Source organism: Aethalodelphis obliquidens, unplaced genomic scaffold, assembly GCF_003676395.1.
Source record: "Aethalodelphis obliquidens isolate GAN/ISIS:26980383/991018 unplaced genomic scaffold, ASM367639v1 scaffold19, whole genome shotgun sequence".
Taxonomy (NCBI): domain Eukaryota; kingdom Metazoa; phylum Chordata; class Mammalia; order Artiodactyla; family Delphinidae; genus Aethalodelphis; species Aethalodelphis obliquidens.
The window spans coordinates 7,254,832-7,399,010 of record NW_020837963.1 but is presented as its reverse complement, the minus strand read 5'-3'; the positions used below and the strand labels follow the sequence as shown (position 1 = coordinate 7,399,010).

The following is a 144,179-nucleotide window of genomic DNA, read 5'->3' as shown; positions in this document are numbered from 1 at the left end:
TTTCTCCAAAGAAGATATACAGACTGCCAACAAACACATGAAAGAATGCTCAACATCATTAATCATTAGAAAAATGCAAATCAAAACTACAGTGAGGTATCACCTCACACCAGACAGAATGGCCATCATCAAAAAATCTAGAAACAATAAATGCTGGAGAGGGTGTGGAGAAAAGGGAACACTCTTGCACTGCTGGTGGGAATGTGAACTGGTACAGCCACTATGGAGAACAGTATGGAGGTTCCTTAAAAAACTACAAATAGAACTACCATATGACCCAGCAATCCCACTACTGGGCATATACCCTGAGAAAACCATAATTCAAAAAGAGTCATGTACCAAAACGTTCATTGCAGCTCTATTTACAATAGCCCGGAGATGGAAACAATCTAAATGTCTATCATCAGATGAATGGATAAAGAAGATGTGGCACATATATACAATGGAATATTACTCAGCCATAAAAAGAAACGAAATTGAGTTATTTGTAGTGAGGTGGAGGGACCTAGAGTCTGTCATACAGAGTGAAGTAAGTCAGAAAGAGAAAGACAAATACCATATGCTAACACATATATATGGAATTTAAGAAAAAAAAATGTCATGAAGAACCTAGGGGTAAGAGAGGAATAAAGACAGAGACCTACTAGAGAATGGACTTGAGGATATGGGGAGAGGGAAGGGTAAGCTGTGACAAAGCGAGAGAGATGCATGGACATATATACACTACCAAACGTAAGGTAGATAGCTAGTGGGAAGCAGCCGCATAGCACAGGGAGATCAGCTCAGTGCTTTGTGACCGCCTGGAGGGGTGGGATAGGGAGGGTGGGAGGGAGGGAGACGCAAGAGGGAAGAGATATGGGAACATATGTATATGTATAACTGATTCACTTTGTTATAAAGCAGAAACTAACACACCATTGTAAAGCAATTATACTCCAATAAAGATGTAAAAAAAAAAAAAAGAAATTGCCTTCCACTGTTTGTTTATATTTGATAATTCAAATATGTAAGTAAATATTATTTCCTTTCCAATCTGTGTATCTTTTATCTCTTCTTCTTGCTTTATTCCTCTAGTTAAAACTCCTAGTACTATTGTCAAATAAGAGTGGTAAGAGTGAACATCTTTGCCTTGTTCTTGATTTTAGGGGAAAAGTATTCAGTCTTTTACTATTAATTGTGATAGTAAAGGCTTTTTGTAGATTTTATCAAGGTGAGGAAGTTCCCCTTTATTCTTCATTTTCTGAGAGTTTTTATCATGAATGGGTATGGGATTTTGTGACATGTTTCTCTGCATCAATTGATAGGATAATATTATTTTTCTTTAGACTGTTGATATGGTAGATTATATTGATTGGCTTTTTAAGATATAATTAGCATACAATATAATTTACACATTTAAAGTATATAATTCCATGGTTTGTAATACATTTACAAAGTTTCAAACCATCACCATTAATCCCAGAACATTTTAATTACTCCAAAAATAATTCCATACTCTTCAACACTCACTCCCTTTCTCCTCACTCCCTAGTCCCTGGCAGCCACTAATCTGCTTTGTGATTTTTTGTATTTGCCTATTCTGAATATTTATATAAATAGAATTATACAATATGTGGCCTTTTGTGACTTACTTCTTTAAATTAACATAACGTTTTCAAGGTTCATCTGTGTTGTAGCATATCTCAGTACTTCATTCTTTTTATGGCTGAATAATATTCCATTATATGGATATACCACACTTTGTTTATCCATCCATCAGTTGAGAATATTTGGGTTGTGTCCACTATTTGGCCATTGTGAATAATGCTGCAATGAAGATTCCTGTCCAAGGTTTTGTGTGAACATATGTTTACCACTGATGGACTATTAAATACTAGAACAGCCTTAAATATATAAAAGAAATGCCACTTGGTGGTGGTGTATGATTCTTATTATGTGTTGCTAGATTTGATTTGATTATATTTTGTTGAGATTTTTGTGTCTATGTTCATGAGAGATTTTGTCTGTAGGTTTGTTTTCTTTGTATTGTCTTTGTCTGGTTTTAGCATCTTTACTGACCTCATAAAATGATTGCAAAGTATTCCCTCCTCTTCTATTTTCTGGAGGACACTGTATAACACTGGTCTTAAACTCCTCTTTAAATATTTAGTAGAATTCACCAGTGAATCCATCAGGTCCTGGAGATTTCCTTTTCAGGAGCTTTTCCTTATCTTTTCACGAGTTCAATTTTCTTAATCATTATGGGACTATTCAGATTGTCTTGGTTGAATTTTGATAGTTTGTGGGTTTTGAGGAATTGGCCCACTTCTTCCAAGTTGTCAAATTTATGAATGTAAAATTGTTTGTAGTATTCTCCTTTTATCCTTTTAATTGCTGCAGGATCTGTAGTGCTATACTCTCTGTTTCATTGCTGATATTGGTGATTTGTGTCTTCTCTCATATTTGTCACTCTTGTTAAAGATTTATCAATGTTATTGATTTGTTTTAGAAGAATCAGTTTCTTGCATTGATTTTCTCTACTGTTTTCCTATTTTCAATGTAACTGATTTCTGCTATTTATTAGTTCCTTCCTTCTGCTTTTTTGGGTTTATTTTGCACTTCTTTTTTTTTTTCTTTAAGATAGGAACTTAGATTATTGATTTGAGACCTTTCCTCTTTTCTCTCTTTTTTTTTTTTAACATTTTTATAATGTTTTTATTTATTTATTTATTTTTATTTATTTGGTCATGCCGGGTCTTAGTTGCAGCAGTTGGGCTCCTTAGTTGCAGCTTGTGGGCTCCTTAGATGCAGCTTTCCAGCTCCTTAGTTGAGGCTTTTGGGCTCCTTTTAGTTGCAGCAGTCAGGCTCCTTAGTTGTGGCTTATGGGTTCCTTAGTTGTGACTCACAGGCTCCTTAGTTGCAGCTCGGCAGCTTCCTAGTTGAGGCTTGGAGGCTCCTTAGTTGTGGCTCGCTGGCTCCTCAGTTGTGGCATGCGAACTCTTAGTTGTGGCATGCATGTGAGATCTAGTTCCAAGGCCAGGGATCGAAACTGGGCCCCCTGCATTGGGAGCGCAGAGTCTTAACCACTGCACCACTTCTTTTCTAATATAAACATTTAGTGCCATAAATTACTCTGTCAGCTTTGCTTTAGCTGTGTCCCACAAATTTTGGTATGTTGTATTTTCATTTTCATTCAGTTCAATGTATTTTTTTATTTCCCTTGAGACTTCCTCATTGACCTCATGAATTTTTTTTTCTTTCCTTTTTTTTGGCCATGCCCCACAGCATGTGAGATCTTAGTTCCCTGATCAGGGATCAAATCAACACCCCCCACATTAGAAGCGCAGAGTCTTAACCACTGGACCACCAGGGAAGTCCCAACCCATTAATTATTTAGAAGTGTATAATTTCCAGGTATTTAGATACTTTCTTGTTTTATTTCTGCTATTGATTTCTAGTTTGATTCTATTATTGTCAGAGAGCATACTGTATATGATTTCAATTCTTCTAGATCTACTTACAGCCTAGGTGTACATATGTGAATGCTGCATGGGCACTTGAAAACAATATGTATTGTGCTGTTGTATGCAGCAATCTATAAATATCAATTAGATCCTGTTGGCTGACGCTGTTACTCTGTCCCTCTATGTTTTTGCTGATTTTCTAACAGCTAACAGCTCTATCAATTGCTGGAAAGGGATGTTGAAGGCCCCAACTACAATTGCGAATTTGTCTATTTCTCCTTTCAGCTTTATCAGGTTTTTTGGTTTTGTTTATTCATTTGTTTTCCATGTATTTTGAAGCTGTGTTGTTTAGTACATACACATTTAGGATTGCTATTTCACCTTGGTGGATTGACAATAAATACTATCAGGCTCTACGCTACAAATTGGGAGAGTCCCAGGCAGTCTGTGATCAGAGCAAATAAGTAGTACAAACTACATATCATAAATGTGTAAAACATTTATATGTTTTTGTGTATTTTTTTTCCTAAGTTAGAATTAGTTTTAGGGTCACAGCAAAACTGAGCAAAAAGTACAAAGAGTTCCATACATGCCCTGGCTTCAAATGACATAGCCTCCCCACCATCAACAACCTATACCAGAATGTACATTTGTTACAATCTACAGCCTACATTGATACACATTAACACCCAAAGCCAACAGTTCATGATAGTCTTCTTTCTTGGTACTGTGTATTTTATGAGTTTTGCCAAAAGTATTATGACATGTATCCATCATTATAATTGCATACAGAATAGTTTCACTGCCTTGAAAATCCTCAGTGCACCACCTATTTATCCCCCCTTCCCCCTTAACCACTGATCATTTTACTTTTTCTTTACAAACCAGAGGTTTGTTTTTGGTTTTTTTTTGGCAGTACGCGGGCCTCTCACTGTTGTGGCCTCTCCCATTGCGGAGCACAGGCTCTGGACGCACAGCCTCAGCGGCCATGGCTCACGGGCCCAGCTGCTCCGCGTCATGTGGGATCTTCCCGGACCGGGGCACGAACCCATGTCCCCTGCATCGGCAAGTGGACTCTCAACCACTGCGCCACCAGGGAAGCCCCAAACCAGAGGTTTTTAACCCAGCATTTTTTTTAAATTTTTATTTTATATTGGAGTACAGTTGATTAACAATGGTGTGTTAGTTACAGGTGTACAGCAAAGTGATTCAGTTATACCCATACAAGTATCCATTCTTTTTCAGATTCTTTTCCCATTTAGGTTATTACAGAATATTGAGCCAAATTCCCTGTTAACCCAGCATTTTATATTAGTTAAGATATGTTAACTGCTGTAACAACTGTACACAAAAATATATAATACTTCAAACTCAATAAAAATATGTTTTTCTTTCACATAAAGTCTGATAAAACACCTATATCTAATTGGAGGGCACCTTTCTTCCATGTGGTGATGCACCTTTCATCTTGTGGCTCTGCCATTTTTAACATGTGGTCATCATACTCATCTACATCACAGATGGGAAAAGAATGTGGAAGATAATGTGTGAGGGATTTTTCAGGTCTAGATCTGTAATTGGTATACACTTGGTAAAACTCAGTCTATGGCTGCTCGCAACTGCAATAGTGGCCAGGAAATATAGTCTGGCCGTGTGCTCAGGAAGAAGAGGAAGTGAGTTAGTGAACATCTAGCCAGTCTGAGTCAGAGGTTTATGGAACCCAAAAAGATCCATGGATAGACTTCTAAAGGGAGCTGTTTAAGCATTCAGAAGATATATGCAAAACGTTGCCTTCGTGTGCATTTTCCTGGGGAGAGGGAGGGAAGGACTAGCCCTGATTGTACTGATTAGGAAAATATGTTGAAAGAAGTCAACTTTTTAAGCTGGGGCCTTAAAACAGGTAGAGATGGGGAGGGTAGGGATAAAAGGTGAGAGCAAACTGGGCAGAAAAATAGCACAAGAAAAGGCCCAAATATGGGAGACTACAATGCATGTTTGAAAAATGGTCAAAAGCTCAGACCAGCTGAAGTATTAAGTTTATTTGGAAGAATACTGAATTAGTCAGTAAGTACATACTGGCCTCTCTTAACCTGCCAGGGACTATGTAGGTACTGTCTTCATTGGAATGAAAATAGAAGAGAGACAATTAAACAAGGTATGTAGCTTGTGGCTAGGGACATGCAGGATGCAATTGGCTCCTACTACAAGGCCATGTAACCTTACCTAGAAGGTTAGGGAGGACATCCTAGAGGAAGTGATACATAAACTGAACTCTGAAAGACAAGTAGGAGTTAGCTTAGCTAAGCTAAGAGTGGGCAAAGGAGAGCCATGTTCCAAGCCTAGAGGCAGAATAGGAGTATGTAGAATACATGAATGGCTCCTAGAATGTCCCTGTGGCTGAGGCCAAGAATGCAAGAGGAAGAATGGCATGAAACGAGGTTAAAGAGGTAAACGGCCCAGATGTAGAAGACCTTCTAAGTGATGTTAAGAAACTGGGATGTTACCCTAAGGACAACAACAAAGGTTTCAAGCAGGGAAGTGGGTGGAGTAAATTTGAATTAAAATCATTCCAGCTGCAGCATGGAAAATGAATTGGAGGAAAGCAAGGCTGGATGTAAGAATATTGTTTGGGGGACTACTGTAATAGATCATGGTCTAAATGATAGTGGCCTAGACCATGGTAATAGTGGTAAAAATGGACAAAGACAGATGGATTTGACAGTTGAGAGGTATGAGTCACAGGATTTGGCCTTGACTGGCTATGGAGGTTGAAGGAAAAGTCAAGAATGGCCACCAGGCTCAAGGCCAGAGGAACTGAATAGATAGTGGTGCTATCTAATACTAAGTTAAAAAGCATTTTAACTGAGATTTCGGTTTGGGAAGTTGAGGTTGAATTTTAATTGCCAAGTGGAGACATCCGTAGAACAGTGGATTTCTGGGTCTGGCGCTCAATGGAGAGATCAGGAATGACAATATAGGTCTGGAACTTGTCAACAAGGTAGCAGAAATCTTAGGAAAGGATAGGATGTTTAGGTGGAGAGTACGGAGTAAGCAGAAAGCAGGCCCAAGACAAATCCTAGATAAATAACCCAAGAGTGATAGGAACACTAAGCGGGCGAAGGAGACTGAGGCAGGACTATGGAATAGGAAAGAAAGCAGAAGGAAGGCAAAGGAAGACAGTGCTCTGAGGAGCAGTCATTAGTGTCAGTCCTGCCATGGAAAGGCTAAGCGGAATAAGTATAAAAAGTGCTCATTGGATACAAGGACGAGATGAAGATAATTTCAGTGACGCGGCAAGAGCCCACAGGCGCGCTCTGCAGTGTGCAGCAAAGGAGAGCAGGCAGCTGTTGGAGAAGTTGATTTGGCGTAGAGAAGAGTGGCCCCAAGAGGTGGATGTAGCATCAAGGAAGAGTTCCTATTTGTTAATATAGGAGAGATTTGAGTGTGTTTATGTAACAGTTTCGAGCACTTGGAAGAATGTCCCAGAGTGTGGAAGGCCTGGAATTCCAGGTAGGAAACTTTATTCCTAGACAACTGGGAGCCATTGCAAGCAGGAGGATGACATGTTCATTGAGGAAGACTTACGGAGCTGGGTATTGCTGTTCCCAAGGGACATTCTACCATAAAGAAACCCATCCTGCCTTAAAACAAAGCAGATGTTTCTTTTGGGGTTCTAGGTGAGGGTGTCAGCCAAATCTTTCACCATGCTTTTGTGGCTGTCTTTACAGCATTGCTTCAAAGTTAGTATCTAATTTTCTCGGTTTTCTTACTAGGACAAACATCTTTGTTAATGTCCGTTTAGTTTGCAAGTGGTCCAACTTTAATATCATTACAGTTCCAGTTTTAAACTAGCCTTAAGGCTAGTTTAGCAGTCAGCCTGCTAGTTGTTAAAATGTAGCCACTTCCGTAGTTTCCTTTTTGTCCTAAGATCTTCAAAGCAACTGTTCTACAGCAGTGTTATCAACCTATGTCATAACAGCATAGGAATGAAAGAGAAAACTAATTCAGGTGCAAATTAATATGCTGTGTGGTTGGGGGAGGGTGAAGGGGATTACTGTGTTTAATGGATTTAAATGAAAGAATCCCAGTCATATATTTAGAGCAAAAGAAAATCTTAAATTTGCTTCATAAGCAAGATTTAATACAAGACAATAAATTTAGACCCAAACGGGAAGGTCTCCAAGCTTCAATAACTCCTAGGTTGTTCATAAATCACAGTATTGATCAAATCTAAATTAATGCATGAATGTATACATTTGTGTATGGGAACTTATGAAACCTCATTTACTATATGAGAATGAAGCAGAAAGCAATTTTTATATTATGAACACATAAATTAAACCACTTGGCATTTTAAAAAATCTTAGCCAAATGGACCTTATCTACAGGAATCTATTCTTTACATCTCTCCCTCTCAAAAGGAAAATGTATGGGGAACTATCACTCCTGCTACAGCTTTTGCTTTGAGTCCTTGGGAAGAGAACATAAGACCAGGGGTGAGCATTAAATGACAACTCATGAAAAGAGGTAGAGAAAGGAACATCTGAGTTTCATTTGTAATTCTGCTATGCATTTCCTCCTGACAAAAATTTCCTGGGAGTGCCGCTTTGTGTTTTAGTTTACTTTCTCCCTTGAAATGAGATTTGCTTTGCTAGAGAAATCTACCCTTCAAATAATGATTATTGTTTAAACAGAAATATCAGACGGCAAGCATATTTGCATATTATATAAGTAAATGTCTAGTTATACAAGCTATTCACTGGTAAATATAAAAAAAAATCAGTACCTTTATTAAGCTGCCATGAAACATTATGTCCTTCGGGTATATCACGAAAGGGATGTAGATATAGTAAATCAGTGAAAATTGTACCTAATTGGGAAGGTAGGGGAAAAAAAGATCACTTTTCAGTAAATAGCAAGATTACTCCTGTAAACCCCAAAACTCACACCCTGGATCAGTGTTCTCAACTCTGGGTGAGCTTCAGAACAGCCTGTGTAGTTCTCTAAAAACATGTCCAGGTTCCCACTCTAGATCCAGTTAATCCCAACATCCAGGGTTTGCTTCTTCCTGCTCTGCATTTACCATTTTTAAAAGCTCTTCTTGACTTTGTTGTACAGCCAGGGTTGAAATCACTGCTCCAGAGGCTACTGCTACAAATGAGTTGTTAGAGAAGCAACATACAGGGTTATAGAAGGACTAGGGAAACAGTGGAGTAACAGGAAAGGTTAATGTTAGCTAAAATTCTCTATGCCTTTGGAGGGGTGGATAAACTGAAGTAGAATTGTGCACATGGCCATAAGGGCACAAAACTGAGAAATAGAAGGCATAGTTTCAGCCTTCTCTTGGACTCTCTCAGGGTGTCTTTGTAACACCCTAGACAATTTAGAAAAGTCGGTGCTCATTCAAGCTCACACATAAGAAACGATTTTGAGGGAGAAAGATATAATAAATCCAAAATAGAAAGGATCTCAATTTATAATTCAAAAATCAAGGTCTAGAGCTACTAGTACTCTAGAAACATGGCTAGTGTGAGGCGAACATACATTGAGATATCCTAGTGTAAAATACACACCATTTTCAAAGACTTAGCCCGAAAAAACTATAAAATATATCAATAATTTTATATCGATTGCATGTTGAAATGATAATGTTTAATATACAGAGCTCAGTATATTTATTAAAACTGTTTCCTCTTACTTTTTATAATGGGGACACTAGAAACCTTAAAATTACATTATGTTGTTCACATTCTACCTCTGTAAGACAACGCAGGTGATTAAGACTAACCTGGGGAGACCACCTGGTACTAAAGGGGCGGAGGTAAAGGGGAGCGGGGTGGGGCGGGCGGACGGTCAGAGCCTAAGGTGAAGTAAGGTAATAAGATTTGTTTTTAACACGCCATTTAAAAATAAACCCCTATAAAAGGTAGCCACTGTGTGGGATCACCCGGACAATACTGTGGGAAGAACGTCTTGGAGGAGGAAAAGATTATTTAATTTCCTTGAAAAGCCCCAAAGAACTCAAGTTCAGCATTTAAGGTTCCTGATGTAACCAACCGGCCTTGTATTGGAAGCCGGGCCAGCTGGGCGTGGGAGGGCCCTGCCCGGCGGGAGGAGCATTCCGGAGTGGTGCAGGGAAGGCCCAGGAGCCACGCGGCTCAGGAAACCACCCCCGCGGCTGGATAGGAGAACACTTCACTGGCCCCTCCTTTGATGACTCTCCCTAGGCCCTTACCCTGCAAGTGGGAAATCACTTCTTCAACAACGCCCTCTGGGCCCATGCCTACGCCACGCTCCAAGGCCGCTCTCACTGTGGGCTAAAAGACCCCACCCAGGTGGGCCAGAGGGATGCGGGGAACCGAGAAAACCCAGATGCCTGCTTCGACTGCACGCGCCTGCGCGAAAACCCCTACTGGCTCCTAGTTTCAGCCTCTGCTGCCTTGCCTTCGTCCCGCCTCCCTTTCCCCGCCTCCACCTGGTACGTCACAAAGAGTGACGTGTAAAGTGAACAACCACAGTCCCTCTCCTCGACAGCCAGTAGGGAAAGGGGAGGGAGGAGTGGGGGGAGGGCAGAGGACGGAAGGAGAAGGCTTGGCGGGGCTGGCTCATCTCGGTCACCCAATCAGAGCTCTGGGGAGGGGCGGGGCGGGGCACGAGAAGAGGGTGGGGGTGGGGCTAGGGCTAGGAGTTAGAAGGCTGCGGGGAGGAGAGGGCGGGCTCCCAGCAATTAAAAGCGGCCAATCAGGGCGTGCCGGCTTCATTCGGAGAGCGGCGTGGGGCGTCGCTGCCGCCGCCGCGCGCGCCGGGGGCTGGCTGAGGCCATGAAACAAAAGAAATCCTGAGAGGGGAGCCGCTGCCACCTCCACCAGCCCGCCCCGCTGCCGTCCCCACCCACCCACCTAGTTACCTACCTCTGCCACCTTCCCCTGCTCCTCCACCCCGCCCTCTCCGGTCTCCGGGCGGCCCTGGCGCTGCTCGGCCCGGGTCGCCAGCCCCGCCGCCTCCCCAGAGGAAAGGTGTTTGCGCGCTGAGCAGGGCCGGAGCCCTGTCCGCCATGGGGCTCGCCGCCTGCCGCGCCTGACCCGGCCGCCGCCGCCGCCGCCGCCATTGACAGCGCGCCGCCGCGATGCCGAGCGGCAGCTCCGCGGCCCTGGCCCTGGCGGCGGCCCCGGCCCCCCTGCCGCAGCCGCCCCCGCCGCCGCCGCCGCCGCCGCTGCCACCGCCCGCGGGTGGCCCGGAGCTCGAGGGGGACGGGCTCCTGCTGAGGGAGCGCCTGGCCGCGCTAGGCCTCGACGACCCCAGCCCGGCAGAGTCCGGCGCCCCGGCGCTCCGGGCTGCGGCGGCGCAGGGCCAGGCCCGGCGGGCGGCGGGGCTGTCTCCGGAGGAGCGGACTCCTTCTGGCCGGCCCGGGGTCTCGGAGGCGGCCGAGCTGGAGCTGGAGGAGGACGAGGAGGAGGGGGAGGAAGCGGAGCTGGATGGAGACCTGCTGGAGGAGGAGGAGCTGGAGGAGGCAGAGGAGGAGGACCGGCCGTCTCTGCTGCTGCTGTCGCCGCCAGCGGCCGCCGCCTCTCAGACCCAGCCGATCCCGGGCGGGTCCCTGGGGTCGGTCCTGCTGCCCGCCGCCGGCTTCGATGCCCGGGAGGCGGCCGCGGCGGCGGGGGTGCTATACGGAGGGGACGATGCCCAGGGCATGATGGCGGCGATGCTGTCCCACGCCTACGGCCCAGGCGGCTGCGGGGCGGCGGCGGCCGCCCTGAACGGGGAGCAGGCGGCCTTGCTCCGGAGGAAGAGCGTCAACACCACCGAGTGCGTCCCGGTGCCCAGCTCCGAGCATGTCGCCGAGATTGTCGGTCGCCAGGGTGAGTGCGGGTGTGGGGGGTGTCCAGCTGGGCTTGGCCCCCGGGCGTGGGTGGGGAGACGAAAGAAAGAAGCTTGGGGCAGAAAAGGCGAACCCGGAGAGTCCTCCAGGTCCACCGGGAAGGGGTCTGGGAGGAGCTGAGGGTCGACGAGATGAGAAGATGGGTCACCTTGCGAATACCCCACGGTGTTCCTCTCATCTTGCGTGATAAAAGGAGCTAAGTTTCTCGGGCCACCCTATCCGGCGGTGTTCACTTTACTCGGGCTGTATTCCTGGAACACCCAGCTGGCGTGGCACCAAAAACCTCAGTGAGGTGGTAAAAGGTCGGGTCGGTTGTGGATTCGGTGTTGTGCATGGAAAGCTTTGAGATTGCAAGTTTGCGCAGCCGACCGTCTTTGTAAAAGCGCTCAGCTTGCCTTAGGACGGCTTGTTGGGAAGAAGAAATGGAGGCTTGTAGAAAGAGCTCGTTCGAGAGGGAAGGGGATGTTCAAGTGGTCGTTCTTACCGCCCGCCCCTTCGCTGTTCAAAAACTTAGGTTTTTTGCTAACTCTCTGTTGATCTTACTATATTCGTTTCGATACATTTTAACTCTCGAAAAGGCACATTGGGTATCTTTTAGAGCACTTTAGGGTGCACGATGAAGAAAAATTGGACAGTAAAGTAATTGAGTTAAGGAACTTCATGCGTTTATACAGTTTTCAGTAAATTCTCTTCACTTGCCAGCACACCAGTACTGCAGACAGACTCCTCCCACATTGCTCAGACAAAGGACCTAGGTCTCAGATTCCAGGAGTAGATTTGTGGAGGTGGGGGAAGGGATGCCCAGAGTACCTCTGTATCCGACATTTTTAGGGAAGGTCTTATGCTCTTTAGCGTAGCTCTTTTCCCCTTTATTGAAGGAGTAAATACTACTTGCCGCTGCCTTATTACAGTATGATTTAACCTGGTTGATGCATGTCTTTCTCCTGTTAGGTTGAGAGCATTGTCGGGGTCAAATAAAGAGAAGTGATGGCGCTGCTGCTTAAATGATCTCATCTTTCCCAAGTGGTCTAGAGTACATAAATAAGAGGTCTGTCGAAATGGTGGTTTCAAGTATCAGAGTTGGCTCATCTCTTACCTCTAGGATTTTAATAAAAATCCATCTGATAGCGTATTTCAGACTGCCTGGTGACTGGTATTTAAAGGCAGTGTTCAAAGCTGATGCCCTTCAATTAAGAGTTTATTTCCGTAGTTTGGTAGATAAATTTTGCATGCCTTTTTTTGTTTTTTGGTTTGTGTTGTTTCGTTTTTGCAATACTGAAGATACTAATCCAGGAAAGAACTGTTTCACCTCACATAGAATAAAATTATAACATCTCAAATTATAGACTCAGAATGAGTTGGTTATTCAGATAACAACATCGGGGAATTGCTATGTATCAGGTTTGTATTTTGCCAGGCCTTGAGTTTATGGCAGTTGGGAATGTGAGGTTAATTCAGACTAACTCGGCTGCCCTTAAGAAGCTAACAGTCTAATAAACAGCGGAATGGCGCTAGTCTAATCTGTAGTTAATGGCATTAACTATAGTGTGTGACAAAGTGGTACGTATAAGAACATCAACCCTGGAGGGCCTTGGAGAACGGATAGGACTTCAACAAATGGAGATGGAAGAAAGAATGAGGGACAGTGTGAGGAAAGGTGTGGAGAAATAATCTCTAGGTATGGTTGGAAAGTTGCTGCTGGGGGGGAGGGGAAGTTTTTTTTTTGATATTTAGGGTCTGATACTTAGGAGAGTGGTGAAAAGGGGCTGGGAAGGTGTCTGTTCAGGCCCTACTACAGTGACACTTCCTCAGCACAAGTTGCTTCAGTGTGCTTATGGTGACAGTTTAGGATAATGAAGGAAAAGAACACTTACAGGACAGTTTTACTAGGGGACAAGATACTGATACCTTTTGTATATTTAGTTTAATACAAATTTTTGTCTTCTGTATTATACCCTTTAAAGCATGATTAAATGTTCCTTAATTATGCAGACTGTTACCTTTATGCAGATCCATTATTTAAAAGTAAACTGAGGGCTTCCCTGGTGGCGCAGTGGTTGAGAGTCCGCCTGCCGATGCAGGGGACATGGGTTCGTGCCCCGGTCCGGGAAGATCCCACATGCATCTGGAGCCTGTGCTCCGCAACGGGAGAGGCCACAATAGTGAGAGGCCCGCATACCACAAAAAAAAAAAAAAAAAAAAAAAAAGTAAACTGAATTCATCCCAAGTTTGTATTTTGTACCAAGTTATAGCAATGAAATGGTCTTTAGTTTTTATTTTTTAGGGCCGAGCTTACTGGTTAATAAGGAAATGTGAATCTATTTATGTCTTAGAGCATGGAGACAAATTGCTGACTATTCCTTTTACGCTTAATATTTTCCCAGAGTTGACAGCACTGTTAAAAGTATGTCATCATCCTCTATCTTATCTTAAGAACAAAAAGTCTTATCCTTTTCCTGTTCTGAACCATTCAACTAGTGGATCATTGACTCCCTTTGCCATGAACACCTCTCAGCAGCACCATGATAAAACCTGTAAAGTTATTGTCACACTCCTGCAGGCAACTTCTAATGTTTGCGTCCTTTTACAGTGTGATAATTTCCCCTTTCCTTAAGTGAATAAACAGGGCAAATCATTTAGTTTACTTTTTGCTTTGAATGAACAAAATTTTCCTCCTTAAGAATTATTCCTTCCTGCCATTTTATTCATTACCTGAAGTCATAATTTTCTGTTTGACATCTCTTAATTGGTTTTGGAAATAATTATGTCACAGATGGAGACATCTGTGACCAGCTCTGAAGCAAAGAGTAGGACAAATGGAATTCTGAGTCATATAGACTAGCAACTCATGTAGATGGCCTCTAGCTCCATTGTCTTTCAGAAAAACAAACCGCTGCTTTTGATTGTGATGAAAGTTTGCAGAGCATTGACCTCATATTTATACTCCCCAGCAGCATATGGTCATTTGTGAATGTTCAATTGGCCCCCTTTTTTAAGTGTGCATCTCATTTTGAAACCAACAACACTGTACAACAAAGCCAGGAACTGAAAAGAGGCTAAAGACTTGTAATCCAAGGTTTTATATTACTGTTTAAGATTAATGTACTTCTTCAACTATTTTCATTAGTTATTTACTTGATGGTCTATGTGTGTTCTCTAGCCTCCTAGTCAAGAAGGGCTATTTCTGGCTTTTTTTAATTGTATACTGTCAAAAAACATTTAAACTAATACTCTCAGTATCTGGATATTTATGAATAATACATATGCTGATATACTGTACATTATAAAACATGTAAACAATTTTAAAAGGATGAGGTAAAGATGGAAATTGGAGTGTTTTGATTTTTTTTTTTTCTGCACTCCAGTGAATTTTCTTGCACCCTACTTTGGCTATCACTGAGCTAGACCTTCTTAGAAATTTTTTTCTTCTTTATTGAGCTGCTCTCTCTCCACTGATCCCCAGTGATTGTGTATATTGTCACTTTTTAAACAGTTAATATGTTACATTGCTTGAAGTTGTCTTAAATACATCCTTGTGAAAAAATTTTCCCAGTTTCCTAGGGTGGAACCACTCTTCGAAGTTCTAAAAAGAGAAAGCTTGGTCTTGTACATAAATTCCCTGTTTAAGAAAAAATATACATTTCATGAGGAGAAATAGTTTCAGAATAATGCTAAAGCCCGGTGTCTCTTTTGTGGAAGAGGGGGGATTGTTGGCATTCTCTCTGCCGGTTCCTATATTACATGCCATTTAACTCTGCTAGGTGTTTATCCCCATTTTAGACATAGAAACTGAGGTGCTGATAGGTATCTTGCTGAGATAGTGGAACTTGGGGTTAGACCAGTTTGTTTGCTAGTAAAGATAAAGTTCTCATTCTACATTGCTGCCTCAGTATTGAAGCATCTTGCTCAAAAAGGCTAGTAACATTTTGGGTTAATTTCTGCCCTAATCATGGGTTGGGGTACTGTATTTCTAATATGCACAACTTAAAATATCACTGTCCAAATTAATTTACTTAATAAAATTTTGGTGTCTACTACACAGAAGGCACAGGTCATGCTAACATTCTAGTTCTAATGTGTCTAACTAGAAATTCACTCTCATTTATAATTCAGAAAGTTAATTTGTGTGTATATATATGCTAGCTTTAAAAATTAAATGTTGTCATTATTCTAGGCTTTAAAATCTAAATAATAGTTTGTATTAGCTCTGGGACCATTGGGGAAGGTTCGATTATTATAATTGTTTTGCAAATGGGTGGGGAATCTACTGCCTTTTCTTCCTGCCTTACCCAGCTAATGAACTATTTGATTCACTAGGGAGGAAATGGAAAATAAAGTGGTAATTCAAGGGTGTATTTTCTGCCCCCTGTTAGAAATGCCAGTGGCCAAAATGATCCAGGGAATCAAGTATTTGAGAACTATTAATCTGTTAGAGATTTCCATTAAGGAAAATTTCCAACAATGTCTGTGGGTTGGAATTCTAGATAGTTCTTACATTTTAAGTTTTCAAGGAAAGGTGGAATTTAGTTATAAGACAGTGCTTAATATTTTATGGATTTGGTTTTGAATGAATTTAATATTTGTACAGATTGAAGAATTTATTGCTTTTGTCTTAAACTGAATACAAAAATGTTTTAGAATGTATGTTTTAATATAAAAATATTTGTTGCAAACTGTCCCAATTTGCCTTTAACAGTCTCTGCTCAGCTGTGATATATTGGAAAGAGCCAGCAATCAGAAATTAAAATTCCTAAATTCTGATTACTCTGTGCCAGTAACTCACTTTGTGGTCTTGGACAAATCACTTAAACTTCCTAGGCTTCAGATTCTTCTTCAGCTGGGTATAATCATATCTATAACACCTCTGGGGACTATGAATTGTACACAAATAAATTGACATATATGAAACTGTAAGTGATAAGCACATACTACTTGTGTTAAGTTAAATCTGAAATTAATTCGAACCACTCTGTTAATCTCGTTCACCTTTCCTCAGCTTGAGCAGACAGTTTTCACACATTACTATATTCGTCTAAGGTGATAGAACTAGAATGAACTGATGTCTAAATGCCTGTTAGGCAAATGGCACCTCTATCCAGATAGGCTTAAATGATGCTGTGATAACAAAGAACCCCAGCATCTCAGTATTGAAACAACAGTGGTTTATTTCTTATTCACAGGGGCTGTGCTCATTTTAGTCATTCAGAGTCTTAGACCAGTGAAGCAGCCACCATCTCAAGTGTTAGCTGGTCTTCCCCTGTGCCAGAAGGATGAGAGACAGTGGCACAGCACACCCTGGTCTTTAAATGTTAAACCCAGAAGTAATAATGATCACATCCACTCATATTTCATTAATCAGAGCAAGTCATCTGGACACACCTAACTTCAAGTGGGCGAGTAATTACATTACAATCATGTGCCTACAGGAGAGAGCCAAAATATTCATGATGTTTACCACAGTATTATTTTAAAATCTATGGGATTGTGACAATTTTTTAAATGTAATTTATGCCCTATAGGATTTGTAATTTAAATTCAAAATGAAAAAATTATAGATAAAAGTGGTCATAACGGGAATAAAGACACAGACCTACTAGAGAATGAACTTGAGGATATGGGGAGGGGGAAGGGTAAGCTGTGACAAAGTGAGAGAGTGGCATGGACATATATACACTACCAAACGTAAAATAGATAGCTAGTGGGAAGCAGCCGCATGGCACAGGGAGATCAGCTCGGTGCTTTGTGACCACCTAGAGGGGTGGGAGGGAGAGAGATGCAAGAGGGAAGAGATATGGGAACATATGTATATGTATAACTGATTCACTTTGTTATAAAGCAGAAACTAACACACCATTGTAAAGCAATTATACTCCAATAAAGATGTTAAAAAAAAAAGTGGCCATAAGATACTAAATAGGAAAGTGTATTCGCAGTTTAAAAACTCCTTTAGGGACTTTCCTGGCAGTCCAGTGGTTAAGACTGCAGGGGGCAAGATTCGATCCCTGGTCGATCAGGGAGCTAAGATCCACATGCTGCGCAGCGCAGGCAAAAAGAAAAAAAAAAACTCCTTTAGGAAACTCCAAACAGATTATGGATAATCTGTTTTAAAATCCCATTGATCTTCAGGTGATTCTAAAGTGATATATTTATTAAACTGCATCTTAATCCTTCTCAAATGGCTTATATACCATAATGCATGTTTACTTTTAACTTTTTCCCCGTACTACCATTAGGTGCCATATAGACATTTATAAGGATTACATCTGATATTTAAGCTTTTAAAATGATATTCTAATACTAGTGATACCAAGCCAAACTATGCTAAATTGAATATGCACAGCATAATGTTATTTGAATACTTTGAGGCTTTATTCCATGACTGATTTTGAGAATTTTAAGTTACGCTGCATAATTATAGCACCTCTTTCATGCCAGTGTTCGAGATTTAAGAACAATTCGTGTGGGCATGGTTTGTTGCCTGTGTCCAGTAAGCAAAAACTGCAGTTCATTGTGTGCAGGGGAGCCTGATTTGACCACAAGTAAAGTGGTATCTTGAAATAATGAGACTAGGCCTTAAAATAATAAAATTTTTTCATGAGCTGCAGATGTAGTTGAAGGTAAGCATAAAGTAGTTTCATCTTAAACGTAGTTAGAGGAGAGTGGGGAGGTAATAGTTCCAAACTACTAGAAGGTTACCAGTGTAAAATGTTTGCCCTTTGGGCTGACCTTTTTATTACTGTCCCCCTTTCTATACCACTCTCCCCTCCCCTTTGGCTTATCTTCTACCTTTCCAGCAGTACCTGCAGGAAAGGACATTGAACTTGGAGTTAGGAGACTTGTTAGAGAGCTGGCTTTACCATGGACAAATCGCTTAACCTCACTGAGTCTCGGTTTCCTCTGCTGGGGGGAAGCTAGTCCATCCAGCTGTTCTTCACAGCCCTCCCCCACCCGCTCTCCGTTGTGAGGATCAGGTATGAGAAGATGTCATTAGTACAGATTCACTGTACAGTGGAAAGTATAAAGGTAATAAATTATATATGAGGCAGGGTAAAGTTTATAATTTTTTTTACTGCTAGATTTGTACGCTGAGCAAATGCTAGTTGAAACCAAAAATTGTCATTTTAGTAAGTTTTTCATAGGACATATATACCACTAGTTAGTGATATATATTATATTTTTTAAAGTTTACAGTGTCTTAAAATTTTATTTAAAATCAGCACTTTTGAAATGTATTTCCTGGTAAAGACCTAAGCTAGTCTATAGTCTGGAAGAGAATCATTTACGAATGAATCTGATTCCATTATATGATTCCCATACAGAGGTAATTCTCAGCTTTCTATTAACATCCTCCAAAGGGCATGAATCTAATTTTAAAATCCCCAGTTAGGAAAATTGTTCTGCCTTTCATCTCTAATTTACACCCTCTTCTGGGTGTCACAGCTTTTGTGAAAGGCCAAATATGAGCCCTTCTTTTGTTAAGTATGTCGATCCTCTTGTCTAAACTACGTGAAAAAGGAGGGGGTTTTTAAATTTAGTTTAACCTCTGTTTTTAAAAATACGTTTATGTATGCAGGGAATTCTCTACTTCTAAGAATCAAGTAGGAAAATAAGTCAGGTTGAGACAATGGTGTATTTAGGGAATTGGGAATTTTAGGAATCATTAGTTTATAACTTTGGGCAATTCTCAGCTTCAGTTTTCTTCACATATGAGATTGAACTAGATTATCTCTTGTAGCTCTTATATTCTTATTTTTGTCCAAAAAGAGTTCCTAAAATCATGTAAAAGTAAACCAGGTTTCAAATTACCAATTAGATTGACTTCAACATATCTCCTCCCAGTTTCGTAAAGTTTATAATACCTTAACATGCTTTTCACAATCTAAATATAAGTTTTATCTTCAGGATTTAAATTTTTTTAATGTTTTTAAATTTTCAATAGAAAATTGATTCATCTGATTTAAAAAAAATAATAAACATTTAAATGTGTCAGGTAGTATATCATCTCATTTGATCCATTCTTATTTCCACCATACAGATAAGGAAACAGATCTATGGGGATACAAATAACTTACCCAGGGTCTCAAGCTAATAGAATTAGAGACTTGAACACTCCAACTCAGTAAGTGGTAGAACAAGCAGACAAAGCAGCGAGGATATAAAAGGCTTGAACACCACCAGTCGCCAACAGTATAAGAAAAGAAAATGACAGATCAATATCTGTACTTGAACACATGTAGACACCAAATCCTTTTGGTGCTTGAAGTTTGGTACAAGTCAGTGAGGGCAGAACTGAATCTCAGTCATCTTAATGTCAGTTAAAGTACCTGAAACATAGCAGATACTTGCTGTTTATTTTATTGAACTGAATAGTTGGATTAGAAACTTGCCATTTTATTATTTATCATTTTAGTTTTCATGTTGTGGCGTTTTCTTCCCTCTTGCCTTTACTTGAGGAGCCAGTCAACCTAAAGTTGTTTGGATCGGTTTGTTTTAGATGCTACTTGATTTAGGGCATTAGATGTCCATATGAATACTGGTAATCAAAACTAAGATCACATAAATGAAGCCGTTTGAAGTGTTGACATAGTGATGTCTAAAGTGAAACAGTATTCTTAACAGAAAATTTCAGAAAATTTTGACTAGAGCTACAAGAAGGGCCCGTGAACCCAGGAAAGGAAAGCTGTTTCTATATTGTGCGTTTAGGAATCCATTGCATTGCTAATCTAAACAATTTATTTAAATGTTGGATTAAGTTGTGTGCATAAGAAACACTCTCTTAGTGGGATTTAGCTGATGTTCATCAGTCTGTGAAGCTCTTAATACTGAAAAATTGAGTCCTTGTAAAATTATAGGTGTTTTGAATAGTCTTGTCTAGACTCTTCCAAGAGGAAAGGGATCTTATTTATACATAAAATCATTAAAGAATATGATCCCCTCATTAATTCTAATATATCATGAAATGTACATATAAAATAACATGTTTCTCTAATGCTTTTAGAGAAAAATAGTATGGAGTAGTGAGAGGAGTATGGAATTATTAAGGCAACTTGTGTTTGAGATCTGACTTTCCAGCTGGGAGATGTCTCTAAGCTCTTTCAGTTTAGTTCTTTCCTATCCCTATCCTTCCTAAAGCTATTAAGCCAATCATTACTCTGTTATAATTAAATGAAAATATAGGAGAGTTTGGAAAACTGAAAAGTGCTACGAATTTTACTATTTCAAAGCCAAGCCTATTGGCTCAGTTTACTCGTGAATGGTGGCGGGGAGGGGGGTTAGGTAGCCTAAAAAAGCTGTCCTTTACTGAACACAGGCATTGTAATAAGTATTTTTAATACATTATTTCATTTAATCCTTGCAACAACCAAATGAGAGAAGTAACTTTAATTATAGTTCCTCACCCATGAAGGGAGAGATAGAGGTTTGGTGGCCTGTTAGAGCTCCCAAAGATGGTTTGTGATGGTCTGTTCAAAGTCTTATGTTCCCAGCTATAATTCAACCTACTTTTCTTGAGGAAAGGAAGAATAGATGTACGCATGTGGGATATGGTAGTACTGATTTCCCAAGTGCTTTTTAGACTTCAGAAGTGATTTTGTATTTCCTAGGAGAAAAGGGACTAGGTCAAAAGATAAAAGCATTGGAAAGGAGCTAGAGGTTGAATGACCTAACATTAAAACCACAAGCAAACTCTGGTGGTAGATTAGAACCCAGTCCTGCAGATAATCAGGTTTTTTTCCTTACATTATTTCCTTTAAACTAGACCTCGGAATAGTATTAGTAAGTGGTAGCTGTGATAAAGTCATATCTATATTTGTATTATTCTTGAGTTCATAGAGCCTTTCACACACACAGTCTTCATCTTTTCCAAATGACTGTGTTTATTACTCAGAAGAGTTTGTTACTCAGAATATTTGGGGGGGGGGCGGGGAGGGGAAGTACTAGGAGGGTTTTCCAGGTTATTTAGGGAAATATCTGGGTAGAGATAAGGAAGAATAAGGCATGTTTAGGAGATGATAAAATCTCGGAGAAGGTAAGTCATGGCCACTTAATTAGGAGATGGATGGGGTGGGAGCTGGGGGTAATTTAAATATCAAGCCCAGAGTTCTAATTTTCTTGAAGGTAAAAAGAACTACTCAAGGAGTTTCACTCCCCCTCTTCATTGTTATTAAAGTGTGTTTCTGTATGTGTGTGTATACTGATTTCCCTTTTAAAATAAAACCTCTTGGAGAGAATTTCTGAAGAAAGATATACCCCAAGGATGACCCAAAGTGAAAATACTCGTAGTTTTGGTGTGTGTTTATAAGGGTTTTAGCTTTCTTAATCACCTTATATTTGTAGCTGATTGATGAAATGAATGGGAAATACAGTGAATTTAATTTCTGGAAAACAAAATCCTCTGTCGAAAATCTGCAACACTTCACATAACCTTTGGGACTTCTTTAAAAAAAAACAAAAGTTCTTTGCACCTACAAGATAGACTTTAAACTCCCTTGCCTCATGTTAACGACTGAATCATCCCCCATCTGACCTGCTCTCCTGCCATTCTACCCTCCAGTCACTTAAAGCTCCCACAACACTGAGCCAGGTGTGGCCATCTTGTGCTCTTGATTCCTGCTTTGGCACTTGCAGTTCCCTCTACTTTGCTTCCCACCTGGCAGAACTACTTTCTTCAAGCTTAAGTTCAAATGCCTTTGAAGTCTTCTTTCATTTTCTGTAAGCAACAAAGCCCTCTCCTTTTCTGTGCTCCCACTGCTTTGTATGCCTGTTTTCATTAAAGCAGTTATCTTATATCAGTATTATCTTATATATCAGTATTATATCCATATTGTTCTCATGACTGAGCTCCTTTCCTTTCTATACTGTGAGTTCCTTGAGAGCAGAAATTATGGTAGTTCCTGTATATCACCTGGAATTAGCACCAGCACCTTTATAGGGAACTTAATATTTGAATGGGTAAGTTTAAGCATCAGGCTTGTGAATGTTTTGGGCCAAAGAAGGAGTGGTTTAGCTAGGAACACCTAGCTAAATCCCTTAGGACAAGTGGAGGCCAGGATTTACTTGTGCATCTCTTACCAAATCACTTATGTCTCAACATAAACACCCTGTCTTTGTCAGCACCCTGGCTTATCTATTTATTTTCTACCTATTTTGATTTTTATCAATAGTTTATCCCTTCACACTACTCCAGTGCCTGTGATCCCCAGACTTTTCTTGTATTTATATCTAGCTACTTATATCTGGCGACTGCCCTGGACATTGGGTCTCTCTTCTTGGGTTAGGGTTTAAATTTTTTCTGAACCAAATACTTTCCTTTGTTCAAAAGCCAGGGACCTGGAAGAATGGAGGAAATAATTGGAGAAAGGGAAAAATGGTAATGCGGTAGGCAGAATAAACCCCCTTTCCCTGAAGATGCCTACACCCTACATCCCTGGAAACTCTGAATATGTATATGGAGTATGGACCTTGAGATGGAGAGGTTGTCTGAGATCATCTGGGTGGGCCCAGTGTAAACACAGGAGTCCTTAAAAGCAGAAGAACTTTCCCATCTGGGTCAGATACAAGAAGAGGAGAGATCTTAAATATGAGAAGGATTCAACCTCCATTGCTGGTTCTGAAGATGGAGAGACAGGGCCACAAGCCATGTCGGTGGCCTCTAGAAGCTGGGAATGGCCTTCAGCAGACAGCCGGCAAGAAAGCAGGGAGCTCAGTCCTATGATGGTAAGCAACTAAATTCTGCCAATGACCTGAATGAGCAAGGAAATAGATTCTTCCCTGGAGCTTCCAGAAACACAGCCCTGCAAACACGTTGATTTTAGCCCTGTTTAGACCCATGTCAGACTTCTGACCTACAGAATTGTAAACTAAAAAATTTGTGACATTGAAGCCACTATGTGGGGTAACACTAAAAAACTAAAGCAGGTAATAAGCAAAATTAAAGGACAGGGCTTCCCGGTGGCGCAGTGGTTGGGAGTCCGCCTGCCGATGCAGGGGACACGGGTTTGTGCCCCAGTCGGGAAAGATCCCACATGCCGCGGAGCGGCTGGGCCCGTGAGCCATGGCTGCTGAACCTGCGCGTCCGGGTGCTCCGCAACGGGAGAGGCCACAACAGTGAGAGGCCCGCATACCACAAAAAAAAAAAAAAAATTAAAGGACAGAACAAGATTTCTGGATTGAGGCCTCCATTTTCCTTCTAGCTCTCAGCTCCTACAGGCCACCTGTAGTTCCTTGCCACGAGGTCTCCATGGGCAGATCAAGCACAGATAGTCTGCTTGCTTCCGGGCTAGCCAGAGCACAGCTGACTACTTCTGAAGCCAGCTGGAGAAAACTCTTTTAAAGGACTCGTGATTAGGTCAGGGCCACCCATGTAATCTGGATAATCTTCCTATTTTAAGGTGAATTAATTTGGACTGGAATCATATCTACATTACAGACTGTAATTCTACATCTGGTTCTTCTAAGTATGTCATTCCACGTGTTTCATGGAATTAAAAAGTGGCCTTAAAGATCTAGTCTAGTGCTTTTAAGCTTTTCTGACTGTGACCCGTCCCCCCACACACCCCCCACCCCTTGCAAAGGAACATTTTATGTTGCAGCCCATTGTACACATATTTACTGAAACATTTGGAACCTATTCAATTGATATGGCAAACCATGGTTTCATCAACACTGAAGATATCATTTCAATTCCGTTTCTTCAACTCCTCTCCCAGCAACAGAGGACCTCTCCCTTTTAACTGCTCAGGCAGCTGGTGGAAGAGGCTCTCTTTACCCTGGAGAAGCAAGACCCAATCTTTGCTACTCTACCAGGGAGTGAGAGGACCAGAATTCTGGCTGCAGCTGAAGAGTTTTAAGGTGAAGCACAGTCCCAGCCACAGTGATAGAGAAAGGGGAAATGGGTTCCTACAGGAGGGAGGTAAGTTGGAGACTTTCTCTTGGGAGAATTTACTTCCAAATCAAAATAAAATTGCATCTATGCAAGTCATTAGTGCTATTCTAGTTCTTAATCTCTACGCAGTCTGGTATAGAGCTTGCCATATGTCGGATTTTATTTGTAGCTGTAAGAAAACAATTATTAGTCCTTACTTCTTGGACTTATTCAGCTTCGAGGTTATGAAATCGTTTACTCTGCTGTTCATAAATTTTTTTTAAATCTCAGAACTAGCCAAAAGTCTGATTGATATGCTTAGTGTAATAAAACGTATCATTTCTTCATAACTAATTTAATTTTTTTCTAATTTAATATTTCTTTGGAAAAAAAATTAATGCATTTGTATGGTTCAAATTTTGTAAGAAATAAAAGTGTACAAGGAAAATTGTCACCCTCCTACCCTGTCTCCCTAAGTCAACCAGTTTTATGACAGCAGAGTATTCCCTTATATAGCTATACCAGCCTCACACTAATACAAACAGTAATATAATGCAAAGGTCATTTGCTCCTGTGCAAGTATTCCTACAGACTCAATTCTATGAGTGGGATTGTAGGGGCAAAAGGATACTTGACTTGTAATATTGATGGATATTGCAAACTGCCCTTGAGGAGTTTATACTCTCAGCAGCTAAATATGAGGGCTTTTTTTTTCCCATTCTTACTAGCACTGTTTATTTGTTTTTGATATTTGACAGTCTTATAGATGGAAAATGATACCTCAGTTCACATGAAAATGGAATTTTCGTGTTTGGAGCCATTTATATATTTCCTTTTCTGTGAGCTATTTCTTTCACCTATTTTTTCTGTTGGGTTTTGGTGTTTTGATATATAAGGGTAGGTATATGGGTACCTGTGTAAGAGAGAAATTAGCCATTTGTGATGTGAGTTGTAAATAATTTTTTTACGTTGTGTTTGGTGAGTTTTGCCATGCAGCAATTTTTTTTAAAGTGCAGTCTAATTTTTCAGTACCTTTATGGCTTATGAGTTTTGTGACACTCTGAGATTATAAACTTTTCAATGGTTTTTAAAAATATCATTGCACTTTCAAATAGAAACTCAATCTAAAATACTCCAAAAAGCTTTTTTACCATCTCTACCTGCAAAATAGTAAAACAAATTGGTTTTTTCTCCTTAGTCTGTGCCATCTGTTTAGAGCTCTGCCTATTCAAATTGTCCCAAACTTTATAACGTGTGTATATATTCTAGAAACCATGTGGTGGTTGTTGGGAGCTCAGAATATGCATGTTCTCATAGAAACAATAATGTGATTGATGAGGTTTCCTATGGGTTTCCTGATCTGAGTTAAGGCTACTGTGTTAAAACTGTCTTATAAAATTTAGGAGCGAAAAGAAATACTTCTGTTTCTCTTGGCAGTGGCATATAAGGGATTGGCTTTGCTATCTTTCTGTTCCCTCTTTCCCCTGATCTGCAAAACCTAAGCACATGACCCTTTTGGGCAGGGTAGGCCTATCTTACGGCCCTCTCTGAGAGATGGTCCACACTCCAACCATCTGTCTTCTCTGTCTTCCTAATGAGCCATGTATTAAACATCTATTTATTTGTACCATCCATAGGCCCAATAGTGTCTGTGTACCTTTAGGCATATTTTCTTAGTTAATATACCTACTAGGTATTAAAGTATTCTACTAAGGTGCACCTGACAGTTGCTTATAGTCTCAGAAGCATTTAGAGAAGTTTCTTAATGCAGCTTTCTAATGTTCACTACAGTAAGGGTTGAGAGGGGCCAACCCTAGACTCTCAAGCTAACTCTCCCTTTGTCCTTAATAGAAGTGTCCCAGTGTTTTTCTGCAAGATGATCAGGACCCTCTTTGTTAGAAATGTGTGATTCTAGCAGACTGCCTTCTTGTTGAGTTGTAGCTCAGAGAAGAAACTCATGTGTCCAGGTAATGATAGTAACTCCCGTGCGTGTGTAGTATGAAGAATTAGGCGTTCATTCCACCCTTTCAGACTTTCTTAGGCATCTCTCCATCAGTCACGTATTGGCCAATGGAAAATGATTGCAGTTCTCAACCTCAAGCAGCACCTACTGTGCTGACTGAGGGAGTTTCCTAGAGATTTAGCCTGTATAAATGATAAGTAGACGTAGAAGTTTTATTGTTCTGATCTTCCAGTTCACTTTCTTTTGTGGAGCAAAAGCAGATATATTTTCCTATGCTCAGAAGTTACACTATCAAATTAACCTTGTAGTTCATTGTCGATATAAACTTACAGCAGCACTCTATAATAAAAACTTTCATGTTTTACAGTAGTGTAAATTAGACTGATTGCACTCGGCCCTTCTTACCTCCTCCAGTTAATGCACTAAGTGCTTTCTTTGCAATTTTGCTTTTAGCTACACCACCCATCCACCCCCACCCCCTAGTCTTGAATATAACCTTCAGGTTAGAGAAAACCTGACTCTGAAAGTGTTTTCATGATAGGTACCTAAGATCCAGCAGTGAGAAAGTGGCCGTTTCTAAGTTCTACAGTTTGTTGGAAGGAGAAACAGGATCTTCATTTGTGGTTCAGATCCAAAAGTTCAGTGCTAGGTTGAGTGAAGTTGTTATTGAATAACATATTCAGTAGCTTCATAGCATAAAGTTAGCATAATCAACTCCCTTCAACAGGGTTGGACTAGCATTATGGGGCCAGAATATGAAAGGCCGGGAAAGCTCAACAAAAATGCTTAGATGCAAAGCAATGTGTATAAGAAGGGCCCAGTGTTCTTATATAGAAAAATGATCTTTGTTTCAACAAATGTTATATGGCCACCCTGTGGCATATACTTATAGCCAACCACCCAGTGCTTTGAGAATGCTTAGGGAGCGCACACAAACCAGTCCTGAGGGAGAGGAAGCTCCATAGAGGGTGAGGCATCTAAACTAAAATCTGAAGGGCTACCAGGAGTTAAGCAGAGCTGGTAGTAAAGGGGCAAGAATAAAGGAACATTCTGATCATGGAAGCAAGGGAGCATGCATAGGAGCTTAATATGGTGGAAGCACACCCACAGAGTTTAAGAAGTGAGGAGGGGGAAAGGAGAGGGGTACAGAGATAAGGCTAGAGAGAAGTAATCAGGTACCAGGTACAGAGGAACCTTGTGTGTGCCATACTATTGACTTTATCCTTATGGTAAACAGAAGCCATTAAAGCACTTTATGCAAAGAAGTGAGCATGTGATAGGTGCTTTGTTTAGAAGGCATCATCTGCCTAAAGTGACTATAGAGAATGGATGGGAGTGAGGCAAGAATGGAGGCAAGGAGATCTATTTGGTGGGGGATGGAGGGTACTTCTGGCAAGCTTCACGTTAAGACCTTTGAAAAGTATAACCCCAGAGTTTTATGCCTTAGTTGTATATTTGACATCTTTGTTACCGTTCGAAACCCTCTAATCTTATGCAGTTGACACTGGTAATGGGTGATTACTCCAAAAAGTAATCATGGGTAGTTATGCATAGGTGTCTTAGATATTTTACTTACTTAACTTAAACATACTCAGGATTTAGGGCCAAAGCCTTTTATTTGAGAATGGGGCTGCCAACCAGCATAGTCCTTTGATAAAACCACATTCAATGACCATATTCCATACAATTTCCAGTATGTTTCTTTTGAATTTAGCAAAGTTATTCTGTGTTAGTTTTTTTACCCCAGGATTTTACAGTTGTCTCACCCATAGTTCAACAACATCTTTTTTTTTTTTCTTTAAGGTACTCGTCTTTATTGAAATTTTAAAAAATAATCAATTTTCATACAAGTTCAGCATCTTCTCACATTTATATGTTACTGCTTTATGTAATTGTTAATTTAGTTAATGCATGAGTGCAGCTAGTATAAACAGATTGGAATCAAAACAACTGATTCTTAGTGAAGCCTGAAATCCAACTGATGGAACAGAAAAGAGATGATGTACTAGCCTTGAGCATTTTGCCATTGTCATCAGTTGAGTTTCACAGAGGAAAGAGTAATGTTAAGGTAAAATAATAAGACAGTTAAATGGATGTCAGTTGAAGAGTTTTTATCGCAGTATAGTTGTGTGGAATTTGAAGTTCTGGGAAGAGCAAAAAGACTATATAGATTATGAAGTCAGACTAGGTTTAACTCTGGCTCTGCCTCTTACTTGCTGTGTGAACTTGGACATGTTATACAATTTTTCTGTGGTTTATATTCCTTAGGAATAAAAGGAGTATAATAGTCTCATCCTTAGGGTTGTTATGTAGATTAAATAAGATGATAGATGTTAAATGTCTCACATGTACATTAATGGTTTTTCTTTGCCACCAACACCCTGCACGGTAGTAAACTATTAGTGTTCTGAAAGTCAGACCCACTTATAGTGTAGCTGGCCTATTTCATGCATCATTTGCAATGACTGATAACAAGAGGAAGAGACGATAAGCCTGACCTCTGAGTTAAAGACCTCCAGTAGAGGTGTCACCTCCTCCCTGAGAATGAGAGATCACCAGGAAAGTATGCCTCAGGATCTAGGAATTAGGAAAGCTTTATCATCATCTAGTGATAAGTTTTTGTGATAAAGAAAAAACTCTAAAACTTAAAGAGGGAAGAAAAACTGCCCAGACGCAGACTTTTAGCTTGAAAGGAGCTTTCTGTGATTTGTCTTTATCAATATTATTGAAGTAGATGTTGATACTTACGAAATATTTCTTTCTAACAGGTTGTAAAATTAAAGCGCTGAGAGCCAAGACGAACACGTATATCAAGACACCTGTTCGTGGTGAAGAGCCCATTTTTGTTGTCACTGGACGGAAAGAAGATGTTGCCATGGCCAAAAGAGAAATCCTCTCAGCTGCAGAGCACTTCTCCATGATTCGTGCATCTCGAAACAAAAATGGCCCTGCCCTGGGAGGGTTGTCGTGCAGTCCTAATCTGCCTGGTCAGACCACCGTTCAAGTCAGGGTCCCCTATCGTGTGGTAGGATTAGTTGTTGGACCCAAAGGAGCAACAATTAAAAGAATTCAGCAGCAGACCCACACATACATAGTAACTCCAAGCAGAGATAAGGAGCCCGTCTTTGAAGTGACAGGGATGCCCGAGAATGTTGACCGAGCACGAGAAGAAATAGAAATGCATATTGCCATGCGTACAGGAAACTACATTGAGCTCAATGAAGAGAATGATTTCCATTACAACGGTACTGATGTAAGCTTTGAAGGTGGCACGCTCGGCTCTGCGTGGCTCTCCTCCAATCCAGTTCCTCCTAGCCGTGCCAGAATGATCTCCAATTATCGAAATGATAGTTCCAGTTCTCTGGGAAGTGGTTCCACAGATTCCTACTTTGGAAGCAATAGGCTGGCAGACTTTAGTCCAACAAGCCCTTTTAGCACAGGAAACTTTTGGTTTGGAGATACACTACCTTCTGTAGGCTCAGAAGATCTTGCGGTTGATTCTCCTGCCTTTGACTCTTTACCAACATCCGCTCAAACTATCTGGACTCCGTTTGAACCAGTTAACCCGCTCTCTGGCTTTGGGAGTGATCCTCCTGCTAACATGAAGACTCAGCGCAGAGGAAGTCAGCCGTCTACTCCTCGTCTGTCTCCTACATTTCCGGAGAGCATTGAACACCCACTTGCTCGGAGGGTTAGGAGCGACCCACCTAGTACAGGCAGCCATGTTGGCCTTCCAATATACATCCCTGCTTTTTCTAATGGTACCAATAGTTACTCCTCTTCCAATGGTGGTTCCACCTCTAGCTCACCACCAGAATCAAGACGAAAGCACGACTGTGTGATTTGCTTTGAGAATGAAGTTATTGCTGCCCTAGTTCCATGTGGCCACAACCTCTTCTGCATGGAATGTGCCAACAAGATCTGTGAAAAGAGAACGCCATCATGTCCAGTTTGCCAGACAGCTGTTACTCAGGCAATCCAAATTCACTCTTAACTATATATATATATACATAAATACTATATCTCTATATGGACTCATAAAGGCATGGGTATAATGGTACCCCCAGTAAACTTCCTAATGAATTCTTATGACTGTTATCAGGCTTTATTGGGATTAGGCTAAAGTTGTTAGTAAACTTATAAAAGGCTGCTGTGGTAACACTAAACCTAAGTGGTCTCTTGTCTGTTAGTTTGGTTTGAATTATTAATACTATCCTGTAGACCCAGAGACATAGCTTGTGTAAGAATTGCTAAAGCTGACGTTCAACTCGGCTGAGTGAAGGTAATCATAGGTTGTGTGAACCTATGAGAAAAGTGTATACGTCTAAGATTTCAAAACGATGGGTCCCAAAGCCTAACCACATTAAGAGTTTATGGAGGGTACTTGGCATTACAGATGATTCAGACACTTCCAGTGCTGCCTTCTTTACACTGCCAGTTTTCACAAAATAGGTTTGTTTGTTTTTTATTTCACAACAACTTATGCCTAATTCTGCAGGATTGCAAGTAACTTTCTAATGCATTGTGATGACTTACTGGTAATGATAGGGGCTGATGGCGCTTTACTCGATCACTGGTTATAATTTGGGACAAAAACTGCTACATTGACCTTCATCTCGCCCAGAGTGCTCACGGCTGGTATGATCAGTGGATCAGGAATGCATTTGTGTCGATTGTGAATTCATACCCATTGCCTCCCTTGGTGAGTGTGGAAACGGCCACCTGGGTTTTTCCATTTCAGGAAGGGCTTTGGGATGCACCTATATTGGCTAATAATTGAGGATACGAACATTCCATTCATTAGTCTGATCAAGCTATTGATTAATTTTTAGACTATAGATCAAAATGTGAAACATTTTATGTTCAATCCATATTCGTCTTGCACATTATAAATATATTTTTATTTTTTAGTAATTTAGGGGAGGGGGGAGGGAGAGAGGGATAATAACACCCTTAGCATAATTCACAAAAGCAGCTGTGATGACCTCCAATCAGTTTACTTCATTTCAAAACTTATTTCCAATCAAAAGGAAAGATTTCTTTAAGATACACTTTTTACATTTCACCTGTGGATGTCTGTGACTTCATCCTCAGTATGTTCCCAAACCTGTGCTGGCATTGAACGGACAGAACATTATACTGGTGGGGTTTTCTACTAATTATTTTTTGAAGCGTTATTTTCCCAACACAAAGAGCTTTTTTTCTCAGTATAACAAAAATTGAAATCCTATGTGTATTGAATAGTAAATAGACAAAATTTTATTTTTTATTTCCACTTGAAGAGTTACATTTCGTATAAAAGTTTACAAATAACGGTTTTTATTTTGATTTTTTCAGTATAAAAAATTGCCTTGATGGCATATTATGATGTAATGCTGATTGCTTGTAGGATAGTTATATGTCAGTATTGAAACCTAATCTTTAGCTGCCGCCTTGTAGATACAAACGAATGTTCACCAAGCATGTATTTTGTATTTTGTTGCATTGTACACTGCAACTAATAAGCCAAGGAATCGACATATATTAGGTGCGTGTACTGTTTCTAAAAACCACAAACTAAGAATGATAAATTATCAATATAGTTTAGTATTTGCTAATTTTACTACACTCTTTTGTTATGTATATGTAGGGAAGTCATAGGGATTATAAATTCAATTTGAGTAAAGTTTAAAACCATATATTTTATGATAAAGGGCCTTTAACTTAAGATGGCCAAAGCACTGATATTATATATTTGCTGTAAAGAGAATTATAAGAGTTTTATTTTTCTGATATTAAAAGTTACTTAATAAAGACTTGTTTCCATTAACTTGAATGTATTCTCCTTGGTGTTTTTCATGTGATCATTAGTTTAGACTGGGAGACTGCTGTTTGCCAGAATTGAAAATTTCCTTTTACAGTGTTTCCCCTCCTCAGCCAGTGACCCTGTTGCTTATGCTCCTATCCGAATTTAGCTTTTTTCTTTAAATAAGTGTCACATTAGGTAAAACTAGAGATTTGGCTAGTGTCAGATTGTATAGTTAGTTGCATGTTTATATAGTTGACCACAAATAACCACTATTAACCTAATTGTAAATAAAATAGTGAATGATTTATACATATTAATGTTAACTAAAATCCTGAACCCAACTTAGACTTTACTGTTTCAATCCTTTGTTACAGATTTTTGTCTTTCTATCACTAAAACTATAAAACTAATGTTTTTCTAATATGAAGGTACAAGTTTTTAATTTTTAGTTCCTAAGTACCTTCGGAAAGGTTTTGCGGTTGATAAAAATATTACTCCGTTAATGAAATTGACTTGATGCTGACTGGAATAAATTGTTGCCGTTTGTTAAAAAGCAAGAATAAAGACAGTTCTAGATTATTTTAATAAAACCAAAATTCTGTTCTTAATACTTAGAAGTGTTAGCCATAGGAAGTCTTTTCATCATAAGTTTTGGACAAATTCTCAGGCTGTGCTAGACAACTCTGGAATATATAGATTTGATGGGCAGGATCGTTGCCCTGTAGAATCATTTTACTAGTTTTAGGATTAGCCTTCAGAAGTTTGAAAGTTAAATTATTTGAGTGTGTTTTAGTATTTATACAATTCCAGCATAGATTGAATGAACGGTGAATATGAATTTAACCTTTACCTAATATAAGGTCAGAATCTTTGAGGGGACCTTGAAAAACAACCTACTTTGGAGGCTTTCCTTGCCAGAAGAAGCCAAAACTTTGTCTGAAAGTAATGTTAGCAAAACTGATAAGCACTTATCCAAGGTCTCCGTCTGAATCTGCCTTTCCTCACATGCCCACATTCATTTTCTTGTTTAAGGACATACTGTGGGAGAGGCTCCAGGAACCCCATGGACCTGTGTTACCAGGGAATTGCTGCACCACACTGGATAATCTGCAGTGTGGATAATCCAGAATTGGACAGACCTATTGAGAAGAACTTGACATTCTATTCACACAAACTTGGAGGCTAGATGCTAAACTGAAAACATTTGGATCAGCTAGCAGCTTAGTTACTATAATGATACGTGATTCTTTCTGTAAAGGATTTTATCAAAAGAATCCCCTTGCAAAGTAGGTTTTTAGCAAGAGTGAAAAAGGCTAGAATAATTAGGTTTAGAAAATAGATACAGAATATTGCTCAGCCATAAAAAGGAACAAAATTGTGCCATTTGCAGAGACGTGGATGGACCTAGAGACTGTCATACAGAATGAAGTAAAGTCAGAAAGAGAAAAATATCATATTAATGCCTATATGTGGAATCTAGAACAATGGTATAGATGAACTTACTTGCAAAGGAGAAATAGAGACAGAGAACAAACGTATGGATACCAGGGGGTGAAGGGGGGGTGGGATAGATTGGGATTGACATATATACACTACTGTGTATAAAACAGATAACTAATGAGAACCGACTGTATAGCACAGGGAACTCTACTCACTGCTCTGTAGCGACCTAAATGGGAAGGAAATCCAAAGAAGAGGGAACGTATGTATACGTGTAGCTGATTCACTTTGCTGTACAGCAGAAACTAACACGTTATAAAGCAACTATCCTCCGATGTAAAAAAAAAAAAAAAAAAAAGGTACAGGAATGTTATTATACTTCAGATTATTCTTACCAGTGGATGTGTTAGCATAAAAACAAGACACTGGTTCTCACTCTGCTACCAACCTCCCCTCCCTTAAATTTCTGCTTTTCTCATTCCAAAACTTTTTATAAATAATGCAGGTTAGGAGTATTTATAATACAGGCATACCTCGGAAATGTGAGTTCAGTTCAAGACCACCACATACAAGTTATGTTTACACTGTACTGTTGTCTGTTAAGTGTGCAATAGCATTGTGTCAAAGAAACAATGTACATACCTTAATTTTAAAATACTTCATTGCTAAACAATGCTAATCATCCTCTGAGCCTTCAGTGGGTCCTAATCTTTTTGCTGGTGCTGGAGGGTCTTGCCTCTATGTTGATGGCTGCCGACTGATCAAGGTGGTGGTTACTGAAGATTGGGGCAGCTGTGGCAATTTCTTAAAATAACAGAGTTTGCCACATCAATTGACTTCCTTTCATGCAAGATTTCTCTGTAGCGTGCAATGCTGTATGATAGCATTTTACCCACAGTAGGACTTCATTCAGATTTGGAGTCAGTCCTCTCAAACCCCATGCTGCTTTATCAACTAAGTTTATGTCATATTCTAAATCCTTTGTTGTCATTTCAGCAGTCTTCACAACATCTTCACCAGGAGTAGATTCCATCTCAAGAGACCTTTTTATTTGCTCATCCGTAAGAAGCAACTGCAACATTACAGTTTTATCATGAGATGGCAGCCATTCAGTCACATCTTCAGGCTCCACTTCTAATTCTACCTCTCTTGCTCTTTCCACCACGTCTGCAGGTACTTCCTCCACTAAAGTCTTGAACCCCTCAGAGTCATCCGTGAGGGTTGGAATCAACTTCTTCCAGACTCCTGTTAATGTTGGTATTTTGACCTCTTCCCATGAATCATGAATGTTTTTAATGGCATCTAGAACCCTTTCCAGGTTTTCAATCGACTTTGCCCAGATCCATCAGAGGAATCACTATCCATGGCAGCTATAGCCTTAACAAAATGTTTATTAAAACATAAGACTTGGAAGTTGAAACTACTTGATCCATGGGCTGCAGAAAGAATGTTGCGTTAATCTCATTATACATCTCCATCAGAGCTCCTGGGTGGCCAAGTGCATTGTCAATGAGCAGTAATATTTTGAAAGGAATCTTTTTTTTTTTTTTTTCCTGAGCTGTAGATCTCAATGGTGGGCTTAAAATATTCACTAACCATGCTGTAAATAGATGTGCTACCATCCAAGCTCTGTTCTGTTTAAAGAGCACAGGCAGAATAGATTTAGCATAATTCTTAAGGGCCCTAGGATTTTTGGAATGGTAAATGAGCATTGCCTTCAACTTAAGGTCACTGGCTGCCATTAGCCCCTAGCAAGAGAGTCAGCTTGTCCTTTGAAACTTTGAGGCCAGGCATTGACTTCTCTTTAGCTATGAAAGTCCTAGATGACATCTTCCAATATAGGGCTGTTTCATCTACATTGAAAATCTGTGTTTAATATAGCCACCCACATTCGTTACCTTAGATAGATCTTCTGGATAATCTGCTGCAGCTTCTACATCAGCACTTGCTGCCTCACCTTGCACTTTGATGTTATGGAGACAGCTTCTTCCCTTAAACCTCATGGACCAACCTCTGCTAGCTTCAAACTTTTCTTCTGCTGCTTCCTCACCTCTCTCAGCCTTCATAGAATTGAAGAGAGTTAGGGCCTTGCTCTGGATTAGGCTTTGGCTTAAGGGAATGTTGTGGCTGGTTGGATTTCCTTCAAGAACTCTTCCCTCGAATTCACAACTTGGCTAACTGGACAAGAGGACCAGCTTTTGGCCTGTTTCTGCTTTTGACATGCCTTCCTCACTAAATGGCATTTCTAGCTTTTGATTTCAAGTGAGAGACATGTGACTTCCTTTCACTTGAACACTTAGAGGTTATTAATTGGTCCAATTTCAAAATTGTTGTGTCTCAGGGAATAGGGAGGCCCAAGGAGTGGGAGAGATGGGAGAACAGCCCATTGGTGGAGCGGTCAGAACACACAACATTTATGAATTTAAGTTTGCCATTGTATATGGGCACGGCTCATGGCACCCCAAAACAATTACAACAGTAACATCAAGGATCACAGATCACTGTAACAAGATAATGAAAAAGTTACAAGTAATGCGAGAACTACCAAAATGTGACACACAAAGTAAGCAAATTCTATTGGAAAAATTGCACTGATAGACTTGTTCCATGCAGGGTTGCCACCAACCCTGAATTTGTAAAAGTGTGCAATAGAGCAAAGCGCAATAAAACAAGGTATGCCTGATACATTGTGAGCATCTTTTCCAGGTCAGTATACTTCCACAGTATGATTCAGTGGTTGCAGTAATAATCTGCTTTATGGCTCTTCCATACCTTAGCCATTTTCTATTAGTGGTTAAGTAACTAGGCAGTGGAGCATTGATGGAATAGGGAAGGACATTGAGAAACGTAATAAGGAGATTCCATTTAATAAAGATTAAGAAGAGCTGTTCTCTTTAAGCTGCCATACCTTCCGACTTGAGCGTCTGAGTAATTATTCCTAGTAAGTGTCTTCAGCTGACCATGTGAAATAATTGAAAGTTATGAATGTTAAATTTTCTTGCCATTTGGGGATTTTCTATGCTGTATCCATATTCATGTTTATCTGGTTTTATAAGTATCATTTGTACAGCAGTGCAAGAGAGCTTCCACAGGGAGAAGTGGTTAGATATCTTAAACAGAAAATAGAGTTCAGTGATCAGAGATGGGGATTGGAAGGCAAAAGAGGAAAACAGCTGAAGAGAAACCACATTTCTAGGCCCTCGGGGTGTTTTTTAGAGGGCTTGTGGGAAATGGCGATGTTTGTCCCCTGACACCTAAATGAGTTCCTGCTGCCTTTGTGTTTAAAATGATAAATCTTCGATCTTTGTAAGAGTGTATGGAAAAATACCCTTTTAAGTGTGAAAGTCTTAGGAAGGAGCTACAATATTCAACAATGCACAACAATAAAAAACTGAAAAGAATTAGCTTAGTAATAAGAAGCTTGCTCATTTAAGAAGAAAGTAAATTAACACAACATAATAAATCAAGTATACTTCAATAGAATAAATTTTTAAAAAAAGAACCGTCAGTGAAGGCCAAGATTATATAAATCTTTGTTTAATGCCTACCAGCAACATCTCAATGTTCACCTAAAGCCTCTAGCAGTGTCATGCATAATTTACTGCATATATTAATTTTGAACACCAAGATGGGAAAAATCAGTCCCACCAACTTAAAGCCTGTATAAAACCTCAAAATATAGAGATGACCTATGCCAGAGACAGTCAGATGGAGTTCTGTTAAAGTGGAATGTTCTTGGATAAGTCAACAATAGTTAGCCTCTATTCAAAATGAAAAATTTGAGGGGTTTTTTAAAATGTGATCCTGGAACTATAAGAATGTAATGATTATTTAAAATGAAATTAATTATACGTATTTCTCTATTTTAAAGCACCGAGGTTCATATCTATTCCGTGACATTACAGTGGAATTTTTTACACGATCTGGTGCTGCAAATTCAAGGAAATTACCAAAAGGCATTTTAACAAGAGACTTGAATGGGGTAGTGGTTTCAAGTCTACTTGAGTCATAGGTGTGAAATGCTAAACTATGGAAATTAGGCATTGTACTTTAAAGATAAATCTAAAACTAGAAAGATAAGATTTCCACAAGGAATGCGGGAATACTTGATAGCTTATGGATTTCGCTAATGCTAAATATTTGTAAGTTACCTAGATTGAAAGTCTCTGACGTTCACTATTAGATGACAATTTTTTTTTTTTTGCGGTACGCGGGCCTCTCACTGCTGTGGCCTCTCCCGTTGCGGAGCACAGGCTCCAGACGCACGGTGGCATGTGGGATCTTCTCGGACCGGGGCACGAACCCGCGTCCCCTGCATCGGCAGGCGGACTCTCAACCACTACGCCACCAGGGAAGCCCTAGGTGACAATTTTTAAAACATCGATGTGTTAATAAGAAATAGCCAAACCTACTACTATTAAGAAATTGTTATGGAATTTTTCGTAAAGTAAGATTTTCTGAAAGTAAGACCACAGAGGAAAACTGGAAAGATGGGCTAGTGCATTTCTTCCACATTGGTGGAGGCTACAACAAGAACTTGTTGGACATTTTAAGAATTGTACATGTGTAAAAGTAATTGCGTGGGTTTCTCTTAAAGCTACTTTCTTAAAACAGTCTGTGCTACCTCCGTTAAGGAGGTTTTTTTTCCCCTCTATCGATAAGAACCAAGAATGGACTGTGAATTAGTTCTTGGTTGTATTTGGATTAAGTAGCAACTTTCCTTTGTTATTCTGTACATTGCTGAATTTGAACTTCTTGGAAACTGCACATTTATTGTCACCCAATGATATTGTTGAGGATGTTTCTTTTTAATTCTAGTAGTTCCAGTTATCTAGAGGCTGGACATATCTTCCTAAGTTTGTCTTTTCATTGCATGGATGAAGGTTCTCAGAATTCATATTCTGAGAGCCACCATCTCATTGGAAATTAAAAGAACAAACTCTAAACATGTCTAATTTTCCTGGCCTGTTCCCAGTGGCTTTTCTTGAGCAACTTGAAAACCACTGAGATCTTATTCTCATGTGCTTGTGGTGAGGACTCTTGCCTCAGGATCATACTTTATGATTTTTTTCTCTTCCCAAGCAAGTGATGCCTAGTACGTTTTGGAAAATATACCCTCATATCAAAGATTCTATTTGTGGTCAAGGATTACAGAAATGGTTCCTTTACTTTTACCTTCTTTCCTAGTAGACAAGTCTTTCTAAATGTTCTATTCCATTTCCTCAACCTTTTCAGTAACCTCCCTTCAACTCCCGCCCCTAGCTTTTTTAACTTTCCCCAGGAATAGCAGCATTCTCTGTGATCCCTTCTACCGTACCACCATTTGGGCACCTGTAGGTAAACCCTTCCAGGTAAATCATGGACTCAGCTGGACTCCAAGTCTCTCTCTGAGGTCTTTAAACCCACTTAAAGCACTGAAGGGAATTGGGTGCCACCTTTTTAGAGCACATCTGATTTTCAGTCATTTCCCATGCTTTCCTGGTCATTTGGAAACTGCTCCTGGGCTAGGCTGACAAAAGCTTATTTTCTAGCTTTGGACTCTATTTCAGTTCAAGTTCCCTTATTTTCTGGTTTCAGTAAAGGGCATCTAATGCCATGCTTTGCAGATTATGTTCTTTGAATATCATTTTCCTTATCTGTAAATGGAAATGATTACCTACATGAAATTCAAGTAAGAAACTAAGACCTAGAGATACTGTGAAATAATTTGCCCTCCTTGGCAGCCTCCCTCTTGTTCTGGCTTTTTGTAAAACCCAGCATGACCCTGAAAGAAAATGTTGAGGTGCTGCTGAGAGCAATGTGAAGTAAAAGTAAAAAGCCTTCAGATTTTAGAGCTCTACCTTTAGTCGGGTGACCCAGTTTGTACAAAGTGAACTCAGGTAAGTAATCTTATTTAATCTTTACCACAGCCCTACAGGTGTAGGGACGATTACCTCCATTATGCAGAGAAAAAAAAAAAAAGCTGAGGCTTAAGAGTCCAAGTAGCTGGCTTAAGGTAAAGATAAAAATCCCCAAATCTAAAGCATTTTCAGGAAGATTTCGTGCAAAATGTTTCATGAGTTGCTGACAACTGTGGTGTGAGCATTTTTCATTTAACGCAGTGGTCCTCTAATTCCTGGGCATGCCAATCAAAAGATTTCAGCAGCATTTCCTAATATAATACAGTTCATTTTTATTCTCGAACTGTCATGACCATGAAGGACTTGGGCTAGATTAAGGCACCATGTCTTCTTTCAAAATTGATTTGTGGACTCAAATTGGGCACCAAAGTGCTCTGACCAGCAAATGGAACGTCAAAGTTGGCTGAAACTGTGGTTGAACCAGGAGTTTTACTTAGGTTTTTAATTTCTTCTTTGAGACCAAGCATGAGCAGATATTGGCCCAGCCAGACCACCGTTGACTTTTTGAGGAATTAGTCTTTCCAGAACCATGGAAACTTTCCTCTACTTGTAGTCTCTTAGTATGTAATTTGCTTTATCCTAGAAAGAAAATAAAAAATGGGAGACAGGCATCATCTATTTTATTACTATGTGATGCCCTTTCTTTTTCCTGGACCACATTTCAGCCCCCAGCTGCTTTCCCGTTCTGACCCTCTAATTTCTATTGCTTTTTCGCATCTTACCAAAAAAACTATTTAAATCAGTCCACTGACCGTATGAGTCTTAACTCTGAATCCAGTTTCTGTAACTTAACCCTGTGAGTGATAACTGCTAAAGGTATCCTAATTGAGAAGAGGGTTGCTCTTCCAGGGATGTGTGCAGGAAATTTCATTTGCTGCCAGATCCCAGACCTGGGGATCCCATTTGCTTCTCCACCTCCCCTCGTCTGAGTGGGCTCACCTCAGCTTCTCCCTTTACATCAGGGACTTTCAGCCTCAGCACTGTTGACATTTGGGGCTGAATAACCGGGGGGGCGGGGGGCGCTGTCCTGTGCATTGTCCCTGTGCTCCGCCTACCAGACATCAGTTGTACACACACACACACACACACACACACACACATATTTGTGACAATCCAAAATGCCTTGACACATTGCCAATTGTACCCTGGGGGACAAAATTGCCTGTGATTGAGAACCACTGCTTTTTTTTTTAATAACATTTTTTTTATTCAAACAAAGTCACAAAAATTATAATCATCCTCATCAGTTCACTCAGTCCCATGTAATTAATTTTTTTGTCATCTTGATCTTTTGTTAGCACTTTTATGAATTCATCAGTTTTCCATTAGAGTTCTGAAAATGCTTATTCATTCAGTTCAGCAGTATAGTCAGTTACCAGAAACCTGTACTTGTCAGAGTCTTCCATGAATTCCTTGAAGATGAAACCCTTTTACAGGAACATTTTTGCAAAAGCATCAGAGTACACCCAGAACTGTCTGTAAAGGATAAAAGACTTAAAAATGACCACGGTTAAAGATTTGATGAACGTTCATAATAATGCAATTGACAAGGAAATTTAGTTATTTCTGAGATATACATTTTAAAGTAATAACTAGAATTATGACTTATAACATTATACCAGAACATATAAGATTTTTAGGAATTTCATGTAATGTCTGAAACATTTATATTAACATATTTCCATACAAATAACCCAAAGAAACTTTAGTGTTAGTTTTTTGGAGAACCACTGCTTTTGTAAAAGTATTTTAATTTTACTGTAGTGTAGTTGATTTACAATGTGTTAGTTTCAGGTGTACAACAAAGTGAGAACCGCCGCTTTAGAACATTGGAGTTTATTAGATAAACATTAGACCAAGCCCTCACTTAGGCAGTCGACTTGAGCAAGTTGGACATACTAGACATTCTATGGGCAAGTGACAGAAAAACACTTTTAAATGGCTGAAATAACCGTCTATGAGCACTCGAGTTAAGCATGCTACTAAATGTTTTACCTACAGTCGCATTTAATACTTAAACCTCTGTGGGAGAAGTAGCACCCCGTCTCACAGGTAAGAAGACCACCTCGGATGAATGAACTTGCCAAGGTCACACAGTGAGGGGCAGAACTGGCATTCAGCCCAGTTGGTGGGATTCTGACACCTACGTTCTTCACCCCTGCTCTGTACTGATTCCTTGCCCACTGGTAGCTTACATTCTAACTGAGACGCCACAGTCAGTATTCCTGAGCCTCAGGCCCCCTTCTTAAAAAGCTGTCTCTCGGGGCTTCCCTGGTGGCGCAGTGGTTGAGAGTCCGCCTGCCGATGCAGGGGACGCGGGTTCGTGCCCCGGTCCGGGAAGATGCCACATGCCGCTGAGCGGCTGGGCCCGTGAGCCATGGCCGCTGAGCCTGCGCGTCCGGAGCCTGTGCTCCGCAATGGGAGAGGCCACAACAGTGAGAGGCCCGCATACCACGGAAAAAAAAAAAAAAAACAAACTGTCTCTCACACCTTCCAGGTCCTCTAGAGGTCTCTCTGCTGCCAGGCCCCAGAACACTCTTCTCCAAGGACAGGCTTTATAGCTATCCAGGCCCTCCCTCTACTGCACTTGCCACCAAGGACACACTGTCCATAAACCTGGCAGCTCCATCAAGTTGCCTCAGAATCTATCTGGTGAAAGATACTATGTTTGTGGAACAAGCAATGCAGAAGTAAGCTGCCTAAGAATCCATGTTCCGGGTGCCAAGAATTTCTCTGAAGACTTAGGACATCTGCAGCCCTCTGGGAAGTGTCATTTTTCTGTGGTTTTCCCATCTGACCCCGGTTCCGTGAAGGAAGCCTCACGTGCAGGCCTCAGGAGGGGTTGGAGGATGCTGTCTTACCTTTACAGGGCTTTGAGAGACATCCTTAGATGCATTTGCTCCCCATCATCAAAAGATGGAAAAAGCCACCTAAGTGTGAGACCTTGTTCCTCTGGCAGATCTGCACCCAGCCTCTTGGGCGCGCTGTGCAGTGCCGAGGTCATCTGGAGCTCACGCTGAGACATCTTCATGCTCTAGGGCATGATATTAACACTGGTTTGATCCAGCAAAGCTCCCCAATAGATTTGTCACTGTATCACTTAGACCTTGAAGAAATCACTAGCTCATCTACGAAGAGACCAGAAACCATCGATGAGGGAGTGCCTTCCAGACCTTTCCACCTAAGAGCGAACACCCTTGAGCTGGCGCTGCTAATTCTACGTGAACATGAGAGTTGCCTGGGAGCCTTTTTAGACGCAGGTGCTGGACCTCACCCTTGAGGTCCTGATTCAGCTGGTGAGGATGGGCCAGGCGAGGCTGTGTGGAGGAGGTGAGGATGAGGGCATTACACTCTCCCAAGCTGGCCTTGTTAAGCCGCAATCCCGAAATTTCTTTGAAGCCTTGTGGTTAATCTTTTTTTTAAAAAAAAAATTTGTTTATTTGGCTGTGCCGGGTCTTAGTTGCGGCATGTGGGATCTAGCTCCCTGACCAGGGATCAGACCCAGGCCCCCCGGCACTGGGAGCGCGGCGTCTTACCCACTGGACCCCCAGGGAAGTCCCTTTGTGTTTACTCTTGATCCATGAAAAATCTGCATTTTCCAAACATCCATATAGGATATTAAAATACCTTAAATTAGGGCTTCCCTGGTGGCGCAGTGGTTGAGAGTCCACCTGCCGATGCAGGGGACACGGGTTCGTGCCCCGGTTCGGGAAGATCCCACATGCCGTGGAGCGGCTGGGCCCGTGAGCCATGGCCACTGAGCCTGCACGTCCGGAGCCTGTGCTCCGCAACGGGAGAGGCCACAGCAGTGAGAGCCCCGTGTACCGCAAAAAAAAAAATACCTTAAATTACTAAACTTCCCCCATACACTTCCAAGAGTAAAATCGATGAGCCTGGAAGCTATTTATCACATCTCACATACTTTCATTTGAGGCAGGTGGCATCCAGGTCTTTGAGACCCCTTCAACGCGCTCACTGTCTGCAAAGCCGTGTCATGAGAGAGATTTACAGCTGTTGGCCACCTTCCTTGGGCTTCTGGGAACCCCTTCCTCATTTGAAAGTGCCTGGACTTCCCCCCGGCTAGGTTCTTGAGGGCTTCATAGGCTGCACAGGTAAAAGAGGAACAAGAAGTTCTGCTTGAGTAACAAACATCATATTTTGACCAGGAAAGATGACACAAATGGGGGAAACCTTGACAGCACAGCCGGGGATGCTGAGGCCGGAACCAGGGAGAGAGGCCTCTTGCTCTCAGAGTCCTCACATCCGGGGGCTTCTGATGCCTCACTTAAATGCCTCACTTTCTTTCCAATAATATAAGAACAAGTTCCTTATATTTTTATCTTTGACCCTTCTGCCAGTCCCAGAGGCAGGGCAGTGACCCCGTTTTGCAGAGGAGGGGGAAATGGGACTCAGCAAGGCTTCCAGAACTGGAAACCAGGAGGCTCTGAGGCGAGGGCAACGCTCGGGGAAGCTGAGCCCAGGCTGCCCATTTGGTTGGAACAACCTCCCACGGTGCCGACCCGAAGCCTTCCTTCCCTCAGTTTGCAGCATCTAAAGCTGGCTGGCTGGATTCACAGCCAGCTTTAATTATCGTAAAACAGAGTCCCTGGGTGGGAAATATTTTATTCATAAAAAGTACCTCTCTATTCCACGGCGTTCATAGCAAGCAGACTCTCCTGGACATCTGTGCATCCATTATTCCATGTCACCAAGCATGTGCGGGCCCTGCAGGGAGAGGTGGGTCACACACGGCGTCCTGTCGCCTGCAGGGCCCCCTTGGCAGGTACGAGCAGCGTGGGGCCTCTCTTAGGGTGGACTCCATCCTACACCACTGCCCTCCCACCATCCCCAGAGACACCCTGTGTTTTCACATCCTGGAGGCCTTACAAGGGCCTGGAGGGGACCCCCATCCTGCCTAGGACACGGCAGGACGGGCCTGAGGACGGCCCTGTTCAGGGTTGCGAGGGGGGCTCGGCAGAGTCCTCAGCTCCCAAAACGAAGCCGGGCAGGGGGCTGGCCACGTGGAGGTATCAGCACACAGGGAGCCCAGCCAGCCTGCGCAAACCCTGAGGGAGTCCAGAGTGGGATCCGTGTGCCATTTCACAAAAGGGGGAGGTGACGAGGAGAGAAAAAACTGAGACTCACCAGGCAGAGACGTCAGAGAAAAAGATGACCTTTGGCCCAGCAGTCCAGATACTTGACTGGAGGGTCAAATAAAGAGAGCAGCTAGGTTCCATCGGGTTTCTGGCCCGGGCTGGGGCTTCTGGTGAGGGCAGGGGGATGACTGGTCTCACCTGCAGCCCATTCTGCCTGGGCCCATTGGACCTGTCCAGGCAGAGGGATGAGGCTTGCAAGGGTGGCAGCTGAAAACCCTGGGCCAGGATGAATCCTCAGGAAAAGTGCTTCCACTCCCTTCCCTTGCCCACGCCCCTCCCACTAACATGTGTCAGCTGGACCCAGCTACTGGCTTGGGGAAAAAAGACAGAAAACAGGTTCTGTCCTGCTAACCAGGTCTTCCCCTCCCACTCAGATCTCCCCTAGAGTTTAGGAAACAGGACTTCAGTGCATTCTTCTAATGCTGGCTAAATTCCTTCCTCTGGGCAGCCAAGGGCACAAACGAGAAAAGGAGTAGGAAGGGTTTAATATAGCACACAACTGGCCAACGTGCACTGCCAACATAGGCTATTACAAACCAAAAAATCCAGGTGGTGCAATTTGTTGCAACTGTCTTTGGCGCGGACTCGGGTGTGGTGCGTATTTGTAAGAGCACACATGTTCCCTGGGTGGAACGGAAATAAACCCGGTGCAAATTCTGCTGCAGGCGCTGGGACCATTGCAGGGTATGGTTGCAATTCAGACTGCAGCGCGCTTTGGTGTCCAAGTAAAATGTGGTTTTCATCCACTCCTGGCCTCATGCCCCCTCAGGTGATGTGTAGTCATCGGGTGCTGTTGGAATCAGCTGTTTCTAGGAACCGGAACCTAAGACGGCCATAAAAGGAAGCTACTTCCTGGGGCTGTTCTTCAAGGCATGTTGGACGGATTCTGGAGATGGCTGTCACAGGCCAGTCTCCTGACTGCAAATAAACACTTTACTGGAGACCCACGTCCCTCATGCACAGTCTCTCCTGAGACTTTCGAGAGGGCCAATGTCATGAATTCAGAGCACTTATTTACAAAGGACGTTTTTAATCACTTAATTAGTTACTATGTCTGTTACAACAAGAGAACAGTGAGCCATCTTGGATGAGGGTGCTGGACCATCCACTAGATTCATTCAGTAGCAAGTGAGTAACGCAGGTCTGTGCCCCTACGAAATGGAAAATACACCCGTCAAGGACCTTCTGGGAATGGCTAAAATGCCAATTGTACAAATGCCAAGGATCCATAATAGTCTTGTCCTCAAACCAAGGGTCTTGATTTGGGCTGAGAACAGAGTGGCTACACCGGCAGACACCTTCTTTTCCCTTGCCTTGGAAGGAAGAAATGTACCTTCTAGGGAGGCACTGGAATCGGCCGATCTTTGTGTTGGAGTGATGCTTTGGGTATCAAAACACTTCACAGCTATTACCTTCCTGTTTGAGGTCAAGAAGGCAGATCTTGGATGGATGAGAAAAGCACCAGGATGTGAAAAGACATTTTGCTCAAAATCACATAATTATTAGTTAGCTGAAGTTGGGATTAGAAACTCCAGTCTTCAACATCCTGCTTCCTCTGCCTCTGCCTCTTTGTTACCTGGCTCTATTCCACCACCACCCCCACACTCGACACCCTCCCCTGGATAGTTCAGTCAAAGAAAGCCACCTATCCTAGATAGATGCCTAAATTCCACCATTAGAGCTTCATCTCTTTTGCTTAAGACATGAGTGTGAATTAAAGTGCAGATGCTCCCGGGAGCATTTGTGGCGGGAGAGGCCACAACGGTGAGAGGCACGCGTACCGCAAAAAAAAATAAATAAATAAAAGTAGAGCCAGAACCTTGCTCTAAGGTGTCCCTGGTCAGGGCTGTGCTTGGTGGGTCAAGGCTCTGCAGAAAGGAGGAGCGGGGGCGGAAAGAGTGAGCAAGCGACCACCTAGGGCCCCAGGCAGTGAGTGGGGAATGCAGACAGGTCGCCGCTGTCTGCAGTCTGGCCATTGCAGTCTCGGCACCATCCCTTGGGCCCGTCTAGAAGGGGGCAGCTGCCCACCGGGCTGACAGAGCAGCCTCTGCATCTGGATCACCGCTGGAGCCATTGGGACCTCATGAGAACTGTGTCTTCAATGCCGGTGTTTGCTGGCCAGTGAGGGGGAGGTGACTGTTCCCCTTTCTGGCGCACAGTTACACCGATATTCAGATTTTTCTTCTCCCCACATCCATCTGTAGGCTCCATGCCCCACCATGAGGAGGCTGAAAGGTCAGATTGCTCCATGCTGCTGTTACCTTTGAGGGCTTTTGTTATTGCTTTGTTGTTCTTTAAATATAAAAGCCCAACGGAGGAGGAGATCGCTGCTATGGGCTGACACTTTGATCTGCCATGTGGTAGACATGGGGTATATGCTGCTGTCATCCTGAAAGCGCTTCCTCTTACCGTCTCATTTGGTTCTCCTGAGTGGAGTGAATAAGGAGATATAATTATCACCATTTTACAGATGGAAAAACTGAGGCTCAGAGCACTAAACTGACTTTCCCCAGGCAGAGCAGGGGAGCAGGGTTTGCATCCAGGTCTGAGTCCAAAACCCTGACTAGGTTTCCAGGATGACTCCAGGCGGGATGTGTACGGACCAGCAGCCTCTCACCCCCACCCAGAGCAAGGAAGAGACTGGACCAGCCCCTCCAGCCTCGGCCTCCCTCTGTCTCACTTGGGCCCTTAGGCCTGGCAACCCCTCTGTGGTTCTTCCGCTCTTTGCCTGGGGGTGGAAATAGGCTTCCATCTACCTACAGTGCCCACTATGTGCTCCGTCCTCACCCCACCCAGCAGTGCAGTCTCCATGGAGACCCACGGGAGCCCCAAGGCCCTACTGCATGAATAGCCCTTCCAGAGAAGCTTTTATCACCATTTCTTCTTATATGTTTATTAGTTTATTGTCCAACATGCAATCGGCACTCTGATATTTATTTGTGCGTGGATGAGTGAATGAGTTAATGCCTCTTACCCTCAGATGCCCCCAGGAACACCAGGATAGGATTCTCTGTGATTACCTCTCAGTGGAATGGCCCACAGGGGGTTTCTGGAATTTAGTCACATTGGGTCAGCACATAATAAGGATACAAGGGAGCAGCCAATTTCCGGCACTTCACACACATTCGCTTCATCCTCGTGACCATCTGCACTGAGCACCCTCATCACCCCATTTCACGGATCAAGGAACTGAGGCTCAGTGCAGGGCCCAAGGAGCTGGACCCAGGTCCCCCTGGCTGTCTCCACACCAGTCCCTTCTGGGCACCAAGTTGTAGGTAAAGGAGGCTCCTTAATTCACCCTAAACCTCGGGCCCCTCGAGGAAGAGGGCTAGAGAAGGAAGAAGACCGGGGCTACCATTTCCCCCACCAGGGCAGCACCAGCCCAGGTGCACTGGGGGCTGGGAAGGAGCCCAGGGCAGCCTGTTCCCTTCTCCCTGTAGGCTGCATGCTTGGGGCTGGAATCTTAATACTTTTCACTGGCAGCCAATGTAGGCAGGTGCGGAAAAGCGATAGTACAGTGGACCTTCCCTCAGAAGCACACAGCCTGTATGTACGTGGATGTGACTGGGGTCCAATATAAGACACTGACTCTTTATGGCCCAGCCTGTGCTAGAAATCCTGCCATTGAAACTGCATCCCTTGATGTGTTACTGCTTCCGGATTTCAAGCATCCCCTAGAAAAATAGGTGTGAAAAAAAAAAAGCTGGATGTGACTATGTGTGGGAGGGAGCCTCGGGGCAGAGGGAGACGGGAAGGCTCCATGCTGTGCCAGGCTTGCCAGCAGATGTGGGTGCTGGATTCAGCCTCCAGCCCCTGCCCTTAATGCTGAGGGGGTGGAGGGGACAGAGGAGCAGCTTGCGGCCTGCCCCCCCCAGGGCTCCCAGCTCCCTTCTCGCATCTCCCCTGCACTGGCCACAGCTTCCTCCACCCTCCCTCTCCCAGCACCCTCCTAGCCGCTCAGCTCCTGCCACGGCCCCCCTCCTCTCGCAGGTCAGCTCAGCCCCTCCACCCTCACGGACCCACCGCTTCACTGACCCGGCAGCAAGAGCCTTCACCCAGCAAGACACACCCTTCTTAGAAGGCAGCAAGAGAAGGAGAAATCGTAAGACTTTTTTGGTCCTGTTGCACCTATATTATCTTCTGGAAGACTTGAGGTCAAAAGCTAGTGTGTGGCCACGCAGGCAATCCATCAGATCTCTCAGCCATCAGAGCCTGAGCTACCCACTCCCGTGTCCTCAGGGCGAAGCCAGTAGACAGGCTACAGGGCCCTGCTTCCCGCTTCCCGCTCCCCGCCCCCTGCCCCAGGCAGCCAGGCAGTCCTGAGTGCTGTTTCCAGATCCTCCCTTTCCAGAGGTGCTTGCGAAACCTCAGGCAAAGGAATCCACCGCTGAAGGCGACGTCAGGGCAGCGTGGCAGGCTAGGGGTGTCACTGGCGTTCAGGGGGACACTTGTCTTCACTGCGAGGAAGGTGACAGGGCAGAGGTGGGCCTCACTCACCTTCAGAGTGTGTTCCCTCAGGCTGTGGTCATTTTTACAGTCCAGAGCCTCCCCAGACCAGCAGCGTCACCTTGGAACCTGCAAATTCTCACATCCCATCCCAGACCTCCTGAGCCAGACCCCCTGGGGTGGACCCAGCGCCCTGTGTGTTTACCAGCCGCCCGTGATTCTGAGGCTCGTGAAGTCTGAGGTCAGCCATCCTCGAGCTTCTGTGCGACCCACGCTTCCCCGGGGCAAAAAAGCTGTTCACACTTCCACACAAGTTCTGATGATCTTGTTTTATCTAGGTACTATTACCATATTATGTACAAAAAATCATATTATGTACAAAGTAAAGCATCCAAAAAAGAAGATTCTGAAGGACAAGATAAAGATGAAATTAAGAATATTTTTGAATGTCTTCTTGTTCTCTCATGGCACAGTATCCACTGGAGGCAACATTCACCATGAATGACTAAGGATGTAAAGTCGTGTAGGTTTCTGGACAATTTCAATTCTGACCAACTCTCTGTCAGATATGTTTAAAGCACATGGCTGACAGCGAGCTCCTACCAGGGCTCGGGGAAGGGGCAGCTGTGCCACCTGGGGCCGCTCACCGTGATTTCCATGTTAGTGTCAGCTCCGGTCCAAGGTTCCTTTCAACGATTTTTTTTTTTTTTTTTTTGCGGTACGCCGGCCTCTCACCGCTGTGGCCTCTCCCGCTGCGGAGCACAGGCTCCGGACGCACAGGCTCAGCGGCCATGGCTCACGGGCCCAGCCGCTCCGCGGCATGTGGGATCCTCCCGGACCGGGGCATGAACCCGCGTCCCCTGCCTCGGCAGGCGGACCCTCAACCACTGCGCCACCAGGGAAGCCCCTCAACGATGTTTTATAGCCACTTGCCCTTCTCGCGAGAGTTCGTTTACCCCAAAAGAGGTAACAGAATCTCTCAGTTCCCCTCAGTGGGCACATGTAAATTACAATGTGCTAAGATATCCCCTCCCCCCTCCACAATCCTCCTCCCTCCCCCAGGGGCCCCTTCCCACCCCCGCGACGCCCCCGCCCACGGGACAATCCAGGAGGCCAGAGTCCGTCGGCACTCAGCCTTAATAATGTTGCACAGCTTTCTCTTTCATTTTTGAAGTAAACCATTAATCTCGATAGATGGACTATTATTTTCTCTTCTCAACCCCATGGATCATCTTCCACACTCTCTGGGGGTGCACGCACCCCACTTTGGAGACCCCAGACTGAACACAGCGCCCCTCCACTACCCCTAAAAGCCCCTAAAGAGGCGTCATCGGTCAAGAGGGCCTGCCAGGAGCTGCCCAGGCCAAGGGAAGGTCGGGCAGGGTGGCCTCAGGGTCCCTTCGGGACCAGCTCCCTGTTACCACCCTAGACCCAGGAGTCTCCCCAGGGCCAGCCCGGCAGGACCCACTGCTGGACAGCACCAGCCTGGGCAGCCACCACTTTCCCGGGGGACAGGCCCAGCTGACAGCCCAAAGCATGGGAGATACGAGGGAGGGGTGGCTGCCTCCCCCTGGCCTCATTGTTTCTGAAATCTTGTTTCCTGTCACCATTCGGAGGCAGGTGTTTCTGTTTTTAGATCCGTCTCCAGTTGCTATTCCAGTCGTGTGAGTGACTAGTTTTTTCCTCAGGGCGGGGGAGCAAACAACCTGGCAGGGTCAGTTGTGCGGCAGAGGCCCCTCCCAGAGACCTGGGGACATTCCAGGGACGGCCGGGGGCCCAGTGGAGCAGGAGCCCATTTCAGGGCAGTTAAAGAGCCATTTGTGTGTTGGTTGAATTGCAGATGTGCAGCACGCCTGGCTCTACCCAGGAAAGGTGAAACAGAAACAAGCCGGCCCTGCGCCTTAGGGGGAACCTGGGCCCACAGGGCGTGAGAGTAGCTGGAGACAATAGTGAGAGAGCTTCTCACACGACATCCAGAACCTCAAACCCAGGAATTTAAAAACTGGGGTCTGCAAACACCCCGAGAAGCACCTGTCCCATTCAGGAGGTCCGTGACCCCCCATGAGAATTTTAACTTCCATTTGAATGAAAATCTTAAAAATTAATGTAAACATGTTCCATATCACATGAAAGATCATCTCATAGCTAAGTATTTATGGAGATTTCAGAGCCAAATAGTATTTGTAAAAAGAATGGAGGAGAAGCTTTCATTCATGAACATCACGGGGTCCTATACAAGGGAAAGGTGTGCAGTTTCTCCAGTCGGGGGAAGACAGGGAGGAACCTGGTCATCACACCACTCGGGTGGTGTCACCAAGCACAACATTCAGTGTTTGGGTTCAGAAAAGTACCATGAGTTCCCATTAAAGTAAGTGAGCTAAGTGGAGTTTCAGCGACATCATAGGGATTTTCTGTATTTCAGTTGTACACTGGCTTGGGTTTTAGAGTCATGTAAGAGCTATTAAGGATACAGAGTTTAAATAATTTTGTGTCCAGACTTATTTAAGTAATATTATAAGTAAAATCATTTAAATCAGCCCTGGGGGGCATAAGACTTTTGGTTTCCTTTGTTTAAAAGAGGTTTGTACATGACTCAGATTTAAAAATCACCACTTTGGTGTTTGAATCAGATATCCAGAATTACCTTGAATGAGGGTTTATGCTGGGAGAATTACAGAACAGCCTCTTAGGGGCTTAGGACCAACCAAGAGAACCAGCCTGTGGGAGGTATGTTATCACTTGTATGTTTCCTGGGAGCTGAGTTTAAGCAGGGGCTGTTTATTACCAGCGTCATTACTCAGGCCTGAAATCTTAGTTTCTAGTGCTTTGTGGTCAATGAGTAAAAAGTGAATTTCATGTATGTGTTGTTGCCTAATGAAGCACATGAGATGCAATTTGAACACTCATGATCTCCCAAGAGCAGCTGCAGGCAGGTGTGGTCATCGCCCGAGGGTGAAGCCAGCACCTCGCCTCCTCCCCGGGGTCTGAAGCTTCAAGGGCTCATCCGCCTGCCCCGCCCACTGCTGGGTTGAGGGTCACTGGGTCAGGTCTGGGTTGTCACGGTCAGGGCGCAAGGGCCACAGCTTTGTCCAGGTCATTCTCAGGCTTCCCAAGAGCCCCAGCGTCCACAAGAGCAAAACAAAAAGCAGCGGCGCATGGGGGCGTAGAGTCCAAAACAGTAGTTTGTGAACGAGCCCACGAGGCAGCTAAGTGTCACTGCCCCTGCGGTGTGAGGATTCCGGGAGCAAGTCCAGCCAACGGTCCTGCTTGTACTCCCTGTATAGCCAGGAACTCAGGTGCCCTGTCCCCTGGGGACAGAAACCCCAGAAATCTGGGCTCTTGGCCTCTGAGACGGGAACCTGCTAGAATCTCCTCACTGGGAAGGGGCTGGTTGGTAAAGGAGGATGAAATAAGCCTGGCAAACAGACCCAGACACAAATAGAGGGAACGAAGCCTGATACATCTGGACCAGGTGGGGTGGGGGGTGTTTCCCAGGAGGACAGAGGTTCTCACCATCACCTTCCCATCAACCAAGAGAGGGTTTGACCCCAAGTGTACTCGTTTGCTAGGGCTGCCATATCAAAGTACCACAGACTGGGGGCTTAAACAACAGGACTTCATTTTCTCACAGTCCTGGAGGCTGGAAGTCCAAGATCAAGGTGTCGGCAGGTTTGGTTCTCCTGAGGCCCCTCTCCTTGGCTTGCAGGTGGCCGTCTGCTTGTGTGTCCTCACACAGCCTTTCCTCCGTGCATTGGCGTCTCTGGTGTCTCTCCCTCTTCTTCTAAGGACACCAGTCCCACTGGATTAGGGACCACCCATATGGCCTCATTTACTTATTACTTCTTTAAAGGCTCTATCTCCAAATACAGTCACATTCTGAGGTATCAGGGGTTAGGGCTTCGACATATGAATTTTAGAGGGACACCATTCAATTCATAACACCAAGAAAATGGCCTTGTGTGAGGTGTGGAGTCAGACCTGAGCTGTGCCCTTGCCAGTGAGGGTCATGAAGAGCCCCCACCTGCAATGGCAGCTTCATTCACAGTCACAGGAGGATGATGCATTAGCTCCAGGAATGGCCTGTCTCTCACCCTTCCTTGGTCCCTGGCAAGGATGGACTGATTCTGACCCTTGATTCTGACCCAGGTCTTTGAACATGCACTGAGCACTTGCTGTATCCATCTTTGTGAAAGTGGAACTGAGTCTATTTTCATACTGACCTATAGACGTCGGGGAGACCCCTATGGCACTGGGCCCTGGGCAATCCCAAATCTGCACAGGACAGCACAGGCCACCTCAGGTGCCCTGTTGGATTGTGTTTGTTCAGGCAGATAAGAAATATGTGCAGCTCCTAGGACTGGCTGACACACACCCCTGCCCCGGAACAGCATCACCGGCTGGGTCTGTGAACCACCTTTCCCAGACACCATAGGTGCTAAAGAGCTCTGGGATTTAGACTGCCCTATTAGCAGCAATACTTGCCCCTATACCTGCTCAGTGAATCTTCTTCAAGTAGAGTATAGCTAATACTCCACTGCCATTAATGACAAAATAGGTAAATCAGACCAATTGTTTCACCAAGGACAACTAGCAAAGCTGGACTAAATATAAAAATCACTGAAGGAAGAGCTAACATAAGAGTGAAAAATTACTGGGCCAAGACCTCACGGAGAGCAGAAACTCAGGTAGGTAAGGCAGGTGTCCAGAGCCTGGGTGCGTTTGCTGAGCCACAGAGAGCAGCTGAGAGACTGAGCATAGCTTTTCAAAACTTACATGCTGCAGGGCAAGGATCCACAAAAATAGCTTATATATCAGAAATGGAATAAATGGAATTAAGGTTTTTGTAAGGTACTCATATTGTCTAAGAAGAGGTAAAAGTACTAATTTCTTTTAGAATTTGGTAACTCAAAAAAAATTGTAATCTCTAAGTTTGACCACTAAAAATCATATTTTTAAAAAAAGGATAACTACCAAACTAAGAAAGGGAAAAAAATGAAATAATTTTAAAAGAACTAAAGAAGGCAAGAAAGAAAAAGGAAACATAGACTAATTGGGGCAAATAGAGAGCAAATAATAACATTTAAGTCCAAGTGAATCAGTAATTATATTAAATGTAAATGGACTAAATCCTCCAATTAAAAGATAGTCTGACTTGATAAAAACAAAACCTAGCTATAAGTTGCGTATAAGAAGCACACCTAAAGTAAAAAGATACAGAAACGTTAAAAGTTAAGTATTGAAAACGATATGGCAATCAAAAATCTAAAGAAAGTCAGAGTAACCATATTAATACTAGAAAAAATAGATTTAAAATTGAGAAACTTGGGCTTCCCTGGTGGCGCAGTGGTTGAGAGTCCGCCTGCCGATGCAGGGGACGTGGGTTCGTGCCCCAGTCCAGGAAGATCCCACATGCCGTGGAGCAGCTAGGCCCGTGAGCCATGGCCGCTGAGCCTGCGCGTCCAGAGCCTGTGCTCCACAACGGGAGAGGCCACAGCAGCGAGAGGCCCGCGTACTGCCAAAAAAAAAAAAAAAAAAAAAAGAAAAAATTTGAGAAACTTTACTGGAAGTGGTGTTTCATATTAATGAAAAGATCAATTCACCACAAATATCTAGCAAATCTGAATTTGTATGTGCATGATAAAATAGCCTTGAAATGTAGAGAGCAAAATGTTGACAGGTAAAAGAAAAAATAGGCAAATCCTAAACTATAACTATAGTTAGGAGGTAGTGACATATTTCTCCCAGAAATTTGGAGAAAACAAAACAAAAAGTCTGAAAGGAATGAAAAGGATACACCACTTAATTGACCTTAAATAACCAATATGAAGACATATTCTAGTAAAATAGAATTTACTAGACTTTTACGGACTTTAAAAATAAAAAGGAGAAAATAAAGCAGGAGTATAATATGTATTAACTATGTGCTGCATAAAAGAAGGGGAGGAGGTAGAATGGGGTGAGAATATACACACACAGTCATCTTTTTAACTGTCTTCATTAACCAAATTTGGACAGTCGTGTTCCATTTCCCAGCGCTTCAGGGAGCAATGTCTGGGACAAGAATTGTACATGATGAGCCTGGAGTATTTTGTCATACGGGCTGGAAAAGAAGCTACACAGGCTCAGGAGTCAAGCAGAACTCCAACTGGCCAAATAGGGGACAATGTCCTCGTCAGCAAGTTGGCAAAGGAAGCTTTTGAGGCTTGCACTGCAGCTCTTGGTCATCAGGAAAGCTTTATAGCCCTCTGCGTTAGGAGAGCCAAGTTTCAGAGCAGGCTGGTGGGGGGCAAGGGAGGGGGCAAAGACCAAGGAGACATAGCAAAGGCGGAGAAAAAAGGCAAAAGAACCCACAGGAGAACTCCAAGAAACCGGACAGGAGCAGGCAGGGCTTCCCACCTCTCAAAAGGGGACTTCTTACTGCCCTGGGCTCCCATTGGCCATGCGGGGACAAGATGGTCTTGTGGCTGGCAAGTCACGCCCTTGCCCCACTCCACCCACCTCTCCACTTAGACCTTCCTCCGCCTTTAAGGAAGGAGGCCGCAATGAATTCTATATCCCTGGGATGGATCTAAGTACTCCATGAAAATTCCAGTTTAATTAGTCCTAAGTCATCATCCAGCCTGGCACTGTCTGCCTTTATTGAAATCTGGACCCAGAAGCCTGCTCATCCAGACGGATGCTTGCACAGTCTGATGAGTGCAGTTCTAACGCTGCCCTCATTTTCCAAGGTGACCGACAATAAAGGATTTTGTTTACTCCTCAGCAAGAAGACCTGGGAAGAGAAAGGGAAGGGGTATGTGCTTGACAAGAAAGCACAGAGGAACTGGGCTTGAGAGAAATCCTTAAGACACACAGGGTGGTTGTACAAAATCCCATCAGTTTAACACCTCTTTTCCCTTTCCTTTTTGTGGGGGGGAAATCTGATTTTGAATTTGTGGTTTGAGTCCCGGCTGAGCTGCCAGGCAGTAGATCTGGCCACCGTAGGCTTTGCTTCCTAATCTCTCCAGCGGGTCTGAAAGGCCTGCTGCTGTATTATGGAGAGAGAAGCAGGATGGTGTCAGGAAAGCACTTCGTAAACTCAAAAGCGTTAGATGTTCTTAGCTCACGTCTCTGATGGCCTCTGCAGGGCCGCCGGAGGAAGGATTTGCTAAGCAAACAAAGGGTGTGGCCACCTAGGCTGGGCAAAGGGAAGGGTTGGCCCAGAAAACCATTCTCTCGCACTTTGAAAGAAACATTTGACCTCATCGCAAGTTATTCTTAATCAGTTCTTCTCCCAGGTAACCCAAGAACCCCTGCTTGGCAGGGCCCACATGTCACCAGGCAGGTATTGGAACATCCCATAAGAAACATAATGCTGCTGGACTCTTCCAGGACCTCAGCTGGGAGCCCCACCCCAGAGCCTTCCCAGGCAGCCAGGACTTTTTGGTTTGTCTGCGTAATGAGTCCGGTTTCCTGATGCTCCCCGGGGCGGGGGGCGGGGGGGGGGGGGCGGGGATCCCACAGTGGTGGCCTTCCCTGTGTGTCCTTGGGCAAGTCACTCAGCAGAAACCTCTGGGAGCTCCTGTTTGTCATCTGCACAGCAGGGAAATGAAAATCCCCTCCTCACAGCATTGCTGTGCAGATGAAGTAATTCGCACAAGCATTGGACAGTGCCTAACACTCAGGAAGTCTTTGCAAAGTATTAGCTATTACACTCAGGAACAAAAGTCAAACGCGCAGAGGCGGAGAGGCCCACGGAGGCCCCAGGTGTGGGTTTCAGGGACAGAGGCTCCAAATGGAGACAGCTTGACGCGCCAGGCTGCTCACTTTACGCATATTTAGACATTTACACACATTTAGACGTTTTACCAAGCGTCCCCCAGCATTTCAGCCGACCCCCAGCCATGGCCTCCCTGCCCCAGGCATGATCCAGTGTTTGAGCTTATTTATGGGAGACCATGAGTTCATTTCAAAATGTCAAATGCTCCTTGGTGACTAATGGTCCCTGCTGTGCTCAATATCTTCACAGAGGTTGTCCTCCTGTGCCCCAAGGGCCTCTGCGCTTCAGGAACATCCATCTGGGTGTCTGTCATAAGGAGCTACTATGTCATAAAACCACCCAAAAAAGTCGGGGAGCCCAGGCCCTGCTGGGGCGAGCACTGGGGGGTCTCAGCCAGAAAGAACATCCCCAGGAATGTGAAAAGGCAATGGTTGGAGGATGAGAACCTATAAATTCAACCACCCAGAAAAAACAACCAATGCATTGGACAAGTGGGTCTCATGGGATGTACCCAGAAAGCAGTTTTATTATTTTACAATTTTTGCCCACAATTTTTACCCACTGAAACCTGCTCTGATCCTACCCATAAATGACTCTCCAGTAGCTTCTGTGCCTGGCCTATTCACTCCCAATTTCAAAAAGTCCTCTGGTCACCGTTTAAAACTTTGTATGATGGAAATTTTCACACACCACCAAAAATATAGAAAATGGTATCATGAACCCCCAGGTACCCAGTCACCCAGCTTCAACAATTATCAACAGTCCTGCTTGTTTTGGCATTTCCCATTCCTTCCCCACCCCTCCCCCAGGCAACACACACACTTTGTCTTTGCTGGAGTATTTAGAGAAAATCCTCTAATTACTTTCAGAAACAAAAATAGCCTTAGTTCAGGAATGAGTCCCCAGTCCAGTGGAACAATCTAGGACTTCCAAACTTCGAGTTCAAGCTCACTCTCCTACCCAGGGCTGCTGCAGGCTGGGAGCCTGCCTTTGGAAAGGAAGCATGGTGGGAGTCTTCTCTGTTCCCCACCTCAAGTTTCTTCTCCTACTCACAGCTGCCTCTGGCTCTTTCAGGGTTGGCAGTGGTGGGTAAGGCCCGCTTTACCAGCGGGACATGTTCCCACTGGCTCTCAAGGCTAGAGGTGATGGTCAGCTAAACGTCCTGATGGAGTGAGCCCTCCATCTCTCCTCTGCAGGGCTTGCCTACCTGGAACTGGCCCCAGAGCTGATGGACAGAAGGTGGAAACAGAGAGCTTCCTGTGTCAGAGAGTAGTGCTTGCTGGGTAAACTGAATGTGGTGAGTCTGTCCGTCACTGTGAAGACGTTTTTTCGTTGGGAAGAAAAGTCTGGTGGGAGGAGGGGAAGATAGTCACTGTTTCACCCAGTCCCTTAGGTGACCTGGCATCTCACTTGGGAATGTGGGAATAGTTGGCAGTTCTTGCCTTGGAGCTTCACTGTCCAACACGGCAGCCACTGGCCACGTGTGGCTACCAAGCACATGAGATGTACCGTAAGTGTGAAACTGGCTCTCCAAGACTTGGTATGAAAAATAATGTAAAATATTTTAAGTTTTCTAGGGACTTCCCTGGTGACGCAATGGTTAAGAATCTGCCTCCCAATGCAGGGGACGTGGGTTGGATCCCTGGTCCGGGAACTAGATCCCACGTGCGTGCTGCAACTACGAGTTCACAAGCCACAACTAAGGAGCACACGAGCCGTACGCAACTAAGACCTGGAGCAACCAAAATAAATAAATTAAATAAATAAAATATTTTAAAAAAAACTGTTCTATATTGATTACACGTTGAACTGATAATATTTTTATACTGCATTAAATAAAATGTATTATTAAAATTAATTTCAACTCTTTCTTTTTAATTTTTTAATGTGGCCATCAGAAAGTTTAAAATTATATCCGGGGTTCACATCACATTTCCATTGGGCGGTGCTGCCTTAAGGACTTGGCTAAAACCATGAGTGAAATTGTTGCATTTTAATCGGATGGTATGAAAACTCCTTCTCCTCCCCCACCCCCTCCAAAAAACTGGTCCTAAAACCAACAAAAGTTTGATCTGGATGTGTGTCTAGCTGGACTCCTTCATTTTACAGATGATGAAACTGAGGCCTAGAGAGAAGTGACAGGCCTGGCTCGAGGTCACCAAGTGTCACTGCAGAGCACATGAGCCGTTTCAAGTTGCTCCTGCAGAACAGTGGGAAAGATGGGCACCAGACTCCCAGAAAATCTTTCATGCACGCATGCCTCAAAATGCAGCATGTCCTAAGTCAGAGAAAGAAAAATAGTTTGATATCACTTATATGTGGAATCTAAAAATACAACAAACTAGTGAATATAACAGAAAAGAAGCAGACTCACAGATATAGAGAACAAACTAGTGGTTTACCAGCAGGGAGATGGAAGGGGGGGAGGGGTAATATAGGGGTTGGGGATTAAGAGGTACAAACTATTAGGTATAAAATAAGCTATAAGGATGTATTGCACAACACAGGGAATATAGCCAATATTTTATAATAACTATAAATGGAGTATAACCTTTAAAAACTGGGAGTCACTATATTGTACACCTGTAACTTATATAATATTGTACAGCAGCTACAACAAAAAAATAAATTAAAAGGTCATAATAAATAAATAAAATGCAGTGTTTCAGTGTCTCGTAACTGAATGACAGCTCAAAGTGGGGCAGGCGAGGCTGCAGACCTTTACCTGCTGCCGGTGGAGGTGGCTGGGTGCCCGCCAGCAGACAGCACAGGGCCTGAAGAGGTCTGGGTCTGAGGTCAACGAACTGGCGGCCTGAGGCCTAAATCTGGCCCTCAGACCTGTTTTGACTGGCCTGCGATGTTTGACAATTTGTTTTAATCATTTGCCAACATTCCAACTTTAGGGAGCATCAAGAGAAATCTGGGTTCCAACTTCTCCTAAAAAATTAGATCTGGTGACACTGGGCTTGCTGGCCAGTGGAAGGCGGCCATTTTACACATTTTCCAGGAGAAAACAGAGGCGCCACCCACTGAGTACAGGGAGCTGGCTCCAGGGTGTCCTGTGGTCTGGGGCTTCTTTCCAGCTCGCCTACATTCCAGGGCCAAGTCACCAGGATTTGTTGGCCGGGGCTGCAGGTGCTTCTGTCCCAAGGACAGATAAAGTACCCCTGGGGGGCAAACTTCTATACAGTCAGCCTCCCGAGGGCTCTTCCCAAGAGGCACATCCAGGTACAGGAAGGAGAAAGACACAGCCATGCTAAGGGCAGGAAACCACAGAAAGGGCCATCACCGCTGGCATTTCTGCTGCTTTTCCCGACATCAGGTCATCCTCCCTCCATCCCTGATGGCATCCTACCCTTGGGTTCTGGAGCCCAGTCCTATCTCCCAGGGTATGGGGCCGGCCACACCCAGACACCCCCAGCTTTCAGAACGTCGTCCAGACAAGGCCTGCCCTGTGGGGTTGGCACCCTGACCGGAACGGGGCAGCCCCGGGGCCAGGGGTGCCTCTCCGCTCCCCGAATGAAGGGCTTGGCAGTCCTCACTCGTCCCAGGAGACCCATGAATTGGGATTGTCTCCTGTAGCCAAACGGACAGGCAGGAGAGGGCAGGCTGCCCCAGTAGGGGAGGAGAAGGGAGGGAAGTGGGCTCTAGTTATAATTAAGGCTGCTTGTATGGTTCAAAATTATTTACTTTGGGGGCGGGGGCAAGACAGTAAGTGACAAGTGCACAGCAGGTAGATGCCCCAGCAGCTGGCAGAAGCCCATTTCCTTCTGTCCCCAAACCTGATGAACCAATACGGAAACAGATACTTGCCCAGCCGCCTGGACGGGGGAGCATTGCTTGCCAGGCAAAGGCTGTGAGTCCTTCATTTCACTAGGAAATGAGGAGGGGAGAAAGATGGGGAGTGGAGGAGGGTGGCCTGACCTCTGCCAACCAGGTGGTCCTCTAAGTGCAGGATCCCAGTTTGCTTGCTATGTTGGCAGTCATGGCATTTACACTTCTATTTGCTTCTTTGGTTTTTCCCCTTTGTTTGTTTAGGAAAAAAGTCTCATGCGGGGATTCAGAAAGATTGCTAAGTGAAAAAAGGAGCAGAAACAATGCAGTTAGTACTCTACTTTTACAGTAAAGAAAAGTAAGAGTATTACTGAGGCTTGCTTGGATTTACATCAGGAAAATATGGAAGGATACACAAGAAGCAAACAGAAGTGGTTGCTAGGGGACAAGGAGAAGAAATACATCTCAAAGCATACATTTAAAAAATAAAATGAAATCTAGGGACTTCCCTGGTGGACCAGTGGTTAAGAATCTGCCTGCCAATGCTGGGACATGGGTTCGAGCCCTGGTCTGGGGAGATCCCACATGCCGAGGAGCAACTAAGCCTGTGCGCCACAACTACTGAGCCTGCGCTCCAGAGACCGCGAACCACAACTACTGAAGTCCGTACTCCGCAACAAGAGAAGTCACCGCAAAGAGAAGCCTGCGCACCGCAGCGAAGAGTAGCCCCCACTCACCACAACTAGAGAAAGCCCGCACACAGCAACCAAGACCCAACGCAGCCAAAAAATAAATAATTTTAAAATATATAAAATAAAATAAAATCTAAAATAAAAACACCACAAACAACTTCCTAAAGAGTTTAAAAAGCAGATGAAGGACACGTACCCTTGATTCTACTGCCATCAAAGCACAGATGCATTCATTTGTGCCTATTTTCTTCCTAATTTAGCCACATGCTTTTATGTTTTACATATGGATACAATCACAGGGCACATAAAATTGTCTCCTAATTGTTTCACTGTACATCATCAGTGTTTTCCAGGTTGCCAGGTAGGATTCATTTGGGCTCAATACAGAAAATTCCATCACTTTTCTTGCTTCTAAAGACCTACCAGGGTCTTTATTTCTAAAGCTCACCATGTTGATTAGCTCTGAATCTCCTCACTCAGCACAATGATGGCTGCAACTGGGGTCGATGGGAGTGCAAAACGGAGACTTTCTTCTCCCAGGACACAGGCAGAAAGACACAGCCCAGACCCACGCCTCCCCAACAAGGCAACTATGATTCTTCATTGACCTAACACGACCAGCGACCCCAGGAAGGCTTTTATTTCCTCTCAGAGCTAAGAGTTCTTTAAGATTTGTTTACTCTCTATTTTGAAACAATTATAGACTCACAGGAAGTTGCAAAAATAGGACAGAGAAGTCCCAGGTACTCTTCACCCAGTTCCCCACAATGGTGACATCTACCATAGGAGATCAAATATGTCAAAGCCAGGAAATTGACACTGAGACAATAGGTATGCAGTGCGATGCCATTCACCACGTGGACAGGTTCCTGTAACCAACACCCCCTTCAAGATAACCATGCCAGCACCACAAAGGTTTCCCTTGTGCTGCTCCCACCCCACTCTCATTCCTAACCCCGGGCAAACAGGAATCTCTTCTCCATCTCCCTAATTTTGTCATTCAAGAATGTTGTATAAATGGAATCATACAGTGTGTAATATTTGAGATTGGCTTTTGGGGGACTATTCCAAATAAACTGTTATGAACACTCGTGTACGTGTTTGTGTGTGGACATAAGCTTTCATTTCTCTGGGATAAATGTGACATTTCCAGGTCATAGGCTAAAAGCTTAGTTTTTTATTTTTCTTTTTTTTTTTGCGGTACGCGGGCCTCTCACGGTTGTGGCCTCTCCCGTTGCGGAGCACAGGCTCCGGACACGCAGGCTCAGCGGCCATGGCTCACGGGCCCAGCCACTCCGCGGCATGTGGGATCTTCCCAGACCGGGGCACGAACCCGTGTCCCCTGCATCGGCAGGTGGACTCTCAACCACTGTGCCACCAGGGAAGCCCTAAAAGCTTAGTTTTTTAAGGAACTGCCAAACCGTTTTCAGAGTATCTGCACCATTTTACATTCCCATCAATAAGGGATGAGAGATCCAGTTTTTCCATGTCCTCGCCAGCATGCGGCTTTGAGCATCTCACAAGCGTGGGCCAATCAGAACCCCTCCCGGATGTCAGTAGGTGATGTTGAGAGAGGCAAGTTCTTTATGGGGTTGCTAGTTGTAAGTCGTATTCATTACGTGTTTTTACATTTTCTGTATTTCTGATGCTTTGACATCTGGGGGCTTGCTGACCCTGATGAGACTGCCCCTCCCAGGGCTAGCCAGTTCCTAGAGATGGTAAACCAGTGGGCCTTTCATATGCAAACTAACCAGTCAGAGCCCACACCCCCCAACCGCCTCCTTCGTTGGCTCTTACATTTCGGGGGCCACGCTCTCCCTCCCCTAATCACCCCAGGGACAGGTGTGAGACATCCAGGGGCAGCCCCTCTACCTCAGAGCCCGTTGAAATTATTCAAACTAGCCAGTCCTGCTTACCCTGCTCACCCGTTCCTTCCCACAAGCACTGTACAAGCTCTTGCCCACGTTTGTTGTGCTGCTGCGCCCTCTGCCTCCTGACCCACCATGATGCTTCCCCGTGTGGCCCTGCACGGTGACCCAGTCCTCTTGGAAACTGTGAGAAACAAAGTATCTTTTCAATGGCAGTTGTCTCCTGATCATGGGAAGGCAATTGTCTGCCTTCCCGTATCTAATAATAAACCCTACATTTTAAAACTTGAGGACAATGTGCATTTAGAGTTGCAGGTGGTCCCCCTTACCCACCACGAGGAGAGTCCACCTGAGGATGAAACCCACCTACAGAAACACAAAGGCAAGACAGTGTCCTGATAGGATCATTTCAGGCCCCAGATCCACCTGTGCCTCAAAGGCACCCCAGACTTCCTAGTCCATGAGCAGTTACCTCTTTTTGCTTTTTCCTAAACTATTTTGAGTTGGATTGCCCATCCCAAGCACCCTGACTGATGCACAGACAGGCCATGGCGACCCTGCGAGGTGCTGTGCTTCAGCAAGACCCAGACCCCCAAGAGCGCTGCGGAAGCAGTCTGACAACTCAGCAAAGAAGGAGCTGGTGATGGGCACAAGTCTGGAGCATCTGTGAGGGGCTGTGGGGAGAGCAGCTCTCTAGGCTCAAAGTTCTCACCTGTAAAAGAAATGGCTTGGGCTTCCCTGGTGGCGCAGTGGTTGAGAGTCCGCCTGCCAATGCAGGGGACGCAGGTTCATGCCCTGGTCTGGGAGGATCCCACATGCTGCGGAGCGGCTGGGCCCGTGAGCCGTGGCCGCTGGGCCTGCACGTCTGGAGCCTGTGTTCTGCAACGGGAGAGGCTGCAGCAGTGAGAGGCCCACGTACAGCCAAAAAAAAATAATAATAAATGGCTAGACTAGGTGTCCCTATGGACCCCTTCAGCCCTCACTCATGTTCCCCAATTCTCTAAGTTTTCATTTCAAAGGAAAAATAACACTAGCTAGCGCTCACCACCAGTCAGGCACTACGCTGAGTGATGCATACACGCGAATTCATTTCATCCTTGTAACAGCCCTCCGAGGGGTGTGATTCTACAGATAAGGAAAGTGAGGCACAGATGGACGAAGACCAAGCTTGCAAATGCAAGAGCTAGGATGAGACCCGAGCCGTCTGGCTGCAGAGTTCTCGCTGAAGAGCACCCCTGAGCCCCTCGAGCTCCCCACACCCACGCTTCCCTCTGCTGGAAATTCTCCCCTTTCTGACCTGAATTCTTAGTCTCAGTCTCTTTCTTCAGTTCTTTTTAGTCTTTTTCTTCCCAGACTTAATCATCTGACTTTTTAAACTCCCCTCCAAAGTATTAGCTGCTGTTACTTTAAAATTTTCTTTTCTCTCTAAATTACTTCCCACATTGCCCCTCATGTAATCCCATAGAGCTGAGGGCCGTCCTTCTGGGACCAGCTCAGGCAAAGGCCTGCAGCAGTGGGGAATGGCACATCACAAGAGTGCTTCTGAGGCCAAGCAAAGGCCCTGGGGCAGCGGGGCTGTTAGGGGGCAGAATCTGAAATCCTGCTGGAGACACCACCACTGAAGAATCGGGGGCCTGGGTTGCCTCTGTCTCCCGTTTGTGAAGTCTCACCATGGGTGTTCTTTTCATCTTCTCAATGTCCAACAATACAGTTTTCATTCCCCACCATTACCACCACCACTATTTATAGATGAGGAAACTTGCCCTAATATTTTAGCTGATAAACAGTGAGATATTTACAAGTGGGTCTGACTTCAAAGCTCTTGTCCTTTCTACTACATTATTAAATAAACTTTATAAAACGCTACCCAGGGCTTCCCTGGTGGCGCAGTGGTTGAGAGTCCTCCTGCCGATGCAGGGGACACGGGTTTGTGCCCCAGTCTGGGAAGATCCCACATGCCGTGGAGTGGCTGGGCCTGTGAGCCATGGCCGCTGAGCCTGCGTGTCCGGAGTCTGTGCTCCGCAACGGGAGAGGCCACAACAGTGAGAGGCCCACGTACCGCAAAAACAAACAAACAAACAAATAAAAAACACCACCCAGTGCTTGACACTGCATTGTTTATGGCTAGCATGGGGGGCAGGGACTGGGCCCAAACAAGGGCAGCTTCTTTCTTTGGGAAGAAGCTGAAGTCAACACGTGGTGGGTGAGAACCACACCAGGAGGCTGAGTACAGACCGCAACCCTTAGAGCAGCAGCATGAGACAGGATACTCGTGCCCTGGAGTTGGCAATCGTACTGGGGGGCCAGGCTCTTCTGTAACAATAGCCTTGAATGCCCCTTCCTCCTACTATGGGGGTACATCATTCTCAAGGACAAATGGACCGAACAGCTATTTGCTGACTCAAAAAGGTGGTGTGAGGACTCTTGTGACAGTGCTCCCACAGCCACGGTGGTGGTTTGAGCTCCAACTGCAAAGGCAGCTCTGAAACAGGGCCAGCACCCTCCTCCAGCGGCCCCAGGGATCCCCCCACCCACACACTGGAAAGTATCTGATGAGCTCATTCATCCTGGGGCATTAGACGCCCTCCCTGGGGGAACCAGGGCTCTGGGCCTGGAAGGAACTTACTGGGAGGCAGGGCTTGTCTCAGCACCGGGAAAAATTTTCTACGTTCAGAGGGGGGCAAAATTGGGACCCAGCCTTGTGCCACGTCCTCTTCTCTCTGGTGTTGGAGTTTCTGACACCGTTAGCAGTCCTGGGACTGCTTCAAGCCACTGCTTACCTGCCCTTCCAGTTCCACCTCTGCCTGACATCGCCTGTGCCACGTGGTTCACATGCCACAAATGCCCACACAGTCCTCTGTTTAGTGGCCTCTCAATGGGCCATCAGTCGGGAAGGTGACTCAATGATTGTCCCCTCCAGCTTCATGTCACCCTGCCTCTTGCCCACACCGAGAGGCTCTCACACTTAGGGCAAAACTGGTATTTCCCTCACCAGGCTGGGAACACATCCCTTCCAAGGCTGACCTTCAAGGGACTTTGCTAAGGCGGCAGCCTTGACTGCCCTTCCCACCAGGGGGCGCCTTAAGAGAAAAATTCACGGGCAGCTCGTTTAGCAGCCGTTTCTCCTCTAGGTTCTTCAGCAATTTTTTTTTTTTAACGCAATTGTCCCGCGGCAGCGCATCCAGAAAACACATTTTTCTGGTCTCACCCCTACACTTTTCCACTTACCATGAATTGGCTGCTATTTCAGTAAAATAATTGATGACTAACCTGGTGGGTTACTTTCCTTCAAAAGCGTTGAATTTTCAGGAAACTGAGACCCTGAGAGATTTAAGATCTCTATGCCTCACTTTCCTCATCTGTGAAACAGTGATAATATTCCCTTGGAAAATGTTTGTGAGGATTAAATGAGTAACTACAGTTAACGAGTTCAGAACGGTGCCTGGCACATAGTAAGTGCTGACTCAGTGTTAGCTGTTGCTATTATTACTGTTGTTGTTATGTTCGTGCCTCCGGGGCCTGGCCCTAGAACTTCCTCTTTGGACTGTGGCTCCCCGGGCTCAGGCCGGGGACGGGGGGGTGTTCCCCCAACCTTTCAGTAACGGGAGCACTTTGGGGGCCTGATGGGTACCAAGCATCCTTCCGATGCTTTGAGCGCCAAGCCATTTGCATCAAGGGGGAAGCTTCCATTCAGGTCCAGGAAGGGAAGGAGCTCAGGATGCCGGCCGACCTTCAGCCTCAGACCCCAGATTCTGAGCAAACGAGGGCCTGGCTTAGTTCCTCCGCAAGATCGAGGCTCTTTGTGGACGAAAACGACAGCCGTCCTAGGCTGTCTCCCGGAGTCCTTGCGACATCGAATTAAAGAACCCTAATACCCGAAATCTAGGGACAGGACCACCGGTGTTAGTCCGGTTCCCGGCTCCGCCCTCGGGCTTGGGTACCAGGCAAGCGGCTCGGAGCTGGAACGGGCGCGTCCTCCTCGCAGGCCGGCGACTCACCTGGGAGGAGCCGGGAGGAGCGGGGCGGAGGGGAGGCGGCACCGAGGAGGGCGCTGCGCGGGGCGTTGGCGACCCCTAGCGGTCGTCGTGGGAAGCGGAAAGCCCGAGTGCACCTCCCGACCCCTCGCCCTGGGCCCCCGCGGCTCCCCGCGGCTTCGCCCCGCGTCGGCCCCGCCTTCCCCGAGGCCCCACGCCCCGCTCCCTCCGCCCCTCCCAGGATCCCAGCGGCCTGCAGGCCCGGACTCGCCACACCCCGGACTGCAGTCCGCTTCCCCCCTATGCCTGTACCCGGCTACCGGTCGGCGTCCGGACACCCCAGAGGTGACGGGGCATGCCTGGGGGAGGGCGGGAGTCCCCAGGTGCCTAATGAGGACCCCCAACAGCCCGCCTTCCCCGGGCACGTTGATAGGCCCGTACATTTCAATGGTGAGGGGGCAGCCCCCAAACACACCAGTTTTCCATTACGGCTCTGATGATAATCATAACGATGATGATGATGATGGTGATGATGGTGATGATGATGAGGGTGATGATGGTGATGGTGATGATGATGATGGTGAAGATGATGGTGATGATGGTGATGATGAAGATGATGATGATGGTGATGATGATGGTGAAGATGATGGCTGCTAAGCTCTATCAACCCCTTCCTGGCAGCAGGCACATTGTTAAGTACTTCACATACATTTTTCTCAATTTATCCTCACATCAAACCTAAGACCTTAAGTATGCCTGTCAGTGCTTTACAGATAAAGAGACTGAAGCTTAAAGAAGTTAGAGAAGTTGCCGAAAATGCAACAATGAGTAACCACGGGCGGGTCTGATGATGCCGAGACACTCGAACCACTACCTCCCCGGTATCCAGGTGTCGGCCAGTCACGGGTGCACAGGGTGCCGCTGCAGTAGTGTTTTCACCCTCGGTGGTAGATTTTGCACGTCACCACCCTCCTTCTGAGTGCTCCTATTTGCCGATCATCAATGTACCAAGGAAATGAGCCTCCCGAGCCCCAGGAGATGATCAGCAGGCCCCCCAGCCCTAACCCTGTCCTGGCAGAATCGCAGACATGCTCTCATCCCACCGCATCTGCCTCTCAGCCTTTGTCCTCCAGACTGAGGCTCTGGTTCTCAGAAGGTCCCCCTAGGGACACTGCAACATGGCCTGGGCTTGCCTCAAACTAACTTCTCCATGGAGAATCCAACCTGCCAGGGCAGGAAGGCACCATCTCCCACTCGTCCTGTGCTGCCACCATCTCACCCCTCCGAGAGCCACCCGAGGCCTCCAGCACAGGCCAGTTCAGTGGGCATGCCTTACCTGTTTCAAAAATCAAGGAATGAATGTTGTGTTAATTTCCTAGAGCTGCTGTAACAAAGTGCCACAAACCAGATGGCTTAAAACAGCAGAAACTGGGCTTCCCTGGTGGCGCAGTGGTTGAGAGTCCGCCTGCCGATGCAGGGGACACAGGTTCGTGCCCCGGTCCGGAAGGATCCCACATGCTGCGGAGCGGCTGGGCCCGTGAGCCATGGCCGCTGAACCTGCGCGTCTGGAGCCTGTGCTCCCCAAAGGGAGAGGCCAAAATAGCGAGAGGCCTGCGTACCGCAAAAAAAAAACCAACAAAAAAACCCAGCAGAAACTTACTCTCTCACAGTTCTGGGGGCCGCAAGCCCAAAATCAAGGTGTGGGCCCTGCCGTGCTCCCAAGTAAGAGGAGCCTTCCTTGCCTCTTCCAGTTTCGGGTGGTGGCTGGCAATCCTAGCCTTCCTTGGCTGGTAGATGCATCACTCCAGTCTCTGCCTCCGACTTCACAGGGTCCCACCCAAAGCCCCTATTTCCAAATAAGGTCATGTTCACAGGTGCCAGGGATTAGAACTTCAATATATCTTTTTGGAAGACACAATCCAACCTAGAACAACTGTTAAGGGCAATTTGCTTGTGGTCTGTTTCTCAATTTAAACTGAAGCTCCCGGGGCTTGGTTTGTCACAGCAAGCAAAAGGTTGGCAGTGTTTATGAGGTGCTGCCTTACACGCTGCAAAGATGTACTCGTTTCACCCCTGGTTCCTTTCCCGTTTTTTTTTTTTTTTTTTTTTTTTTGGTACACGGGCCTCTCACCACTGTGGCATCTCCCGTCGCGGAGCACAGGCTCTGGACGCACAGGCTCAGCGGCCATGGCTCACGGGCCCAGCCGCTCCGCGGTACGTGGGATCCTCCCAGACCGGGGCACGAACCCTCGTCCCCTAAATCGGCAGGCGGACCCTCAACCACTGCGCCACCAGGGAAGCCCCCCCTTTCCCTTTTTATTAGTCCATCAGTGGTGCTTTTGTTGTCACGGTACGACTGTGTTTACTCCAGGCTTAAGTGCCTCTGTTTCTCTTTCATGTTAGGTGTTAAAATGAAATATTAACTTGGAATATAGCCTCTCCCTCCCTGGCAGTGGCAAGAAGCATTCTAATGTCAAAATAGGTCAGGCTGACCTCACGTACTCACTGAAGTCCAGACTCCTCTGCCTGGTCCTTAAGCCTCATCACAGTCCAGCTCCAGCTCGCCTTTCCTGGAGCTGCCTCTCAGTTCACACACTCAAGGGGTGCCTGCCTTTCCCAGAAATGCCCCTCGGGCTTTTGTAACCCTTGAGTAGGGAAGACTTTCCTAAGCAAAACATAAAACACAGAAAGCTGTAAAGGAAGTTTCTGAGAAATTTAACTACATTAATTCAAAACTTCAATTAGACATTGGGACCAATAACACAACTAAAAGCAAGAATCAGCCTGGAAGAAATCATTTACACATACATAACAGGCAAAGGATAAATATCCAGGTCCAGATATATAAAATCTTATACTAATAAATTTAAAATTACAATTCACCGAAAAAATAAACAAGCCATAAACATATGAAAAGCTTCTAAACTTACTAATAATCAGGAAAACAAAAAATAAAATAATAGTAATACATCACCCTTAACCCAGTGTGACTGACACAATTTGTAAGTTGATAATATCCAAAGTGGGCAAAGGTGAGGGAACTCTAATACTCATTTGTTGGGACTGCAAAATGATAAGGACTTCTGGGGGACAATTTAAAATTTTAAACTGGGAATTCCCTGGCAGTCCAGTAGTTAGAACTCTGCACTTCCACTGCTGGGGGCCCAGGTTCAATCCGTGGTCGGGGAACTAATATCCCACAAGCGCGTGGTGCAGGCAAAAAATAAAATAAAATAAAATTTTAAATGGGCAAACTCTTTAATCCAACAATTCTACTTCTAAATATCTATCCTAGAGAAATATTCAAAAAGCCCTGTGAAAGACATTTATCGTAGCATTTTCATAATATTCTGAGAAGTCAGATATCCATATTAGAACAGTGGTTAGATAAATTGTGGGATATCCACACTATGGAATGTTGCAGCTGTTATATTAAAACAAGGCAGGTCTATATAAACTAACATAAAAAGATGTGCACATATCACTGGATGAGAACAGAAAGTTGCAAAATACTAACATATATTTTCAATTTTTCTGAGACATGTATTTTATCACATTTCAACATCTCTGAAAATCGGAAGTCACCTTATAATCAGTGACATGTGAAGTGCTATTGGCCCACTGCCTATATTACCTGAGTATACGTGAACCCTCAAAATGTCACAAACCCTTAAAGGGCGATTTGGTGAAGAAACATGAATGCTGTCTGTTGCCTGGAAACTTTGTTAACTTCTTGTCAGACGAAGAAAGTACCAGCATCAAAACTTGCAGAATGCATGTTAACAACTTAGAGGAAACTCCCTGAGACGATAGTGAAGTGGTCTTTTAAGAAATGCTGCATCACAAGGCTCTCGATGGTGTAAAGAGGACACAGTATATAAAAACAGTCATGGGCAATTCAGGGTCAGAAGGGATTCGGAAGAGTCAGATTCTAAACATTCAGTAATTTTAGCAAACACCTAAGCCAACTTATTTTATTTATATTTTCCATTTATTGGATGGACATGAGCTATGATACCAGAAAAACTTTGTGTAAACATCTAAATAAATTCTTCCAATAAATGTAAAATAAAAATTACAAAGTGAAAAGAAAACATGGTAAATTACTATTTTTGTTTAGATTTACAGATAGTTCAAAGAGTTCCCATACAGTCCACACCCAGTTTCCCTTGTTATTAACATCTTATATTATAATGGTACATTTGTTGCAATTAATGAAATGATATTGATACATTAATATTACTAAGTCCATACTTTATTCAGATTTCTTTAGATTTTCCCTAGTGTCCCTTTTCTGTCCCAGGAGCCCACCCAGGATCCCACATTCTATTTACTCATAATGTATTCTTAGGCTCCTCTTGGTTGTGACTGTTTCTCAGACCTTCCTTGTTTTTGATGACCTTGTTTTTTGACCTTCCAGTTTTGCAGAGTACTGGTATTTTGTAGAATGTGCCTCAGTTGGGATTTCTGATGTTTTTCTCATGATGAGACTGGGAAGAAGATCAAAGACGTAAAGTACCATTTTCATCACATTATGTCAAGGGCACAGAGTATCAACATGATTTTATCACTGTTTACATGAACCTTGATCACCGGGCTGCGGTAAAATTTGTCAGGTTTCTCTACTGTAAAGTTAATTAATTTTTTACAAAGATGTCAAAATAATTTAATGGGTGAAACAGAAAGACTTTTCAATAAATGGTGCTTGGACAATTGGATATTCTAATAGGGAAAAACCTTGACCCTTCCCTTACAGCACACATAAAGATCAACTTGAAATGTATCACATACCTAAATGTAAAAACTAAAACTATAAAACTTCTACAAGAAAAGAGAAAATCTTCATGATTATGAGGTAGGCAAAGAATTCTTAGGACACAAATAACATAAACAATAAATGAAAAACAATAACTTTGATGTAATCAAAATTTTGAACTGCTCTTTGAAAGACACTATTAAGAACATGAAAAGGCGAGTTGCAGGTTGGGAGAAAATAGTCACCATACATATATCTGATATAGATCTTTCTACAGAATATATTTTAAAATCTTACAGTTCAATCAGAAGGCAAACAATCTGATTTTTTAAATGGCAAAAGATTTAAACAGACTCACAGAAAAATATATAAATGGACAATAAGTACATGAAAAAATGCTCAGCATCATTAGTCATCAAGGAAATGCAAACTAAAACCACAATGAGAGACCACTACATACTCACTAGCATGGGTTAAATTAAAAAGACTCACAATACCAAGTGTTGGTGAGGATGTGGAGAACTAAAATTTTCACACTTTTCTAGTAGGAAAGTAAAATGATGTCAACACTTTGAAAAAGAGTTTGGTACTTTCTTTTTTTTTTTTTTTGCGGTATGCGGGCCTCTCACTGCTGTGCCCTCTCCCGTTGCGGAGCACAGGCTCCAGACGCGCAGGCTCAGCGGCCATGGCTCACGGGCCCAGCCGGTCCGCGGCACGTGGGATCTTCCCGGACCGGGGCACGAACCCGTGTTCCCTGCATCGGCAGGCGGACTCTCAACCACTGCGCCACCAGGGAAGCCCTGGTACTTTCTTAAAATATGTGCACACAGGCAAGAAGTTTCACTCTTAGGTGTTTACTCAAGAGAAATAAAAACAGATATCCATCCAAAAACTTGAACATTAATGTTCATAGCAGCCTGAGGCATAATAGGGAAAACCTAAAACAACCTTGACGTTTTGCCAAGATATTAGGTTTCTGACATTCTGAAATGCCTCCAGGTGTGCTGGTCCAATAAAGAACCAATTAAATTGAAAACCAGAAATAGTGATAAATGCATGAACCCTCTGTTGCTCTGTGGCTCATTCCTGGGCAAGATTTTAGCAGAGTCATGCCCCAGTCACAAGGTGGGAACAACCTACCGATTACATATGATGGTACCGTTCTAGGCACTATAGAGCACACAAAGCAGTGGAAGTCATGGTCCCTGCCTTAGCCTCTGAGCTCTCTAGTCTTAAGGAATTCCCGCCTGTCAGGCAGAGCCCACCTCCCGTTATAAAAGGAGAACCTGCCAAATACTTGCCCTCCCAGCCTCTCCTGCAGCCAAGACGTGGACCCGATGATCTAGGCTCTCCAATGATGTGTTCTTGACTCAGACTTCACTTGGTAGGCTACCGACAGAAGACCTGGGGACGGTGCAGAATCCGTGCTGGCAAGGGTGGCTGGAACTGCAGAGGCAGTTCCCTCTAGGATCCAGAGGCAGTAACGACATCAGGCCAGCATAGGCAGTGAAGTCAAAGCTCGCTGCTGTTTCAGGGCCCAGCAGACAAGTTCTGCAATGTGACACAGGCAGTGCCTGGCTCTGTGGATTCCAAGCCCACATCTCCTGCTCTAGTTAGGATTCTAATTACCAAGCTGGATCCTTTTAACAAATTCCCTTTCCGCTTAAATTAACCAGAGCTGGTTTCTTTGCTTACTAGATAAACCAGGTCCTTCAGGAATTCACACTCTAGACAAGATGCTTACATAGATTCCCTGAAACAAGAGGGAACAAAGAAGATAGTATTACACAAGTGTTAAACGGGGTAGAATAAACTAGAGGCTCAGAGCGAGAGGGATTGCTCAGTGATTGAGGGATTTTCAGAAGAGAGGCTTAGCATGGAAGAGCCATCATAAAGGTAGGAAGTGAGGGGTGCCCTGCCCCGTAGCCACAGGGCTGTGAGACCTGCAGGCCCCGGGACACTCTGTTTCCCAGGATTGCTCACGGTCTGGAGGAACATATCAGAGCATCCCTTTCTCTTCAGAGCCAGAGCCTCCGGGCAGCACCGTGATGAGCTGCGGTGGACTTGGAGGACAGCTTCTCAGGGCTCACTCCCCAAGCAGTTCTAGAGTGTCCTGAAGAACCTGCTGATAACATCATTCAGGGAGAACAGCCCCAGAGGAGCAAGTTCTAGTTCCTGGAGATCAGCCTCGAATGAAAGCAGCACAGAACTGAGAGGGATGCAGCTTATCCCAGCTTATCCCTTATCCCTTATGATTGGCAGTCCACCAATCAACACATCTCACTGAGCACCTAAAACATACAGCTGAGGGCTAGATTTCGTGTGTGGAACACGAAGTGTAAAGTGTGAGAACCCGGTGTGGCTGGAGAGACCTCCGGCTCACCTGAGGACAGTCCCCTCTAGCAAACGGGAGGTCTGAAGGGATGCTGCACAGCCAAGATGGGCTTCCTCGGGCTGTGTCCTATGGGAACACCAGAGGGGACGGCAGCAGTCGCAGGGGTCCCGGCCCTGCCCTCGTCCTGTTTCTGTGACCCGAGGTGCCTGAGATGGCAGCTGTGGCAGCCGGCTGTGTGCCATGGCAATCCTGCAAGTTTTGCCTCAACTAAAGTTTTCCCCAAGGTCCCAGCAGCCCTGGGCACCCAACCTCATATGAGATTTGTAAAAGGTTGTTCCTGACACAACTGTGCTAGTTCTGAATGTGGGGAGTGAGTCTGTGGGTGTTCATTTTCTCATTATACTCCATGTATCTTGTATATTATATTCATTCCTTTTCATTGATTGAATAGTACATGGTACTACTTTAATTTACTTAAAAGTTTTACTGCCAAGAACTATAGCAAATGGGGATGTTTGCAAAGTTCTAAGGTGTCTTGGGAAGCACACAACTAATAAGCACTGGACAGTGTGCCGTGGACCGTGCACGGGTGGCAGTCCTGACTTCCGGTTTGAGGATGGGTTAGATGCCACACCAGGCTGCTCTGATTCCAAGCTGATAATGCCAGCTGTCACTGCTGCCAGGACCAGTGGGATGGATTCCATTCCTCCTGGAACCCTTGCATCCCGGTCCCGTCAGCTAGCTGTGTGGCTGCCTGACCTATTCTAAATCCCATCCTGCATATTCTGTTAAGCGTCTGTGTGAGGGGTGACTTCAGCTTTGCCCACTTCTCTAGGGTTTTCACCAGCAACTCACTACAGTGTCATATCCCCCTCCTCCTACCTTCACCTTCTGGTTCCAAGTAATCCTCAAGAATCCTATCGCTAACAGTGAAAAGATGTCCATGGATGACACTAGCAGTGGGGTCAGGCCTCGTTCACACTGGAGCAGTAAAACAGGCCACCTCCAGAAAAGTAACTAATTAATGGAACTAAAAGGTTATCTGATGTGACTGACCATAATAAAAGGAATTTCATCGTTCTTTTGCAAAGTTGGAGGCTAAAGTAAGAGACACATAGACTAAGCAAATGTGCACATTAAAATACTGAGGCAATTAATTTCCAGGAAAAAAGCAAAAGCCAAAAATAAATTATCCAAGAAAGAAAATACGCACCAAGTGTCTCAGCTATGAATACTGAATTAATCAAAGTTATGACTTAATTCTATCAGTGAATGGGAAATAATGGTGGTAGTGATAGTGTGAGAGAGCCAAATCCTCATTTTTCAGAGTAGGAAGTCAGTGGATGTCTAAAAAAATTTTTTTTAAACCAAGAAATGGCAACGCAAGTATGCGATTTAGAAAGATGGAGGTAAACCCAGAAAAAGAGCTAAGAAACAGGAATGGGAGTAGAGAGGGGTGAGGGTTAGGGTTAGGGTTCGAGAAAGAGAGACCTGTCTTTCATTGTAAGCCTCATAGTATGACTTTTTTTGAGATTAAACTTTTGATTTTGAGAAAATTATAGAGTCACATGCAGTTGTAAGAAATGATACAGAGGGCTTCCCTGGTGGCGCAGTGGTTGAGAGTCCGCCTGCCGATGCAAGGGACACGGGTTCGTGTCCCGGTCCGGGAAGATCCCACATGCGGCGGAGCGGCTGGGCCTGTGAGCCATGGCCGCTGAGCCTGCGCGTCCGGAGCCTGTGCTCCGCAACGGGAGAGGCCACAACAGTGAGAGGCCCGTGTACTGCAAAAAAAAAAAAAAAAGAAATGATACGGAGATTCCTCAGCAGTAACATCTTGCTAAATTATAGAGCATTCCACACCGGGTTATCCACATTAATACAGCTGACCCTTGAACAACACAGGTTGACCTGCGCTGGTCCACTTACATGCAGTTGATTGAATGCACAGGTGCAGAACTTGTGGGGACAGTAAAGTGATACACAAATTTTCCACTGCTAAAGGGTCGGCACCCCTTGCCCCCCGGGTTGTCCAAGGTCAACTGTACAGTCAAGATGCACATTTCCGTCACTACAAGGATCCCTCTGTTACCTTTCTGCTGTATACCCACTGACCTCCAACCTTGGCCTCTAGCAACCACTAATCTGCTCTTCATTTCTGTACTTTTGTCATTTCAAGAATGTTCTATAATTGGAATAATTTGTAATTTGGAGGAATTGTCTTCTTTTACTCAGCAGCATACTCTGGAGATCCATCTAGATGTGCATGTATCGTTTTTTCCTTTTTATTCCTGAGTAGTATTCCATGGTGTAGATGTATCACAGTTTAACCATTTGTCTCTTGAAGAACATCTGGGTTGTCTCCAGTTTTCAGCTATTACAAATAACGCTGCTATAAACATTCAGGTACAGTTTTTTTGTGTGAACATGACTTTTCAGTTCTCTGGGATAAATGCCCAGGAGTGCAGTTGGAATTTGTGATTAGTTGCATGTTCGGTTTTTTAAAGAGAAACTGCCCAAGTGTTTTCCAGAGCGGTTGTAACATTTTACATCCCCACCAGCAACGTATGTGTGGTCCACTTTCTCTGCATCCCCGTTAGCATATGATGTACTTTTATTTTACCCATTACAGGTGTATAACGATATCTCATTGTGGTTTTAATTTGCATTTCTCTAATGGCTGGTGATGTTGAGTACCTTTTCATGTACTTATATGCCACCTTATATCCTCTTCAGCGAAATGTCTCATTTCTTATGCCCATTTTCTAATGGGATTATTTGTTTTTTTTATTACTGAGTTTTGAGAATTCTTTATATATTCTAGATATTGTCATTTCATTCTCTTAATAAGGTCTTTCACAGAGCAAATATTTTCAATCTTGACAGAATCCAATTTATCAAATTTTCCATTTATGGATTTTGATTTTGGTGTCAAGTCTAAGAACTTCTTGCTTAATCCTAGATCCCAAAGATTTTTTTCTAAAAGTTTTATAACTTTAGGTTTTACATGTTAAGTCTGTGATTCATTTTTAGTTAATTTACATATAAAGTATAAAACTTGGGTCAAGGTCCGTTTCCTTGTCTATGTGTGTCCAGCTTCTCCATCACCATTTGGTGAAAAAACTATCATTTCTCCATTGAATTGCTTTTGCACCTTTGTTAAAAGTCAGTTGTGCATATTTCTGTGGGTCTACTTCTGGGTTCTCTATTCCATCTTACTGATTTGTGTGTCTGTTCCTCCAATACCACAGTCTCCACTACAGTAATCAATATACAGTAATTATATATATACACACACACACACACACACACACACATTCAGTATACACACACACATACACTATATTTATAATGTCTTGAATTTGAGTAAACTAACTCTTCCTACTTTATTCTTTTATCAAAATTGTCTTACCTTCTGGTTTGCCTTTCCATGTGCATTTTAGAATAATCCTACCTATATCTACGAGAAAAAATCTTGCTGGGATTTTGACAGGAACTGCATTAAACCTGTATATCAATCTAGGGAGAATTGACATATTTACTCTATTGAGTGTTCCAATCCATGAACACACAGCATGTTCCTCCATTTAGACGTTTTTCAATTTATTTCATCAGCATTTGTAGTTTTCAGCATACAAGTCCTATACATGTTTTGTTAGATTACACCTTTCTTTTTCAAGTGATTGTAAACAGTATTGTATTTTAATTTCAGCATCCACATGGTCATTGCTTATGATAAAACTACCGTTGACTTTTGTACGTAAATCTAGTATTCAGTGACCTCAGTAGACTCACTTATTAGTTCTAGTTTTTAAATACATTCCTTGGGAATTTCTACGTAGACAATCATGTCATCTACAAATAGGGATTGTTTTACTTCTTCCTTCCCAATCTGTATGCCTTTTATTTCCTTTTCTTGCTTTATTACACTGGCTAAAACTTTCAGCACTGTGCTGAGTAAGAGTTGTGAGAGTAGACATCCTTGATTTGTTCCCAATCCTAGGTGGAAAGCATTTAGTTCCTCACCATTTAGTATTATGTTAGCTGTAGGTTTTTTTGTAGATGTGCTTTATTAAAATGAGGAATTTCCCCTCTGTTCCTATTTTCTGAGTTTTTATCATGAATGGGTGTAGGATGTTGAGATATTTTTCTTCTTTAGCCTGATAATGTGGTAGTTAGATTGATTTTCAAATACTGAACCAGGCTGGCATTCCTAAAATAAACTCCATTTGGTCATGGTGTATAATTTTTTGTATGTTGCTGAATTCTATTTGCTAATATTTTGTTAAGGATTTTTGCATATATATTCATGAGGGATATTGGTCTGGTTTTTTTTTTTGGTATCATCTTCGTCTGGTTTTGTATCAGGGTAATACTAGCTTCATAAAATGAATGGGGAAGCATTCTCTTCTATTTTCTGGATAATATTGTGTAATTGGTATTAACTCTTCTTTGGTAGAATCTTCAGTGAAACCATCTGGGGACTGGAGATTTCTTTTCAGGGATTTTAAAATTATTTCCATTTCCTTAATAGCTATAAGGCTATTAAATAATCGATTTCATGTTGGGTGAGTTCTGGTAATTTGTGTTTTTCAACAAATTGGTCAATTTCATCTAAGTTGTCAAATTTATGTGTGTAAAGTTATCTGTAGTATTCCCTTCTTATCCTTTTGATGTCTATAGTGGCTGTAGTGATATCCCATTTTATTCCCCATATTGGTAATTTGTGTCTTGTCTTTTTCTGTCAGTCTTGGTAGCGGTTTGTTGATATTACTGATCTTTCCAAAGAACCTGTTCTTTGTTTCATTGATTTTCTCTGTTGGTTTTGTTTCAATTGTACTGATTTCTGCTCCAAATTTATTTCCTTCCTTCTGCTTGCTTTGGGTTTTTCTAAGTGTTTGAAGTGGAAGCTTTAAAGTACTGATTTGAGATTTTTTTTCTTTTTCTCTAATGTTTGCATTTAGTGCTATAAATTTCCCTTTCAGCGCTGCTTTAACTGAATCCCACAGATGTTGATGTTTTCATTTCTCATTCAGTTCAGTGTATTTTTAAAAAATTTCCCTTGAGACTTCCTCTTTAACCCATGGTTTAGAAATATACTGTTTAGTTTCTAAGTGCTTGGAGATTTTCCTGTTATCTCTCTATTACTGATTTCTTGTTTGATTCCACTGTGGTTGGAGAACACTTTATATGATTTCAATTCTTTTAAATTCATTAAGTTTTGAGTCTATCTTAGTATATGTTCTGTTTGCACTTGAAAAGCACAGTATTTTGCTGTTTTTGGATGACTTGTTCTATAAATGTCAGTTAGATCATATTGGTTGATGGTGGTGTTGAGTTCTTCTATATCCTTGATGATTTTAACTATTCTATCAACTGTTTAAAAAGCTATGTTGAAGTCCCCAACTATGGTTGTGGATATATTTCTCCATTCAATTCTATCATTTTTTGCTTCCCATTTTTTGCTCTGTTGCTTGGTGTATACACACTTAGGATTAACTGTGTCTTGACGAATTAACTCTTTATCATTACATACTATCCCTCTCTATCTCTGGCATTTTTCTTTGCTCTTAAATCTACTTTATCTGATACTAACATAGCCAATCTTGCTTTTCTTTGACTGTTTACCTAATATATATTTTCCTATAAACCTTTTTCTTTCAGATTGCCTATATTGTTATATTTGAAGTTTCTTGTAGACAGTATATAGTTGGGTCATGTTTCTTAATACAGTCTACCAATATCTGTCTTTTAATTAGTATATTTAAACCATTTACATTTAATATAATCATTAATATGTTAGATAGTAAGTCTGACATTTTTAAAAACATTTTCTCTTTGTTCTGTTTTTTTGCTTGTTTTCTTTTCTGCCCTGCCTCATTGTGAGTTACTGAACATGTTTTAGAATTCCATTTTGATTTATCTATAGTATTTCTGAGTTTATCTCTTTGGTTAGCTTTTTCATAGTTTTAAATATTTACTCTGTATACATTTAGAATCACCTTAGGTAGTGTTGCAATTTTTGCTTCAACTAGCAAACATAATTTAGAAAACTCAAGATGAGATTTATGTATTAACACATATTTTTGCTTACCATATATATTATTTTGCTTACCATATTTTTAATTTCTTCTTGATATTACCTTTCTTCTTTTATCATTTCCTTTCTGTTTAGAGAAACTCCTTTAAGCATCATTCTTTTAGGGTAGGTCTGCTGGTGACAAATTCCCTGAACCCATCCTGTCCATCTGTCTGGCCCAAAAGGACTACATCAAAATAAAGAAGTAGATGCCATCCCCAAAGTAGGGCCAGAACTAAAAGAATTGTTCTTTTAGAACAGAAGGGGCTGAGGGTAAAGGGCACTACAATTTATCACAGTGAGAAGACAGGGTGAGAAGGGTTTGAAGAGGAGTTGGGACTTTTCAGGTTGTCATTTGTGGGAGCTGTGATAAGGCAGGAGATGGAATAAAGCACAAAGAATCAAGGGTCAAAAGCAGAGGGCAGAGAGAGATGAAGAATACACAAAACTGCCCTTACTCCTGAAGAGTTCCACAAAGGAATGCTTTTTGTGTTTCGTTTTTTTCCCCTCAACAGCATGCCAATCAACAACCCTCTCCAAGTTCAGCTTAAAATACTGTAAATTTTAGGTCAGGCGAGAATGAGTCTCTCGGCCTGATAAATGTCTCTGGAACTCACATCAGCAAGACCAGAAAGAAAATTCTGATTTGGTCGTGATTTTTTTTTTTTTTTTTTACAAGCCATTGCCAAAGAAAAACCTTACCTGACCACCCCCTGCCCCACACTGACCCCTCATTTCATAAAGGAGGCAGCTAGGGGGGAATAGCTTTCTTTATCCTTAGATGGGCAATGATAGGGTCAGTCTCCAATTTCCAATTTCTGTCTCTCCTTTAAGCATCTTGGTTCTCATAATTCCCTAGTACCCACCTCTTCAACCACCATCATTCCACTCTCTCCTTTTAGAAATGAGATAAGAATGGGGACTGTTCTCCCATGGTCGTATTTGAAATGCTGTAGTTCCCATTTCAATTGTCACAAAGCAATGAAGGAAAATGTCCTCAAGTCTGAGAATTCGCTACGTGATTAGAAATTCTTTCTAGATCTAAAACATCCACAGGCTTTAAGAAAAAGAATGAGCACATAATGATTTAATTGGCTTTCTCTTTTAATCAAAAACATACTTTGTTACAGAGTTCTCAGGAAAGGTTCAACTATTTTTTAGCCACAGACTTCAACCAGGCAAAAGTATACAAAAAGCCACAAAGGAACTACCAGCCTTAGCTAACCAGTTTTCCCAAAAGCAGAGGTTAAATGTGGCTCTTCTGTGAGTTTTGGCATAGCTGCATTCCTCTGACTTCAGAGAAGGAGACAGAGTTGGGAAGTACTATCACCAAATCTGTTCCCAACCCCTAGTCACCTCCTCCAAATGGTTCTGCAGCTCACCAGGTTTTCATCATCCAGGAGCTTTCACACTTTTCCCTTAAATCACATGTCCAAGGCATCGGCCAGAACCCAACTTGGAAGAAGTTTGCTGACTCTATGTTTGGCCTTTTAACCAATCCAAGCCCATGAGTCCTTCTATCAATGACAAGCCACAGCAACAGCAGCTGGTTTCATTCCTTCCTTTCCAGCTACCACAGAGCTGGCCTCTACCAGGACTCCCCAATCCCCTACCCTTGACCCACCCCCCAAGGAAGGTTCTCAAGGTCCTTGAAAAAGCCAAGTCCATTAATTATACTCATCCAAGGATAGGCTGGAAGAGAACTCTGAAAGGAATGCTCCAGCCAAAAGTCTTCTAATCAAAATGGACCTAAAAAGAGCCAAAAATAAAGTGAATAATCATCCACTGGTATTAATTTCTTGAGTCATATAAACCATTTTAATTGACACAGTTCAAGGGAATTTCCCTGTTTTCAGAATAGAAGAGTTAAGAAACCAAAGACCCAAAGCAATGACCTCTAATAACCATTAGGCATTTACAGTAAGTTTTCAATCCATTTTAAAGAAAAAATTACCAGCACACAGTACTTAAGAGGATGGTGTCACACACATACCAACCCAAAAGGTAGAATATCATGACTCCAAAAAAAGCCTTAATACACCTTGAATAGAGATGATGGGAAAATAAGATAAAGGCTTTTCTCCATTTTTTTTTTTTTTAAGTATTTATTGCAGCCCCCAAGGCGGTGCTAGGCCTTTGGTTGAATTTAAGTTTTAAGGACATATTATGTAACTTCTTGTCCACAGAACAGTAATAAAATATCAAGCCTAGTCTCATTTGAATAATGTGGAAATAAGTAAAAAGCCCCCTCAGACAGCAGACCAAAGGTAAGGAAGAAATCAAAAACTGCTGCAAGGTAGGCAAGGTCACTTAAACTTCAGAGCTGGAAGAACTCATCTAGTCCAACTCCCTCATTTTACAGATGAGGCAACTGAGGCCCAAAGAAGGTAAATGACTTGCCCAAGGTCATACATCAAATTAGTGGCAGAGCGCAAACTAGAGAGTGCAACTGTCTGGCCCCAGCCCAGAGCCACTACTAGTTTCAGGTTGAACAAGAACACTAGTTCTGAGACCTATTGAGAAAGCATCTGAAATAAGCTGAAAATTATCCGCATCAATAGAGAGAAATGATTGTCTTCACTAGAGTTTTCTCCTTAGTTCTTCCTACATCTAAAAAAAAAAAAAAAGATGATGAAAGGAAAAGAAAAAAAGGTTCATTCACTCATTCAAGTCTGATGTTAAAATCCCTGAAAACATCAGCAATCACTTTAGCTACTCCTTGGGGCAGGATATCAGACCCTCAATTCTCATAAAGGCACCTAAAGGTCAAAAATATCTGTAGAGGAGGAAGGCCAGAAGATAGGACTCAAAAAGGGGACACCAAAACAAAACAAAATGACCCCCTCATTTTCCAAGGTTTTTATTTTTTTTGCTGTTCTTTTTCTTTTTGCTGGTGTCCTCTAGGTAATGGTATTGCCTCTGGCTATTGATGCTAACTTAGTAACCAACCCTTGTAACCCCAGTATTTGTTTGAGCAGCATTCAAGTGGAAGCAACTAAACCTTTCAAAGGGGAAAATTATGAATATGACTCATTTCTCTCTATCTGAACTACCTGAAACTCAGCAAGAATCAGGAAGCACACTAAGCAGTCAAACTGATATCAAATGCCAAAGCAGTGAAGTTCTTTTCAATACTTTACAGGAAACTTCCTTGGGTCCTGTCCCAGTTTGCCCTGGTGTTTTAAAGAAAGTTCTAATAAGTATGGTTATCTGGCTTCCTTGCCCAGTCGGGAAAATGAATCAGAAAGGGAAGAAGGAACTAAGGGGAGGTATACTAGTAACACACAGGAAGTGGTTGCTGTCATTAAAGGGGCGGGGGGAGTATACCAAAACAAACATTCCAAACCATAGGAGTCTGCGACCATTTAGTGCAGGTAAAACAGTCCCACATGTCTTAGCAGCCTCTAAAGTCTACAAGACAGGAGGCACAAAAGAAACACTGTATCTAGTATGTTCTCTAATATACATATCAAATAACTCCACCCAAAAAAATGGCCAAAGTAAAAAAAGTTTTACTGTTTAAATAAGGCAAGTTTGGATTATGCAGAAAATTCCATTCCACAGTGATACCAGATAAATAAGATAAACAACCTAGCAACACTGGGACAAGTGCTTACAGACAAGGCTGGGCCTGAGGATGCTATGAATAAGGCCACTAACTTTTTACATCCTTCCTGATATATCTTAGGAGAAAAGAAATTATCTAGTTGTGAGGAAAAAATAGAAAGGTTGCACACAAGATTCTCATACCCCATCTTCAATAATCTTGCAAAGGAGGACTTAGGTGATTATTTACAGATAGCTATCCGCAACAATGGGTTCTGCCTTTAGGAAGGAAAAAAAAAAAGCATTTTTTCTATCTGCTAGTCTTAGCCAAACCCCATCCACAAAAGAGTTGTTAACTGACTTTACATACAGGTAATTGCTTTCATATACTCATTTACCCCAGTAACCTAAAATTCACCATTTTCCCAATCTGCTATTATTAAATGCCAGCAAAATGACTCAATGATGGAGGGAGCAACTATAGAAACTATCAACAAAAAGGATTATTCTGCCTTACTGAGAATAAAACTTCTTCTTCCAAAAGGCTCTCAAAGAGGTTCTGAACTAATCTGATTTTGCATAATAGCTAGTAACTACTAACTAGTTACCACCAAACCAGGAATCGAAATACTTCACCATATATTCTTTAACCTCCACATATACTTAAGGAGCACCATGGAACATGTAAAATTTCCCTTCTTCAGATGGGCATGGTCAAAAAGACAACTGCAATAAACTTTCGAAATAAGATATTTATCATCTGGAAGACAGGACATTTTATTTTGCCTTCAATGTTCTATTACAAATACCCCCTCTCTACACTACACCCTTCCACACGAAAGTGGATTTTTAACTTTGAAATACAACACAGCTCATATGTGTTCATTTTATTTGGGTATTCTGAGTATGGTTATCCCTAAGCCAGGTCACTCAACCTGTAAACCTACAATGTTTACAGGAGGAATGGGACAGGCAACCTATTTGCCTATTAGGTCAATACAAACAAGCCATGCTTCTAGAAAAACAAGGTTATACGGCAGTGATTTATTATCATTATCTTTGTATACCAGGGGTAGTATACTATAAAAAATGACAGACTATATCCCACAAAAGAATCTACTCCCTGGAAAATAAAGGCAACACCATTTTGGATTTAAGGATTTCCCTTTGATAATGCACTGAAAGGCACTAGACAAAAGTGGAATGGGCCTCATACTGGATTGATTATAAAGGTACAAACCTGGTTCATCTCTCTCTCAGCTTCCACTGAAATTCAATATTCTGAGAGTCTCTGAGATATGAACTAGCTAGAGAAAACACACCCAGAACCATATACTCAGAGCAATCAGATTCCAAGAACTGTGGACACTATTCTACTCTTAAAATAGCCATAAAATCTTAAACACTGTGATTCTTTTAGTCTTACTCATCAAAGATGACTACCTCTAAGAAACGTAAATACTGTTCAACAACTATAAGCCCTCAGAAATAACTGATTATAACATACTAGATGTTTTCTCAAAAGCATGTGACTGAACCTAGGCACAAGTATAAAGCAATTAATAACTAGAAGTACTTCTATGTACTTGTCGTATTTTTATGGCTCTTTGCAAAAGGAAACCAAAGTGGGTGGCTTGGCCTGAAAGACAGACTACTTAGCAAATATTTTCCACAATACTTTCCCTAGATGATTAAACATGTAAACCTTCTTTAAAGTAGAATAGGAGGCAATGGATTATATCATAGCATGCTTGTGGTTCTAATCTAACATCCTCGATTTTTAAAATCTGTTATTCTAAAACTCTCTCCCCTCTTGCTTCTATTCTTCATTCACAATAAAACAGACCTAAGTAAAAAATTTCTAGAGAATGAAGATACCTTTTAAAAAATCTGCCAATAAAACGTAAAATCACCAAACTTTACAGATTAAGATTAGGTCTTTAACAGAAGTATCTGTAAGTACTCAAGAGTATAAATGAGTTGGTAGAAATGTTATTTTAAAAAACAAAATACAAGTAGCTTGGATCAAGATATGTTTAAATCACAGCAATAAGCAAACTCAGTGGTTTCTAGGATGGTCTTACTAAGAAGACCTAAGCAAAGAAGTAGAAGATTTGTTGATTTAAGTTGATATAAGGATGACTATCATGCATTAAGTGTTTCTCATGTCTCAAACTTGTAACACACCTGAAATAATCTTATTACACTTAGAAAGGCCCTCCATGAAGAAAGCAAAAACATCTGAAAGATAATCCTTGATTTATTTCACACTATTTATCCTGTAGACAACCTACTTATCTTATAGACAATCAGGCCTAGTTTTGCTACAGTAAAATAAAAGTTAAAAAAATAACCAACCCTACACTTGATACATAATGTCCATAGGGAAGTCCTGGTAGAGTGGGAGAAAAAAACCAAAGCTGCCCAATAGTACTGGCTGTTTGCCTGTCACTTAGTAGAAGGTGTCTCGCCACTAAGGTTGGACTCAAAAGTGCAAAAGAAAAAAAACTTAAAAATCAAACCTAGAATTCAACTTTGCACGTTGAGATTCAGTTTTATTTATGCTACTAGCTAAGTAAAAAGCATACATATTGTATCTGTGGTACAGTCAATACATTTGCAACTTTTCTACTTAAATTCTCTATACAAAGTCACTGCCAATTGATATGATCATTGATGGCAAAGGGCTTAGAATAACCAAAAGGTATAAAAAAGTTTGCAGTCTTGCCCCAAGATACAAAAACTGAATTTTAAACAATGTCATAACATACATGACTTAAACAGTATACGAAAAAAAAGTCACACATCAAATCAAGTACAAAAATATCCAAACTACCTATTATGAACGGTAATGTTTCCCTTATTCTGCACTGTATTTAACACAGAATTTAGCAATTCCCAAAATATTCATTATTTAGTTTAAGCACTGCCACCTCTGCAGAATGGTTAAGATATTAGATGGAGTGACACTGCTTTTAGTGTTTTTAAAAATACAAAACCTTTCCCTATGTTAATGAAGGAAAGAAATTCCTCCTCTAGGCTTCTTAGTAACCAACCCTGTGCCTAGAAATATAGAATACATCTACTGTTTAACAGGGCTAAAGTAGATTTCATGATAAATAGTTATCCAACAAAGATAACAAATGTAATTTTAAATGATATTCCTTTGGTAATTTTAAGGAATTCTCAATATACAGAGATTAGTGTTTTGCCTTGGCAAAAGAAAATTGAAGTCGCAAGACAATCTGAATTGAAATCATCTTCACTAGTTTAACTTGAAAAAAACATTTGCATAAAAGGTTATAATACATTACTATCTTCTTTTTTAAACACAGAGTAAAGTTGCTCTTGGTAAAATTAACTCACCCGCATGGCACAATATTTTGGAGTAAAGTATGTTCAACAATAACAACTCACACACAAGATAATATAGGTGAATTAACTTTGAGAACTTCTCTGCCTTTAAAATCAGCAATATTGAATTTATTCTGTAGAATAACACACATATCAATGTTCTGCATATAAAAGGCTCTAAAACATTTTAAAGGGCTAAATTTTCCAGCATTGGAATGATTCCTTCATACATAACTGGTGAAGATTTAATAAGAATGTGTTTTTCCTGATCTTCAAGCTCTGAGCCATGCCTGAAAAGTTCTAAATAGGAAAAAAAAAATTGTTTTAATCCAGTTTCTGTCTGCTAGGAGCAAGGCAGCAAACACATTTTTCAACCCCTTATGAAAAGATAAAGCAGAACAAAAGTGAAATATATCTTCAGATTATAAACAGGATTGCATTTTATAGTCCACCATCCTGATAATGTTAAGGGCCCCAACATTAAGTTAAAAGACCTCAGTCTAAAGGCTGTGGGTCGGCAATAGGCATGGTGTGAAGTACTTCATCTAGGAGCTGGAGGGCCCGGTGTAAGTGAATCTCAATCCAGCAAGGTGTTTCCTTGATGCTCTGTCTTGGGTAATCAGGCCCCCAGCCTTTCACAAAACTCATCCTGAGTATGCATAAACGACGAAGGTCATCAACACCGATTCCAGCAGCAGCTGACAAACCTAACAGAAAAGATTTAGATGACGTCAGAGGGACAGCTGATCTCTTCCCATCCTCCCTAAATCTTACATTAATAAGGTGATTAGCTTTCTTTACTTCATTCTCCCCAGCATATAACTTCTCTGTCAAGGTGCCAAAAAGTAAGTGTAGATCTATACTTTATCAACAGGGACTGAAAACTTTTGGTAAAGACCACCTACATTCCACATGGGTCTTCTAGCTACCATCAATTATGAATTACCACAATCCACCAACACCCCACCTGTTTTTCTCTTTAGAAGTGGAGGTGAAGGAATAAAAAACAACTTGTTTTTAAGAGGTAGTGCATGTCTACAGGTTGGTTCTAAGAACCTTACTGTCTGTCTAAACAGTCTAGTTCAGAGTAAGACATGACTAATAATGAGACAGTTAACAGTCCTGGTTCCACTAAGACTTCTTGGATGACCCAGATGATGTCTGTCTCTCAGTTTCACAATGTAACAGAGATAATACGTAATTACTCAACAGGGAGCAGTAGATGAGAATGAAAAATTTAATAATAGATCTGGATTCTTTAGTAAAAGCATGTTTATAACATCAAAACTAGCAAATTAATGGTTTAGATGCCCAAATCTTTTAAAAAATAAAATTTTCTAAATGAGTATGCCTTATCTACCTCTAAATTGTAAACTCCTGAACATAAGTCACAACGGAGACTCTGCATCTAATTTTCCAGAACATACAGTCATATAGTCAATCTGCATTCATCAATATTACAATGAAACTAATGGGAGGAATTTGTTATGTACTGTAGAGAAACCTGCAGGGCCACTGCAGTTTTCTTAGCCAGTGTGATTTGCTTACCACACTGAAGAGGTTAAGAACAGGGGTTGAATGAATCACTAGTTATGCCTTCAGACGTGGAAGATGGGTGCCACGTGTTTCCATCATAAAAGTCTATAGTCAGGAGTTTAACTCTGCAGTAAAAAATTCCCCATCAGTGTGAAACCTGGCACACAGTTCAATTTTACCCTAAAATTAAAAAAAAGTCTACAAGTTACCAAAATACCACCCTCACTTAGTTTTCTCTCCATGCTTAGCATACTTAAGAAAAAACTGGAGAGGTGCCTAACTCTGAAACTGAAATATGCTTTCCTTCTAGAATAAAGCAAAGCATGTCGGTGATCTCAACCCACCCTGGCTGGTGAGGCAAGAATTAAAAGCATCAGCAAAAAAAAGGGGAGACTGATCAATATAATATAATAACCCCCTTTCTCCTTTATCCCATACTCCCTTTTTTGATACAAAAAGAATGAACACAGGGTCCTAGACAAAGGGCAACTATTACAGAATAACAGTTTTCTTTTTTTTGTTTACAAATTCAAAAATGTTATCCCAGTAAAAAGAACTTTAATTTCTATTATTGCTTAAATTAACTAATCAACTGAGTCAATCAAGATAAAACGCCAACTACTGCACTTTAAAAAAAAAAAAATCAAAAGTATACTTACTGATAGCTGGGGCTATTCCACCTACTGATCCGGGGCCAGGGATGTTTCCTGCCACAGCTGCTGCCTGGGCAGCTGCTGCAGCTTGTGCAGTAGCTGCCTGTTGTTGCATCTGACGATGACATTGACGCAAATCAAAGACCTTAAAAAAAAGTATAAGTCTCATGCCATGAGTCCAGCAGAAAATATTCCATACATCAAAAACCAATGCATAAAACTCATAGCTTAATTCAGCTCTCAGAATTAAAGAATTCAAAATTTTAATTTTTTATGTATATGTAGTTCTTAGGAAAGGTGGCTTGAAGCTCACCAAGAGGCACATTTCACTATGAGGACAGCTTTGGCTGCCACAGCTCTCTGTATCCTTTATCTAGAGTTCAGTGTGGGGCAGCCATTATTGTCCTTGTGAAAAACCACACCACTGTGTAAAATGAACAGTTAAGAAATCATCCCTCCCTTTCATAACCAAATTGCTGAGAGTTTTCTTTAGGCTGAATCGAAGGCCTAGATCATATGGCCAACTTCTTTTCTTTATCATTCTATTTGGAGGAGTGAATAAAAGGCACTGTCACTATATAAGAAAACAACTACATTTCTCAGAGATGCACACTTTAATCCATAGGAGCAAAATAACATGATATTTAGGACTTGTTTTAAAATACTTTAGAAACAGAGGAAAAAGAATAGATCAAGTAAATGTAAAATCTTAACAACTACTGAATCTCAGTGATAGATACATGGGATTTCATTAACTAGTTTCTCATTACTTTCTGTATGCTCGTGATAAAAAAAAAAATGCTTAGCTTTGAATCCTATCACTGATACCTGCTACCTACATGGGTTAAATTTCTTAACCTCTCTGAGGCCTCAATTTTCTTATCTATAAAATGGGAATGCTAAGTGTACATGCTTTTTTATAAGGTTGTTATAAACTTGGCATAGTATACAGTAAGCTGTCAATAAATGTTACTTATTATATTTTATTTTAGTTTTGGCCTCCCATGTAGCCATTGACCTTTCAGGATAAGTTAAGGAGTTCATAAGTAATTTCAATGTTCTTTATCAGCCATGCCAAGGGCTGGCATTTTTTAAAGCACTGGAAGATTACACAAGCAGAGTGATCATCTTAGAAGTTGCAAGAAAGGAAAACAAGGACAGAGTAGAAGCAAGACTGCTCAATGCACTTTTTTTATATCATTTTAATTTCTGAACCATGTGACTATATTCCTTTGTCAAGAGTAAATTACATTAAAAAAAATCCTTCTAGTATGCACAAAACCCAAATATAAGCAAGCATAATTATCCCTGACAATAAAAGAAATCAAAGAACGCATAACATAGTACTTTATCAGATAAACAACAGGTTTGAAACCCAAACCATTAGTTTTCAGATGCCTGAAAAATTCTGTCTGTCTTTAGCCATGGTATTTACATGAAACATAAGAGCATACAACAACAATAAACAAGAGAACCCTCTCCAAACAGCAAACCACATTCCTATTTACTTATTTCTCTACTCAATGCCAATCTTCCAGCATCAATGACGGACAAAACTTAAGACTATCCCATTCTCTGAAGAGTTAGAAATTTGTCACAAATAGATGTATTTATTACCTGACCAAACTATCAGTCCTAAAAGGCTTCAGAACAGAAAGCATGACAAAGTCAGGTCTGGAAATCAGAAATCCCACAATGCCCAGAACAAAACCCACTGTTTTTTCAAGATTCCCAAGAGTCCATTAGATTCTGAAATTTTCCACTGGGCTCTCTGACCTCTTAGAAGGCATCACCTAGCACAGTACAAAGTGGGACTCAAATATTTGAAATGCCAAATAGCTCTACAACCACTTCTTTTTAAAGAAAGAAACTAACAAATCTTATTTTTTAGAGCAGTTTTAGGCTCAAGATAAAACTGGGTAAAAAGAAAAGTGAGCTCTGCCTCCCTACTCAATCACAGCCTCCCCCACCGTCAACGCCCCGCACCACAGTGGTGCCCCTGCTACATCGATGAACCTACCCTGACACACCGTTATCACTCCAAATCACAGGCTACATTAGGGTAACTCTTGGTTTTATAATTCTATGGGTTTAGACAAATGTATAACGACATGTATCCAACGTTGTAGTGCCATACAGAGTACTTTCACTACCCTAAAAATCCTCTGCGCACTGCCTATGAGTTCTTCCCTCCTCTCTATCCCTGGAAACCACTCATCTTCTTACCGTCTCCATAGTTTTACCTTTTCCAGAATGTCACAGAGTTGGAGTCATACAACATGTATGTAGCCTTTTCAGATTGGCTTCTTTCACTTAGTAATATGCATTTTAGGTTCCTCCATCTCTCTTCATGACTTAATAGCTCATTTCTTTTTAGTGCTGAATAACATTCCACTCTGTGGATGTACCACAGTTTATTTACCCATTCACCTACTGAAGGACATGTTGGTTGTTTCTAAGTTTTTGGCAGCTGTGAATAAAGCTGCTGTAAACATCCGTGTGTAGGTTTTCGTGTGGACATACATTTTCAAATCATTTGGGTGGATATTAAGGAGTGTGACTGATGGATCATATGGTTAGAATACATTTAGCTATGTAAGAAACTACCAAACTGTCTTCCAAAGTAGCTGTACCATTTTGCATTTCCACCAGTAATGAATGAGAGTTCCTGTTGCTCCACATCCTGGCCAGCATTTGGTTTTGTCAGTGTTTTGGATCTTAACCATTCTACTAGTATGTAGTGGTATCTCACTGTTGTTTTAATTCACAATTCCCTAATGACATGAACTTGAACATCTATTCATATGCTTACTTGCTATCAATGTATCCTCTTCACTGAAGCATCTATTCAGGTCTTTTGCCCATTTTTTAATCAGGTTGTTCTCTTACTGTTAAGTTTTAAGTGTCTTCTATATTTTCGATAACAGTCCTTTATCAGATGTGTCTTTTGCAAATATATTCTCCCACTCTGTGGCTAATCATCTCATTCTCTTGACACTGTCCTTCGTAGAGCAGCCATTTTTAATTTTAATGAAGTCCAGCCTATCAACTGTTTCTTTCATGGATCCTGCATTTGATGTTGTATCTAAAAAGTCATTGCCATACCCAAGGTCATCTCCTATGTTATCCTCTAAGAGGTTTATGTTTCACATTTAGGTCTTTACAACCACTTAAAAAAAAATTTTTTTAACCATCATTAACCTAGTATGGCCCGGGAGGAGGGAATACAGCTTACCTATAAATTCCCAGGGTTCAATATGTTCTCAACATATCCCCACCTCCACCATGAGTTATTAAAAATAACCAAGAGATATTCACACATAGGTTCTTTACAATATGTTATAAACAATCATAATTACGACTGTCTTAATCTAAATCTATGCTAACACCAGGAGCACATATTAACCACAGAGATGAAATTTTAAACCTTTTATCTGCAGATGTAGTAAAAACGATTCATTAAGCACCTCAGCAAACCTTCTTTCCACATGGGTTATTTATGTAATTACAGCACCCACACCAAAAGACATATTATTGGCTATACTGCTAACTAAAACTCAGGCTGCCTCCCCACTGTATACTCTGTCTATACCATAATAGGTTTCATCTGTTATACTGGATAGTAAAATTAAGGCTTTCATTGAAATGCAACCATCTTCCTTTCAAAATTTGACTGAGTTGTTGATAAAAACAATTCAAAGTAACCAAAGGTTTTAAATATTCTTTTTGGCTCAGATCCAAAACATATTTCATCACCACCCCTGGGCTAATCAACAATTTACCTCTGATTTCATTTATTTAAACACATTTCCTGTGGTTACTCTCATATAAGTTTATTACAAACTTATTATTTAACAAAGGTGAGTGTCTTCAGGATATTCCCTTTCAACCAGGAGTCAAATTTTGGCATTCTTCTTTATAAGGCTCAATTACAGTACTCTGTTTAAATCAACACCAAGAAATAGTAATCCAGAAAGAGAAACAGATAATTGTGTTGGTGGTATACCGGGCATCTGAATATAAGACTGCTTTAAGGACTTGCTAAGTAATCTGACCTGGAGGTAAGAATCATGATATATAGTAACTGGGAATAAATTTAAGTGGGATCATAATAACCTTCAACCTAGTCCAGCTGTGGTTTAGAAACACAGCCTGCCCCCTGCCCCTAACATATGTGTTCAAAAACAAACCTGACTCATCATCATAAGAGAAATGCATATCAAAAACCACCACAATGAGATACCACTTCACACCCTCTAGGATGGCTAAAATCAAAAAGACAGATAGCAACAAGTATTCATGAGACTGTAGAGAAATCAGAAACTTCATATACTGCTGCTGTAAATATAAAATGCTACAGCCACTTTGGAAAACAGTTTGGCAGTCCCTTAAAAAGTTACACAGAGTTATTTTATGATCCAGCAATTCCACTCCTTGGTATATGCAAGAGAAATGAAGACGTATGTTCACACAAAAATCTGTACGTGAATGTTCATAGTGGTATTATTCATAATATAGCCAAAAAGTAGAAACTCGTATGTCCATCAACTGATGAATGGATAAACAAAATGTGGTATATGAAATATCATTCAGCCCTAAAAGGAATGAAGTACAGATATATGCTACATGGATGAAGCTTGAAAACATTATGCTTAGTGAAAGAAGTCACAAAAGACCACATTATATGATTCCATTTATAAAAACTGTTCAGAGTAGGCAAATCTATAGAGAGAAAAAGTAGGTTAGTGGTTGTCTAGAGCTGGCGGAAATGGGTTGTTGGGAGGTAACAGCTAAAGAGTACAAGGTTTCTTTCTGGGGTGAAGAAAATGTTCTAAAATTGATTGTGGTGATGGTTGCACAACTCTGTGAATATACTAAAAATCACTCAATTGTACTCTTTTAATGGGTGAATTATATGGTATGTGAATTATCTCAGTATCTCAAAAAAACTCTTAAAAAACCTGAGTGTCTACTGCTTAAGCAACAAAAACAAAACAGATCTTACTTTTGAAAGCAAAAGAGCAATGCCACTTAAACAGAATTCAAACATTTGCTCCATTTAAAGCTTGTAAAATGCCATTTTGTTACATCAGATTTTCATAAATATAAGGTGACTGCTATATCATAAGAGAAGCAGGAAAAAAAAATCAACATCTTAGGAGAAAAAAAAATACAATTTAGTCCTAGCTTCTTGGTTTATAAAATGAAAGAATGGTTCTTTAAACCTATGTTTTCCTCATTTTAACTAAAAAGAAAAAAATGTGTTTGTGTGTATGTATGTGTATTGGGGGTAGGGATGGATTCCCCCATGTGGACTCCCCAATGTAAGGGCACTCCTTCCAAGGGTTCATGTATCTGTATGCAATTCACCCCAGTAACATGATCTCTGGTGAAAATCTACCTGACAACCTAAACTTTAGTTACTGCGGCCCAAAAAATTAGTAAATGAAGAAAAGGCCAATGGTTAGATTTAGGATAAACTTGCATCTCTTTCTGGCTAATGAGAAGACTCTTCTGAAGAACAATATACTTAGTAAACAGAAATAACTATTTTTAAATCTTAGTTAATATAACAAAAATGGGATTTTTTTACTCCACTAAAATGTACCACAAGAGAGTTATTTATTGTTCAAGGCAAAAGTCTGAGATTGCTATAAAAATCTATCCATGACAGTGGTTTATCAAGTGATGACACGTCTCATACCTGGGTGGCTTTTCAAGGACCATTTGTACCAAAATAGAGATCCTACATTATTTGACAATCCTAGAAATTAATTATACAAGATTCCACATTTTTTAAGCTTAAATGTTTTAAATACTACCTCATATCCGTTAAGTTCATAACTACTGTCTGGCACAAAGTATATATTCAACACTGTAGTCCTCTGTCCATTCACTTCTAATTGCACAAGTAATCCAGAGACTTGTAGTCAAGATGGATGCATAGTTATGCATAATCACCTTTGCTCTCTGCTCCAAACATATACAAAGGCTAGAAAAAGTATTAAAAATAGATATCTTCCAAGCCAATCATAAAATTCATGTGGAAATCCAAGGGGCTGGCAATAGCCAAAATAATCCTGAAAAATTACAAAGTTGGAGAGCTCGCACTCCCCAATTTCAAAACTTCCTACAAAGCTATAGCAATCAAGAAAGGGTAGTACTGTCACAAGGACAGATATATACAGCAACGAAATAGAATTGATGGCCCAGAAAAAAACCCTTTATCACTTAAGGTCAATTGAGTTTTCAACAGGGTGTCAAGATAATTCAATAAGGGAAAGAACAGTCTTTTGAACAAATGGTTGCTGGAACAACTGGTGCTCATACAAAAGAACAATCCTTTCCCTACACCATACACAAAAATTCACTCAAAATGGATCATAGACCTAAATGTAAGACCTAAAAGTATAAAACACTTAGAAGAAAACATAGGCATAAATCTTCATGACCTTGCCTTAGGCAATGGTTTCTTAGATATGACACCAAAAGCACAAGCAACCAAAGAATAGATAGACTATACTAAATTTTAAAACTTTTGTGCTGCAAATCATTATCATGCAAAAAGTGAAAGACGAGCCAAAGAATGGAAGAAGATATTTGCAAATCATGTATTTGATAAAGGACTGATACCCAAAATATATAAAGAACGCTTATAACAATAATAAAAAGACTAAAAAATCCAATTAAAAAATGGGAAAAGATCTGAACAGACATTTCTCCAAAGAAGATACACAAATGGCCAATAAATACACAAAAAGAAGTTCAACATTATTAGCCATTAAGGAAATGCAAATCAAAACCACAATGAGGCAGATACCACTTCATATCCACTAGGATGGCTAAAATAAAAAAGGCAGATAATAACAAGTGTTGGTGAGAATATAGAGAAACAGAAACCCTCCATATATATTGCTGGTGGAAATGTAAAACAGCACTACCATTCTGGAGAACAGTCTGGCAGTCCCTCAAAAAGTCAGACATAGAGTTATCTTATGATCCAGCAACTCCACTCCTAGGCATATATCCAAGAAAATGAAAAAAATACATCTACCTAAAAACTTATACATGACTATTCATAGCAGCATTATTCATAATAGCCAAAAAGCAGACACAACTCATGTCCATTAACTTATGATGGATAAACAAAATCCACAGTGGAGAGCAAGGACGAAAGACAGAAGGTACTTGGGGTACCAGCACCAAACAGGTGTAGAGGACAGGAATTTGACTTCTCAGAGTGATATGGAATGAGAAAACAGGCTCTCCAAGGGCTACAACTGGGCACCTGCCCATAAATCAAGTGCTGGTAAAACAGTTTGACAGTTAATTCAGAAATGCAATTAGGAATAAAATTCTTGTCCATGGCATAGGTAAGCATCAGAGAAATCTATGCAACAGGAAATTAGGCCCTGAGCATACCTGGGGATTGGAACTCAATTTCCTCAAGGGACAAAAATTCCTCTACCTTCTAAATATAAGAATTGGTCCTGAGATGTGGATCCCAGGGTGCCAGACTAAGGCAAAACTGCCCTACAGGGAGAAGCCATGACAGGAAGGAAAAAATAAAAAATAAAATCTCTTGAGAAAAACTTGCCAACAAGTATTAAACAGACTACAAAGCATACGAGGAAACACAGCACCACTTAAAAATAATAAAGCACAAATAAGCAAAATTCCTTGTGGAAAAATTAGAAAACACAAATAAAGATAATTCTATTTGTGTGCTAAGCAATTTCCTAGGACTAAGTGATGAGGCAGAGTTAATTCCACTAACTTACAATAGCTAATCTTAAACATGCTGAGGATGACGGTGAAAAATCTGAAATTAGAAATATATTTAGGGTATCTAATTACCATCTTCCACTTTCAAAAACAGTATATGTTATAAATTAAAATTAAAATAGGTTGAATATGTAATAATTAATGAAAAATACCTCAGGCTTAATTTGCAAAATAATAGTAAATAAAACTATTTAATGCACAAAATAACTAACCTTAAAAAAAGTGGTACTGAAGAATTTTTCATTTCTCAGTTCTTAATGTGAAAAGCTATACTTTTAGAATTCCCTTCCATAAAATCCTAAAGGTTGGCTAAGATGCAATTTCAGAGTCTGAGTTTTACATATTTTATATCAAAGGAAATTTGGAGGTTTCACTCAGTATTTTCAAGAGCCTGTGTATTACCCTAAAACATTTAACAAATTTGCTAATAAAACAATAGGGCATGAATGCATCCACAAAACTAAATAACCAATCATATCAATAAAAGTGCCCAGGAAATGTGTTTTATATACAAACATAATTTCTTATTTAATACATAAAGAGACATTTTTACACTCCTCCCACCTCCATCTCAATTCTTTAAACAACAAACAGAGCTTTCCAAGTCTAAAATATTTGAGTAAAATTGCAACTAACCTTTATATATGCACTTGGGTAGATCTTATGAACAGCGTCTCCAGGTGCACGCCCAGCTTCTCTGTCCAAGTAGTAGCTCTGTACAAAGACTGCGTGGTCACTAAGGCACCTGACCCAAACATCACCTTCACCTTTACATTCCAACTGCACACCTTTGCCTATGTGCAACCTTAGGAAGAAAAAGTGAATCACATTTCATTTTGATAAGTATTTAAAAATAAATTTTAGTTCAGATTATATAGCATACCCAATACTGAAAAATTTTAAAGAATAAAGGACATTATATAACACCATAACCAAAAGATAGCCACTGTTAACATTTCTGTATGTTTATTTTTTTTAGTATCCTATTCATATGTAATAATGATGAACATTCACATAATGCTTATTATGTGTCAGGAACATTCAATATAAATTCTCATTTAACCTTCACAATTCAATTTAAATTAATTTAAAAATTCAGTTAATCACATGAGCCAAATTTTAACTGCTCAACAGCTACATGTGGCTAGAAGTTACTATACTGGACAGCACAGATATAAACCATTTCCTTCATCACAGAAAATTCTATTAGACAGCACTGGCTTAGAGAGTAGATAATTTGCCAAAATCACACAGCGAGGGATAGAGCCAAGATTATGTGCTTATGCACACACACATTTCCTTAAAGAGTTGAGATCACACAGTACCTAAAATTGTGTATGTTTTCCTGTAATATTTCATCTTAAGTATTTACATTTGATTATGTAAACTTTTTATATGTTAATGACTGCATAAAAATGAAAGTGTATTAAAATTTACTTAACCATTTACCTTTTATTATCAGTCTTCCATTATAAATAACACCTGTGGAAACATGTCTTCATTTTATGTTATTTCCTCTCAATAAATTTGGAGAAATACCATACAATCAGAGGAAATAAAAACTAGTTTTCAAACCGGGTTCCAAAAGGTCTAGTTACGATTCAAAACACAGAAACCTCACTGACTTTTAAAAAACACGGTATTTTATCATCTTTTAAATAACAAACATCTACAATTCAAATGAAATGCTTACAAATTCTGAATTTTCAAGACGATCTTTATTCTTTTATATTCGAAAACATAATTTACATTGAAAGATATCTCTGAATAAAAGACAATGTACTATGTTCAATTTTTAAAATTAACTATCTAACTATACAATCAATACCTTGCTCTCTCAATGGCTTCTGTCCTGTGGACATTGGAGAGTTGACCCAAGCAAAAGCGATCTCCTCCAGAAGGGTCTACATAACCATCAACAGTAACAACAGGACAGCTTGAAGGAACCTTAAACGTCTCTCCTACTTGAACATCCATTTCAAAGTAAGCAATGGAACACCAATACTCAGGAGCTATAGGAGAGAAATGGGAGAGAACAGCCAATCATGTGAGAAAGATTTAAGGTTTTCACTTTCACTCCATATGACAAAGCTTTTCTTAAAGGGTGAAGGAAAGAGAGAGCACACAAAAGAATTTATAATGCATTATAAAAGTACGCACTGCCATGACTTCTACTTTTCAGCTTAGTATCTTACATTCTTGAAACTTAAAGTCATTTTTAAAATCTGGAATTTGGTTCTTACCTGAAAGTACCCAATCAACAGGGAATTTAAAAAACGGAAATTAGAAACATAAATTTTTTTACCATGATGTTTCATCTAACTGCACATAATATTTTCTACGTAGTTTGAACTTTTATTTTTTTTTAAAGCACACTGATTCTAATACGTATTTCAGAGAAGTGTTCTTGAATAACATCAATCTATGGTATATATTTATAGATCCCTAAATGAGACAGAGGGCATAACCAAGCCAGACATCACAGACAAGAGTCAAGGTTAATTACACTCCAACTACACAGTTTCTGTGAGCAGGATTTTTCAGTTGTCTCTTGGATGAAAGGTCATTTGTCCCATCTGTATTTTTAGTGAAGTCCATTCATGTTAACTACTATAATTTTTTTAAATTGTTTTTTTACATAGCAGGTTCTTATTAGTCATCCATTTTATATACATCAGTGTCGACATGTCAATCCCAATCTCCCAATTCATCACACTGCTTTTCCCCCCACCGCTTTCCCCCCTTGGTGTCCATACGTCTGTTCTCTACATCTGCGTCTCAATTTCTGCCCTGCTAACTGGTTCATCTGTACCATTTTTCTAGGTTCCACATATATGCGTTAATATACAATATTTGTTTTTCTCTTTCTGACTTACTTCAGTCTGTATGAGAGTCTCTAGATCCATCCACATTTCTACAAATGACCCAATTTGTTCCTTTTTATGGCTGAGCAATATTCCATTGTATATATATACCACATCTTCTTTATCCATTTGTCTGTCGATGGGCATTTAGGTTGCTTCCGTGTCCTGGCTATTGTAGATAGTGCTGCAATGAACATTGGGGTGCATGTGTCTTTTTGAATTATGGTTTTCTCTGGGTATATGCCCAGTAGTGGGATTGCTAGGTCATATGGTAGTTCTATTTTTAGTTTTTTAAGGAACCTTCATACTGTTCTCCATAGTGGCTGTATCAATTTACATTCCCACCAACAGTGCAAGAGGGTTCCCTTTTCTCCACATCCCCTCCAGCATTTATTGTTTGTAGATTTTCTGATGATGCCCATTCTAACTGGTGTGAGGTGATACTTCATTGTAGTTTTGATTTGCATTTCTCTAATAATTAGTAATGCTGAGCAGCTTTTCATGTGCTTCGTGGCCATCTGTATGTCTTCTTTGGAGAAATGTCTATTTAGTTTTTCTGCCCATTTTTGGATTGGGTTGTTTTTTTTTAATATTGAGCTGCATGAGCTGTTTATATATTTTGGAGATTAATCCTTTGTCCATTGATTCATTTGCAAATATTTTCTCCCATTCTGAGGGTTGTCTTTTGGTCTTCTTTGTAGTTTCCTTTGCTGTGCAAACAGTTTTAAGTTACATTAGGTCCCAATTGTTTATTTTTGTTTTTATTTCCATTACTGTAGGAGGTGGACCAAAAAAGATCTTGCTGTGATTTACATCAGAGTGTTCTTCCTATGTTTTCCTCTAAGAGATTTATAGTGTCTGGTCTTACATTTAGGTCTCTAATCCATTTTGAGTTTATTTTTGTGTATGGTGTCAGGGAGTGTTCTAATTTCATTCTTTTACATGTAGTTGTCCAGTTTTCCCAGCACCACTTATTGAAGAGACTGTCTTTTCTCCATTGTATATCCTTGCCTCCTTTGTCATAGATTAGTTGAGCATAGGTGCATGGGTTTATCTCTGGGCTTTCTATCTTGTTCCATTGATCTATGTTTCTGTTTTTGTGCCAGTACCATAATGTCTTGATTACTGTAGCTTTGTAGTATAGCCCAAAGTCAGGGAGTCTGATTCCTCCAGCTCTGTTTTTTTTCCCTCAAGAGTCCTTTGGCTATTCGGGGTCTTTTGTGATTCCATAAAAATTCTAAGATTTTTTGTTCTAGTTCTGCAAAATATGACATTGGTAATTTGATAGGGATTGCACTGAATCTGTAGATTGCTTTGGGTTGTAGAGTCATTTTCACAATATTGATTCTGCCAATCCAAGAACATGGTGTATCTCTCCATCTGTTGGTATCATCTTTAATTTCTTTCATCAATGTTTTATAGTTTTCTGTATACAGGTCTTTTGTCTCTCTAAGTAGGTTTATTCCTAGGTATTTTATTCTTTTTGTTGCAATGGTAAATGGGAGTGTTTCCTTAATTTCTCTTTCAGATTTGTCATCATCAGTGTATAGGAATGCAAGAGATTTCTGTACATTAATTTTGTATCCTGCAACTTTACCAAATTCATTGATTAGCTCTAGTAGTTTTCTGGTAGCATCTTTAGGATTCTCTATGTATAGTATCATATCATCTTCAAACAGTGATAGTTTTACTTCTTTTCCAATCTGTATTCATTTTACTTCTCTTTCTTCTCTGATTGCGGTGGCTAGGACTTCCAAAATTATGTTGAATAACAGTGGTGAGAGTGGACATCCTTGTCTTGTTCCTGATCTTAGAGGAAATGCATTCACTTTTTCACCACTGAGAATGTTTGTTGTGGGTTTGTCGTATATGGCCTTTATTTTGTTGAGGTAGGTTCCCTCTATGCCCACTTTCTGGAGAGTTTTTATCATAAATAGGTGATGAATTTTGTCAAAAGCTTTTTCTGCATCTACTGAGATGATCATATGGTTTTTATTCTTCAATTTGTTAATATAGTGTTATCACATTGATTTGCATATATTGAAGAATCCTTGAATGCCTGGGATAAATCCCACTTGATCATGGTGTATTATCCTTTTAATGTGTTGTTGGATTCTGTTTGCTAGTATTTTCTTGAGGATGTTTGCATCTATATTCATCAGTGATATTGGTCTATAACTTTCTTTTTTTTGTAGTATCTTTGTCTGGTTTTGGTATCAGGGTGATGGTGGCCTCATAGAATGAGTTTGGGGCTGTTCCTTCCTCTGCAATTTTTTGGAAGAGTTTGAGAAGGATGGGTGTTAGCTCTTCTCAAAATGTTTGACAGAATTCACCTGTGAAGCCATCTGGTCCTGGACTTCTGTTTGTTGGGAGATTTTTAATCACAGTTTCAATTTCATTGCTTGTGATTGGTCTGTTCATATTTTCTATTTCTTCCTGTCTTGGAAGTTTATACCTTTCTAAGAGTTTGTCCATTTCTTCCAGGTTGTCCATTTTATTAGCAGAGTTGCTTGTAGCAGTCTCTTAGGATGCTTTGTATTTCTGCGGTGTCTGTTGTAACTTCTCCTTTTTCATTTCTAATTTTATTGATTTGAGTCCACTCCCTCTTCTTCTTGATGAGCCTGGCTAATGGTTTATCTATTTTGTTTATCTTCTCAAAGAACCAGCTTTTTGCTTTATTGATTTTTTTTTTTTTTTTTTGCGATATGTGGGCCTCTCACTGTTGTGGCCTCTCCCGTTGTGGAGCACAGGCTCCGGAGGCGCAGGCTCAGCAGCCATGGCTCACAGGCCTAGCCGCTCCACGGCATGTGGGATCTTCCCAGACCGGGGCACGAACCCATGTCCCCTGCATCGGCAGGCGGAGTCTCAACCACTGCGCCACCAGGGAAGCCCTGCTTTATTGATTTTTGCTACTGTTTTCTTTGTTTCTACTTCATTTATTTCTGCTCTGATCTTTATGATTTCTTTCCTTCTACTAACTTTGGGTTTTGTTTGTTCTTCTTTCTCTAGTTCCTTTAGGTGTAAGGTTAGATTGTTTATTTGAGACGTTTGTTGTTTCTTGAGGTAGGACTGTATTGCTATAAACTTCCCTCTTAGAACTGCTTTTGCAGCATCCCATAGGTTTTGGATCGTCGTGTTTTCATTGTCATTTGTCTCCAGGTATTTTTTGATTTTCTCTTTGATTTCTTCAGTGATCTCTTGGTTATTTAGTAACGTATGGTTTAGCCTCCACGTGTTTGTGTTTTTTACGTTTTTTTCCCTGTAACTGATTTCTAATCTCATAGCGTTGCGGTCAGAAAAGATGCTTGATATGATTTCAATTTTCTTAAATTTACTGAGGCTTGATTTGTGACCCAAGATGTGATCTATCCTGGAGAACTTTCTGTGTGCACCTGAGAAGAAACCGTAATCTGCTGTTTTGGGATGGAATGTTCTATAAATATCAATTAAATCTATCTAGTCTATTGTGTCATTTAAGGCTTGAGTTTCCTTATTAATTTTCTGTTTGGATGATCTGTCCATTGGTGTAAGTGAGGTGTTAAAGTCCCCCACTATTATTGTGTTACTGTCGATTTCCTCTTTTAGAGCTGTTAGCAGTTGCCTTATGTATTGAGGTGTTCCTACGTTGGGTGCATATATAATTGTTATATCTTCTTCTTGGATTGACCCCTTGATCATTCAGCAGTATCCTTCCTTGTCTCTTGTAACCTTCTGTACTTTAAAGTCCATTTTATCTGATATGAGTATTGCTACTCCAGCTTTCTTTTGATTTCCATTTGCATGGAATATCTTTTTCCATTCCCTCACTTTCAGTCTCTATGTGTCCCTAGGTCTTAAGTGGGTCTTTTGTAGACAGCATATATATGGGTCTTGTTTTTGTATCCATTCTGCGAGCCTGTGTCTTTTGGTTGGAGCATTTAATCCATTCACGTTTAAGGTAATTATAGATATGTATGTTCCTAATACCATTTTCTTAATTGTTTTGGGTTTGTTTTTGTAGGTTGTTTTCTTCTCTTGTGTTTCCCACTTAGAGAAGTTCCTTTAGCATTTGTTGTAGAGCTGGTTTGGTGGTGCTGAATTCTCTTAGCTTTTGCTTGTCTGTAAAGCCTTTGATTTCTCCATAGCTTTTGCTTGTCTGTAAAGCTTCTGATTTCTCCATCAAATCTGAATGAGATCCTTGCCGGCTAGTGTAATCTTGGTTGTAGGTTCTTCCCTTTCATCACTTTAAATATGTCATGCCACTCCCTTCTGGCTTGTAGAGTTTCTGCTGAGAAATCATCTGTTAACCTTATGGGAGTCCCCTTGTATGTTATTTGTCGTTTTTCCCTTGCTGCTTTCAATAATTTTTCTTTGTCTTTAAATTTTGCCAATTTGATTACTATGTGTCTTGGTGTGTTTCTCCTTGGGTTTATCCTGTATGGGACTCTCTGCGGTTCCTGGACTTGGGTGGCTATTTCCTTTCCCATGTTAGGGAAGTTTTCGACTACAATCTCTTCAAATATTTTCTTGGGTCCTTTCTCTCTCTCTTCTCCTTCTGGGACCCCTATAATGCGAATGTTGTTGCATTTAATATTGTCCTAGAGGTCTCTTAGGCTGCCTTCATTTCTTTTCATTTTTTTTTTTTTTAAATTCTGCTCTGCAGCCATAAATTCCACGATTCTGTCTTCCAGGTCACTTATCTGTTCTTCTGCCTCAGTTATTCTGCTATTGATTCCTTCTAGTGTTATTTTTCACTTCAGTTACTGTATTGTTCACCTCTGTTTGTTTGTTCTTTAATTCTTCTAGGTCTTTGTTAAACATTTCTTACATCTTCTCAATCTTTGCCTCCATTCTTTTTCTGAGGTCCTGGATCATCTTCACTATCATCATTCTGAATTCCTTTTCTGGAAGGTTGCCTAACTCAACTTCATTTAGTTGTTTTTCTGGGGGTTTATCTTGTTCCTTCATCTGGTACATAGACGAGATGAAAAGGCAGAGGGCTGTCTTTCTGTGAATGTGGTTTTAATTCCACAGGCTGCAGGATTGTAGTTCTTCTTGCTTCTGCTGTCTGCCCTCGCTAAAACTGGTTTTTAAACCTCTTTATTGGAGTATAATTGCTTTACAATGGTGTGTTAGTTTCTGCTGTATAGCAAAGTGAATCAGCTATACATATACATACATCCCCATATCTCCTCCCTCTTGTGTCTCCCTCCTACTCTCCCTATCCCACCCCTCTAGATGGTCACAAAGCACCGAGCTGATCTCCCTGTACTACGCAGCTGCTTCCCACTAGCTATCTATTTTACATTTGGTAGTGTACATATGTCCATGCTACTCTCTCACTTCGTCTCAGCTTACCCTTCCCCCTCCCCGTGTCCTCAAGTCCATTCTCTATGTCTGTGTCTTTATTCCTGTCCTGCCCCTAGGTTCTTGAGAACCATTTTTTTTTTGATTCCATATATATGTGTTAGCATACGGTATTTGTTTTTCTCTTTCTGACTTACTTCACTCTGTATGACAGTCTCTAGGTCCATCCACCTCACTACAAATAACTCAAACTACTACAATTTTAACTCTGAAAATGTGTTGAATGTATTCATTTGAACTTCAATAAATGATTTTAAATAATTGGGCAAAAGAGAGCCACTACTAGGTTTGGTTTGCAAATATCGTTGATCAAGTATTTCTAATTTTTGTTTGAATACAGTTATTACATAGAGCCTACATACATGCAAATTATTTGATTTTCCTTTTTTAAATAACAGGTATTTATGGGGTACATAAGAATCACTGTAGGCACACACAGCAGTAAACAAGGCAGCTATTGTCCTATTTTCATGGAGGTGCAGAGGCAGACAAGTAATCAAATAAATGAACAAGGTAACTCAGGTAATGATAAACACGGTGAAGAAAATAAAACAAGGTATGGGACAGAAGATGAGTGGAAAGGTACTTCAGACTAGACCAGGGGCACATCCTATCCGAAAAGCACATCCTATCCGAAAGACCATGTATCTATGTGGAGACTGTGAATGAACAGCTCAAGAGGAAAGCAAATGCAAAAGCCCTAGAGCAGAAAGGGGTCTGACATAAGGGGGGAATAAAGGCCAGTGCCATTTATTAGAGATTGAAAGTTTTCTATGATAAACCAATTATTTATCTGCATCTCACTGTGCCATTTATGAACTCTGGCTGACCTAGAATTTTCAACAATATAAAAAGATACTCAGAATGACAAAAAAAATACATTTCTTCAAACCTCCCAAAAGATGTTAAAATGAAGTATGATTAATGCTTAAAATATATTAAAAACAAAAATCCTGTAAAGTCTATGTATCTAATTGCTTTTCAAAATGTTGTCAAGGAAAAAAGTACTTTCCAATGAAGTATTAATAAAAGAGACCACATGAAAACTGGGTGATTCAAAAACTTAATAATTCAAATGTTTTGCCATACAGAACGACCAACTAAACACAAACATTCCTTTAAATATTTTTATTATCATGAGAACATGAAAACTAGCGATATACTGAAGTGCCTTCTTAAAAAGCTAGTTTTGAAATATTTATGAAGCTGTTCCTTATAGTAAAATTCTTTATTAAAGGCATCACATTATGCTATGGACAAGAAGCTTCAGCCAACATAACAGGCAGGTATACTGGTTGAAGCTAAAACTAAAGAGGTTGTTTAAGACAAGATAACAATCACCCAATGTTTTGGCAGCAATAAACAGTAACAGCACTTTAATAAGGTCTTTAACAATCAGCCCAAACAGTCAATTTTGTTACAAATAATATCCTGAAGTCACGAATGTTTTCAACGCTGGTTAAAAAAATGAGATCCAAGTACATGCATTTCCTAGTTCATACTAAAGAATACTATTTACAAGTAAAGTTCCATGGCAAGCAATCTTTTTTCCAAGACAGTCAATTGAGGGGGAAAAGGGGACCTGTATAATCTCCATGTTTAAATAAGAAAAATAACTTTTATCATTATAAATTGCAACATCTGCAACTACACTTAAACATTATGTTATTATTTCCAGTCACCAAAGGGGTTTTTGTTTGCCTAATATTTCAGACAGCATACAACAATGGTGGTTACATAAAGCTGCATTTGGCAAGCTCTGAGTATAAAAGGAAAGTGACATCAGAGTTGCACCACGGACCAGGGATGAAAAATGACCGTCTAATTAAAAGGATTATTAAGGCCCAGGAAAGCAGGAGGAAGGGGGTTACTATCTGTGAGGAGAGACAGGGCTAGAGGTAACCTAATAGGTAATCCAGAGAAGTTAGTGGTGCTGGGATACAAAATACCATGTGAAAACCTTTTCTAAAGGTGTAGAAATGGTTCTAAAGGTTTAGAGTCCCTCTAAATTTGTTATAAAACGAGGAGGGAACATTCTTATTTTTAAAACAGGAGAAGGTAACAGGAAACACTCATTAAGCCTTTCTAGATCTCTCTGTGCTCTTTCGCTCCAAGGACCAAATGCCACATAAGTGACAAGTCTACAGCCTCTCAAAACTAGTATCAACAGCAAGACAGAATTTACTCATTTCCAAGAGAGCTTTCTTAACGTCCCAACTCACTTGAAAGGGAGTGGGATTGTTATGTGCTTGCTGATGTTGCTATTTTTAGTTTCTTGTTCCTTAAGTTAGTGAGGTTGAACTGGTCCCATGAAGTCTATGGGCTGCTTGCTCATCACTGACCAGAGGAAAGGGTTTGAAAGACGAGTTAAGAACATGAATTTTTTTTAATATAAAAACTCAGCTAAATATTTTTTGTAATGAGAAAACGTATTACAAAGCACAGCTTTACCAAAAAATTGTTATTCAATTATAATAGAAAGTGTAAGTCTCCAAGGCATTATCTTTAATTTCTGAAACAAGAGTCATTCAAGAAAAAATTAGAGATTTGCTTGAAGCACCTAAATGACTCATTATGAATTATTCCTTTTATTATTTATATCTGAATGAGATGTCCTATGAGAATCTTTCATGAAAATATAAAGGTCCTCTCTTAAATGGTAGTTAGTTCCAAAGTACTAGAACACAACCTGAATTTGAAAATCTGTGAATTCTGTATTCATTTATCAGTGACCAAAACAATCTCAAAGACGCTGAGGAAACTCTTCGCTTTAATTTGCAATCAATATTTAATTTAATGAATATATCTCAGCTTTACAAAAAAGCAAAAGAGTGTTAGTCCATAAAAAGAAATGATTAAAAATGAAATGATTAACTTTTTCCAAAAATATTTTTCAACTTAGTTATCAAAGCCTAGAAATCACCAAGTATATGTCCTGTCTGAAATCTTTTATACTAAGGTAAAGACCAATACTAACTTTTTTTCACTTTCAACAATTTATATTACTTATATTTCCTAAGACATACATTCAATTATATTCAAAAACACTTTATCAAAACAGATATACTATATATTATTGATGATTTTTAATTATTAAAAATATTTTATGTATTCAGATATGCACATTTCCCATCTATACAGTCCTAAGTCAGTGGTAGAATATTTTAGCATTTCTTAATCAAACCTTAAAGGGCTGCATTAACCATACACCTAATACAAAATATTTTTACTTTGGTTTCCTTTTCTATTTGTTCATGAAACAAGGATAGCAGATCTTGTAAACTACTAGCTAGGATTTACAAAGCACTAGATAACAGGGGACACGAGGGATTAGGGAATGCTTCTTCACAACTGTGGTGTGACTTTAAAAAGAGGTCACCACACTTAAGAGGGTAGGGGTGTGAGGTATGGGCATCAAGATGGCACCAATGATTCTCACCTCCTGACATTCACATTTTTGTATAGTCCCCTCTCTACAAAATAGGATCTTACAAAAATGAAGATGTGATTTATGAGGTTAAGTCTTAAAAGACCCCGAGGTTCTGTCTTGCTTTCTCTTGATCCCTCAACTTTGGAGGAAGCAAGCTGCCATGTGAAGACACTCAAGAAACTCTGCAGAGAGGTCCATGCAGAAAGGAACTGGAGCTTCCTGCCCACAATACCACTAACTTGCCAGATAGGTGCTAAGCCACCCTGAAAGTGAATTCTCCAACCCCAGAAAAGCTTTCAGATGGTAGCAGCCTGAGCCAACAACTTGACTGCAAGCTCAAGAGACTATGAGCCAGAGCAAACAACAGACAACTAATACAGAGTATATAACATATCTGGCAGAGAACACCATGCACAAAAAAAGTACAGAGGGATGATATAGTCAAGCAAGCTTGGGTAAGCAGTTCAGGATGGTTAAAGTATGAAGAGATGAACCTAGAGAAGTATGCAGGGTCCCGGATCAGAGATTCTTTTCTGCCCAGCTAAGGAATTTGGACTTTATCCTATAGGCTAAGCAATAAGTAGGGAAGTCAGTGCAAGTTCTTCAACAGAGAAATAACATAACTAGATTCAAATTTTAAAAGAAATACTGAGTAGCAGTAGAGATTAAATGGTAGGGAGGAGGGCACTATGACTGGAAGCTGTCCCATTAGGAAGGCCAGTCAGCATATTCTCTTACCAGTGCAAGAGGAGAAATGAAGAACAGCTGTGAGGTAGAACTCTTCTGGGGCCCATCCATATTCACAGTCAGAGAGTTCACAGCCAGCTGGGCTCCAACAAGCTGACTCCATTAATGGTACAGGCGCAGAGCTGACCCCTCCCGCAACCACGTGGACAAAGACCTTTCAGTATCATCCTCGCAATTAAGTCACTTCCCGTTCTACTCAAAAACAGAGGCTTTAATGCCAGTGCAGGGTCCTATAGATGCATATCCTCAAAACTAGTGAATGCTATTCCCTAACCACCAGGAGCTGTTAGGCCTCAACATGAGTTCTACCATGAGAATGAAGTAAATCCATCAAGAGGCCAAAGCAACTGCTGAATCCAAAACGGAGTCCAAATAACTAGCTAAATGCCACCATTCCCAACCCCACTCCACTATTCATCCATGGTAGATCTTTTTTCAGAGCCCTGATTATCCCTACTCCTGTGGACCACCTTCTGCCAAGCCATATGAACACTGAGAACCACACCCCCCAATTTGCCAGGGGTCACTACTGATTGTCAATGATGCTGCCTTGAAGCCAGCAAAATTCTCATTCTTAAGACTCCAGATTTCCCCCTTTTATCACAATATGCTTATTAACATGAATTAAGATTCTGATACAATGATTTCATTTATATAATTTCAAAAAGCAGTAAAACCAAACTACTGGATTGTTTAGGGATGCATTCATCATTTTCAAAGAGCAAAAAAATTAAATCCATAAAAAGCAGGATAGTGGTTATCTCTGCAGGAGGAGATGAAAAGTTTTTGACTGAGACAAAATGCATGGGGAGGGAAAATTTCTGAGGGTGCTGCAATGTTTTAATTTTCAGTCTGGGTGTTGGTTACACACGTGTTGGCTTTAATGTTATTCATCAGACTGTATGTATACTGGTTTTATGTACGTTCTGTTTATTACATTTCTTAATAAAAATGTTTATAGAAAGGCAAGACCCCTTGACCCACAAAAAATGTTTAAAATCACAAAAATATGCAAATAACATACAGAAAATCCACTTAAGAGGATAATTTAACTAGTAATATGTATGATTAAAAAATATGTTTAAAAATGTAAACATGTAACTAGTAAATATGTATCGTTAAAAAATATTTCTGTCCCACCAGCAGCATTTTTCTCCTTATCAAAACAAATATTTGCCTCCTAAATCAGTAAAAGTTAATTCAAGTATCACATCTACTGCTGGTGAGCATGATAAGACTGGTTCTCGTACTCTGATGTGATCACTAAAGCAATGTGGCCTTTTGATCCAGAAATTCTTCAAATTCCCGAAACTGAAATATGAGAAGAATTATAAGCATAAAGGTCTTACCCTCAATGTTATTTTTCTTTAACAGCTAGAAGAAAAGTTAGAACCAACATAAATAATAAATAGCAGAACACTGTTTAAGAAAATTATTTATCTATTTGAGGAACTATATGTTACTCTTTAAATTGACCATTATGGTTACTGTAGTTATATTTTTTAAAAATCTTCAATGGAAATATATACTGAAATATTGATGTATCAAATGATTATATAGTATTTCCATCAAAATAATAGGTAAGGATATGAAAAGTAGGTGAGGGTATAAATGAAACAAGATTGGCCATTAGTTGATAATAGCTGAAACTGAGGAATGAGTACAATTTTCTATACTTGTATTTGGTACATGTTGAAATTCTCCATAATAAAATTTTTGTAAAACTAAGGGGAAAATTAAGGTGATGAACTGAAATTATATAGCTGCATCTTTCTAAGCTAAGAAAAACAGATAGGATAGGATGGAGGGAAGAAAAGCAAATCAAAATCCACTGTTTATGTTAAGAAGCCTTCAATATTTTCTTTTATTCCCAAACTTTCTGTTTTATTACTTCTATAGTTTACTTAGCTATTTCATCTAATCTTTTGAACATAATTTAGTGCAAATAGTTTCTAAATTGCAGTTAACCAGAGATTCCTGAATCTATCTTCTAAGACAGATACGGTGAATTATTTTTCTGTTCACCATCTACTTCAGATTCTTCCTGGCTTTTTAAGCTACAGTTTTACAGCTGTTCTATTTTGAAACCTAGTTTCTTCTACTGCATATTTATGTATTACATGCATCTTAAAACCGGTATTTTGGTACTTTATATTTTAGCCGAAAATGCAGTTCTTGTCTTTTCTTTCAGAGACAGTTAAAAAAAATCAAATATGGACAGTTTATGTGTGCTTATATTGGTTACTCATAAACTGTTGATTAACTAATGCCATAATGAGTATTGTACTTATCTGAAAAGTTAAGTTACTCTGCAGTTATATTAAAATCTCTCTGTGTGTATGTGTTTCAATTGCCATAAAGAAAAGCTAAATGTAGGGAATTAATTTTGAAATACACTTACCAGGATGGTTAGAAATGGGAGGCTGGAATGCAAGCTCATTGTGAACTGGCGGCCCTAAAGAAAAGACAATAAAAATCCCATTTTCATTTATTAAAAGTTTTCCAATGCTGAAACTTTTAATAAACCTTAAATATAACTATCATACCTTAGGAATTGTTTAGATCAAGCTTATGCAATGTCTAAGAATGTAAAAGCTTAGTTTACTTTATAATTATAATAAGCAAGTACTCTTGAATTACTTTTGTAGCTATTTAATAGCCAACATTTTAGAGCTGTATACCAACTGTTAAACAATTTACAATAGTTGTACATGCAAAATTTAATGTAATTATAAATTATCCATGTAATACAGTACAATTCATAATGTAATATATAATAATAATTCAAATTGTGAGGTCCATTTTAAAACAAGTGTTTATCGTTTATTAAATTAAGAATATTTACAAAATGGCACAGTAGCTAACATAACTGAGAGATTATTATGTGTTAAGACATTGTGCTAAACACCTCACATGAATTATTACATTTACTTCTTACAACATCCCTGAGACAGATACTACTATTACTACCCTTAAGTCTTAGGGAGGTTAAATAATTTGCCAGTGGTCACACAGCCAGTTAAGGGTCCAAACTCAGCACCCGTAACAACTATGCTGGCCCAGGCAGCCATTAAAAACTACATTCTCTTAAGACATGGAAAAATAGTAACATAACTGTAAAAAAGCAGGGTACAACAACATAGTCACAGTCTGATTTCCTTCTCCCCCCAAATTTATATATATACCCGACTATATGACTGGAAGGAAAAATGTGACAAAATATTAGAAGTAGATATCTCTGGGTAGTAGGATTCTGGATAATTTTTATTTTCTTATTTACTCCTCTGTGTATTTTCCAAGTTTTCTTTGGTATTATTAATCTTATAATGGAGGAAAAGGGATTTAATATATATGAAAGATTTATACTCTTGATTTTACTAGGCCAAATGAACAATGTTCCTGTTCTGCCTGAAACTACAAGCTATGGTTATCAGTAGGGTATCCCTCCCAATCAAGCCTGCACAGAGTAGAGGAATGACAGATTCAACATCTGAGTGTCTATGGTATGCTGAACTCTGTGGTGAGAGAAACCTTGAGATCTTGACACTCAAGGAGTTTCAATACACTTAGGGTGGATATACAGATACACATGAGATCTAACAACATACACAAAACAAACAAACAAATGAATGGCAATCAATGTGGTGTTAATGAAATATCAGCAACAAAGAAATAAAAGTATTCTGTAAATATCAATCCTCTAAAACAAAGGTATAACATAACTATGAAAAATAAAACTGTTTACCAAAAATACTGAAAAGCACTAATCATTTAATGAAACCAAATTTTAAGATGACTAAAAGATGTAAAAACATTTTTAAAAAAATAGAAAGAAAACAAAGTTCTCAAAAAGAAAAGGCCCTTACAACAAAAACAAGAGCTTACAGTAATGTCCGGGATGGGGCGGCATAGGCGGGTGGTGCTGAAGATGGCCGTTTTGATGGTGAGGCAAATTAGGTGTGTATGGTGCAGTTCTACTTCCAGTCCAGGTGGTAGTGCTGTCTAAAAATTAAGGCCCACATGGATTAATTTGCTTTTATAAACTCTGCCTATTTTTTCTCAACTACTTAGAAGATTTTAAAAAGCATATACATACTATGATGGTAAGTAGCTGGCTGACCAGTAAATCCATTCTGCTGCTGTCCTGGCTGAGGCCCTGAAGCTATCTGCAACAATCCTTCACTATGGCTGCCTGCCAGTATACTGGCAGGCTGACCTAGAGGAACAAGAAGACATTAATATGGTACATTTATAGAGGCAATCCTATGGTTTTATACAGTAAATGAAGGATCAATTATATCTGATGGTCACAATTACAAAGATGAGCAAAAAGCAGAATTCACCCATGGCCTATATAATAAAAAAACCCTAGAGTCATCTATAAAGGCAAACCTTAACTTGAAGAAGTTCAAAATTATTCTATCTTTAAGTAATATCTAGCTAATTTTATTGGCCCATTTCTTCACAAATATTCTTCAAATGCCAGCAAAACCCCACTATAGGTCTAGCCTATCATAATAACTTCTTCAGAAGCACACTAGCTCACTCCCAGCCACTCCATCTAGCTCTGGACCTTTCTGACTAGGACTCCAAAAGTCCAGGCTCAAGAAAATGTTGGAAAGTTCATTATTATCAGCACTGGTACTGGTAATGGCAGAATGCTAGAGGGTGATCAAAGAAAAGGAGAGCAGGCAAATATTTTAAATGGAATGTGATGGGTAAGGTGAGAAGGTTAAAAAAAAAAAAAAAGGTAAGCTCCACTGTCCAATCAACACAGCATCTGCTAGTTAAAACAAAACAAAACAAAAAATCAGTCTATTTTGAAATTTTTTCATGTGCTTTTAAAAATCAAGAATTGCCTCTAAGAACACTACCATACTCCTGGATTCACAAGAAATTAGTTGCTCTCTCTGTATGTAATATACCAGGAGAACTATTCTATTCAAAACCATTCTAAGAAATTGCTTACATTTTTAAGGCTTTATTTTTTGTACAGAAAAAGCTTAATTTCTTCAAGCAAGAATTAATTAAGTCAACTGTGCATCTCACTTGGAAAGCAATGAAATTCCATAATTGTTATTTGTTACTGTCATTACCTCAATCTTTTCTCATCTATGTGGGAGTATAATCAGATAGAAGAGAGTAAATGACACCATTGCTCGAATATGCAATGAACAGCTCAAAGTATGAAGAAAAAGGAACATCTTTCTCCTCTCTACAACTCACATTTCCTTAAGGCTAAGATTATAAAATTGAAAGCTAAAGAGACTACTTCAATACTCTCTATTTTTTTAAAGAGGATGTTTTCAGCTACCTCCCATCCTATTCATCCCCCTCAAATTTTTCCATCTTTAAAGTTAATTAAATTTTTACTCTTGCTTTTTAACGACTGTACGTGGTGCATACTCTTAGCTATCTTACAAAAACTGTCACTTGCAGAAGAAATTAAATTATTTTAATTTACTACAGATATTTAGAAAGAAACCCTGAAGATACTCAGGTACCAAATGAACATAAAGCCCACTGCAGTTATCTGTACTGAGTATTTCCATTACACAATTCCAAGTACATAAAATGAAATTAAACAACTAAATCAGCTCACATAGTCTTCCAATTCCCCTATTTTAGTCCAATTTCTTTTCTTTCTTCTAATTTTATCAATACACTTTTTGAGATCTAAGGAACCATTCTGCAACAAATTCTAAAACTTATGGTAATCATTACTCATTGCGAAAATATATCCAAAAAACACCAAGACAAAATTATCCACATTTCATTCATATCACTTTATTTGAATAGGACTCAGCCCCAGGGAACGTAACAGTTAAAATGAAGTCACTTTAGCAAGCATCAACAAAGGCATGCAAATTCAACCTCCAGGTAGTATCAACAGAGGTTAAGTGGCACTAATCTATGCTCAAGTGGCTGTAACGTACCTTCTTTTATTCTCCTTCCCTACCCACTCTGTTTGTCAACTATATTCCCAAATTAGTGAATAAAGAGTAGACAGATAACAGAAGCACCAAGTGGTTAAAGATTCAGGTTCCCAAGTTTGTGTTTAACCTATATGGCCCACTTGGAATATGCTGTAGTGAGACAGTCTGTAGTGAGACTGTCATCTCATGTAGCAAATCCAAAAGATATTGTGTGAAGAGGTAAAATGAATTAAAGAGGGGGAAATTTGGTATACTTTATTTGAAACTCAATTGTAGAAATCAGTCCTACAGAAATCAGTCCTTTGATCTTATTCCAAAGATCAACTTTCTATGTTGAATCTGATCTGATATTAAACAGAATAATGCTTCCTTTGATAGCAACTAACAAGTATCAGTCCAGATCTATCAACAATTCACTGCTGATGTGGGCTTAGATACAATCTCCTTAGCAAGCAGGTACAAATAATACAATACAAATGGGAAGACCCTGTTCTGTGATTAATTTAAAAACAAAAAGAAGGCCACTCAACTTGCCAAGTTGAAAACTGTCCAACCTTTGGTGGCTATGAAAATAAGGTCATTATTTCCTTGACCAGGCCCCAAGAAAATCTGGACCTAATAGCACTCTGCCTCCATGACATGGCAGAGAAGGTGAGCACCTCTTTAATGGGAAGAATCTTTTGAAAACAGACTTGTTAGAAAAAAAATAAAATAAAGTTAGATACACAGAATTTAGCTTTATTTCAAAGTTGACTAAAATACTTAACATCTATCTTGAGGGGTATATGTTTGTTACTAACAAATTTGTCAAGATTCCTTTTTCTAAGTTTGCACAACTGGAGACTGAGATGACTATTATAAAGTAATATTCTGCCAGATACAGCAAAATAAAAATACTGATTAGAGGAAAGCTTGCAATTCCATTAACAAAGATTTTTATAAACCTCTTGGTTCAAAACTACTTGTTGGTAACTTAAATATTTCTCTAAAATAGATCTGAAAGCTTAAGAGACTTCTTACTTCTGCGTGTAATAAAGTACAAATTACACCATTAATTTAAATCATTACTTAAATTCCAAGTGACTATACATCAACATAAGAACATTTAAATAAATTACAAACACCATTTTTTTCCAGGACAACTCAAAAACCTATTTAATGCTTGTTTACCTATGAAAGATACTCTGTTGGAGGTTTCCTCCAAGTGGTTACCTATAAATATTTAATGGTTAGGAAAATTCATCTTGCTGACTACATCTGACTCTACAACTCACTTGTGGAAGCCACAGGAATGTTGGGAAAGTTGGTGGTGCTGGTAGCGTTAGACTCAGATGGGGCTAAGAGAGCTGGGGTGCTGTAGGTCTCCGTCGATGCACGATTACTTGGTGGATGCTGGATGGTTTGAATTGAATGCCCTTCAGTGGATAATGATGGCTGTCCCTCAAAGTCATGAACATATTCATCCTTCACCAACATACTAGGTGGAGCTATACAGAAAAGCAAACATATTTTAAAATCTTATAAGCTTCTATTCCCAGAAAAAAAAAATCTTATAACTAATATAACAACACCTTAAATCAACTATAGTGTGTATCAGTCTAACTCAGAATTTTCTAGTACTATTTTTAAAGCATACTATTCTATCAGCAAAAGCTATTTATTTAGAGGTAGTGGCATCAGATCAATCTGACTGACTCCTTGAAATCTGAAGGCAGACCATATTCCAACAACCTCCAGCAATAGTCCTAAAGAGGTATTTTTAGTTTCTTGATTAATAATCTAAAAGTAATCATCACCTTAAATACATAGAATAAAGTAGACAAAAAATCAAGTGGCTGGGGAAAATATTTACCTAGTTAAGACGACCAAATTGAGATCAAGTAATTACTTTTTTTAATCTTTTTGCTAATTTCACGGTGTAAAAATATGAGTGGGATCTGACAGCTATCCAATTCCAGATCTAGAATTACTGTTTAGTAACATAGTCTTTGAAAGTGAAGTATACTGAATATCCCCTAAAAGATCAGAATGAGCAGAAAAATCCCAAATGGTAAGTCAAACTGAAATTTCCTTCTAGAAACCCAATCCAAATAATGATGTTTGATAAATATGTAGTGTGAAAAAACTCGATAAACAACATCTTTCGCCTACGTGGTTACACCTTAATAGCAAAGCTAGGCTCTAGCTGATATAACACCTTTTCTTGAACAAACCAGGGAATAATTAGTTGGCTTTGTTGTGAGGAAAAAAAGGAAAATTGAAGCTGCACTTACAATAATCAATGCTTCTCTTGCCCAGAACCTCCCCATTTCTTTTTAGGCTACAGTTTTGGGGTTTGCTTTTTATCTTTAGCAAACAACGCTTTACTGCATCTGAACTAACACTACCCTAGAATTTTATAATCCGTTGAACTCTAACACTAGGTTCTTTTCTTAGAGCAGTTAACAGTCCACAAAAAGACATTCTCTTTTCCATTGAGAATCAGCATATAATGCTCCTTATCTTTCTCTATGTTAATCTTTGAAAAAATCCATTACACATAAATACTAACTAGTTACACAGCTACTTTTTTATTAAACTGAGAATATTTCAAAGAGGTAATAATAATCTATTGTTCAGACTTCCACATACAATCTCTTAAAGGGCTTTCTCATGCATCAAAAGTAATGAAGACGCTGATATTTTTAAGACCCATAAATCCCACTACAAAGAGTTTCTCTTTAGAAAATTCTATGGAAACAAAGAGATAACCAAAAGGAGCTTAACATATCATTATATGTCAGTAAAAAAAGTGGATCTAAAAAAAAAAAAAAAAAAAAAAAAAAGTGGATCTAACCACTCACCACTAATGTTGGCCAAATTATAAAAATGCAAAGAAAAAATCATTTGAGACATAAAGCGGGTATGACTGTATTTATTCAGTTTCTTAAAAATCATACTCTTCAACAAAGTCCTATGATTTTCTGCACATAGATCCTGACATCTCTATTAAATTCTTGGAAATTTTAGGGTTCTTTGCTGTTTATAGCGACTGGGATCTTTTGACCAAGATATCGGTATTGCTAGTACATAAGGAGAAAGTTACTCATTTGAGGATATAGCTGGTCAACTTGATACTCATTATTTCTGCTTTTCAGTTGACACTTTGGCTTAATGGGCAATCATAACAACTGAATTCTGGGCATTCCCTGGTGGTCCAGTGGTTAGGACTCGGTGCTTTCAGTGCTGTGGCCCGGGTTCAATCAATCCCTGGTCGGGAACTAAGATCCCACAAGCCACATGACGCAGCACACCCCTCAAAAAAAAAAGAAAGAAAGATTTGAAAATAACAACTGAATTCTGCTTTTAAACAGTTATGCCTCATAACTTTTTCTTGCCTAATATGTTGGTTAAACCTTCCCAAGTGTAAGTTTGGGACTTCTACCAGTCTACAGGTCTCTTTAATCAAATAACTTAAAACATAAGTTTCTTAGGTAAAACTGGGTATCAACAAGGATAGATGTCTGCAATATACTTTTGCCAAGAGAAAAAAGGTAGGTTATAAAACACTACTGTACACTATGATCATACTCATGTTTAAAAAATCCTATAAGTGAAAAAGCAAGGTCCAGTACAGTGCACAATACGCTTTTTGTGTAAGAAAGAAGGGAAATAATACATGTATTTTTGCACAAAGAAACCCTGGAAGGAAACACCAGAAACTAAAAAAAGTGATTACCTGAGGTAGGGGGGAATGGGGACAGGGGTGGGAGCACTTCTTTTCACTGTATACCTTTTTATAGTATTTTGATTTATGGACCATGTATTGCCTATTCAAAAAAATAAGATTGAAAAAAACATATAGTATATATTTTTAAAGTCCAGGAAACAGACACCAAACTGTTAAGTATTTCTCTTTATGGACTAGCATTCAACAAATTAATTCACTGAAAAAATATTTATTGAGCACCTATGTTCCAGGTACTGTTCTAGCACTTGGGATACAACAGTAAACAAAAGAAAGATCACTGCCCTCACAGAGCTTACAGTCTTTTATGATATTTTTCTATTGTTTAAATATCTAATAGTGAGCACACATTACTCCAGCCCCTCCTAGCTGTCTAATCTTGGGCAAGTTCCTTGACCTCTCCAGGCACCAGTCTCTACATCTGATAAAATGTAAATAATGCCATCTACCATGTAGGAGTATTATGAGAATGATGAGACAATATTTGTAAATTATTTTGACACAAAATAAATACTTAGAAAGTGTTAGCTATTATGATTTAACCATACCCTTAGAGCGGACATACCTGTATATAGAGATTGTAAAATGTTCTGTGAGGAGTAAAGAACACATAGCAGACAGAAAAGCTGAAGACACTGAGCTCATCCTAGGTCTCTGTTCTTTATTACCACCAGCAAGCAGGTCACAGCTTGTCTGATGGTACTGTCACTGTCTTATTTACCTTTTCTTTCCTCCACTAGACTATGAGCTCCCTCAAGGGGAAAAAACATACCTTATTTATCTTATCGTCCCTGGAACCTAACACAGTACCAGGCAATACATGCTCATTAAATATTTGTTAAAATCAACACACAAGTCAATGTGGTCATGGAAAGTTTCACGAGAGAGATGAGACAGGCTGGAAATGATTACCACCAAGATCCCAACTCAAAAGTGAAGGAATTTGCTTAACTTTTAACTACCTGGCCTTATATTATTTCTTTGTCCAAATCTAAAAGGCCCTGTGAGAAACACCTGTTGTTTTCTAAGGAAAGAAGTCACTGAAGCCAGCCTTTACATAGCCACCACTAGGGGGATCCATAAGGCTGAATATAGGGCTAGAGCAACTAAAAGGGGCTATCAACCCACACAAGCCCATCAATAACAGGTACTCCTAACAGCAGTATTTTCGGACAGGAAGCAGTGTAATGAGTCTTCAGAATCAGATCTCCTCACAACCACGCCCCTAGGAAGATTCTGATATAGTTATCACTACAGCTGCCCAACCCCTAACACCCACTGAGCTAAAAGCTTTCATTCTCCAAAAACACAGATGAAGAATGGTGAAAATCTGAAGGGTGTTTACTTTCAAAAAGAGGTGATATGATATCAACGTCTGTGTGGTGAAGAGACTAGGTTTTACCCAATCAATCTTAAAGCTACCCTTCTCAGACCACCACAACAGCTTCCCTTATCAGCCCACTGTTCTCAGAAACCAACTAACCCTTAACAAGTATGAAAAGGCACTAGAGTCTTCCTTTATTATTACTGACATGGAAGAGAAGTGGAGAATAAAAACAAGTAGACTTCCATGCTCTTCCTAAATTTTAATGTCAGATATTTCTGGCCCATCTCTTAAGATTCTGCAACAAAAGAGGTGCTGAGCCACTAATTTGCCTTCAAAACAATGGCACACCTTACTAAGACGACAGTGGCTCTTTTATCAGAATTTCTCTGCAAATTAATTAGTTCTTACAGAAATTTCAGTTCATTAACATGTTCCAAGAAACAGAGCTAAAGTTTTAAGAGACCTCTGTTCTCAAATATTACACACAAAAAACACCTCCCATATGTTACATTTCCCCACCTCAAAACACTCTTTCCTTTAAAATAGAATTAGAACATCTGTGATTGGCAGATACTTTAAAGTAGCCTTGTTTTAGTTACTCAAAATGTAACAAGACAAAAAAATTAATATAGTACACAGTTTTAAGTCCTTCATAAAATTACCATTCATAAAAATAAGTTAGGCTGAAATGAAGAAAAATGACAATTTTGGTGTTTTTAAACTATATTACACATGATTCTAAATTATCAGAGGTTATTTATATCCATTTAAATTAAAATAAATACTTTGAGGATTTTCAAAACAATAAAAAAATAAACTGGCTCTGTGAGATTTTCTTCCAAAATAGCCAGTTTTTACCAATTCAAAATCTATTCTTCTTTTGTATGTTCCCCTATCATATTTTTTAGACTACTTTCGGTCATAAACAGCAGTTCAAAGCCAAAGAGCCAACAGCCTATTTAAATACAGTTTTAAATGCTGATGAACGCCCCCCCCAAATCTACATTTCCAAAGCAGTAAGTTTTTTTCTTGTCAATGTTACCAGCGCCCACACAAACTAGTTCTGGGTCAATAAAGAATAAAGAGGATGGGGTAAAAGAAAAGAGAAAGTTACAAGAAACGAATTACCTACCATTACTCTGCAGTGTTAATCCTGAGAGATCTTAAATTTTTAAAGGGGAAAAGAAAATAAAACATTAATCATTAGCATGAAAATAGTTTCCATTATATTTAAAATAACATAACGTAAATTTAAGCCAGGGATTCAAAAATTCCATGAACAATTTCAATTCAAGAATAGTAGTATAAATGCTATCTAACAATGCATAAATGCTTTCCATCTTATTTTTCAAAAACAATGTTCTAAGTGGACAAAATATCAACTATGCATACTTAGTTTTAGCAGTCAAAATACAAGTTTGTTCTGAATTCAAATTTAAATATTTGTATTTCATTAAAAATGTCTGATTCTTTAACCTTAGTTGAAGTCCTGGGCTATCTCCAAATCTGTAATTTAACTGAGAAAAATTAAAACACTATTGAGATCCTTTCCCTTTGTGCTTCTAAGCATAAAAGCAAAGTCTACTTACCAATTCCAGGTGATACAACTCGTTCATAGTGATATGGATTCACACAGACACTATCACATTTTAAGTCAAATGCATACTGACAATATTTAACATGTTTTAATTCGTTTTTGTGAAGATCAGGCCACCTCCAGAGACGGGCATAGATCACATGAGGAAATCCTTTCCGACCAGCCACCTAAGAAAAATAAATGAACATTTATTGAGCATCAGTTATACAGCACATGTTATACAAGGCACTTTATATGTTCTCATTTAATCCTTACAGTCCTACAGAGTCAGTATTATAATCCCCATTTCTTAAATGAGAAAAACTAAAGCTCAAAATAACTTACTTGGCTGTGGTCACAAAGCAATAAACTTAGGTATGATTTCAAGGCTTATGCTCAGGTTTTAAAAATGCAAAAAAAAGTACGAGTTTGAAGAAGAAACCGTGCCTAAAATCTAGAAATAAAAATTTAAAACCTAACAATATAAGCTTTCTATATGTTTCTTTAAAACTATTAAATACAGGAGGTGTATTATGTAGTTCTATATGAAAAATCTGATCAGTGAAAATAAAAGGTAAAGAAAATTTGTAAATGTAAGTTTTTAACCCCGCAAGTGTTAAAAGTATGCTTGAATTCTTCTGGATTGTTTTTCATATGAAAAGTACCAAACATACAATATCAGAGTTCTAAATTATAAAAGAACTGAGTATAACTCAGTTTTTTAAATGTGCATATAATACCAAAAAAAAAAAAAAAAGGATGAATACCAAGTTACTAAAGATGTGGCTTTTCTTCTGATTTTTATTTTTATTTTCCAAATTTTCTACACAGAACATTTTTTTTAGTCAAAACATTTAAAAACTTTTAAGCTATATCTCTGTTGTATGAAAGATACATTCTTCCATATATTCCCATAATATGTACTGGTACAGGATGTGTACTATGATATCTAAAGAGACAGAGCAAGCATTAGATTTCCCATAGTAACTTAAGAGGAAAAAAGAATTTGTAAAAATCTGCCACTACCGAAGATACAGAAAAGCCTCTAGAACAAGACTAACCTGAAGCCTTCCATCCAATGTTCTCTGTATGGTAACACATTTGCTAGGGTGAGCTCCATTTGTAGTTATAGCTGTTATTAAAGAATCCAATTCATCTTTTTTCTCCTTCAGTTTCTTTACCAAACTTTCAATTGCTCTTTTTGCAAATGTTTCACTCTCTCCACCTTGTCTATGGCACATCAAACTATGTACAATGCTCAGACAGGCATCATTACTTGTTGGTGTATTCGTAATAGACATATTGTCCATTTGTTAGTTATTTCTTTTAAATCAAATATGTTTCCAATTTCCGGAGCAATTTTGATCTTTTGGAGGCAGTGAAAAACAACGGCTAACGTTGCAATGAAAATTATTAGACATGTGGTATTCAGGATAACCTAAAAAAAAAAAAAGAGAGAGAGAGAGAGACAGATATTAGAACACATTTCACAAACTAGATTCAATTTCTTGGGAAAAGATGGAATTGCTCCAGTTAAGTCAAAGACTGAATGGACGTAATTAAAATGTGGTGCTTAGCATTTTAAATGACTTAATTAAAATGTTGCTGTTTTTGACATTCCCAAAATGTTAAAGTTAGGCCTTCTCATTATTATAGAAGTATGTTCAATCAAGTCTTGTCGACTGTACTACACCCTAAAGTAAAATCTTAACACAACTTCTTAAAAAGATTACTTATGAAGACCAGCACTTTAAAATATTCTTGATCAACAACTAGCTAAACCTAAAAGTCTATCACTACACATGAAAAATTCACCATCACCTGGTACCAAATACTGTTTATCAGTTAACAACACACAACTTTGTTATAAGAGACCACTGACAACAATAAAAAGATGAATAATTTTTAAATGGGCAAAGGATTCTAATACTCATTTCCCCAAAGAAGAATGGCCAATAAGCACATGAAAGGTACTCAGTATCATTAGTCATTACTGAATTGCAAATCGAAACTACAAAGAGATACCACTTCACATCCACTAGGTTGGATAAATCAAAAGAATAGACAAAAAAAGTACTGGCGAGGGACTTCCCTAGTGGTCCAGTGGTTAAGAATCCGTCTTGCAATGCAGGGGACACCGGTTCAATCCCTGGTCGGGGAACTAAGATCCCACATGCTGCAGGGCAACTAAGCGTGCACGCCACAACTAGAGAGCTCAAGTGCCACAACTATAGAGACCACACACTCTGGAGCCCGCGTCACAGCTAGAGAGAAGCCTGCACGCCACAACGAAAAGCCCACTCACTGCAACGAAAGATCCCGCGTGCCGCAACTAAGACCCAACACAGCCAATAAATAAATATTTTTTTTTAAAAAAAGTATTGGCCAGAAAGTGGAGAAAATGGAACCCTCATATGTTGCTGGTGGGACTGCAAAATGGTACAGCCATCTTGGAAAGTAGTCTGACAATTCCTCGAAATGTTAAACACGGAGTTACCATATAACCCAGCAATCCCACCCTTAGTAATTCCATCCAAAATTACCAGAAACCTATGTTCACAGCAGTATCTTATAATAGCCATAAATATAATCCAAATGCCCCTCAACTGACGGATGTATAAATGAGTATGTCTATACAATGCAATATTATCCAGTCATAAAAATGAATGAAGTACTGATATTTGCTTCAACATGGATGAATCTGGAAAACATGTTAGGTGAAAGAAGCCAGTCACAAAAGGCCACATGTTGTATAATCCCATTTATATAAAATATTCAGAACAGGCAAATGACCAAAACAAAAAGTAGATTAGTGGTTGCCAAAGGCTGGTGGGGGGGAGGAGGAGTGACTGCTAATGGGTATGGAGTTTCTTTTGGGAGTGATGAAAATGTTCTAAAATGGATGGTTGTACAACTCTGTCACTATAGTGAAAACCATCAAATCATACACTCTAAAAGAGTGAATTTTATAGTATGTGAATTATATATCAATACAGTTATTATTTTTAAAAAAGAGAGACCACTAAATTCCTCAAAAGATTTTACCCATAAAAGCAATAGGGTAAATTATTTTCAAAAAAATTAAAATATAGAAAATGAATATTAATTAAAAATCCATTCAACATTCATAACACAAACTAACTTATCTAACCTCAAAATCTCACATGGAATAAGAAAAGGCCATCAGCCTAAGAATAAGTGAGATAAAGCAGGAGTGGAGGCTGTACTTATGCCAGGTTGTTTTTCATTTGTTTGTTGATGGTGTTGCATTCCATGCTTATTTTGCTTTTATTTTCTTCGGCTATTTACTTGAATTTTAAAAGCCTACCCTCCACGACCAAATTAATAAAACTAACTCATCAGTCCCTACCAAAACCTGTTCCTCTTCTGACGACCTTTACTTGTACAGCTTAAACTCCACTCAATTACCCAGCGTTGGAAAGCTTGGTAAATCATCTTTGACCTACCTCTTTCTTTGACTACCCCCTACATTCTCTCACAAAGTTACATGATTCTTTACCTTAGTCATTTCTATCAATTTCTATTCTACCAGACACTGCTGTAGTTTTGGGCTTCCTTTAAATTTATATCACTTGCTATTTAACACCTGTTCCCCTCTATTGTTACCTGTTTTACATAAACGCCTGCCCTAGGCAGAGAAAAAGCAGTTTTTCTTATACCTTTGAATACTTAACCACTTGCCCACATGCTGAGGGTACACTTTCCAGATAACCAAAGATTACCTGCCTGGTAGGTTTTGGAGTTAGAGATCTAGATTAGAATCCTAGCTCTCACACTAAGTAGTGGGACAAATTAAGTTACTTAAATTCTCTCTGAACATGGATTAAAAGGAGAGCGTACAAAGTGAAAAATCTATATTAATGTTTAGTAAAAAGCAGCTACTCTCTGAATACTAAAATGTTTAATTGTTTTAAAAAGAGATTTTCCTAAAACACATTATGTATTTTTCTGCATTTTCTCCTATTAAAATTTGTCAAAGAAAATTTGACAAAAAAATCAATGCAGGGGGCCTGGGTTCGATCCCTAGTCAGGGGAACTAGATCCCACATGCCACAACTAAAAAAGATCCCGGATGCCACAACTAAGACCCGGCACAGCCAAATAAATAAATAAAGTGAATAGCTGCTACTCACTTCCGGCAGAAGTGGCATTTGAGCTGCCACATCTTCAATGCCTATTTATATGTCAAAAATAAGTATTGGCAACACACCTGTAGGGAAAGGGAAGGAAGGAAGGAGAAAGAGCAACCACTGTGTATGCCAAACCAAACACACCTTCAACTCACATCTGGCCCAAGAGAATCACCAGTTTGAAATCTCAGAATGCCAACCTCAAAATTGTAATTTCTAGACTTCAAAAGCTTTCAGGGACAGGGACTGTACTCGTCTTAGTCATCATTATATGCCCAATTCCTAGGACATATAACCGTTTCTTATTGTTAAATGAATGCATTTCTGCATGTGCTTTCAGATTCATGCTCAGGCTATTTCTTTTGCCTAAAATATCCAGTCCTATTTTATCTACTTGGTGAAGTCCTAGCCATTCTTCAAAGTGCAGCTTAAATGTCTCAATTTCTCCAAGAGTTTCCCCTAACACAGTCTCCTCTCCCCACAATCCTGAAGGAGAATTACTTCCCTGGTGTGTTTACTATGTACCCTAGTATATTACCTGATGCCTCCATCAAATTAAAAACACACCCCAATTACAACACATTATATTATAGTTGTTTGATTATGTATTTGTTTCACACCCTGTTGCCGTAAGTTTAGAAGAAAACAGCAACACCTTCCCATCTTAAAAAATCCTAGTACAGTACAGTTCCTTTCATATACCAGGCAAATGATTGCAAGTTGACTACAGCTTTTTTATTTGGTGTCATTTCCTTGCAACAAATTTTGAAGAATGCAAATGCTTATGTCGTTGAAATCATTTTCTGATATTATATTCCAAAAGATTTGTTCCAATTTATAATGTAATTAAAGTGTTTGTAACTATTTCATCACAATCTCCCTGTTGGATGTTATCATCTCTAAAATTTAAGCTATTTTTGGCCCTAACAGTTTCTCAGAAACTGTTTTAATTGCACATTTCTTTGAACACTAGTGGAAATATTCCTATGACCATAAGTGCCTGAAACATAATTTAAAAGTTCCTTGCAATAAAAAAAAAAAAAGTTCCTTGTATAAAAAATAATACCCGCAGGGGTATATAGGTGTTGTTCTACATTAAATAGCTCTAGATTATAATTTTGTAAAGAGTGGTATGGAATGATAATAGACAAGGGCACTGGACTGGTATAAACAAAATTATATATTCTAATCAAAGCTCTAGCAGCATGATTAGGCAAGTTAACATCTCTTTCAATTCTCTTATCTATAAAATGGAAACAATATCTGCCTTGCCAAGTTTATAGACTGGCTATGGTGATCAAATGCAACAGGATATAAAAGCAATCTAGGGACCATAAATTGGCCAATTCAGCAAACACTGTATCCGCTAGGAGCAAAGCACTACAGATAAAAAAAAACAAGTAGCACATAATCAGAAAGTGGTTCTCAACTCTATCCAGCAGCCCTCCCCAACCTTTTTGGCACCAGGGACCGGTTTCGTGGAAAACAATTTTTCCATGCACGGGGGAGGGGAGGGAAAGGTTCAGGCTGTAATGCGAGCGATGGAGAGGCGATGGAGAGCAGCAGATTAAGCTACCCACCCTCACCTGCCACTTACCTCCTGCTGTGCGGCCCAGGGGGTTGGGGACCCCTGCTTTTGAGAATACCCCCCCTTTTTTTTTTTTTTTTTTTTGCGGTGCGCGGGCCTCTCACTGTTGTGGCCCCTCCCGTTGCAGAGCACAGGCTCCGGACGCACAGGCTCAGCGGCCATGGCTCACGGGCCCAGCCGCTCCGTGGCATGCGGGATCTTCCCAGACCGGGCCACGAACCCGCGTCCCCTGAATCGGCAGGTGGACTCTCAACCACTGCGCCACCAGGGAAGCCCCACCCCATTTTTATAACAAATAATTTATATCACCCCATTAGCTCTCCGGAAACAAAGTTCTAACCTATTTACGCTTTTTAAAAATTTTAACAATGCCCTAATTATAATATAAAGGGGGAAAAGATTAGTATATAATGAAGTGTGTATTTCAATAAAAATGCTCAGGCATATCAACAAAATCAGAAAGTATAATAAAGAGGTTGGATGCCTGAACTGATACAGTAAATCACCATAAACATGACAACTACAAATTCAGACCTTCCAAGACAGGTGTGTTGTTTTGGCACAATGGCATTGCAGTTGGTGAGGTGGATTTTCCAAAATAGTTAACTGTCAATAAAGTTCCAAACAAAAAAACTTCAATTAAACTGAATTAATGGGATTGACATGTACACACTACTATACATATATAAAATAGATAACTAATAAGAACCTACTGTATAGCACAGAAAACTCTATTCAGTACTCTGTAATGACCTATATGGGAAAAGAATCTAAAAAAGAGTGGATATATGTATAACTGATTCACTTTGCTGTACAGTAGAAACTAATACAACATTGTAAATCACCTATACTCCAATAAAAATTAATTTAAAAAACAAACAGGGCTTCCCTGGTGGTGCAGTGGTTGAGAGTCCGCCTGCCGATGCAGGGGACACGGGTTCGTGCCCCGGTCCGGGAAGATCCCACATGCCGCGGAGCGGCTGGGCCCGTGAGCCATGGCCGCTGGGCCTGCGCGTCTGCGTCCTGCGTCCGAAGCCTGTGCTCTGCAACGGGAGGGGCCACAACAGTGAGAGGCCCGCGTACCGCAAAAAAAAAATAATAATAAAAAATAATAATAATTTAAAAAAAATTTAAAAAAAAGAGATGAATTAAGAGAAGCTTAATTTCCAAAAACTGAATATATATTAACATGGAGTTAGGTTCTAGGCTAATTATACGTTTTCCTCCTACATGAATATTCTGGGCATTTAAAAGTGTTGTGGTATGCAAAAAATTCTTCAGTCTCTCACGTGCAGCATGGCATCCCTAGCCGCCCCCCCCACCCCGCACCAAAGCCCCTCCCAGTAACTTCCACAACATCTCTTAAAGAGGCAGTACTTACTCCACTGAGAACCACTGATCCAGACGATCCAACATATCATTACACTAAGTAACAGATGCCTAAAAGAGGTAGGAATTAAAGTGATCTGGAAATAGGAATGCATGGAAAATCCACAGGTAAGCTAAGTCTTAGCATGATGTAACAGTCAGGCTAAGCTAGTCTATGTCACAGTGACAACCAACTCCCAAATATCAGTAGCCTAAAACAAAGGTTTGTTTTCTGCATAAACTATATGTCAATCACAGATACATGCCCATAACAGCACTGTCCATCACTGCTCATTGTCATCTCTCATGGATTAGGCTAACAAAGTCTCCATTTCTACATATGTCCTTAAATGGCAGGGGAAAAGATAGGTAACTCATGCACTGGCTTTTAAACGTTGACTATCACTTCTGTTCACAATGGATGGACCAAGTCACACGGCCATGCCAGTGGTTCTCAACCAGGGCAACTCTGTCCCTCCAGGGACATTTGGCAATGTCTAGAGACAATGCTGACTGCCACAACTGGAAGGGGGAGGTGGAAGGCAGAGCAGTATGCTGGTATCTAGTGGGTGGAGGCCAAGGCCGCTGCTAAACATCCTACAACATACAGGACAGCCCCTCCAACAAAGGATGATCTGGCCCCAAATGTCACTAGTGCCCAAGCTGAGAACCCAGGACCATGCCTAATTTCAAGGTGGGGGAGGGACACAGAGAAGTAAATATTAACCATATGCCAGAAGAGAGCCATCAGAATATGGATGGGAGAGTACTTACAACTACCACATGTGAATAAGAATTTGCCAGGCTAAAGGAAAATCATAGGAAAAAGCAGAGGGACAAGAGTGCAGATGTTTTGTCTAGAGCAGGTTTCTGGTAGAGAGGGGGAGGAATAACAGCATTAGATCTGTATTAGAAAGAAAACTATAGTGAGAGCATGGAGAAGAGCTTTGCAAAGAGGAACAGAAGACCAGTCAAGAAACAGTGATCAGAAGAGTGACAGGGCCTAGATTAGGGGCATGGGCAATGGAAACAAAAGGGGAACCAGTAAGACGTTTCTAGGTAGACAGACTAGATTTTTTAGTCAACTAAGTATAAGGAGTAAAAAGAAGAGAGTCAAAAGATGGCCTATTTCCTAGATAGGTTAACAGAATGATAAAGAAAGAAGAAAAGATTTAAAAGAGATTAAGTAACAAATTCAGCTTTAAATATGCTGAGTTTGAAGAGCTCATTAGAGAAGTTAAGGTTACTTGAAAGTCTCCAACACACAGGTATTAGATAAAATCGCTATAATAGAACAAGCCATCCCACAGCGATGGGGTAACGGGAGGCAGGAAGTCAGCAAAAGGAACAGAGGTTTGTTCTTATATCTACCTATTTTGTGTTTTGTCTCTAGCCTTGCTGTTAAACATAAGCTGTCACCTGAAGTTGACCATAGGTCTAAAAGCAACTCCATGGACTACAAAGCCAAAATAATTAAAATACTCTCTAAAATTAAAAAGGCTGAGTACTGACCTGAGAGGCTCTCACGGAAATTCATAAACTTTAATGAATGTTGACATTTTTTTATTTCTTGGATGTATGTTTACTTTTGGATTATTGACTACACTATGTGAAAAAAACAGGTATATTTTCTAGAAGTTATAGATACTTTGGTCAAGGATCAAATATGGGAATGTTTGGGCCTCCCTGGTGGCGCAGTGGTTGAGAGTCTGCCTGCCGATGCAGGGGCCACGGGTTCGTGCCCCGGTCAGGGAGGATCCCACATGCCGCGGAGCAGCTAGGCCCGTGAGCCATGGCCGCTGAGCCTGCGTGTCTGGAGCCTGTGCTCCGCAACCGGAGAGGCCACAGCAGTGAGAGGCCCGTGTACCGCAAAAAAAAAAAAAAGAAAAAGGGAATATTTGAGAGTGCTTAACAAGGAAGGAAAAAAAAAAAAGCCTGGCCTGGTGAAGAGTATCACTAGAAAGAAATTCCAAGCATAGGCTTACAAGCTGGGGAAGGGGGCAGGGGTCGGTGCACAGGATTAGTTCAACTGCGTGCAGTACAAGTTACAGCCTAGATTGAGCTTTGTCAAAATAAGTGCAATTGGAGGAGAACTTCCAAGAGCATAAAGAATTACATGTGCAGGTATTAATGATTATAAAGATCTGAGATGGGAATAACACAATCAAAGAAACAAAAAGAACTTTTTTTGTGTGGTAACTTTTAAGATGAACTACAGGGACAAATTTAGAGATGTGCTTCTTGTTTACCCATTGGGATTAGATTTAAATGTCATACTGGTACAGCAATTTCACCTTAAATAATCTTATTTAAAAATTAACATTTTTTCTGAATGAATAAATTAAAGGTTGTTAAAAGAAGAATCAACAAAGTCCTCTAGTTGACATTTGTTTTTTGTCTGCCAGCATATAATTCCCCTTCTATAACAGTACTCTGATTTCCCAATCTGGACAAGTGGGACAATCCCAATCCTGACTAACCAGAGCTACCTCTTAGGTACATTAGCTGTTTCAAAGATGGGAGAGGACCCAAGTCAGGCTAATAACACAGCTCCAGGACTTTTGTTGGAACTACAGAGGGTGGGGGGCGGGGAGCTTTTTGCTGGGCTTGAACTTGAAGCTGAGAGTAGTTAGTCTGGCACCTATCTGAGACATAAACTAACAGAAAGCAAAGCAAAGCCAAGAGATAGAATCCTGATGATACTGGCTTCTTGTGACCCTGGATCCAGCACTCTGAGGCCAGCTCTGATTCCAGACAAAGCCAGTGAATTCCCTTTTTACTTAACTTGATAGAATCCTGATGATACTGGCTTCTTGTGACGCTGGATCCAGCACTCTGAGGCCAGCTCTGATTCCAGACGAAGCCAATGAATTCCCTTTTTACTTAACTTGACTGCTACATATTTCCCAGTACATAACTGAACAAAAATTGAGCTAATCAAGGGCCTACGGTATAGCACAAGGAACTACACTCAACATTATGTAATAACCTATAAGGGGAAAATAATCTGAAAAAGAATATATATATTATCTATATATCTCATCCATATATTCATATCTGAATCACTGTGCTGCACACCTAAAACTAACATGACATTGTAAATCAACCATATACTTCAATTTTTAAAAAACTGAGTTAATATTCTCAGAAACAGCAGCAATATAATACAAACCACATATATAAACAATGGAACCAACCCATAATCTTCTCAATAATACAGATAATGAGTTACTTTAAAATAGCAGTTGCTGGAGGGGTGGGATAGCGAGGGTAGGAGGGAGGGAGACACAAGAGGGAAAAGATATGGGAACATATGTATAACTGATTCACTTTGTTATAAAGCAGAAAGTAACACACCATTGTAAAGCAATTATACTCCAATAAAGATGCAAAAAAATAAATAAAAAATAAAGATGATACAAACAGATGGAGAGATATACCATATTCTTGGAATGGAAGAATCAACATAGTGAAAATGACTGTACTACTCAAAGCAATCTATAGATTCAATGCAATCCCTATCAAACTACCACTGGCATTTTTCACAGAACTAGAAGAAACAAATTCACAATTTGTATGGAAACACAAGAGACCCCAAATAGCCAAAGCAATGTTGAAAAAGAAAAACGGAGCTGGAGGAGTCAGGCTCCCTGACTTCAGACTATACTACAAAGCTACAGTAATCAAGACAGTATGGTACTGGCACAAAAAACAGAAATATAGATCAATGGAACAGGATAGAAAGCCCCAAGATAAACCCACACACATATGGTCACCTTGTCTTTGATAAAGGAGGAAAGAATATACAGTGGAGAAAAGACAGCCTCTTCAATAAGTGGTGCTGGAAAAACTGGACAGCTACATGTAAAAAAATGAAATTAGAACACTCCTTTACACCATACACAAAAATAAACTCAAAATGGATTAAAGACCTAATTGTAAGGCCAGACACTATAAAACTCTTAGAGGAAAACATAGGCAGAACACTCTATGACATAAATCACAGCAAGATCCTTTTTGACCCACCTCCTAGAGAAATGGAAATAAAAACAAAAATAAACAAATGGGAACTGATGAAACCTAAAAGCTTTTTCACAACAAAGGAAACCATAAACAAGAGGAAAAGACAACCCTCAGAATGGGAGAAAATATTTGCAAATGAAGCAACTGACAAAGGATTAATCTGCAAAATTTACATGCAGCTCATGTAGCTCAATATCAAAGAAACAAACAACCCAATCCAAAAATGGGCAGAAGACCTAAATAGACATTTCTCCAAAGAAGATATACAGATTGCCAACGAACACATGAAAGGATGCTCAACATCACTAATCATTAGAGAAATGCAAATCAAAACTACAACGTGGTATCACCTCACACCAGTCAGAATGGCCGTCAACAAAAAATCTACAAACAATAAATGCTGGAGAGGGTGTGGAGAAATGGGAATCCTCTTGCACTGTTGCTGGGAATGTAAACTGATACAGCCACTATGGAAAACAGTATGGAGGTTCCTTAAAAACTAACAGTAGAACTACCATATGACCCAGCAATCTCACTACTGGGTATATAACCTGAGAAAATCATAATTCAAAAAGTGTCATGTACCACAGTGTTCACTGCAGCTCTATTTACAATAGCCAGGACATGGAAGCAACCTAAGGGTCCATCAACAGATGAATGGATAAATAAGATATGGCACATATATACAATGGAATATTACTCAGCCATAAAAAGAAACGAAATTGAGTTATTCATAGTGAGGTGGAGGGACCTAGAGTCTGTCATACAGAGTGAAGTAAGTCAGAAAGAGAAAAACCAATACCATATGCTAACACATATATATGGAATCTAAAAAACCAAAAACAAAATAGTCATGAAGAATCTAAGGGCAGGATGGGAATAAAGATGCAGACCTACTAGAGAATGGACTTGAGGATATGGGGAGGGGGAAGGGTAAACTGTGACAAAGTGAGAGAGTGGCATGGACATATACACTACCAAGTGTAAAACAGATAGCTAGTGGGAAGCAGCCGCATAGCACAGGGAGATCAGCTCAGTGTTTTGTGACCCCCTAGACGGGTTGGATAGGGAGGGTGGGTGGGAGAGACGCAAGAGGGAAGAGATATGGGGATATATGTATATGTATAACTGATTCGCTTTGTTATAAAGCAGAAACTAACACACCATTGTAAAGCAATTATACTCCAATAAAGATATTAAAAATAACAATAATAAATAAATAATAAATAAAATAAAATAGCAGTTGCCAAACTCTCTGGTCTCCAGTCCACTTACCTACATTCTTAATTATTGAGAATTCCAAATAGCCTTTGTTTATATGAGTTACATCTATTAATATTTATCATATCACAAATTAAAACAAATGTTTATTTACTCTATTAAATTTTAAATAATAAACCCATTACATATTAATAAATTTTATGAAAAATAACTATTTTCTAAAACAAATTAAAAAGTCAGTATTCAGGGGCTTCCCTGGTGGCACAGTGGTTAAGAATCCGCCTGCCAATGCGGGGGACAGGGTTCAAGCCCTGGTCCGGGAAGATCCCACATGCCATGAAGCAACTAAGCCTGTGCACCACAACTACTGAGCCTGCGCTCTAGAGCCCGTGAGTCACAACTACTGAGCCCACGTGAGCCACAACTACTGAGCCCACGTGAGCCACAACTACTGAGCTCACGTGCCACAACTACTGAAGCCCGCGCACCTAGAGCCCGTGCTCTGCAACAGGAGAGGCCACCGCAGTGAGAAGCCCGCGCACCACAACGAAGAGTAGCTCCCGCTCACCGCAACTAGAGAAAGCCCGCGCACAGCAGTAAAGACCCAACGCAGCCAAAAATAAAATAAATAAAAATTTTTAAAAAGTCAGTATTCAGAGTGACACTGTTTTCCATTTTTGCAAATTTCTTTAACGTCCAGCTTAAGAGAAGCCAGCTGAATTCTCATATCTGCTTCTGCATCCAATCATTGTGATATGTTGTTTTGGTTAACGCTTATGAAGAAAATATGCCTCACACAGATAATTGGAAAAGACAAGACTATTTTAATGGCCCTTTTAGATAATGATGGATATTCTTCTTTCATTCAACACCAAAATGCAACAAATGGCAATTCCTAAAGGTTAGCTGCAATGTGGAATCTGAAACTGTATCAGTGAACTTCTTGGCTCTGCTATATAAAAATCCATTGGTCCATATTGTGCTTTGAATGGATCTCCTACCCATCCATGATTTGTAACATCATGCATTGGTCATCTGGAAAAACACTGGTTCAATGATTTATACGGACCTTCCCAATGTTGATACATTTCCTTACACAATGTATTTTTAAAAATCACATTGCTAAATCTCATCACCAATCTCATCAGAAAAATCTTTAAGTGCTGGGAAGCTGGCAAGCCCATTGGTGGCAGATACTAGTTTTCCAAAAATCTAATTTTCACTTGAAAGATCATATTTTTATCATTGGCAACAAATAGTTATTTTCCTTGAGTGGCAGGCTCACTTCACTTATTTTCAAGGAAATGTCTGCCAAACATCCAAGTCTAAGTAACTACAGTTTACCTGTCAGTCATTCTTTTAAGTAAAAATAAAAAAGCAGATAGTTTAGCGTGCAGCTCAATCACACAAGTGCTTTTCCTAGAGATGAACCTTGTACGCTGATTGCAGAAGAACTTTATGCACACTTCCATTTAATCACACTGAATACTGAAAAGACATGCACACCAGGGTAGATATTTTAAAAATTAAAACTTTTTACTGCTTCACCAAGGATATTCTTAAGTGAAACTGGCATTTTTTCTTTTTTTTTTTTTTTTGCGGTACGCGGGCCTCTCACCGTCGCGGCCTCTCCCGCCGCAGAGCACAGGCTCTGGACACGCAGGCTCAGCGGCCATGGCTCATGGGCCTAGCCGCTCCGCGGCATGTGGGATCTCCCCGGACCGGGGCACAAACCCGTGTCCCCTGCATCGGCAGGCGGACCCTCAACCACTGCGCCACCAGGGAAGCCCCTGAAACTGGCATTTTTTTCAAATGCTTAACGTGTGTTTGGTGCCACTGCCTTGACTCAAGATAAAGTGCCAGCAGTTTACCCACCACTGCTTCCCTACCATCAGTGCAAATGTCAACACAGTACAAGGGCACATAATGTCTCAATTTTATTATGTGAATAATTTTGATTTCATGAACGCCTAGAAGATAAAGGGCATGGGGACCCCCAAGAGTCCGTGGACCACACTTTGGAAAATACCGTTTTAAAAGATTGTGAAGTAGGATGAATTTTAATAACTGAAAAATACATTTCATAAAACCTTCTGAATGAAGGAGACTATCAAGTCATCTAGCTTATTCTTTCAAAAGGGGCTGTATCAGACTTCCCCCTGCAGTAGGCTCAGGCCTACTAAATATATATTGAGTGGGGCCCTACCTTTAAAAAGCACCCTGGGAGTCTGAGTTGTTGTCAGTTTTACAAAGCACTGACGTAGTCTATGCTACTCCACATGCTTCACTTTACAAATTACCAAAAAGATAGTGAAACAAATTGCAATGTCAAGAATATATGAAACTAATTTAAAAGATTAATTACATAGAAGTTATGCCATTTTTCTTACTATTAGCCAGCTGCTTAATTTCAACATCTATACACATAAAATTCTTCCTTCAACTAGTTTTGGTAGGAGACCTCTATGACACAGATGCACCTAGTGTGCTTACGTACAGTAATCCTTTCACCAGATGATTCAATGACTGGCCACATACTGATATCAAATGCTCCAGAATTCACCAGTGAATACCGCTGATAAATAACCTTAATCCAGTCTTAACGTTTAGAAATACATTTTGACTTGAAAAAGACCTGAATTACATACATTAAGATACAAAAATCATACCTTACTACATACCAAAGACAAAATATTCAGTAGAAGTCTTTTTTTTGACATCATAAATAAGATTTGCATTCTAAACATGCAGATTGGGGTTTGATGAACCCCAATGAATTTTAAGTAAATTACTCCAGCGCACCAATGATTGCAAAGTAAAGCTTGTACTGTATCAAAACAAATGAAGCAATAAAGATAAGCACACTAAAATATCCAAAGGCTTTAAAATCAAGAGGTCTTTTTTTTTTTTTTAACAATACAGATTCCCATGCCTCCTGCACTCCATTCTCATCCTGAATCTGTGTGTTTTGGAATGGGACAAAGAATATTTTGTTCTATTTTTTTTAAATAGCTCTTCCAGAGACGCAGATGCAACTACTTGTAGACCAGCACTTATGAACTACTTCAAGTAATACATTGATAAATGGGGAACTGAACATGCCCCTCTAGATGATCTCTAAAGAACTGCTAACTAGTTGGGCTCGTTGAGCAACTGTCTCACAGTGTGTAAGTTAACCTCTGATAGTAAAACCTAAATCAATGCAACTTGCTTCTCAGGAACCAGCAAAGTGACCAGTTAATTGATGCCTAGAAAATGTGATGGTTTCCAAGCAGATTAACCTCTAGGAAGATCAAATTCCCACTGGGAGTTTAGATGCAAAGTTTGGCACCTAAACAAAGTCTTTAGTCTTTAAAAGGAACCCAAATAAGCATTTTAGAATATGTCAAAATATCAACTTCCTATTTGGGATAGCAATGATAAACCAACTTCTCATCAGGAGAGAGATAGCTTCCTATAACTTGCCACCAGACAATTCAAATTAATTGAAAAATGAAGAAAGAGATTCAAAGAGGAGAGAGACAGAGGGACAGATTTGGAAACAAAACAAATGTGGCAATACCTTCAAGGAACCCATTAAGTCAGAAGTGAGATAATTATATCACCCATGTGTATATCACTGTATTAAAGAATAAAGCTGACACAAATGAAACAGTTAAAAAAAAAAAAAGAAGTTACAGGACCCTAATAGCTCAACAATTTCGGAACTCTGATCTGGCTGCACCCCAAGCCATCTGAGTCACAATTTCTGGAGGTGGGTTCCAGCCATCGGTATTTTGTAAAGCTCCCCAAGAGATTTGAAAATGTAGCCGAGGTTGAGAACCACTGCCCTAAACCTTGGGAGTGAAAAAGCAATAAAAAGACGAACCCCACACAGTTATAAGTTTTCCAAACCGCAAACAATTCTCATTTAAAATGTAAATAATGAAGTACAGTCTTTAAGCTTAAAGGTATTTACAATTATCACCAACTTTAAATTAAGATGTAAAAACAGGCACTCTTTACAATCTCTAGTAGCTGTCTGACCTATAATCTGCAGTAGTAAACAATCAAGACTTAAATTATAAGATTCTGATGACCTATCATCTTAGTTTTACATAAGTAAGTACTACCCTAGTTTTTATCCACTGTCATGGTTAAAACAAATTTTCCTGGATGCCAAGTACACCACGTAATAGTGTCAAGGTGACACAACCTAAAATATCTTGTTCCTGAGAAACTGGAATTTAGCCACATTTCCTATCACCAAAATTACACATATTAGGATGAGAAAAAAAAATCCAAAAATTCTAAATCTGACTCATTATTAAGCATATGTTTTGGCATATTATGATGCTAATAGTACCATACTAAAAGTTGCTCAAATGAATAATATCTAGACATATTTGTCAACTGTTTGAATTTCTCTTTTTAAAACAATTGAATCTTCATCAACTGTGGAACAAAAAACCCAAAATTTGATAATTTAACAAAGTGGTATTAAATTCTGTGTTATGCTGATCTAACTCCTTTAACTTTAGTGTAGAAAATAATGAAATCAATCAAACTCATTTCAGTCAATTAGTTTTATACATGATTGTCACCTCACCTTTAATCATTACTGAAACAAAACAAAAATTTCTGCCTAACTACACTATCTTCTAGGGGAAAAAAAGGAAATCCAAACATATACAACGAGCAGGGAAACGGCTAACGTGTTTAAAGAACGATTCACTCTAAAATCACTGAATAAAAAAATGAAAAAAAAGTTAGGTATAAGCTAGAAGGCAACACAACAGAACTGAAATAAGTAAAGCTTAAACATAAGAAAAATAATGTATGTTCTCACCAAAAGAGACAAAATTTTAGATGAGACTAAATATGCATTTTAATTGTAATGAGTGAGGCAGATCCTGTAGGGTTAACTGCCCTAGTAGAGGCCTCAGCACTTCACAGCTCAATTAGAATAGTGTCTAATGATGTTACTATAACACCGGCTCAATCAGAAAAAACAGCTTCAAAGCCAGAGAGCTGGAGTGTGACTGGACAGCATAAATTAGTTTAATACTTGCTCTTTAATTTGGGGGGAAAAATCTGAAGGGGAATGCAGAAAAATTAATTCACACACAAATGGTGAAACAGCTCAACTAAAATGTAGCTTAAGAAAGTGAAGTATATAGGTTTTTAGAAATAAGATTTGCTGCTTCCTAGCATAAGTAGAATTGCTTTGAGCAGCAAAGACTTCGGAAAAGGTCAATGATGCATACAAAACTTACTCCGAAAAATTTCAAAGTGACTTTCTCAGCACAAGTTTTCATTAAATCTGAAACGGGTTTGCAGTTTTTTCTACACTTGCTCATATCGAAGAAACTCAGCTAAACATAGAAGTTTCTACTTAGGCACTCCCACTTCAAAAACAAAAAAATTAAGATGCAATACCTCCTTAAAGCAACCTCACCCAAAAACCTGGAAAGCAAAGAAAAAGTCACTTCTATTAATAGACTCACAAAATGTTATATAAATTTTCTCTAGAACAACTTACTTTTAATTCCAACAACTTATACCTACATAATTCATCACCACCCTTAGACCTAAAGATGCTCCAAATTTTAAACGCTTGGCCTACCTGTATTACACTTGTACTGTAACAAACTCAAAATCATAACATTATGGGAGAAACATTGTAACTAAAAATTCATATTTTAAGATGTTAATTATATCAATCATTTACAACTTGAAATGTCACGTACTAACCATATCAGAACTTTGCAAAAGACAAAATAAATCTTTAGCAGAAAAAGAAAAATTGCACATTAGAACTCCCGAGGCTATATTTCAGCTGAAATATAGTCTAAGAACAACTTAGCAAAGACAACTTATGAAAACTACAATAAAAACTATTCAAGTGCAACGTTCTAAATCTAATTAACACCCGAATAGTCAAACTGCTACTGGGACTAAAAGGATGCTAATTCTTGCAAAACTCAAATGTTGTTAAAAATCAGCCAAGACAACATGCTTTCACAAAGTCAACTGAGGCTAATTAAAATGATTCCCCATTATCTTATACTTATTATTCCTAAATAACTGGCAGTTTCACCTTAAACTACAGTCCAAAAACTAAAGACGTTAAGAAACTAAATTCAAAATAAACTATTTGAAAATAGGCAAATATATTTTTTAATTTTACTAGGGTTTTCGCGGGGCGGGGGGAATAACTATCAATTTTCAATAGGGTTTTTTTTAAACCTCTCTATCCCCACCCAAAAAAAAAACCGTTCAAGTTAACAAAACACACCAATTTCTTTGAAAATCTAGCTTAAGAAATCGTAACAGCAGTTTGGGGCATGTGATGGAGCCACCGCCCTACACACCCCACACAAATTTCACGCTCAGTACTTGTAGTCCTAGCAATGAGATAAACTATGTCTTTTATTTTTCATTAGGAGTGCGGCGGGCGGGTGTCAGCTGCTAAGAATGTTTCCTGCATACCGCCATCACCCACAATACTCAAAAAATAAGTAAACAAACCAAAGCCAGAAACATAACTGGAATGACTCAACCAGGAAGAGAAAATAAGGGACAAAGAGAAAACAAAAATTTGCTTGAGAAAAGAAATTAAGACAAACCATTTACAACTTTCATTTAGATCTAAGGCAGTACACTCCGACCCGACTCGCTCGGCCAGGAGGGACACTGAAACTACTCAGAACAACAAAGAGCAGCGGCGGCCGCTGCAGGAGTCCCAGTCCGAGTTCAACTCGATTCCGCGACAAACTGCGAAGGGAGTTCGGGGCCGGAGGACCGACCCCGGAGACCGACGGACACGAGGCACCACGGCTCGGTCCGACCCGCGCCGGGGCCGTCGGCCCGTCAGGCGGCCGCGCTGGTTCTCCGGGCCGGCCCGCCGGCCTCCCGCGCGCTACACGCCGCCGCCACCGCCGGGAGCCCGCCCCGGGGCGGGGAAGCCGCGGGCGGGGTGCGCGGGCCCGGTCGGGAGAAGGGGAGGGGACATGGCGCGTTACCTGGGCTCGGGCGACGGCAAGGGGCGTCCGCTCTCCCGCGGCGGTTCGTCCGCGGGGGCGCCGGGCCCGTCCCTCCCCCGGCGGCCCGGAGCGCTCCTCGGCCCCCGCACTGAGGCGTCCGGGCCAGGCCGCCCCTCCTCGGCGCCGCGCCGCTGCCCGCGCGGGCCGGGCCGCCTCGAGCTCCCGGGCCGCCCCGCGGCAGGGGGCCCCTCTCGCGGGGCGCCCGGCTCCCCGCACCCGCTCCCGCCCCCTGGGCGGCCGTGCAGCCGAGGGGAGGGCGGGAAGGGCCTCCGGAGGAGAGCGGGCGGCCGCGAACGCGGGCTCCGCCACCCGAGCCACTCCGTTACCGCAGCGGCGACGACGACCAGGGCCGTGTTGTTGCTGCCAACTTGTCGAGAGAACACTGAGCATGCGCGCGCAGAGACCACATCCGGGTAATTTCAGGGTTTGGCCCTTTTCCCCCTCAGCTTTCCTTTCTCTTGGCTGCCCCCGCCTCCAGCCGGAGTGACGAGGGTCGTTCTGCGCAGGCGCCCGCGGGGCAGCACAGTCGGCGGGGAGCCCTGAGTCCCAACCTGGGATCGCCCTGGCCGAGGGCACTTCCCGCAAAGGTCGGGGGAAAGGCTGCTTGGAGGGAGTGGTCATCAGACAAATGGGCGTCCCTTTGCCAAAAAGTTCCCAAGCAGCGCGGGAGAACTCGGCGTGTAGTGGGTGTCCAGTAAGTTTATAAATAGCGATCAAAAGGGCCTCGTTTATGAGGACCAGCGTGGGCACAAAAATTAGACTTTAATAGCTTGCTCTGGGGAGAAGGTGGTTGTAGCGGTTTAGTACTTTGGAAAGAGACTAAGATGACTGCAGCCCTGGGTCACTAGATCCAAATGTGTTTAAACTCTTGAGATGCCTTCTTAGGTTGAAAAGGTGCGCAGGCCAATAATGGAACCATAGATTTGAGAGCCTGGACAGGTGTTACGAAAAGTCAGTGGTTCCTGTTGGAAGAGATTTAGTCAGACCTCGGAGTTGGAAGGGACTTTCAAGGTCCTACAAGACACCTGTTAACTAGGTTACCAGCTGGGTGGGGAAAGGTGTAAACTCTGCTCTTGACTTTATACTTCTTTTATTTGAAAATTTTACAGGATGAATGCATTCATTTGATATTTTTAAAATTTCAGAAAACACATACTAATTACATATATATTTTTTCACCAACCAGGAAATATTTCTGTTGGGGTCCCACCAAGACTAATTACTGTCGGAAGGCTCTAAAGTCATGTCTTAAGTCTTGTCGCCCAGAAACTGTCTATTCCCCCACCTATGTTTTACACCCAGTTCCCTAATCCCATGCTGTCCTCTCTTTCACAGCTTGGGCTCTTTCTTCTTCTGCACGACAGCCTCTAAAACTGTCTTCAAACTGGTGTTCCCTGGGGTTTATGAAGACTTTCCAAGACTAGTTTTAAGGGAATTCATTTCCAGATGCCTCACTGCAATGTGTACTATAGTCTAAAATTGCTCAGCTTGGGACTTCCCTGGCGGTCCAGTGGTTAACACTCCATGCTCCCAATGCAGGGGGCACGGGTTCGATCCCTGGTGGGGGAACTGAGATCCCGCATGCTGCATGTGGGCAAAGATTTAGAAAAAACAAAAAATTGCTCAGCTTGAGAAAGCACCTGAAGACACAGCATCCCCCTTTCAAAACTGTTCTACTCCCGCTGTCCAACCAAAGTAAAAACTCTCACCCATTACTAAGGTGCATCGATCCAAGATGTAAAAAACCTCCAGGACAATGCAGAGGAACAAGTCAGAAATTGGTGACTGCTGAGAAAGTGAATGACTCAAAGCGAATGGTTATAAGTTATCTTGCAAGTCAGGTGGTTTTCAGTTATTTGCTATCAACAAAATTGAAGGAAAACCTAACTATGTGATTTGATTTTTCGCAGTATACCTTAGAAGGAGTTAAAAGAATTGATAACATTGCTATATCTGAACTTCCATTCCTATCTCTCGCAATTATCTATACACATGCATCTTGTCACCTTTGCCGTACTTTGTTGGCCAGAAGCAAATCACAAGTCCCACCCCCACTCAGGGGAAGGAGACCACACAGGACATGAACACCTAGAGGCAGGATCATATGGGGCCACATTAGAGTCTCTATTTATTTATTCAAAGGACAATTCCTATAAGCTCAACCTCCTCAGAATTTCTTCAGGTTCTGTTGCTTCCTTGTTTAAGGGAAACCTGACTTTCCCCTGGGGCACTGCTTCCCCTCCCCCTCTCAAGTCGTAGGTCCTGTATTTTCAACCATGAGCCTCATAGACTGGGCCTGGAGGTGAGGTAGGCCTCCTGCTTGCTCCTCCACAATACTTCCAGACCATCCCTCTCTCTCCTCCCCATTAACCTGCAGCTTTAAGTCTTGTCATTCAGTATCCCTCATCATTGCTCTCATTTCTCTTCATTTTTTCATCATTTGTTCTTGTCAGTCACTCCAGTACCATTTCAGTCTTAATCCTAAGCGTTTGTAATATATACCCGATAATCATCCCCATTCCCTGCCCTCTCAGTTCCATGACGTCTCCTCCAAGGATCTTGTCCTACCCTAACTCAGCCACTTATTCACTTGGCATAATCACAAGAGCCTCATCAAACTCAATAACTTCTTCACAGTTTCAAACCCCTCACACTCTGAACAGCCCCTCCTATTTCCATATTTCCCTGTAGTACTCGAACTCCAACAACTCTGCAATCCGCTTATCCTCTCTCCCATCCTTATCCAGCTTACACTCCTGGTCAGTCATTACAATCACTCCCTGGCACACCACACCTTCAACCCCCTTTCCTCTTCCCCCTTTGCCGTTACTGGGCAAAACCACAATCCTGATTCAAGCCAGCTCT

At 40.8% G+C, this 144,179-nt stretch overlaps 2 protein-coding genes and 1 long non-coding RNA gene across 6 annotated transcripts; 1 reads left to right on the top strand and 2 right to left on the bottom strand.

The window, feature by feature from the left end:
* Window positions 1–10,207: 10,207 nt before the first annotated feature.
* Window positions 10,208–31,962, top strand: MEX3C (mex-3 RNA binding family member C). Its single transcript, XM_027118540.1, has 2 exons — window positions 10,208–11,302; window positions 28,916–31,962. Exons 1-2 carry the CDS (start codon window positions 10,570–10,572, stop codon window positions 30,139–30,141), a joined length of 1,959 nt encoding a protein of 652 aa, XP_026974341.1. The 5' UTR covers window positions 10,208–10,569; the 3' UTR covers window positions 30,142–31,962.
* Window positions 31,963–40,713: 8,751 nt separating this feature from the next.
* LOC113626759 (uncharacterized) lies at window positions 40,714–44,630 on the bottom strand. 2 transcript variants are annotated; one of them, XR_003435247.1, is made up of 4 exons: window positions 44,421–44,630; window positions 43,915–44,000; window positions 43,198–43,379; window positions 40,714–40,751 (listed from the first exon to the last, which is right to left on the bottom strand). It is a non-coding gene; the product is annotated as an uncharacterized LOC113626759 (long non-coding RNA). The 2 variants fall into 2 exon arrangements; XR_003435246.1 differs by lacking the exon at window positions 40,714–40,751 and having other exon boundaries at window positions 43,043–43,379.
* Window positions 44,631–81,197: 36,567 nt separating this feature from the next.
* Window positions 81,198–141,735, bottom strand: SMAD4 (SMAD family member 4). Of its 3 annotated transcripts, XR_003435245.1 has the most exons (13): window positions 141,294–141,735; window positions 123,000–123,376; window positions 121,952–122,126; window positions 121,495–121,524; window positions 116,583–116,795; window positions 113,469–113,588; window positions 113,258–113,374; window positions 111,774–111,827; window positions 98,814–98,997; window positions 97,622–97,790; window positions 89,207–89,345; window positions 88,560–88,672; window positions 87,606–87,718 (listed from the first exon to the last, which is right to left on the bottom strand). XR_003435245.1 is itself a non-coding variant. In XM_027118538.1 (12 exons), the coding sequence occupies exons 2-12, from the start codon at window positions 123,246–123,248 to the stop codon at window positions 87,507–87,509; spliced, it is 1,662 nt and encodes a 553-aa protein (XP_026974339.1). In that variant the 5' UTR covers window positions 123,249–123,376; window positions 141,294–141,732; the 3' UTR covers window positions 81,198–87,506. The 3 variants fall into 3 exon arrangements, 2 of the variants coding, with proteins under 2 accessions (XP_026974339.1, XP_026974340.1); XM_027118538.1 differs by lacking the exon at window positions 88,560–88,672 and having other exon boundaries at window positions 81,198–87,718; window positions 141,294–141,732; XM_027118539.1 differs by lacking the exons at window positions 88,560–88,672; window positions 141,294–141,735 and adding an exon at window positions 140,898–141,060 and having other exon boundaries at window positions 81,198–87,718.
* Between the last annotated feature and the right edge of the window lie 2,444 nt (window positions 141,736–144,179).

What these genes read in the sequence shown, in the direction of transcription:
- SMAD4 (XM_027118538.1), bottom strand. Translation starts at nt 123,248, where the DNA reads ATGGACAATATGTCTATTACGAATACACCAACAAGTAATGATGCCTGT. An exon ending in TCCCATTTCTAACCATCCTG is followed by an intron (nt 98,998 to 111,773) that starts GTAAGTGTATTT and finishes TCTCTCCTATAG; the next exon opens with CTCCTGAGTATTGGTGTTCC. An exon ending in GAAGCCATTGAGAGAGCAAG is followed by an intron (nt 97,791 to 98,813) that starts GTATTGATTGTA and finishes TTTCTTCCTAAG; the next exon opens with GTTGCACATAGGCAAAGGTG.
- MEX3C (XM_027118540.1), top strand. Translation starts at nt 10,570, where the DNA reads ATGCCGAGCGGCAGCTCCGCGGCCCTGGCCCTGGCGGCGGCCCCGGCC. An exon ending in CGAGATTGTCGGTCGCCAGG is followed by an intron (nt 11,303 to 28,915) that starts GTGAGTGCGGGT and finishes TCTTTCTAACAG; the next exon opens with GTTGTAAAATTAAAGCGCTG.